At 49.4% G+C, this 123,992-nt stretch overlaps 2 protein-coding genes and 1 long non-coding RNA gene across 4 annotated transcripts; 1 reads left to right on the forward strand and 2 right to left on the reverse strand.

Annotated features, from left to right (window-relative positions):
- Nucleotides 1-14,148: 14,148 nt before the first annotated feature.
- LOC106499165 (uncharacterized) lies at nucleotides 14,149-17,084 on the reverse strand. Its single transcript, XR_001295108.2, has 3 exons — nucleotides 16,929-17,084; nucleotides 15,451-16,365; nucleotides 14,149-14,261 (listed from the first exon to the last, which is right to left on the reverse strand). It is a non-coding gene; the product is annotated as an uncharacterized lncRNA (long non-coding RNA).
- Nucleotides 17,085-20,596: 3,512 nt separating this feature from the next.
- IGFBP5 (insulin like growth factor binding protein 5) lies at nucleotides 20,597-46,691 on the forward strand. 2 transcript variants are annotated; one of them, XM_013960739.2, is made up of 4 exons: nucleotides 20,597-21,821; nucleotides 40,615-40,841; nucleotides 41,032-41,151; nucleotides 41,600-43,463. In XM_013960739.2, exons 1-4 carry the CDS (start codon nucleotides 21,491-21,493, stop codon nucleotides 41,729-41,731), a joined length of 810 nt encoding a protein of 269 aa, XP_013816193.2. In that variant the 5' UTR covers nucleotides 20,597-21,490; the 3' UTR covers nucleotides 41,732-43,463. The 2 variants fall into 2 exon arrangements, with proteins under 2 accessions (XP_013816193.2, XP_067155332.1); XM_067299231.1 differs by lacking the exon at nucleotides 41,600-43,463 and adding an exon at nucleotides 46,175-46,691 and having other exon boundaries at nucleotides 20,599-21,821.
- Nucleotides 46,692-52,118: 5,427 nt separating this feature from the next.
- IGFBP2 (insulin like growth factor binding protein 2) lies at nucleotides 52,119-120,869 on the reverse strand. Its single transcript, XM_067299233.1, has 4 exons — nucleotides 120,467-120,869; nucleotides 60,770-60,993; nucleotides 58,382-58,522; nucleotides 52,119-53,621 (listed from the first exon to the last, which is right to left on the reverse strand). Exons 1-4 carry the CDS (start codon nucleotides 120,867-120,869, stop codon nucleotides 53,454-53,456), a joined length of 936 nt encoding a protein of 311 aa, XP_067155334.1. The 3' UTR covers nucleotides 52,119-53,453.
- Between the last annotated feature and the right edge of the window lie 3,123 nt (nucleotides 120,870-123,992).

Raw genomic sequence — 123,992 nt, forward strand, 5'->3', positions numbered from 1 at the left:
GAATTTTTTGCAATTAATTGGTGGTGAGAAAAATTAAGTGATGCTCTTTGGAGAGAGGTTCAGCGCTCTGTTCCAGCAAAAGGATCCTGAGACCAAGCCTCAGCCCATGAATTTGTCATGAGCAAGAGTGGTTAGACCCATGGGGACAGTGTAACAGCTGGGTGTCACACTGGCCACCAGTAACCAAAGGCACTGGATCCCTTGGTCTGGATGTAACATGCTCAGATCAGACTGCTCTGTAGAGGGGGGAAAAGCAGGTAATGAAACATATAGATTTCCACTGCCACACTTGGCTGGTGGCACTCCAGAAATACGTCTCAGTGTTGGGATAGATTTTCTGTCCTCATAAAAGCAGCAGACAGTGCTTTGCCAGCTTCTCTAGACATGATAAAAAGATGAATTAAAGAAACCTTACTTTTGACTAGCAAAATTTAAAATGACCAATGAGAGGAGTATTTCTAAGTGAGGCCACCAGAGTAAAATGAGCACAGTCCTTGTTCTGCCTCCCTGATCCTTCATGCCAGAATCAGTCCCTACTTCAGGAGTCACCTTCTCAGCCAGCTCACTCCTGTCCATCTCTCAGCATCCTCCTTTATGGACCTGTTCAACTAGTCACCTCCCAGGAGGGGCACAGACACCCCTTTCAGGGAGGGATCCTGAGCTGGGATCAGGATTCCTTTTTGCACAAATCTTTTGTAACGCAGACCTCCTCTCACAAGCACTCAAGGCACTCAGAACCCTCCTTTGAGGCTCATCACATTTCTTCCTTATTTGTAATGAACTTCAGCAAAACTCATTGTCCATCAAATCCATGTGTCCAAGATCATGTAGTGGGAATCCCAGAGTGTGTGTGAAAGCAATTGTGTTTTGCTGTTGGATGTGTGCTAGCTAAAATGCAAATCAGCTGTCACTCTCTGGTAACTTATGTGGTACTGAGCTTTATTGTGCTTCCCTCTTTTCCCTTGTGTTATATATAAACATGCAGGAAGGATGGCCTCTCCTACACGTCTAGAGATGCTGATAGCTCATTCAGGCAGCCAGATTTGGCTAGGCCATTATGTTTATAATAGCTTACAAATCTCATCACTTAAAAACTATGAACCACATGCACACAATGCTGAATCACTCAGCTCCGCGTGTTTGGGAGAATCTGTCAAGCCTAAGCCCAGTACAGAAACCCAACAGAAAATGGACATCAGAGTGGGGTACCAAAAATGGACTGACGATCTGGGGGTAGTCAGCCCCTGTACAGCTGGAAATCTCCATTTGAAATTGTCTCAGGCAGGAGCCCTGGCCCATTTCCTTTCAAGATTTTGGTACAGAGCTATCAGCTCCTCACTTTCTACATTCACATGCTGCTTCTGGCACCCTGGGCTCTAGCACCACCAAAATCGCTTCAAGTCTCATGGTTTGATACATGTCCTCAGGCATCAAGTCCTCCATCATTAGGCTACCATAACTGCACTGAGGAGTGCCTGCCTCTTGCATCAAGACCTTCTGATGGATGGAAGTATTGTTTTATTATTAGTGATTACAGCAAGACAAAATGAATTATTCGCAGCGAGTTTGGGTTACAATAAAGCATCTGATGCTGGGTCTCCCAAGAAAATTAATACAGCTAAGTTTGGAGAGCAACATGACTGTAAGAGCTAATAGCCAGCTGGAAGACTGCAAGCAGCCTAGTAAAATGGCAAAGTTGGCAGTTTCTACCTTTTCCTGGCTAGCTGAGTATCTCATGCTAAAGAGAGGTGACATCCTTTAGTCACTTTATGAGCCTTAATCCCGGGCAATGCACTCAGTAAGAGAATCAAACCTCCCCCAGCTTTGCACACTCTGTGCTGCAGTCCCACAAAGCACCCTGTTGCACCACATGCAGCTAAACATGAACTGCCTGCCAGCAGCTCAGTTGCACAAAATGGGATTATCAAATCAGCACAACAGTGTTTCTGTGCACAACTGGACATTTGTCCCCAGGATTCAGCCACCTCCACAGTTAGATCCAGCCTCTGAAAAACATGAGAGCATGGTATTATAGCCCAAGCCTGAGTGTGACTTCTGGCAGGAAGAGATCTGATCACTAGAAGGAAGATTTCAGAGCCAGCACCATGAGGTCAGTATGTGCAAAGATGGCTGGAATGGGCCTAAACTCCAGGCACTACTGGAAATGAAAAGCATCAGAACATGTGGGCTGTCTCATGCAATTACCCAGCACTTGATGCAGGAAACCACTGTTTCCCAAGGTTGCCACTCTTTCTCCGTCCCTCTGTCTAAGGGTGCAGCTTGTTGAGGAGCTCTGCTCTGCAGCACTAGGGTCAAAACCTGACAGATAATGAAAGACAGAAACATAATACACAAAACAACTCTCTACCAGGCACATCTGGATGCAGTGTAAACCTCACCTCTTCGTCAATATAATAGTATGCATTTATTTCTCCCGCTGGGAAAAGCAAAAAAAGTTCAGATCCATGCAACAACAAGAACAACAACAACAACAAAAAGCTGTGATTAGCAATGTGGAAACACTGCTACAAGAAGAGACCCTGCGAAACATGGACCAGTTTAGATAAAGCAGGTGTAACACCCACCCCTATCCAAAACAGAAGCCAAATCCCCTTTGGCCAGGTTTTCCCCTGAGATGAATCCAAGGGGGAGAAAAAGAGGAACACAAAACTGCAGGAATAATGCTCACAATGGAGATATCACCCCCATCTGCACCTTCCAGGATGTCACCCCAACAATTACTGTCTTCCATAGTTTCAATGGACTTCCTGTTCCCCACTCTCCTGTCATGTTCGCCTGCTTTGTGACAAATATAACAGCTTTTCCAGTTCTCAGCTGAGCAAATGTCCTGGCCACAATCATGACCAAATCAATATACCTCCTAAAAATCCCCACCACCTCCTTTCCTACCGCCCTTCCTGCTTTGCCTAATCCTGCCTGCCACCAGATCAGTTTGAAATGCCAGACATGCTTTAGCTAGCCAGTAGGAAATGCTGGAGTAGAGAACACATGAGACTGGCCATCCTTGTTCTGCCATGCATGGCCCACACGTTTTTCCTGCTGTCCTGCCATTGTGGTAGATTTCAAAATAAGCTGACACCAGCCTCTCCTCTCCTCAAATGGTCCACATCCAGTGGATTATATATAAGCACAGATGGCTCTGTACCATGTGCTAATTGGGGATTGTTCCTTTTTATCTGGTCACTGGGGCTTGTCTTGGGCAAGGGCTGCCTAATTTCTTCCTCTATGATTTCAGAGTTTTTGTATGAAGTTAGCTGGCAGAACTAAATGACTGGTTGATGAGCCCCTTATGAATGCACTGAATTGCATGACCTGCAAGGCAGTCTGTAGCTGTGCAGTCAAACATGCCTGTAGCTTTTCAAGGACATTATCCTATTTGTACTGGGCAGCAGAGTTACGCAGGATGTACAAAAATGTAACCCAGTGAGTCTCCTATCCCCAAGACAATGAGGAAAATGGATTTAAAGTAAGAAAGGCTATGTTTCTCCTACCAGGTCACGCTTCTGTCAAGTCCCCAAGCACTGGGATGATAGAAAGGGACCTGGCAGTGAGTAAGCCCAGCATGTGCTATAAGCACTTTTTATCACCCACTTCTTAGAGCTACATAACATCCATGCACCACACTGCCCTGCTGAGGGTGATACACAGGAAAGCTTCTGCTCAGAGCAGTTTATGACTCCCCATACATGTTTCTCAACCATTGCCTACGCATGGCTGTAAAGGATGGGCCAGTATATCACACACAGAGAAGTGACCCCTTTTGGGTGCCTTCAAATGGCCTTTACAGGCCACTACAACTCCTCTCTCCCTGCTTTCTTCCCCTCTCTTCCTAAACCATTTTAGCCCATTTAGCACACTACCAGAGAGCCAAAAAAGGCAAGTGTGGACCCTGGAGACATTACAGAAGAGCTTGCTTGGAAATGTAGGGAGAATGAAGAGAGGGGAGAGAGTCCCTAAAAAGGCAGCAATGTCACAAGCCCAATGATGGAGCAGTGCATCCCACAGCAAGGCAGCAGGGAGAAAAGAGGAAGATTTCAAAGCAATGACCAGGAGCTCTAGTTCTGCAGGATGATCAGTTATAGCAGTCACCTCACTCATGTTGAGCTCTCAGCAAGGAACAGGCTTCACAAACTCCTCAGCACACTTGGCAACATTCTTTAATCCAGCATGGCTCATCACACCAACTCCATTCCCCCTCACGGATGTAGTCTGCTGGCAGGTTCATGGGAAGGCTGAGCTGACTGTGTGATTCCTTTCCATGTCAGCCCTTAAGAGGGAAAGTAACCCTCAGCTAGGATATCCAACACCTAATAAAAAATTCCCTTAAAGAGGCTTCTGACAATCTTCCCTAGGACCTCACATTTCAGTTAGTTACACATAGAAACAAAACTTTCTGGTGGCAGGGGCAATTCTTATGCAGGTGAGGCTATTGGTGAGCATTTTCTAACACAGGAAGATCTTTGACAGAGAAATGAACTGTTCAGTTGCAAAATATCGTGCAGGCATTCCTTAGATGGCCGTGACCAAACCCACACCAATCTGGAATGAATGAGGCAAGCAAAGAGCCCTTCAACTCTGCTGCCTAGTAATATCTCAGCAGTGGAGCACTCCTTTGACCTTCCTCCAGAGTCAGGCATCATTAGCATCACTAGCGTGAGGAAGTCCTCATCAAGAACATGACCTCATTGTTTCAGGGGCTGTACAAACACAGCTAAAAGATGGTCTCTGCCCCCAAGGAGCCCATAATCATGTGTAAAACACTAGATGGGGAACACAGACTAATTGAAAGAGAGTGTACAGGAATAAAAGATAATATTGTAATATGTCCTTGGCCTGTCTCCCTTTCCTCAGTGTGTTACTCTCTTGACCCTGATGATGTGATATCTCACTCACAACACTGGAAATACAGGCCATATATATCCTTGTAACTAAGAGATCAGGGACCATAATCTGAGGTCCAACTGGTGCAACCCAGAGCAGCTACTCATAACTAAATTCTCTCCTCTTCCCTCCTCCAAACCGTGGTAACCACCTCCCTAATGCTTACTGGGAATGGCCCATGGCACATGCTGTTCCCCAGCCCTAGCCTATGAAACACAGGCGCTAGCTGGCAAACTAAAAGGAAGTATTTATTAACCCCACTGCATGAGGCTAAGAAGTTAAGATGACTTGCCCATGACCACAGGGAGAGTCAGTATCAGAAACATGGCTGTCCCTTCCAAGGGTCAGACAAAGAGGGAAAGACAAACATTTTTCAGGTTAGGATTTGCCCATTCTGGATGCCTGTTGCTTTTTAATGTATCATTCAGTATTAGTTATCACCTAAGGCTCGATTTCATAACAGGGTCTAGGCACCTAAATCCTAACTTCCAGACCTACAGGCCTTCGTGGGTGTCTGCCAAGCTGCGACAAATGCTGGCTGTATATGCAAACAACCACTGCCACGCACAGTGAAGTCTTTTCAGCAGACATCAGTGCCCTTTTTCAACTAGTATGTTGTTGGTGCTGCATACAGAGCCCTAGCAAAAACGGCCTGCAGCAAGTTATTGCAGTGTTCAGCGGAGGCCTTTTGGCATAGGGTGCTTCAGGAGGATCAAGTTAGCTCCGGCTGAGCCCCAGATGTTCAGTCACAGCTTCTGATTCTGCACAAACTACTGAACTGGAGAGCATTAATACCAAATCTTCATTTCAGCGGTATCTTTGGCCACATTCAGACTATGGCTGGAAGTTAAGCCACTGGAGGTGTTTATCTCCAGTGCCATGGCTTGCATTATAGGGAGTCCGGATCTGGTAATCCTGGATAGCAGGCAGTGCGCATGAATCACTACTCCTTTGAGTTAGGATGTGTTTGTCACACTTCCTTTAAGTAATTATAACTAGCAACTTTAAGCTACAAGATTACATCAGCTATGGGGGGACAGCTCCTGAAAGACCTGTAGCTCTCATAGGTAAGAACTGTCTTCCTGTGCCAGAGAAGTAATATCGTCAATGGATGCACCGATTTTCCATCCTGGGCAAGACTAAATCATCACATCAGCATTAGCAATTGTATTGTCCTCTAGAAAAAGAGCCAGTCAAACATAAACTTGAACTCTGCAGCCAGTCGAGCCCCTCTTGCAAATACTGTGCTTCTAATTACAGCCACTGCCTTGCCTAGACATGAGACTTTGCTGTGTATGGCTGCAACAGCAGATTTCTAACACTGACTGCTTGCACTTCCGTCATTTTTCTCTGCTGCTGTGCAGTATCTGCAGCAAGGGAGAGGGAATGGGATTTATTTTTTTGGGTGATATAAAGTGAGTGGGGAACAGTGAGAAAAGAACTGCTGATTTGACCTTGAGCACTGGGAGAAAGCATAACACACAGTCTGTATAAAGTTTCCTCTTGAAGAAAAATAATAACAATAAAAAAAATTTTTGTTCCTCTACCAGAGAAGACTATAAAAATCTGCTCCTGCAAAGCTCAAGTGGATTTCACAGCCAAAGCGAGGTCATTTAGAAACTGTTGCCAGGTCAAGTTTTCACTTTGAACATTTTCACAGTTAAAGAAGGATCCAGGACATGTAAGAAAACACAGCCCCAGACTTTCCACTTTAAACTGCTTCTTCCTTGAACTATAAGGTGCAAAAAAGAGAGAAGGATTGGGGGAGGGGAAGTGGCAGGGCTTGGGTGATTTGTTTATCTAGGAAATCTCAGCATCTGCTCTTTTCAGCAAAGTTCCCATTGCAATTTTTTTAAACTTCATTTTCCAGCTGTGTAGCACAAAGCACAGGCAGGTCAACAGCCTTACCAAAGATCACAGAATGAGTCAGTGGCTCTGGAGAGATCAGAGCCCAGACCCCACTGTGTGCCAGCTCTTTGTGCTTCCCTCTGGTTTTAAAATTCATTTCAACCCCAGGTGCTAAAACAAGGGGAAATAGGACCGAGTCAAGGCTGCAAACTTTGGTGGAGGCTTATGAGGAACACAAACATAATGCCACCAGGATGCTATGACACTAGACATCACGGACTGAAGAGTGTTTAGCTGATATTTATGCACAGGGGCATTTGTGTGTCTGTCAGCCCATTATTTTGCACCAATTTTTCAACCCATTGGTCCTTTTCAACCAAATCTGCCAGCATTGCAGGGTCCTTGAAGATGTAATATTCCTACAGTTTTCATGAAAATTGGCAGCCAGATAGAGAAACTGAAATTAAGTACCTACTGTAGGAAAGTGTGAGCTGAGCCACTGAGTGAGACACCAGCAAATCAGTACAAAATTGGGGTGCAGCAAACCAGACATTGTGGCTACACTCATACATGTAAACTGAACAGGACATGGGCTCAAGCACTAGCAGGTAACTGTGCTATTTGAGAGCAGCTGACTGCGCTATATTGCTGGCGCCCTCCTTTTCACAGCCATAGCAGCGTCTTCCAGGCCTGGGCCAGGTCGCACAGAGAGTGCACGCAGGACCTGTTTTTGGACAGGGGGACAGAATTAAGTGCAATGGATGTCATCTGGGCTTTGTCCAGGCCGGGTTATGCAGGTTCCCTGACAGCTTTCAGTGGGGCACATGGTCAAACAGCTACCGAGGAGGTGCCAGCGGTCACCCCCCGCAGGGCCTGCAGGGCCACCCCCGCCTCAGGGGGCTGCAGAGGCCTCGGAGTGTGTGTGGCCAAGCAGGATTGGTCAGCGGCAGGGACAGGTGGCGACGTGGGATTGGTCGGAAGCGCAGGCCCTTACGGGGTGAGAGCTGTGCTATTGGGCGTCCCCTCCGTCTCCTGATCGCGCACTTCGTTTGCTCGAGTGATCTCCGCGGTGTCCCCAAAGTAAAGTGTCCTTGTGCTCACGTTAATCAAAGTGCTGGCCGTAAATTTTAACTGCTGAAATGACTGGGGAAAAAATTATTTATAAAGCTGTTTCGAGGTATTCAGAAAAAAAAGTATCTGGTGATTTTGCCAGTGGTGGATCTTGGTTTGTTATTGTAGGGTCACTCAAAAGCAACAGCTGGCAAGGGGAAAAGCAATTTGTGAGCCCTGAGCCACATTGATTAATTGTGGCCGAGTTGCACAGAGATAGTGGGGTCTTTTATTAGGAGGTTGCTCAAGGGTACAGGGCTGAACAGAATAGAGTATTATTGAGGGCTGCTTGTTAACAGAAACTATAGAGCTGTTTATGAAGAGGGGGCTCTGCCGCTATGAACAGGATATTCATGAACACTGCAGTACAAAATGGTTCGTTGTTGTGGTCATGTGCTCTGGACTGCTAATATTCGTGGGCACACTTGTGTGGGCATGTTCAGTTTATTTAGAAAATAAAGTCATTGAAGCACTTGCTTTCTGAGGGGGGAAAAAAGCATAGAGCAAGAATGACTCCAACTGTGCAAATATTGAAGAGAAAGAAATGAGAACGTCTCGTTCTGCTTTTACAAGCTTTTAAATGACAAAGCGAAAGATGTGAAACTATGGGCAGTGCTGTGCTTGCCATTGCCTGGGGTCCCCAGTGCAGCAGAAGGCTGCTAAACCAATAATCTTGCTTTCCTGACCTTGCAGCCTTCTAACAAATCCTTTCTAGTTTAGCAGGATTTGTTTCAGAGACCTCGGCTGTGTAATCTGGTACTCTGGTAATGTCCTTATTTAACAGATCCAAGGCGAAATCCTGCACATAGCTCCACTCGTGCAGTCCCATCACTTTTGGTGCGGCTGCTCTGGCTGAGAGCAGAGTATGACGTTTTTCCCATTAATCTCATCCCCCCTTCCTATTGTATTTCATTTTACAGTGCCTTGGAAACCAGGAAACCTGTGTGTCTTCAGCCATTTGATGTACAGGAAATGTAGTCGCTTAACTAATCTGTTCCTTCAACAGAGGGCTTTTTTTTTTTTTGTGAGTTGGCCTCATGATGCTTATGGAAACTGCTTATGGTAGAGGGGAAAAAGATTAGGGATGGTAACTCTGCAGCCACATGCATCATGCTCAGTTACAACCATATCCAGGCAGCTCCAGGAACAGAAGTCCTGAGTCCAAACTTTGTCTAAGGCCACTCTCCAGCTACCCTTTCAGCTAAAAGAGCAGCCTTTCTGGCTCTTCCACTAGCTGGAACAGATGCAGACATGAGCAAGCCTAAGCTATCCTGTGCAGGCTACAGCCATACCAGGGTGACCGCAGCCATCCAGCCCTACCTGATTCTGGAAGCCAAGCAGCCATCAGTCAAAGGGCTCCAGAGCTTGCTGGAAAACCGGCGGGAGTCCAAGGCACAAAAGCTAGGCTGTTTCAGAGGAAAGACTGAAGGCACTCGCCTTGTGAGGACTGGAGCAGTCTCCAGTCAGTCCAAAAACCCTCAAAAAGGCAAGAGTGCAATTTCTGGACATCTGCCAAAACTCTCAGGCCTGTGGACTTCTCAGATCCCCCACACCTAATTTTAACCATGAAAAAGCTCAACAGCTACCTTAAACTAGAAAAGCAACTTGTAGATGTGTAAAGAGAGATGGGATGGAGTCTGCATGCATAGATAATTAAGGTGTACAGGCTACTACATTGATTTGGAAGGATGAGATGGTGGAAGGATGGAGATGAAGGTCCTACACGACCTTCACTGTGACCTCTCCAACATCCTTTACCACTCCAGTTGACATATGTTCAGGTTTAGGAAGGTTTCAGTGGACAGCAGGATATACAACACAAGATCTGAAAATTTCGCCCACTGTTTGCAAAGATGAGACTTCAAGAGACAGACAAAGAGGTCTTAAAGGAAGAGACAGGGAAATTAAGCAACATGTGCCATTCATAGACTTGGGGACCTCAAAAAAACTCAAGGATCTGACAGCAAGTAGTGGCTTGAGGCAGAGTTAGAGCAGAGAGAATAGCTACAGGAGCCAGTCACCTGGGAAAACTGCTGCAGTAGAGTTTACATTGGATCAGGCTATTCTGAGAGATTTCTGCAGGAAGATTGAAGAGGCTGCTGAAAACTCAGGAAAAAGAGTGCAAATGGGCCATAAAAATGAAGGCAAGTAGGAGGCATGAATTTATTCCTTTGGCCTAAATTCATGCACAGGCTTTTGCTCAGATATGAAGTTCTTGTTCTCCTGAGGAAGAATCCATCATTCTCTGGTATCTGAATGTCAGCAGGGTTAGTACCATTGCCAAGACGCTTGTTTACTGTGCAGTTTCCTAATGTGACATTTCAACACCAAGAAAGGGCTCTCCAGATCTTTCGTTTTGCAGGCAGGGAAAAGATCCCTGCTCCTCTTCCTAACTCTGTTGGAAACTGCTTGCTCTTCATGGCACTGTATTTCTAAGCCTACCCTGTCAAGTTGATCCACATTTCGCTTGAGCCCTGAACCCTCTGTCATCCATTTTGCACATACTATTTCATTCCCAGGCTCCCATCTGAAGTGCAAAAATTAGCTGCCCTAGAGGAAGCCCAGTGTCTTAGGGCACTGTTTATACCGGACTTTGCTCCAAACAGAGGGATGGCAGCCAAGTGTCCATGGGTCCCAGAGGGACGTGAGACCCACTGCTATAGAAAAGCTCTTTGGAATTCCTTTTCAAATGAGGGCTAACTTTCTTAGCCCTGTTCCCATTACCTTCCTCTCACCAAGCAGCAAGCAGCTAGCTGGTGTTTTCTTGAGATGCAGCAGAAGCTGCAGACCATTGCAAACAGTGCCATCAAAGACGCGACGTCACGTGTACCAGAGCATGCCTCTGGTCTGACTGAGTTCCTGTCAGCCTGACACATGGGGGGAATACTGAATTAATTCCTGATGCAGTTAGATGCATCATAACATGAGATGTCACCCACTAGCATGAGCGTGTTGAGTCACTACATTTCCCAAGGCTACAAAAGTGCAAGAACTGTAACTATTTCCCAGCACAAACTCATGAGGGTGCTGGCTCCAGCTGAGACACTTGTGTTTTCCGCTCACCCTCTCGCTAGCTTTTCCAAGGAGTCAGCACCAATGCTAGGCACAAATATGTCACCCTTTCTCCCTCTCTCTCTCTCTCTCTCTCTTTGGGTCTACCAGAGCATGGCTGTAAAAGGAAAATAAGAATAGTGCAGAGAAAGCTATGTGCCTGCCCCAGGTTGTGAAACTTAGTTCATATGGGTCTGTGGAGAATCAAAAAAAAGAAAAAAGAAAAAGAGGAAGGAAGAAAAAAAGAAATGATGGCTTGGACTAAGTTCAGGCCTTTGATGTGTGCTCTGAGTCTGGGAAACCCAAGACACAGTTGTATGTTTAATGCCCCACTGTTTCTGTACTGGGCACACACTCCATTTTCCCTCACTGCCTCCTGGATTGCATCTGATCTTATTTCATCTACCTTCTTTTTATATATATATTAGTACCTCTTTTTTATTATTTCTTTTAATATTGAGTGAAACAATAACAGATTTTGTGGGACAGTTTCAACTCTTTGGGCCAGTGTATCAAAGAAGCTGTTTGTCAGAGAGTGTCAAGAGGTGGGAAAGGTGGCAAGGACTCTTGCTGGGTCAACCATTAGTGATGCTCTGCTCCACTGGGAAGGCCAGCAGGATGTAAAGAAGAGTCAGGATGTTTCCTAGAGAAAACAAAGTGCAGGGGAAAGAATGTTTTGTTCACAGGCTGAACAAGTCTCCCCTCACCAGCCACAACCTTATGCACTTGGAGAATGGGCCAGATCTGGTCAGACCAGCTCTGACACAGAATTCACACACAGACACCAAAGTCCCTTGGTCCTGCAAGGTCTGAGTGGGCCATATTTCCTCTCACCCCTGTTACTGACTCCCCTACATAAAACTCTCCTGGATATTCAACTTTCCAAAGAGCTTTGCTCACTTTTCCAGCTGTCCTCCCTTATTTATGCATTCCACTGCATCAGGGACAAGCCTTTTGAGGCTGAGACCATGCGGCGTACAACTTCACTTCCAAGAAAGACCAAAGATGGTCCATCCACTCTGGGAGCAGTGAGTGTCTCTGCCAGATTTCCCAGGTCTCATGGCATCTTTACGGGAAAGAAAAACAGTGGCTGTAAATACTTCTACAAGTTGACATGACAGGCATCTGGCTGCTTGCTGAATATGTGCCCTACAAACCCATGGTGTGATCCCAAGAGCAAGCCACGCAAGTGTGGCTGCAGTGACAGGTATCTGAATCTCACCTTGGCCATACTACAGCTACCAACTGAGTTAGGTTAGCACCTGCTAGTGGGGCCCTACATCTCTTGGCCTATGTGCAGCGTGGCTACTGCTGTGTGATCAGGGAAACAAGGGGGGCCACCGCTGCAAGCGGTTTGTCAGGAATGCAAGAAAGATCTGTATTTCACTTACAAATACCACATACGGCTCTCTCTTTTGATTTCTATGGTTGTCTGCTAAGGGAGCCGGCAACAGTAGAACAGAGGAGGAAGCTAAAAAAGGGGAGGTGGGACAGCTGTTGGTCCTGGATGGACAGACATACAGATAATTATTGCCTTTATGATCCTGGGGGAAGGGTAAATCGTAGGGGAAGCTGTAATATGCCATAAAATGAATATCTCTTGTTGAGGCCATGATTTGTCACAGCCAGGAGAGTTATGAATTTTAGTTCAAGAGTCAGTATTGTTTTAGCTTACTCTTGAGGATCAGAATTCACAGGCTAGAGATGAAGCGGATGTTGTATAAAAATGTTCCCCCACTGGTAAGTGGGTGTTTCTGCTCTTCACTGAGTGGTCTGCATGATATGTAGTTTCTGGGAAGACATTTAGTGTAAGGGATAAAATATATCACATTCCAGGTGTGAATATGTGGGATCCAAGGCTTTTGATGGTCAGAGGTGGGACAGCTCTGAAAATGCGGATAACTGGGTCACTGACAAAACATGCTATTTTAATGCCTTTGAGGTTTTGCTTCTGGTGAGTATTTAGGTTCTCACACCTCTGGCTTGTGATAGGAGAAGGGGTTTTCAGATAGGGTGTGTCAAGCACAACCAATGAGAGGAGATAACTTGAGCTGTAGTACAAGGGAGAGACTTGTCAGGGAACTGAGCACACTGGCAAACCATAGGAGGCTCTGTGGGGAGGATGGGGGCCTCTGAAAGAGGTCTGGTCAGGTGAGAGCCATGCGCCTTTTGATGTTTCCACTCTCTCCGCTAATTGCTACACCTGTCTGGATAAATCAGTAATGCTCCGACTTGAAGGGGCTGCTCAGAGTTGCTGTGTTTATCTGTTAGACCTATCGATGCAAGGACACATTCCCAGAAGATCTGAATTAGACACAGTTCAGCCCATAAGTGGGAGAAGGAGTCTCCTAATTCTTCTGTGCCTTTCCTAACTGTTGTAGACAGTCACCCCTAGTTCTGCATCCTGCCTTCAGCCTCTGCCATGCTCTGGACTTGTTGCCCCTTGTCACAGGAATGAGTTAACAAAACACAGCACTGAAATTTGGCCTCAGAGGAGGAGGCAAATTGGCAAATCAAGCTAGGACCCATTCAGGGGAGCAAGCTCTGCCATTGCATGTGAGACCATCAGCCCTCTCTGCTCGTACATGTTGTTACCTCCAGTTCACTGGGGATGGAGGTGTCCCAGCATCAGCTGTGCGTCATGAAAGGCTTGTTCTCAAGGTAAGGAAAGGCCAAAACACATGCACAGGTTCCCCTGAAAGAGCTGATCTTCCTGCTTGTCAGCAGTGTAGCTGTCTGGAATGCTGTAATTATTGTAAATATAATTAATAGTGATCTGGGAAGATTATAACTTTCTCTCTCTCCTTCTTTTTTTTTCCCCCCCAAACTTTCTGTTTTTGCTTTTTTTGGCAACCCCAAAATAGTAATTCAATGCAAATTCTGGCCACAAATCCAATGGAGCTTGATAGGTTTTAAATGAGAGGAGGGGAGATAGGCGGGGGTGACTGCTTTAATAACTGTTCTTGGAAAAAGGCCATTGGTGTGTTTTCATTACTCGGAAGAAGAAGAAAGCCAGAAAGAAAACAAGTGGCAGGACAGCCATTAGAAAATAACTATGAATAATTACAGAGTGAGGGTAAGGGGAAGTCCAGGGAATTACTTAAGGGATATAATCATAAGCCCACATCCAGGCCAGTTATTGGCAGCTAAGAAGAGGAGGTATCCAAGCAGTGTTTGTGGGCCCTTCTGATTTGTGTCTGTCTCCATCCAGTCTTGCATGAGCCTGTGTCCCCATCACAGAAGCTCTTGTCTCCACTGTCTCAACAGGATCCTCAAAATGCTACACGTCTTCCTGGCCTTAGAGGACTCTGCAGACCTTCATGGATGAAGTTCCTTGTGTGTGTCTGGGACTGGATGGAGAAAAGACTTTTTTATTTTGCAACAGGGAAGCTGAAAGTCTAAGTTGCAATCTGAATTTGGCTGGTGAAGTTCTTAATTCTCCTTTGAACCAAACAACTGCTTTACTCATTGTGGATACTTATTAAAGGAGGGTATACACAGACATCCCACCACACAATAGAAAGCTCTGCAAGACGCAGAGGTCTAATAGTCAAAGGGAGGTGAAAGGAAGGAGTTTTCCCTAGCCCAGAGGGCTATCAAAGGGAGCGGCCAGTTGTTCCCATCTCCAAATTTCAGAGTATTTTGGGTGTCCCTGAGAACCTCTGCAACAACTCTGCAGAAGAGACAGCCTGCTTTGTGAGCTCTCTTCACTGTCAGGCTGTAGAGGTAATGCCTCCTCATCTCTAGAAAACCTCCAAACCACCCACACCCACTCCTGTCAATGGTGCAGACACCCATCCTGCAGGGCTCTCAATGGGCTACACCTCCACAGCTGTCCTGAAGAGGTGTTTTGGTGTGTTCTTGATGGTGATATTGATCTGACATGAATATTTCCAGACAAGTGGCGATGCAAAAGGAAATGAAAACCACAAATCTGCTTATGCACAGCTATTGATTCAGGAGGGAGTCCAGAGTGATACAAAGACAAAAAAAAATAAAAACTTCAACAGGGCCCAAGAGGTTATTTTCACGCCAACTCCTCGGATGCTTTGCAAAGGTTAAGGAACAAATGTGCACAGCAGGCTTGACAGCGAGCTCTTAGAGGGAGCTGGTGACCACAGTCAGCCTGAGCATCTCCTCCAGGCAAACTGCTGCTCCCTGCCAGTTCACAGGGCCAGGCAGTACATACATGTGATCACAGAGGCAGCCCACAAAGTGCATCCCCTGCATCACAGCCAGCACACCCTGTAAGGGACCTCTGGTTTCTCGGTCAAATCCAAGTATGGTTTCTCACCTAAATATTCATGTCAGATGCAAAGCCTGCAAAAACTTAAAGGGACAGAAAGGAACATCTTTCTGAGGACACCTGCTTCTTCTAGGAGGTGCCCTCCCTCCCACAGCAGTAACTATCTAATGTATTTCTGGGTCACCCATCACCATGGTATCCAGCTGCACAGCAAATTTTCTAAAGCTCCTTTCTGAGAGACGCAGCAATCCCCTGTATTTTAATGCACTACAAGGTAAATAATTACACAATACCTCCAGAAGACAGCAGGCTAGGGCATCTGTTCAAGTTTCCCAGAGAGCATCTGAATTTATACTCTTCCTTTTATTTATACCATTTTTTTCTTCTGGTTATTGATGATGTTTCTCATTTGTTTTTATTAGATGCAGGTGTCTTCTGCACTTCAGCTGGGAGCACTTTCCCTTTTCAGTCAGTTCCAGTTCTACTTAGTGTCTCGGTCACCTTTTGACTGTGATACTGGAGAGGCAGAGAGAGAGCGAGAAAAAAAAGAGAGCGAGAGATACTGATTTTTGCTGCCTCAGCAGATGTGTGTTAAAGTGTTTTAGTGATTCAGCCAGTGTGTCTGCCTGAGGCCAAAGGAGAGGCATTGTCTGAATCTAAAACAATTAATAACAAAAAAATAATGTGGGTAGCAAGGAGCGGAGGAAGGTGGAGGTGGAAAGTGAGAGAATCACAAGGGTATTTCAAGCTTGCAGAGTACTGACATGAAGATCTCCAACCGCTTTCCAAAACAGCCATTTAAACCTACCCAGTCGCCTTGGGGATGCAGAAGCTTCATTTGTTGAACAGATAGGGAAACTGAAGCGGCTTTTGCAACTTGTCCCGAGTCGTCCAGAGTCTCTGAAAGCATGCCAGCCTCCTCCCTGGAGCCAAAATGCGCTTCCCTGATGTCCCAGGGAAGCACATCCCCATACTCAGGCCCATGCCTGCTGTCTGCTTGGACAGGGAGCGTGTCACTGCGTGCCGCTCAGCACTGGGCCACGCACGTGTGCTGGGAGAGACGCCAAGCTGCTCGGCCCATGTTCAGGGACTGCATTCAGGTGGTTGGAGAATTGCAAGCAACACAAGGACCTCTGCTCTCAGTACCGGCCGTGGAGAAGCAAAGGGGAACCTCTGTTGTCCTTTCATGATGAAACATCTGTCTTTTCCTGTTAGCAGAAGAAAATAATTTCTTCTGTGCTCAGGCAAGAGGAATTTGTCCCAAGAGCAATTTCTGCCATTATCATTTAAACATCCACATTAGACTCCAACATAGACTTTATGCTTTGGTACTTCTGAAAGACTCAGGAGCTGATGTTTCTCACTTACTGAATCCCCCCCCCCTTAAGGTGACTCAGGTGGGCCACACAAGCATGGAAGCACTCCAGTCACCAGTTGTTGCTGGAAATCTTGGCCACCGAGCCTTGGTAATGTGAAACAGAGCCAACCCAACCATGCAGAACACCCAGACACTGATCTGGTGAGGGGAGACTCCATTTCTACATGCGGTTTAAAATTGATACCCCCAGGAGGCATGTTAGAAAGCAAAACATTGATGCTGTCTTCACTGGAAGCATCGGTTGCTTTGTTTTTTTAATGACACAGAAAGCTGCCTGCAAAGAGATAATTTCATTCAGCCTAGCCTTTGCTGGATGTGGGAGAAAGTCCTTGGAGGTGACTATCCAGTGTATCCAGTATGCCACCTAGCCCTCGCTAGCTCTACTACACTCACCACTGCAACGCTGCTCTGCTGCTCCGGCTAGCTGTACATGGCTGCTTGAAAGTTGCTTCCACCATCGCAAAGAAGGCTGCTCTCAAGGGGCACTGTCCAGAGAAACGACAAATACCTTGGGAAGAAATAACATTTTACCCCAACGCTAAGTGTCGATACCTGCTGTTCTCTGTCTTCCCTTTCTGCACTTCTGCCCAGGTGGCCTCTCAGATTTGCCCAGTCAGTTCCACTTTTGTTATGTGTCATTTTTCCCTCTGGGATTTTTACTCCAAAGATGAAATACTGGCGTTTTTCATAATGATGTTTCAGTCCCAGGCACTTGATTTCACCACCTGTTGGTGTTTTTTAATACTTGCACACAAATATATATATATGTATGTGTGTGTGTGCGTGTGTGTGTGTGTGTGTATTCTCCTGAATAAACATTATTTTCCTAACAAGTTTCAGATCTACACAAACTGGACAGTGGTTTTGGAGGGAGAAGAAAAAAATCTCATTCATGTATCTGTGATTCAGCTCTTAATCTTTCTAGATCGCCTGAACTTGTTTGATGTTCTAAGTGCCTCCAAAACACACAGATTAGTCCAAACTGATTAAAGCATATGTTCCATCCTCTTTATCATGCCCAGGAAAGTCAGTGCTTTTGCACATTACAGAGAGTATCATAATGAAGTGTGACGTATCTAAGATGCAAAGAACAGTAACTGCTTTCCAAATAATTACTTTTCTTTTTGCAACAAAGAACCATATGTAACACATGGAGTCTATAGAAATGAATTATATTAGAAGACTCTAATAGAAACCTTGGTTTCATCTGAATGCTCTCTATTCACTCCCCCAAAATAAGAAAGCATGTCTTATAGAAAATAAAACATTATTGTGATCTCCCCTGGAAGAGCAGAAGCCAAGAGAAATATGATCTTCGCTAGGTGCAGGTTCTCCTACAGCTCATGAGCAGCCGTATGCTACACACTACTCTGTTGCTGTTTCCCAGGGTAATGTTCTTCTGGAGCACTGGCAAAAGATGCCACCCAGGCAGCCCCTGTGAGGAGCATGGACAGCAGATGCCAGGCATTCATCTGCAACTCCATCCCAACTGCCAGGGAAGAAGTTCAGTACCTGCAGTAGCCCTGAGATCCTCATGGCAGAGGCTACTTTCATAATTTGGGAGAAAAACAAATTTGGGGAAAAAATGTGGGAGCTGCACAGAAGCAGCTCATGGGTAAAACTTGCACATCTGGCTGAAGATTTCAACCAGTTTCCAGGCACAGTTTCATGGATGAAAAGCGCAGCACAGTCCCACGACACAGCGCAACGGGGAAATGAGGATGGCTGCAACACACTCTCACACCACCTTGATTTTGGCCTTCTCTGAAAGACCTGGAAAAAGTTCCCAGACAAACCTAAGTTAGAGCAGCTTCCACAGGGATCCCTCACAGGATCTCTGCCCTGGGGCAACCCAGCCACGCCCAAGTCTCCTGTGCCAGGGCTTGCAGCTGGGCCCTATGGAGGCAGTTCTCTACATGCCTCACCATTTTGTGTCTCACAGACAGGTTGGAGTGGGAGTGAAACCTCCCCTCCACCCCTCTAGATACTCTTGCTGTCTTTGTACCAGTTATCAGTATTTTATGGGACACACTATTTCTTGACTTCTTAACTTCTCCCTCTCAGGAATTGCTTCCAGATCTCCAGATGAAAAGTGCCCAGTGCTATTTTATGCAAAGCACTCATTCAGACCAGTGGCAGATTCTCATAAAAACCAGAGGCAGGATGCAATTAATATGCTGTAAAAGTTGTAAGCATCGACTGGAGAAGCCATTTAAAAACACTTCTAGATAAAATCCTAGGGGGTTGCTTTTCTTACCTTCAGGTGCCTAATTTTTGGCAGTTAACTATGATCTAAGCAGATATTTAGGTGGTATTAAATAAAACCTCTGGAAAATCCTGGTAGAAAAAACAAAACCCAACAACTTAGAAATGTGGCTCTCTTTTTTGTAAAAAGAAGAAAAAAAAGATGGGGGAAGTTGAGTTCTACTACAGAATCCACATGGGGTAGGAAGGCAGTAAAACAAGGAACATTTGAAATGCATAAAAAAGCCTTAAGAGAAGAAATGTTGGCAAAGAAGGAGTTAATGCTTTTAAGCAACCACCCGTCCTCTTACCATAGATAAGGGTGCATTCTAGTGGCAAAATCCATGCAATGCAGCTGCATAGATGACTGATCTAAAAAGAAACCTGAGGAATATAAGGCTTTGGAGGAGTGTGTGCATGTGTGGAAGGGTGGGGGGGGTTGACTTGAATTGCATGTAAACCTCACCCAGAACTGTCTGATCCCTTTTAATTTCCCACTCCCCTAGTAGACAAGGCTTTGCTGCATTTGTGAGCAAACTCCCACCCTCTTCGTTTAGCCATTCCTCCCAGCCTGGTTGCTCGTCCTTTCTGCTCCAGGTGTAACATCCCTGTGCACAGCTGCCTGGGCAGGCCACAGGGCTGCACAATGCAATTTTGGAGATTCCCTTCTCCATGCTTCCAGCTTCCCTGCTCCTAGCAATGAATGAGCACTGAGGGAGGCAAGTGCGAAGGACCATGTCCTGGAGATCTGTAACACTTAGGAATGCAGCAGTGAAACAAAAGACAACAAACCCCAAACTGCCCAGGACAGAGGATGAACGCTGCAAAGTTTGTGGGTTTTTTTTTCTCCCCCACTTTGTGCACAGCAAGAGGCAGAGAAAGAATGAGCTAAAACGTGCAAATTGGACTTCACATGGCAAAATTCCCCTTGTTTTCTGGCATGCCCTAAGCAACAGCGAACTTTTCCAAACAGGAATCTAACAGAGTTCTTACAAGCAGCCTAGCCCTGCCTCCTGCACACTGTCCGGCTGCGTTAACCCTTGCTGTTTGGGGGTGGCAAGGGCACACCCTGGCACTGGTAAAAGCCCCAGTGCAATTTTCCCCCTAGCCCAGCTGCAGAGGGGCAGGAGAGGAGAGCTGGGCACAGTGCTGCACACACAGAGGATCTTTCTGGGTCCAGGGCATGCGAGAGTAGCTCACCTGGCCCGCTGCCAGCCATTGCCCGGCTGATCTCACCTTTAGCGCCGATGGGTAGGTGCACAAACCAGCTCTCCCTTCTCTGTGGAGGTCCCCAGCCTGCCAGCCGCCTGGGGAGGGGATGAGGGTCCCTGCACCACCAGGGGGACTGAGCTTGCAGGATCAGGCCCTGCTAAAGCAATCCCACCCCCAAACTCAGAGCCCTGACCTCTCCCTCCTAGACCCCCTGCAGCCCAAGCTGCCTTGCAACCCAATTGCAACCACTTTTCTTTTCTTTTTTCTTTTTTTAACCGTGAAGATCCGAACTTTTTTCTCTCTCTTCCCTCCCCATCCTCGGCTTCCCCTTCCCCCTCCTCCTCCCCTTGTCTCTCTTCATAATATTATCCTTGATCACTGCCCGGGGTTTGAAGCCCAGAAGTCAGAAGCTGCGCACCCCACCCCCACCGGCTCGAGTGTGCACTGATAGGGCCCTAGTTGCTGGCACCTAGTCAAGCTGAGGTGTCATTGGGATCTCAAATTGCAGCTAGGGGCTGGCAGGCAGCCAGAGGCAGTCTATTTAAAAGACAGCCTGTTCTGCAGTATTCAGTCTCTTTAGAAACTTCTCCAGGGGAAAAGTGTTGGGAGATCTACAAAGTGGATTTTTTTTTCCTCTCTTTTCCTTTTTTTTTCTCTTCCCCCTGTTTTTTACCGCTCCTCTGCAGACTTTGCAACAAAATACTCCAACTTTGCAGAAAACTTTTCTTTTTGCTTTTTTTTTTCTTTTTGCCTTTTTTGGCTTTTTTTTCGCTTTTTGCCTTTGCAAATCTTGGAAGAGGAAAGCGGGAGGGTTGAACAGAGCCGATCGAAACACAACTTTGCTTCATACCAAGCTTTCCAGCAGCTCGCTGCTTCGGGAGAGGCTTTTTCTCCTCCTGCAGAAGAAGGGAGCGGGAAGGGGGGCTTTGCATCCCCTCTTCCCTCTCCTGCGTTTTTTCCCCCGTCTTGACTGCTTTGATGCATTAAGAGCAGGACACTGGTTTTCAAGGAACTTTGCTCCCTCCTCAGCCTGCCTCCTCCCAGCCCTTTGGGAAGTGTGTGTGTGTTTGTGTGAGTGTGTGAAATCGCCATCCCTGCCCCCCAAACCTCACGCCTCCCCCTGCAACCTGTTGCAGGCTTTTCTCCCTCTCCCCCCTCCCCTTTGCCTCCCCCTCTCTTTTTGCGCTCCCGCGGATCGCGGTGGGATTTCCCCCCTTTTGAGGCAAAAAAAAAAAAAAAAAGGACCTGAAAGAAGGAAAAAAAAGACAAAAGCAAACCTAGACAACCCCCCCGCCCAAAGCCGAAAGAAAAGCAGGAGGGTCTCGCACACCGAGAATAAACCTGAGCGTGGGGCGCTCGCCAGCAGGGGCTCCGCTTTCCGCCTCCCCCTCCCCCCTTTTTTTGCTTTTTTGAATTTTTTCGAAGGAGAGAGCGAAAAAGAGCGAGCCGCCCGCCCCCGGCCCCCCCGCCCGCGCCCGTCCCGCAGCATCCCCGCCGCGATGCTGCTGCGGCTCCTGGTGCTGCTGGGCGCCTGCCCGGGGCTGTCGCGGTGCCTCGGCTCCTTCGTGCAGTGCGAGCCGTGCGACGGCAAGGCGCTGTCGCTGTGCCCGCCGCCGCCGCTGGGCTGCGAGCTGGTGAAGGAGCCGGGCTGCGGCTGCTGCCTCACCTGCGCCCTGCCCGCCGGGCAGCCCTGCGGCGTCTACACGGAGCGCTGCGCCCGCGGGCTCCGCTGCCTGCCGCGCCAGGGCGAGGAGAAGCCGCTGCACGCCCTGCTCCACGGCACCGCCGTCTGCCTCAGCGAGAAGAGCTACCGCGAGCAAGCCAAGACGGGTGAGTGGTGCCCCCCGCCCCGGGCTCCGCATGGCCCCGCGGCCGGTCCCACCTTCCCGGCTGCCCTTCCGTCCGCCCGGCTGCTCTTCCATCCCCCCCCACCCCCCCGCTGCTTTTCCGGCTCTCCGGGCGCTCTTCCATGGCCGCCGCTGCTTTTCCCTCTTTCCGGCTACTTTTCCATCTTTCGCCTGATTTTTCGCACACGCTCCGCTGTTGCTTTTCTCTCTTTCCAGCTGCTTCTCCATCTCTTCCCTCCCCCCCCCCCCGGCTGCTCTTCCCTGCCTCCGGTTGTTTTTCCATCTTTCCGGCCACCTTCCCGTCTTTCCGGCTGCTTTTCCACCCCCCACCGCCGGAGCCACTCTTCCATGCCCCCGGCTGATTTTCCATCTTTCCTGGTGCTCTTCCATGCCCCTGGCTGTTTCTCCAGTCCATCCCTCCATCCATGCCCTGGTCGTACCTCCTGTTGCATCAGTTAACAGCCCCTTTCCATCACCTCCCTTCCGATGTCTGGGTTGCCCCATCCCACACAGAAAGGTTTTCTCCCCCACTCCCCAGAAGAACCCTTTTAGTCCCTGCTGCATCCGAGTCCCATCCCCCCCTAGTTGCATCCTTTTAGTCCCTGCTGCATCCCCCCCCAACTGCATCCTTTTTGTCTCTCCTGTATCCCAGTCCCCACCCTGTCCCTGACCCCCTTTCTCTGCCCATACCCTCCACCTTGCTCTGGGGACCGAGCTGGACTCTGCAGCATGAGATAAAAGGCAGCTTTCTGTGCAGGGCCCCCCCTTTGCAACCTTCTACCCTGTCCCCCAGACCTCAGCCAGCCTCGGGATTTGCCACTGGCAAATTCAGCCTCCCTCTTTCTCCCTGTGGTTGTTGCATCCTGCTCTTCCCGGCTGGTTGCTGCTTGAGGTCTTTGTTGGGCAACGGATTTTAACCCTGGGAGGGGAAGAGAGCAGGTGCATTGGTGACAGGGAAGCCATGAATGCAAAAATAATGAAGATGATGATAATCCAAAAGAATATATTAAAAGCAAGAATGAAGGCTGGTGTGGTAGCACCGGGGCAAAGCAAAGTTTCTGAAATCTTTGCACCTTTCATGTAACAAAAGCATGAAAGAAAGCACTCCTTCACTTTGGCACTTGCTTAACTCCCATTTCTGAATCCCATAGGTTTTGCAAGGACATGTTCACTCTACTTCTTCAAATACTTCTGTATTTCTGTCACCACATGAAGGGGAGGCAGGGAGGATGTGTCTGTGTCCTGGGGAGCAGGGGAACTAATTTGCAAAAAAAACCCAGAAGTAAGCTCCCCACTTTTTTTTCTCAAGGAAGAAGTCATTTTTGCTTGTTAGCAAGCTTCTGCTTATACTGGCGCAATGGGAATCCGTTTCTCCTTTCTAGCACCTAATAAATCTTGCTGCTTTTATTATTTTTCCCCTTTGCTGCTTGCAGGCAGTGGTCATGTTGTTATGTTTCATGCCATAGAGCAAAACCAAATTCTGTGTCTGCATATATATGTATATGTATAACTTCTCTCCCCCCCCCCCCAAATGACAAAAAGTGTCCAACTTCTTTTAAAATTGTCCAGAAACAACAAAGCTGAGCTTGGTCTTCTGGAAGGGGTAAGGTTTAGGAGGGAAACCTGTGCAGGGTACCATGGTGTGCAGAGGGCAAGACAGGAACTGATTTCCTATCTTGGAGCCCAGGAAACTGTGCAATAACCCGCTCACAGCAGAACTATGCAAAGTATCCCCGAGCGCGTCATCTGCAGTGTTTATTTACTCTGCATGTGTGTGTGCGTTCGGGAGGCTGGCAGTGTGGTCGGGAAAGCAAGTTATGCAGCTAAAATGCAGCGGCTGCTGGGAGAGCACAGCTGATCCTTGGGCATGTAGTGAGGGTGCCCCTTGCAGACAGAGAAGCTTTGGTCTTGACTCCCAGCATGAATCTCCTTTCGTTCCACCTGCCTCTCTCGTCCCAAGGAATCTGGTCCTTTGGCAGGTGCTTTAGGTGAATCCTTCGGCTGGTCTCCTCATAACATAGTTGGCTTTTGGTTGCCTTGGGACCACGAGCATCCTTTGGATGACTAAGGAGAGGAATAGGAAAGAGACTGCAGGTTTGTTGCAAATGCAAACCCCCAGCACCACCTGCACTTCCAGTTTGGACTCCCCAAGTGCCGCAGGGGGCTCTTTTCAACGGGTTTGTCTGCAGCCAGGAAATGAATCTCAATTGGAAAGGCTTTTGCAGGAAGCCATGGGAGACCAGCAGGCTTCTCTGGAGATCTGTGAGATTGCAAAAAGAAATAAAAAATAAATCAGGAATTCCTGAGGATGGGAGAGGGAAAAACTCTCTCGGCATTTGACTGGTAGCATGTGAGAACAAAGTATATTTTCATAGGCATGTTACTAAGCAACAGGGCAAGGAAAGAAATGAAGTTTGACTTGAACTTTCTGGCCTCTGCCAGTTTGGCCAGCAATGCAGGGACTGTGTGCTGGGGAAGCTGGCCTGGCCGTACAATCTATCAGTGACCAAAATTGGCCCTAAGCTGGGAACTGCTGAGAAAGAATCAGCACTCTGCAAAATAAACTATGTGACAGTGGCAAGGACGAGATCAAACTGCATTTCTATCTATTTCTGCTCTTGCACTGGCTCAGTTTAAATCACAGATGCTTTCCTCCTTATAGTCGTGGTGGAGATGCAATAAGCAGTATTGCAAGAGAGTCCAAGGCTGGGAGGCAAGACTTGGCTTTTCCATAGACCAGCTGTTTTATGTGGTAGCAAGATGCTCCCAGGCACTGTGCCTCAGTTTCCCCATCTGTAAACTGGGCATAGTGGTATTGAGAAATGCTGGAGCTGCTGTGCAGGATGTGCTCCTGGTTTGTGAAGAGGTCAGAAATGAAAGCAAATTCAGGATTTAGAAGGCTTTGGTAATACTCATTTTAGGTAGACTGATGTGTAGGTATTGACAAGGTGGTCGCCTAATCCCTAAAGGACACAATAGACACACTGTCCTTCACCAAAAGCCAAACATCACTGCTGTAGTTGGCATTCCTGGTAAAAACCATGAATGAGCTTCATTTATGGCACAGGCTTCAGGATTCTGTTTTTTTTCTGTTTTGTTTAGGTTTTGTTTGAAATACGCCATGTCTTTCCATCTTTCTTCCCCATGCTCTGCCAGACTTCCTCCTGCTGAGACAGCAAGGTCAGGCTGAGCTCTGTGAGGAGAGGAGGGCACAAACTGGAGCCTGCTGCCCTAAAAAGGCTCATGGAAAAACAAAGGTTGTCAAATATTTCCTTCTTCCCTCTCATTCCTTCTCTCTTTCTAGAAAGCAAGCAAGACTTGGCAAGTTTCCTTGTGAAACCATGAGCCAATGATAACCAGAAGGGAAGGAGGGGGGACGCAGAATTAGTGCTATGAAAATCGTCTTTGCTGCGTCAGCTGGAAGTAGGCGGAGGAGAAGTGCTGAGGGAGCCCAAGTTTCCTGCTTCTCATGTTCGATGCAGTCCTTTATCATTGCCTGACATATCTTCCCCCCTCTCTTTCTCCTTATTGTGCTCTTTCCCTCCCTGTTTCGGCGCATGTGACACAGGGCTGGGTTTTACAGGCACACAGCAGTTGTGGGAGAGTGGCTGGGACATGGTGGGGCAGGTGGGCAGCTCTACGCCAAGGCTGGGGTGCGCGGGGTTAGAGCTGAGGGTGAGGGTTAGGGCAGGGGTCATGGGAGCAGGGCACTTTGTACACATCGGGCTACAAATGCGTGTTGTTCAGGGAAAGACCCATCTAGTGACGAGTGGCAAGTCCTTTGTGTGAAGCAGAGCCACTTACAGCTCTCAAGCTGTCCAGGTGAAAGCTAGTAGCAACAGGCCCGCAAAGCCTCGGATCCAAAACAGGAAAAACTCCATTTTTCTTTTGATCTGAAGTTTCAACAACAATAACAATAAAAAAAAAGATGGTGAAATCCATCAGGTGCCAGCAAGAAAGTTGGTTTTTTGTGGTGTGTGTCTACTGGGGAGGGAGGGATGGAGCAGTTCAAACAGGAAAGGAGGGGCCTTGGCTGGAAAGATTTTCAGCAGCCTGGTTTCTAAGGAAGGAGCAAGAATATTAAGTAGTTGATCCAAATGAAATTCTTGCCTGGTGCTAGCAGAGTTCACCGGAGAAAAGACGTGGCTCTGTGCATATGTGCATGTGTGATAGACCAGATCCTGACCACATGAGCACCGCTGTAAATCTGGACTGACTCCAGGTAAATCAAGGAAGCCCTTCCAGGTTTGAACCACTGTAACTGAGAACAGAGGCTGACCTTAAGTGGGAGTCTCAGCAAATCTGAGGGATGCTAGAGGAAGACTGTGCGCCTGCTCATGTCGATATTTAAGCACAAGCATCCTGTGCTCAGATGACTACTGTGGCTTTGGCATGTCAATCATGTGAATACAGTCATGTGTGACTGGAAGCATTTGCATGTCTGTGGTGTGAGTTGTCCCATCCCATCAGACTCAGAAGAAAGGGGTAGGAGAGCTCGGGTAGGTTCTTTACAAGGCAGCTTCAGGACACCCCTCCCAGTTTCTTTCCGTTGCCTAGTTTGGCACGTGTGTGTCAGTACAGCCAGGGAGGAAGGAGAGAAGGAGAGGCGGTGAACAGGCTGCATCCCAATTCCTGGCAGCCTGCGCACATAGCACAGTGCTCTGCTTCCTCCTAACGTCCACTGAAAGTTTTACTCACACTGGATCGAAAGGCTTCTCATGCTTTTCAGTTATGAGCACGCCTGACTGCATCCAAGACGTAGGAGCAGCTGCAGGAATTGTTATAGCAGTGGTGGTTCCAGTGTTCTTCATCCAAACTGGAAGGGCTGGAGCAATCTGGGAAGGGGAGGAAGAAGGCTCAGCCTCCTCTGAGCTTGTTCCTCCTCTGCTCAGTGGGGCAAGCCACTAAGAATAGTTGCAGCTTGTTTCACTTGTGCTACGTCACAGAGCAGATAACAGCCTGTGGCAAGACAAATCTGCTTTGTTTTCTACCAAGGACTTAGTAGTGCAAATTCAAGGTCAGACATAAATAAAAGTAGAATTTATATGGAACACACCTGTCCCTCAGTGTGGGCTGCAGAGCAGCAAGATTATTATGCACAGGAAAGATATGCATGTGAACATATGCACACATGTACTTATGTTCACACACCCACGCACACCTGCACAAACATTTCATGTGTGCAGACACACACATGGAGCATTTTTGTCTCTGGGGCAGAACGGTTTCCAGGCAGCACACACAAATCTCTCTTCCCATTCAATAGTTCTGCCTACAACTGGCACATAGGTATTTTGACATAAAGGTCAGATAATGTTGTAAAGACCAACCTACCCTATCCTCTCCTGCTGAGGGCTGAGAAATAAGATGCAGCAGCTGAGCATATCAAACAACAGGAAGGAAGAAAGAAGATAGAGGCAAGATACTCTTGACACCCCAGCCAGCTGCATGGATCTGAACTCACACAGTGTTTGGAGATGGGTTGTTTTTTCTGAATAGTCTAAGCCAGTAGCAGTTAAATACCCTGTTGGCCTTAGTAGCTAGAGATATCCCAGTGAAGGTTTAGACAGGTTACAGCTTACTGAGAGCAGTCAATCCACCTCAGATGAGGCAACATCACATGGCAGGGCTGGAGGATGTAGGCAGGGGGCCATGGTGCCTGGCGGCATTGGTGGAGGAGAAGATGCCAGGGTACAGAGGTGAGCAGGGAGCCTGGCAACTGCTCTTTGCTCAGCCAGCCACAGTCAGCATTTGGAAAAGCTGGGAACAAGAGCTGAAATGGGAAAAGATGGCAACTTGAGACATGGCAAGCCAAGGACAGGAGAAACAACCTCTGGCATTGAGGAGGAAGAATCATCAGGACCTGGACACATGATGCATGTAGAGGTCAAAGATGATCCAAAGAGTTTGGCCTGGGTGAACTTACTGGCAGCCTGAATAATGACCACATAGTCATTTGTAAGGAGATTTTTCACAGGTAGAAAGAACCATATTATCTCTTTATCTTCAGGACAGGTGTGGCAAAATGCATGAGGCAGCTCTGCCAGCGAAGGGGAGAGAGGATAAACTGCCCCCCTTGCACTGGGGTCTCCTAAGCCTGGGACCCACCAGGCCCATTTAATGAGGGCCTTCGTGCCAGGGTATCCAGTGGGTTGTGTGCAGAGCTGGCAGCAGTTTGCAGACCAAGCTGGCCAGTCCTGAGCCCTGGGCCTGCTCAGCGTGAATGCTTGAGATCACTGGACATGGGTCATGTCTGATGCATCAGCCCATCCAGGAAGGGTTGCACTGCATCTAGTGGTGAAGGAATGAAACGCCCCCCACCCTCTCCCCACTTCCCCCCCCCCCACAAGAGACTCTCTTTATTCCTTCAGCTCTGTAGCCAAGGCAACTCTCTACAAGATGTTGTTTTTGAAGTGGTTCTTTGATGCTAGTGATCTAAGGGGACCTCTTAGTGTTTATGTCAATCCACTGGCTCGCAGTTAATCCCAGCAGGAGCAGGCATAATGTGTCTGCAGAAATTTGGGACTCTTGATGGTCTGATGTGGGCAAATTTACTCTCAAGGAAGCCATTTCTCATCATGTTTTGGTGGATCTCCTGTCTGTTTACAATGTTTCTACAACAAGCGGGCTAACTATCCATCAGTCCTTGTCCTATGACCACCAGCTTCTGACTGGGGAACCACACCTGCCTAAAGCTAAATCTGCAGAAAGATCCAAGCCTCCCATGGGTGCAGAGAGACTCTGGTTGGCAGGCTAAACTTGAAGAGGCATCTTAAATTTATGCTTGTGGTGTCAGTGGGTATGTCTTGAGTGCCTTTGCATAAAGCCTTGCTTTCTCTATTGCCTTCATTGTCCAGACCCTGATGTGTGTCATCTTCACAGCACTTTTCCTCATGCCCGCACTCCCTGTGAAACTGCCTCTTTCACGCAAAATAGAAAACTGCCTTTTCAACACCCACCTCAGTGAACTGACAGGTCATTTCCTAATTCCTAGTAGCCTGATAGGGCTTCATCCTGCAAGATGCTGAGCACCTTTTCTGTAGGCCCTGAGGCCCAGAGCATCATAGGCCTTTGGACGCCTAATTCCCTCAGTGGGAGCCAGCTGCTTCAGTCCTCTAAAGACCATGAAGTCAAAAATCCAAAGATGCTGTTGACTCCAATAGAATTTGAAAGCTCTTAGCACCTGCCTGCCTTGAGGACTCTTATTGCAGAGTTTGGTTTGTTTTTTTGTTGGATGGACACAGCTGGTCCACTGATGGACATAATTGTTATGTTGATAGAGATAACTGGTCTGGTTGCTATTTAAGGGCAAGAAGGTAATCCTGACAGGTATTTAAGGAAATGATCCCCCAGCTAAACAAGAGAGTGAAAGCATCTTAAAGGAAACTTTGGGGGCAAAGTTGGCCAGTAGTTACAGTTCTTTTTTATAAAGCCAGTAGAAATATTTTCTGTTTCCAGGTTCAGGTGTGATTCATCCTCTGAAGACAATTAAATCAACAAGCCATTTTATTGTTCATGCTTAAGAAATTGCATGTTATGCATTTGGCTAATGATGAGGAACTAGTAATTAAATAATCCAGTGAATAAACAGAAAGGCATGGACCATGGTAGCTGTCTTTCATTTTCTAAGTTACAGGAGGTGCAGGAAAAAAAACAGACTTTTATTAGGGACAGATTATATGTCTTACCTGTCTAATGATCATAATAGACGTACATGTGGCTGGGGCAGTCCGTTTGCTTTCATATGTGACTCCTGCTTTCCTGAAGAAACAACAGAAATGAGTGAAATTTTACTTCTTCATTTTCTGGACATTTCAGCATTTGCTCTTTGGTTTTCTACCAGCAGGGGTGGTCTGAGGTTGCAGGAGAAACAGTGAAGCACAACAGGGAATTTATAATTCCAGAAAGGCTGAGGACTTACTACAAAGGGTGGTCAATTATTTCTTGGAGCTTCAGACCACAAAATGGAGGTCTGCACTCTTTGCTCCATCAAGAGACTCTTGTTTTTTTTTTTTTTTTAACATTGAAGAAGCAACTTTGCATCGTGTTGCGACAAAGGGAGTCAGATGGTGTATGCTGTGGTTCAGTGCAGGAAGAGGAAATGGCTAGGAGAGACAAGGATCAGAGGTTGAGATCCAGCTTGGGCAAGTTTCTGCCTAACAATATTGTCAGAGTGTGAACATCAGACTTGTACTTGTTTGTGGTACTACTTAAATGGACTTCTACTTACTTCCTGTCAGAAGGACTCATTGAGAAAGAAGAAGGGAGTCCCGAGGGCAGAGGTGGAAATCTCATCACTCGTAGCTCTTAAAAGTGAGGTTGGATGGTACCTGTAACAATGTGTCATCTGGTGCTGTCGAAGAGATGAGCAATGGATGATCTAACAGATCTTTTCCATCTGGTTTAAGGCAGAGCTTTGAAAGTCAGGCTGAAGGCATAGAAATTAATCCAGGCTAGGCTGGGAGTTGCAATCACAGTTGCACATGTGAAATATTTGCAGTATTTGATCAGTTCCTCTCCAGCACCTGACACAGGTGCATTTGCACACTCTGCCTGGTGTGCCTTCATCTCTTGCAGGGGGACAAGAGGATAAGCTTTCCTGGCTCTCTCAATTATTGGCTTCTCTGTTGAGAATAATGACACAGATCCCCAGTAACATAAGTGGGGATGGATCTTGTGATGGAAACCTCCAACCTCCAGTGGGAGCGACCTCTCTCAGATTCAGTTCTAGTAGGCCTGTTGTAAAGAGCTTCTGCTCTTTGGATTCAAAACCCTTACCAAAAGGCAAAGCCACCCTAACCCATAAGCAGTCCAGAAAGCTTAGTGTAAACTTTAGTAGCTGTCTCTTTGGTAGGACACCTTCTCCTCAAGATCATCTCCTTTAACACAGAGATTTCCCATTAGTAACATGTTGTTCTCAGGGTAAAATGCTGCAGCATCCACGGTGATATCCCAGCCTTTGATGGCCTTCAGGAACACTTCCTGGTTATGGTTGTATTTTTAAGGCCTTAGCACCTGGCTCTATTATGATTTGTCACGTTTGGGTTTCAATGATTAAAATACTGTCAGTTTTCTGGCAGCGTCCTGCTTTCAAGCTCAGGTTTCTTGAAATCTTATGTATAATGAAACCCACCTTCAGCTGAGTTTTAGAGAAAGGCTCCACATAAAGAATACAAAACTATCTACTCGTCTTCCCTGGTGACGTTTCCTCCATCACTGCTGTTGAACTACCTGCATCCTGAAGAGTCCTCCTTGTCCCCTTCTTTTCCATATAATAATGATACTTGTTAGATGTTTTAGGGTTCTCTTCCAACCCATCACACCTCCTTTTTAAGGACACAGCGGGACTTTTTTTCAGGTGATCTCTTCCCACCTGGTGGCCAGACACTGGGCAGTTCAAACCCTTTTGTTTTCATTCAGAGGACCTGAAGGCATGTTTCTTTTCCATGAAGGGTTTTCCTCTTTTTTTGCCACAAATAAGCCCTGTGGAGACACTGCCAGTACACGATTTTATGGTGTTTGTCAGGAGCTACTCCAAATTTTACTCATCTTTGCTTTCTGTTAGGCAGAGACAGTTGCACAATCTTTTTCCATGAGTCTTAGTTCTGTGGCAGTGTGGCGGGAATTTTGCCTTCTTTATTATAACTGATGGAAGCCACTAGAGTGCATTTGTTGAAAAAGGTGCAAGACTAAGAAAGACCGAATGATTTCATTCTTTCCAGGAAGGAAAAATATGTTTTGGTCACTATGATATTGCAAGATGATTTATTTAGATTTCTCCAGGTCATTTTTCAATTCAGCTCTCAGCTTCTTCTGCAGTTTCAGCATATGGAATGGGGAACAGCGGTAGTCTCCAGATGACGTGAAGGAAATATGTTTTATCTTCTTATCATCAGTGAATCAGCAACAGGAGCTTCTTGATGTAAATCTGATCTCAAAATACTTCCTTCCCCTCCACTTGCTAGCTCAGTTACCTGGAAGATAATTTTGTTCGGGAAATGTCAGGCTGATACAAGCAGCTATCCAGAGACAGAGTGCCTGCAATATTGCAAGATGATGTGCATCAGCATCAGTTCATTGAAATGGAAATCTACTTACAGGAGGGAGAGACTGTGAAAAGTGTCCTAAGTGTTTTACTGGTTGGATATTTTGGGTTCTCTCTTGCTCAGAAATGGTTATCATTGGGAACCCCAAGTCTCTGTCTACACTGCAGGTTGACCACAGCCCCAGTCCCTCTCCTGAGACTTAATGTGCCTGCAAACGCATTTCAAACCTTCAAGTCTGTGTTAAGAACTGACCTTAGCGAGATCTGGGAGTTCTCTGGAGAGAAAGAGCCAGCTCAAAGACAACACCTCTCTGCGAGCCCTAGTGCTTGTTTGTACACCCCAGATCATCAGGAGCAGCCCAGCCCACAAGCTGATGCTGATGGCTGGCTCTTCCAAGCCCAGTGTGGATGCTTGGAGCCTGCGGAGCAAACAGCTAGCAATGTGTAGAGAAAGAACCTGTGTCAAGGAGCTCCCCATATCTAAACTTGATTTGCTCTTTGCACTGGAGAGTCACTTTGGGGAGGGGGGGTGTTATTTTGCAGCTGCAGAAAGGAAAGGCAGCTCAGGAAAGTATCATTTGGCATGCAGCAGTGCAAGTCCTTTCTTATGCTTCCAGCTCCCATAGCCTTACCTCTCTCACCTCTGTGGCATTTGCTGGCACTGTGAAGAAGTGGCACTGATCCAGAGATCTGTTCCTACAGATAGGCCCTGTGCTTCCAGAGCAGACCGAAAGGTGCTAAATGAGCTTCTTCCCCTGAGAGCTCCTTTCCTATATGTTGGGCTGCATTTCTCCCCCATCTGGCTCTGTGTGAGGACGTGAAGGTCATCAGGACAATGATCTGCCTTTCCCATGAATCCTATGTGAATCTGGGGGCAGCCCAAATGCCTGATATTCACGTTCTACAAGTGAGCTCTGGCTGATGTGGCAGGATCTGCATTCATAGATTTCTGCTGTGGAGACATTAATCTCCTGAGAAAGAGTAGGTCTGCTAGGCTAGTTCAGCAAAACTCAAACAATAACTTAAGAGACAAAGGCCACAGCATAGCAAATCCCTCTGCCATCCTTCCCCACTTTCCAAGCCTCATGAGGCATTTCTGAGCTCTTCCCGAGTGTCCTGCTGGGTCTTCACTTTATAAAATGGAGATAAGTCTTAACCAAGGGTTCAGTCCTGCCAGTTCCCTGGCTGCTTTTCCATCTCTTCTCTGAGCCTGGTCCCATTGATCCATAACCTTCACTTAAAGCTCATCCCCGTGGGACAAGAGAGTGAGGTCTCAGTAACTTTTGCCCTGCTGTTGCAGGAATTTAAGGTATTGGTGATGCCCCAAGCTCTTTTTTGGGGACTCATGAGAGCTGGAGTGAGTTTTGGGCTATGGTCTATGGACTATTTGAACTCTGCTCTTACAGCCTTCGTAGGGGACTGTGCATGGTGGGGTGGAGTAGGCATTCTGTGGGCGCTTCATGATCCTTTGTCTGCTAAAGACTTCCTTGGGGCCACCCGCAAATTACAAAGGTTTCAGCCTTCGGCAACAAATGAGGTACCTAATTCCCAGTGAAGGAAATATTCCCAGGGGTTTTCTTACCACTGCTCCTGGTACCTGTGAAACTGGTTTTACACTGCCTCTCATGAGAGCTTTATCACAGACCGTGAGGAAACCAGTATGGAAAAGAGATGGTGGGATTTATCTTTCTCAGCGTCAGCCCTCCAAAGGTCTAAGTGAGACCACTAGAGTCACAGGAGGAGAAACTGGGACCTCCAGAGATATGTCATTCCACTGTAAAATCGGTGCCTAAGCCAAATGATGGGGTAGATCGCAATCTGGAGGGCACAGTTTTCTCTCCAGATGACTTAGAAATGTAGTTTAGCTATCTCGTGAAGCCCAAAAGCCTCTATTTTAGCAGATGGGTGTTAGTTACTTGACATTGATCTGTCATAAATGCCTGTTGCATATTACTGGAACTTAGGGGAGGTAGGGTTGCAGCCAACAGAGGTTGTCTCTTCCAAGCAGGGCTGCTGTTTTTCTGTCCTTCTTGGTGTGTGATGTCTCCTCCCAGTCTCTCATTGCCTATGAGCATCACCAGCATGCTCTCCTGCCAGTCCCCACCAGACCAACCTCTCTGGCCTACCGCTGAATCCCTACCAAAGCACAAAAGTTCGTCAAAAGTCCAAGGCACATTGCAGCTGACTCTCTCGGAGCCAACGCCCTGGGTTAGCAGAGGAACTGGCCACAGTCTGCATCCCAGGCCCTGGCTGCTCCTCCTTCAGCATGTGCCAAACAGCCTTGAACTGGACAGTCGCCACGGCCGCCTGACATCACTGCCTGATATCACCAGGGCGGTGGTGCAGAGCAGTGACACCCCCCCCCAGCCCCAAGCGTCATGCCTGAGCCGGCTCAGCAGCCCACCCCCAGCACCCTTGTTCCTCTGTCATCATGGCCAGGACACTGAGGGGACATTCTCCACTGTGCTGGGGGTTTGTGCCTGCCTGCTATGGAAATGTAAATGAGCTTTTCTTCATTAGGGCAGTAAAAGCTCCCTTCTGTCTGGGCTGATCCTCGCGACCCCTGGGGAGCCCAGGAATGTTTTTGCTCAGTTGTCCGCTCCAGCTGCCAAAGGGCGCAAGATGAGATGACCCTCCTCGCTCTGCATCCCTCCCCTGCCTGCATTATCTCTTCCCTGCCTGCATTTCAGGAATGCAAACACAGCATCTGTCCCTGTGTTCTGACAAGGCTGGAGGGGATTGGGGATGGGGGAGATTTTTATTTTGCCCTCGTGGTCACAGGTTCAAGTCCAGGCTGGGGAGAAACTTGCCTGCCCATCCCAGGAAGTTTCAGCATCAGTCAGGCATGTCCCCTCCGCCTGAGTGGGGCAAGTGGGGAGAGGAGCTAGGAGCTAGGGGTGATGTACAAAGTGGGCTCTTACTAGCCAGCGACCTGAGAACAGACTTCCTGGAGAAGACCCAGTCTTAAGAAAAATAGGGACATCTCTAAGACGATTTGCAAGGAGAAGACTGTTTTTGGGGATAGCATCAACATTCCTCCTCTTCCAGCCACAAGGAACCCAGAGAAGTTGCTTTCCAGTACCCACCAAGAACCAGTACCTTTAAGGATGGGTAAGGAAGGAGAAATGGGAGGAATCTGTCCCTCAGGCAGGTACAGAGCAGGAGAAAACAAACATTGCTTTTCAGTAATTATTCCCACTGCCCGCACGTGCATGTTCAGTCCATCAGGAAGATGTACAAAGCCAGCGTGAGGCTGGGCAGATAATGGAGCTGCCATAGGTAGGATTCTGCAGCTGTTTGTGCCAGGGAGTTGTTGTTATGGTGAAAATAGGAGAGAGCGTCTGGATCTGGCTTTGATTAGTGTTTTGGGGTCCCAGTTTCAATGGGAAGTCTTTCTTTCAGTCCACGTGGAAAAATTCCTCCCTGTCTCCCCCAGCCTTTCCCATAAATCCTTTCCCTTCCCTGGTGCCAACATTGGCTGCATATGTCTCCAATCCTGAAATGTTGTCCCTCCCCTCAAAAAGGTCAAGGTGTCAAAGATCACCCAACCAGGTTTGGAAAATGCAGCATTGTTGTAAGCAGTGATGGGACAGAAACTGGGATCCTCCAAAGACAGCTGCTGCCAGAGCCAAAAATCACAAGGAGCCTGTTGGAAAAGCAGGGTGGGGATCACTTGCAAAGTCCTGCACATAGGAATATTCCCTTTATGGGAGTACTGGGAGGTGACACTTTTTCCCAAGGGGTAAATCCTCCTCCACTGGAGGGCAGAGACATTGTACACTGTTACATTGCGCTGTTTAACAGGTGACACTTTCTGCTCTAGAAGTGGCTGTGTTTCAGCCCTAGGTAACGTAAGTCTTAATTTCCATCTTGCAATGAATACCTCAGAACAGAGATGGCCCAGTTTGAGGGCAGAGGAAGGGCTGGGCAGCTTCTCAAGGTCTCTGCTGGTGACATTTACAGTCACTTCTATGCTAGAAGTTTCACTGAGATTCCCATTACATCTTTCCAGAAACCATGCCCAGTGTTTCACCACTCTGTGTCCCTTTTATACTGGCAGGGTAAGTGGGGTGGAAATGGCTTCTGAAGAAGAGGCCCTGCTAGGGACCCTCTTCTGGCTAGCCCTGAGCTGAGAAAGGGCACTATGCTCTCAGCACCCAGGTCAGAGGACAGGACATACTACGCTAAGGGTATTTTTTGCCTCCCAGGGCCTATGGAAGCCTGTATGAATTAGGACATCATTAACAGCCCTTCTTGGGAGCAGCAAGTTCTGCGAGCTGGACTCCAGACACTCTCCACCCTTTCCCCAGGTACTGCAGCACCAGGATCAGACACAAGGCCATGGGGGTGGCTCTGAGTTGAGCTCAGTCCCATGCCTTGGCTATAGGGTTAACATCCCCTTGGGATGACTGCAGCCCCAAAACGCCAGGCTCATTGGACAGCTTTGACTTGGCCAACCCAAAGTCACTCCTCCCTGTGGCCAGCAAGCCTGGGACCTCCACTGAGAGGTCATCTCCTCCAGAGGAGTGGGGAGAAGGGATAGGTGAGATCCACCCATCTCCTGCTGCCCACAGTTTCCCTGGCTGGGGATAGATAGGGCAGCCTCTACCATGCGTAGTGTTTACCTGCCCCATACATTGTACCTGGAGCTAAAATATGGAGAAGATTTAGCATGCCCTGCCTCTGCAAACAGCTGCCTGCCAGTAACTGAATTGCTAGGGCTGGCAATGCTGATGGGAGTTGACCCTGGATACAGGCAGGAAGGGGTTATGAAGCAGGCCAGATCCTGACAGTGAGGGAGAAGGAACTCCAGCCTCCTTCCTGAGTTTCAGACAGGGACTATTAGGGCTCATTCAGGGAAACTGGGTGTTCCTCCCACAGGCATCTCCTCTGGAGCAGACACACAGCAGTGCCAATTCTGCCTGCCACGAGCCAGCATGGGGTGACAGATGGAGGTTAACAAACGAGCTGGCGGGTGAGGAGGGGCAGGGGAGTCCAGGGTTTTAGAGGTGCTGATGTGCTGCTGACATGGGTGTCTGGTCCTAGTTGCATTGGGTGGCTGTAGGTTGGTGTCAATGAGCAGGCCAGGAGGCAAAGAGAGGACTGGGGACAGTGTAAGCTGCACTGGTGCTGCATACCCCAGCTCAGAGGCATCGCACCCTGCCTTTCTCTGTGCTGTGGTAGCACCAGGAAGGTCTTTCACCAGCTGCCCCGAGCTTGTCAGGACTGTGTCTCAGAGACAACTGAGTTTGTCAAAATTGATTGGTTATTATCCTATTAGGGAACAGGTAGACAGGTGCATAGGCAGGGACTGCTTCAGCTTTGTTGCTGGAGGAAATTAAGCTAAAAGTTGTCAGTGGACGAAAGAGCTGAAGGGGACTATGAAGTTCTCACTGGAAAGTAAAGACCTAAACTAGACCCTACTGCTGCCTCCTTGGATTTCCAGATGAGTATTGACCCTGTCAGCAGTGGCATCTCAGTATAACAGCACCTGGGTCAATGATGCTGAAGAGCCAGCCCTTCTTCCTCTCTACACCAGCCTGTTCCTCAGTTCACCCAAATGGCAGACAGAAATGTCCCACCAGAGTTGTCTCTTATCGTATTGCTACTTGAGCAGGGACCTCGGCATGCCGAGAAGGGGGAAGGGAGACGATCTGTCCCAGATGCTTTCTGGCTCTGCCAGAAAGGAAGAGCTGGAGTCAGACTGGAGCTTGAGCAGCCTTTGATGCACACCAACCCTCTGGTCCCTCTGCAGAGTGCTGGGCTCCTCTGTCTCCCATCTCCCCTTGTCAAAAGGGCTCCACATTAGTCTCTGCTTCACAGCTTGCTCTAGTTTGCTGGCAGCTTGCAGGAAGCAGAGAAATAAGGTGTTTGCAGAGGCTCAAGTTGCCAACCATATAAGCAGATTGAGCCTCTGCAAATGCCGCTTACACCATGAGTCCAGGGGACTGGAGACACTATGCTGTTTTTCTGGCTGAATCTTTGCCACATTGTCCTGTCTGTTTCTTATTGTAGGCTTGCTCAGGTAACTGTACCTCGCTCATTTGTTATTGCACAGGTAATGAGGTGCACCCCTCTCATTTGTTATTGTAGGGTTGCCTGCACCAGTGTGAGTCCTCCCTGCTACTTGTTATTGTGAGGCAGCCCAGGGAGGTCTTCCTGGCTCTGCCTTATCGGGCCCCAGCAGTCACTGCCACAGGGAATTCCTGGGACAGAAATTGCAGTGAGTTTCATTGCCACAGAAGGTGGCAATTTACTGGGGATGCCTCCAATCTCTTTTTGGACCTTGGACTGCTGCAACACCTTGTGGCAAAGGGTGCACTTCTACTGCGCATTGCAGTGTCATTTCCTGGGGGACAAGAGCATTCCTGATTCCCTTCCCTATCCCTTGTCTATCATCCCCTTATAATAGAGAAGCCCCTTGCTGAGGGCACCTTTTCTCTCTTGATGCTCTTTTCTGGACCTAGTTTGCCTGCCTGTGCAGGTGGACTGCGCTCCATGAGCCTCACCTGCTTTGTGCTGTGTTCTCCAGTACGAGCCTAGGCTCATTCGTTACATGGTGCTAATTTGGAGCAGGGGGACCCTGGGCAAGTCTTTTCTTTGGTGACATAAGGTACTTCCCTCCTGGTGGCTTGAGTGATTTTGAGTCCTCTAGCAAGAAAAAACAGGTACATGAACATCATGAGGCAAAATTGCAAGAGAATCCCATACTGGGGAGACATGCAGGTCCCAGAGATGGTGCATGGGGTCATTTACATTGCTCTGGGCAGTTTGGACGGTGCTGAGTCTAGGATGCTCCTGGAAAGAGTACTAAAGGGCTGCTTCCCAAATGCACCTGCGGGAAACTTTCCAGTTTTGTGTGTGCATATTTGGGAGCTGGGAGAGGGCAGGTTTGCCTTGGGAAAGAAGGAGGGGAGACTGATAGCCATGGTGGGCTGGGGGGCCCCAAGACCAACCTCTCCTCTTGGCCACCTTCAAGGCAACCACACTGACTCTGTGTGACAGACCTGTGCTGCCATCTGCCACCAAGCAGCATGTCCCCCAGCCAGGCAGGACCCACTGGGCATCCCCAGCAGCTCCTTCAGGCATCCCTGAGCTGCCTGGCTGTGCAGAGCCTTCCTCTTCACCTCCCATCAGGCTGCAGAGCCCCCATGGGCTGCATCTGGGCTCTAGAAATCAGTCTGTAGGGAAACTCCTGATGGCCTTTGGGGGGATTTATCAGCTTTTACTTTCAGCCTGGAGCCTTTTCTTTTATCACCACGCAGTTTTACTTGCAGTGATGATTACAAGGAGGGGCAAAATTGCTGCCCTGTTATCTTCACTGGGGGTTCATAGGAGGGGATGGGCACAGGCTGGGTTCACTGGCATCAAGAGACACCATGGACATGCAGGGAGACATTCCAATCTGCAGGCTCAACCCACAGCTTCCACCATTTCTCTGGTGCTTTTCCTTCTACTGTCAAGGTGTTGTCCCTGTTCCTGCCTGCTGGCCCCAGCACCAACCTGGCATTATCACAGGCCAGCTGGGAACCAATGACTGGGAGACCAGGAGCCTTGAGAGCTTAAAACTGTATTCAAATTTAGTCCAGAAATAACTCTCTTTCACTCCAGTGGCTGTATTAAAGGTCACAAGTCAGCTAAGTTTAGACTGTCACCAGCTCTCTCCTATATATAACCGTGCAGAGCTCCTGATTGCATCCTGTTGGTACAGGTTATGCTGGGCTGATTGGGGGGAGGGGTATAAAAAGGCAACTGCAGTGGGTACAGCTTAAACACACTCCTCCCTTCCCTTTGGCACCAACAGTCACAGTCACAGTCAGACAGCACCGCTTTGCAGTGTTACCCTGGGCTTTGTCAGCTGTTCAGTATGTGCCAGTGGACCAGGACAGTTTTAGTCCCACAAGCATGGGTCACCCTAGCACAGGGGCTGCAAACTGAGGGCCCTGGAGATTGCAACATTTCTCAGTTGTGTCTTTGGCATCACTGTCAAAGCATCTGCCTAACCATGTGGTGGCTTTGCTATGTTGGTGGTTGACCTTGAATATGGAATCATCTCATCTTTGAGTGTCCCTAGCTTTTGCTTGCACACCTGCAAGTGGGTGTAGGATATGAATTTGCCACTTAATCCTCCTGCCATTGCTGAAGAGGGGCTTTTCCACTACATTTTGTATGTCCTCTGGTTCTTTCTGGGTGTAGAATAATCCTCCTACCAGTCCTTCTCCGTTAACACATTGTAAATGATAGTGGAAGTAGGAGCCCATCCCAGACTCCTGACTCCTCTGTGCTCCCAGAGGCCTTCCTCTTGCTTCGTTTGGGGTCACATGAAAGCCACACCACATCCCACACAGTGGGATAAAAGCCAGGACCGTAGGCAGCAGATGGGAAAAGTGCTTTCAAGGAGGGCATCTTTGGGCATGAGGGCTGTGTGTGGTGCACCTGCTGGCTGCCGCAGTCTCTCCCTGCCAGCTGATGGGTGGGCTGTAGCTCAGCTGGATCATTTTCTTCTTCCTGCTGGAGCCTTGCTGGTTTTTATCAGGAGTGACATCCTCGGCTTTCTGAGAAGGGAGCTGTAGGACAACGTGCTGAGTTAAATTTCTGTGGATCTTATTTCATCATTCTCTTCCTGCCTACTGCAAAGATGTTTTCTCAGATCAGGCAAGAGGGTCTCTGTGCAAATGCAAAGCTAGTCAGCTCTTGGAGAACTGATCGTTTGGTATCTCTTCCCCCCCAGAAAGGGAATCCCGAGAGCACGAGGAGCCAACCACATCAGAGATGACAGAAGAGACTTACCCACCCAAGGCCTACCGGCCCAAGCCTGGGCGCCTCTCCGAGCTCAAAGCTGAGGCCCTGAAGAAGGACCGTCGGAAGAAGCTGACCCTGGCTAAGTTTGTGGGCATGGCAGAGAACACAGCGCACCCCCGTGTTGTCATCCCTGAGCTTCGGCAAGAGTTTGAGCTGGTGAGCGTCCGTCCCTCTACTCCTTCGCAGTGGGCCAAGGGGCTCTCATGGAAAAGCGGGCTGCAGGAGGGCTTTTCCCCCTTGAAGAGTGGGTGCCAGGGGGAAGCCAGGGGCATTTGCAGCTTGGCACTTGTTCAGGGCCAGCTGGGCACCTCCCGACTCACTGCGCCTCACTCTCCTCGCTTGGCAGGGCCCTTGCCGCAGGCACATGGAGGCATCCCTGCAGGAGCTCAAAAGCAGCCAGAGAATGGTCCCTCGGGCTGTTCACCTCCCCAACTGCGATAGAAAGGGCTTCTACAAGCGGAAGCAGGTAAGAACACTGCGGGTCCCTCCCCAAAAGCAGGACGGAGAAGGGCAGGGGACGGAAGCTTCCCATGCATGGAGGTTTTTCACTGCCGCTGCCCTAGGTGGAAAGGATGGAGGTTTTCCTTTGCCGGGCTCATGGGGAGGTTGCTGCAAGCCTGACAGGGCACAGTTGATTGTGGGTGGCCCTGCTAACAGCTCCAAGCCCAGTCCTGCCTAAAAAGAGCATCATGAAGGACGTGGTGGGGGGGAAAGGAAAACTCAGAGAGCCTCAGGCTTGGGAAGCAGCAAGGATGGAAATGGTAAAAGCAGAGAGTAAGAGCTAGGCCCTTCCCCAGGGGATTACACTGCTAGGGTAAAAGAGGCAAACCTCAGGGCTGCTCCTTATCGCCAGCAGGAGAGTTACACAGAAGTTGTGGCAAGTTCTTGATCTCTCTCCTCGCGTTTCTCCTCAGTGCAAGCCATCCCGGGGCCGGAAGCGTGGCTTGTGTTGGTGTGTGGACAAATATGGCATGAAGCTGCCGGGGACTGATTACCTGAGCGGAGACCTGCAGTGTCACGCATTCGACAGCAGCAATGTGGAGTGAACTTGCACCCTCTCCCTCTGCCCCGCCACTACCCCAGGCTCCCTTCCACCCTCCCCTCCACACCTCCCTGTGCCCCAGGACTCCGATTCCTTTCATCTCATGTAAGAAGAAAAAAAGAAAAGAAAAGAAAAGAAAAGAAAAGAAAAGAAAAGAAAAGAAAAGAAAAGAAAAGAAAAGAAAAGAAAAGAAAAGAGAAAAAGAAGAGAAAAAAGAAAGAAAAGAGAAGAGAACAGAAAAGAGAAAAACAAACCCTGAAGAAACTGAGGACTCGGAATCTACAGCAGCGTCTTGACAACAAGGACTTAGCAAGGAAAGGACAGAGCCAGAGACAAACCAGCTTCGGCCACTCCGCCATCCTGCGACTGCCTGCACCTCTCCCCAGTGCCACCTGCACCCCTCTGCTGCAGAGCAGAGGCCACGCCCACGTAGGAAGCTCTCTGAGTTGATGATTTCCTAGTATGGGTTGTGGGCAGATTAATTTTTTTTTTTTTGATTAGCTAGTTATTTTATAAATGGTCTCGAGAGGAAACCTTGAGGCAAACAGCATTTCCCCTCCTAACTCCAGTCCTCTGGAGTTTCCTGCCCACATCACTGGGACTCACTCAAGTTGATGTGACTTCCATCTCAAACGATTGCCCCAGATCCAGGCAGATTCCGACAGCATCACAGACCGGGCAGCAGTGTAATGGGAGAAGGAGTCGAACAGTTCGCTTTGTGTCTGGAGATGAGCCGGGGAGGGAAAAACAGCTCCTGCAACAGCACGAATACCTGACACAAAATGTTCGTGGACTTTAAAAAGAAACAATCCAAAAAGGAAACATATACTTCTCGATCCAGTTCCTCTTGAATGGGAGGTCAGAAACCTTATTTGTGGACAAGTTGGACTCTGAAAGTTATCCATCCAGGTGTGGAAGCATTTGTTGCGTGCATGTGTTTGTGTGTGTGTGAGAGTGAGCGTGCACAGATGTGTCTTTGCCTCCTTGCAAAATTTGCCTCAAAACCTGCAATCTTGAGGGCTTAGCTGTAAGCAGGGGGAGAGCTGCCCCAGAAAAGAAATCTGCTGGACTAAGCACAGGAGCAGACTTAGGAGGTGCATCAGTGCCTGCGGGATCAGGGCCCTGTGAACGTCAAGGTGTACATCCGAGCCGGTTCCACAGATAGTCATCAATATCCATACTTAAGCATGCGTGTGTGGGGACGGGGGATCGGGGCCAAAAATCTTCACCACCCTTTGCCGCCACAAGGAAGACCAGCTATGGAGCTTTTTTTTTTATTAATTTTTTCACAGCCAAAAAAATCATTTGCTCCAAGGGAAAAAAAAACACTTTGTTTTGTCTTAGATTTTTTTTAAAGGCTGGTTTATAGCCTTCCTCATGGGTTGGAAAATGTCAGTGTCCATCCTTTTGTATTGAGATACTGTTTACACATTTGCCACAGCTGATTCCCCTCAGCCCCATCTCCCCACCCTGTAATCATATCCTTGCAACAGGGCCCTCAAGTTTAATCCAGGATCCAGATCCTTGTTTAGTGACAGCAGCAACCGCAACGCAGAGACCCACCGACTCGGGCCTGCTTAGACAGCCATTAGTTGCTTTCCTGCTTTTCGTTGTTTTTATTTTTTTATGTTCAATTTTGGGACTGTTTCCTCTCCTTTCCCCATGACAAGGGTCTCTGCTAAGTTTGTGTTCGGAGGAGATCCTGCAGCAAAAAAAAAGGAAAAAATGTAAACAGAGCAATGCCCTGCTTCGGAGATGTGTGGGATCTGTGCGACGCCATCTCGGGACGCAAACTCGCACACACCAGAAACTGTTGCTGACCTGACAAGGCTTGAGAGCAACGCCAGAAGAGATGGGCAGGACATCTCCTGAAGACCATGTCACCGAGGGATGCAAAGTGCAAGCTGGTTTTCCTCTGGCTGCCTCGCGCAGCTGCTATGGGAGGCCGCGCTGTGTGCTGTGCACTGGCAAGGGCAGGCAAGGTGGTGGGCAGTTGCCACAGGGCCAGAGCCAGTGTCCTCCGAGGTGTCAGAGAAGCCACAGGGCACTGGCGCAGAGCATGGCATCGTCTGCCTTTGCTCTGGATTGGAGGAAGGGTTTTCTGCTCTTTCCAAAGCCCTTTTTAGCCTCCTGGATTTGGGCAAAAAGGCAGGAGTTTCCCTAGTTAACTGAGTCTCCGCCAGCGGGGCCAGGACAAGGGGACTCAGGTGCTGAGGAGCTCTGGTGAAGGCTCACCTCCATTGCTTGGCTGGGTGCCCTCAGCAGCCTCCCAGGGGACGGTTTCGGCTCCCTTGAGCAGGGCACACTGAGCAGCCCTTCTGCCTCCTGCTCGCCAGGCTCCGGTTTGGGTGGGCCATGGACCACCAGCACCTCCCTGTGGGAGCGTGGTGCCAGCAAGATGCTTTCTCCAGGTTGGTTCTGTCCAAGGAAAGGCAGGACCAGAAGTTAAGGAAAACTTCTTATTTCCCGTGCTGATGTCTTCACCTCCTTGGCATGGAGCAACAGGACTTTGGGCGACTGCAGCTGGCCACATACATCTGCCCTTGCGGGTCCCCAGTTGCTTTCTCCAGAGTCACAGCAGGTGTTGAGTTTAGCCGAGAGACTTCCACGGAGCTCCCAGCCACAACACAGCGGGGGGCATTTGGAGCTGGGCCGAAGGCCTCCTCCCTTGCCAAAAAGAAGGGGGGTGCCACCAAATGCAGATCTGGCCCCCTCCAAAATGTAGGAGCAGGGCAGCCCCCACACACACCTTGCTAGAGGGGAGTATGACCAGTGCATTTGGGCAAGGGGAAGGACCCCGCCAGGCTTTGTAGGGCTGACGGAGCCAGGTCTATTCAACTGGGGTGGGGGGTGGGGGTTAATGATTTGGTGAAGGTGGGATGAAGAATGGGGGTGAAGAAGGCAGGTGGAGGAGCCCCTGAGAACCCCAAGGGAGCTGTGGGCCACAGAGCTACCATCGCAAACACTTCCTGTCTCTTCCGCTTGCTGATCCCATGCAAAACCTCCTGACTGTAATAGGCCAGTACCACCTTCCTCCAATACTCTTCCCTTCTTTCTTTCTCCCTCTCATTCTCTCTCTCTTGCTTTTTTTTTTTTGTTTGTTTGTTTTGTTGTTTGATTTCCCAAAACTTGAAAGCCTTTGGCTGCAGAGAAAGGAGACATACTGCCCGGGGACCGTGGGCTTGTGGGATGGGAGTGGAGCGGGGGGGAGACACAGCAGCTCCCCTTGGGCCTTGTATTTTGGGGCCAAAGCTTGGAGGGGAGGATTTCAGCTCATGGTGGCTTGCAGGCCAGCGCCAGTGGTCACACAGCCCAGCCGTGGGCCTGGCAGTGGTCTCCTGACATGGACCACTGCAACACCTGCGGCAACACGGGAAGTTGAAAGGAGGTGGATGCAGGATGACTCCCTGACTGTAGCAAGGCTACCCTGGGCATGGGGAGACTAGGGATCCTGCCTGTCACCCCCACCCTGCCACAGCTGCCTCCAAAGTCATCCTCACCACTCCCCCAGGTGAGCCTCCCACTGCTTTGCCTATAAAGCGGGTCTCGGCCACTGGCCCCCACGAGCCCAGAGCACTAACCTCTCCCTACAGACAGCCTCCACCCTGCAAATCCAGGGCTGGGACAGTACCTCTGATCCCATCCCCACCAACATGGCTGCGACAAGGCCTCCTGAGGAGGAGGAAGAGGAGGCAAGGAGGGGGCAGCGCTGCCCTCACCTCTGCCAGAGCCACCTCTGCTCCCGGACCATGGCACTGAGTGACCATGGCAGGAGCTTCCCAGCCACCTACTCTTAAGAGGCTTCCTGTAAAGACGAGGCTGTTTGAAGGCTGCACTAGTATTTGGGACAGGGGTTGGGCTGAGGGAGAGACTGGTTTTGGAAGTGGTTCGCCAGCTCCCCGGGGAAGCAGCAATGAAGCGCACCATTCTCAGCACTTCATGGTGGAGGGGCCTGCCGTATGTTTGCAGTGAGAAAAACACAAGGGGGAAGATTTGGGAGCCCGGGCGGGGTTGGGGGGGCCAAGGTGCACAGGGAGGTGCCAGTGACTCCTGAGTCAGTGGCCGCGCGGGAAGGCACAGGGCTTGGAGGTCTTCGGCCATGGCTGCCTCACTGCAGGCTCTGCACCAAGTCAGTGTTTGAGACCTGGACTGGGAAGGAGAGGAAAAGGATCAAGGAGAGTCAGGATGGCCTTTCAACCAGACCTCCCGGGGGAGCGGCATTAAGCAGCTGGGTTATTCCTCGTCTGTACTGCAGTGGACTTTGAAAACCACTAGTACAAGAGCATTTTGCACTATTTCTCCGCTCTCTCTCTCCCCCCCCCTTCTCTTTTTCTCTCCCCTTCCCTTTGAAAACTTTCTCTTTTTTGTTGTTGGTTTTTTGTTGTTGATTTTTTTTCCCGAACGGAGCATTGTATATTTAACAATTGACAATTCACCTTGCTTCCAGACCGCTGTCCTGGCCCTGGCTAGGAACCTTATGTACTGTGCTCCCTTCCCTAGCCCAGCCAACAACCCCATCACTGCCACCGGGACAGACGTCACCACGCAAGTTACCTACCATTATAACACAGTTGTTAACACACCAGATTCCGAGTTTCCTGCCTGGTTTTTATCTTTAAGCAATACTCACTACACATTTTACGGTAGCTTTTTATAGCTTTACATACATACGGTAGCTCTGTTGTTTCGTTTTGTTTTGTTTTTGTTGTTTTTTTTTCCAGTAAACAAGAAATACTCATAATCTTACTGGTGGGAAAAAAAAAAGCAGTTTGTGAAAAACTGACAATGGAAGAAGAGCTTAATGCTCTGTTTAGCATTTTGTACTTAAAAAAAAAAATCTCACATTTTATTAAAAAGTGAAGATTGCTGTATACTATTTATTCAACTTATAATTTATGTTACTCTTTGATCTTTGTCTTTTCTCATGACAAAGCATTTATTTAATAAAGTTATGCATTCAGTTAGCTTGTGCTTGACCCTCATGGAGTGTCTGTCTGCCGGGGGCCAGCAGTGAGCAGCACCAGCTAACGAACGTGTCCCAGCCGGCCAGTCAGCCCTCACGTTTTCCAGCCATCAGCATGTGTGCCCTTCAGATGCCCAGCCAGCCAGAGGTAGGATTATGGGAATGATGGAGGGAGGTACAGGCAGAGGTGTAACATGGTGGCAATGGTTTAGGAGAGCTTGCTACACTGGAGCGATCTGCTAAGGCAGCCATGCAATGATAAAAGTGCAAGCTGGAGTATACAGCATCCTAAAAGTGGAGAGCAGCCCTGTTTTCATTAGCACTTTCTTCTCAAGGATGTGGCACTGGCTTAGCTCAGCCTGGGTTTGCATCATCCTGGTCCTCGGAGGCAGGTGACGTGCAGAAGTCCAGCACCCTTGCTGCAGGCATGGCAGGGATGGCTGGCAGAGCATGTGGCCAGTGCCTCCCCACAGAGATGCCCCTGCTGTGGCAGGACCCACAGTAGGGCACCCTGAGGGTGCAGCACCTGCTTTTGGCCAGCTTATGGTGGGGAGGGAGGGGGAAGAGGAGTGGCTACAGGACAAGCTGAGCCCCTAGCTGCAACCACAAATTGAGTCCAAGATTTGGGCTCAGACTTGAAGTCTGAGGCTCAAAAATCTCTGGGCAGCCAGAAGACTTGCCCAAACATCTGGCTGTGCAGGAGCATCCCTGCCCGGGAGCCCAACCCAGCATGGCAGTTGTCAGCAAAGAGCTAGTCTCAGCCCTTGGGGACCTTCCCACTGACACTGGGTCCAATCTCCCCTCCTACCACACAGCCACCACCCTCCAGCCTCCCAAGAACCACAATCTTCTCACATTACAGCCTCACCCCTTTGTCTCCCCCCTTCCCCTGTACTGTCTCATCCCCTCCACCCACACCCTAGCTGTCAGCATTGCCCCATGCACCCAGAGGTTACGAGGGAGCAAAATCGGCCCCTTTGGCCGCCAGTGGGGACTATGGGTTGCTGGGGCATGAAGACATGCCTTCCCCACCCGATTTGCACTGCACTGGGACAGCTCGGCCCCCTCCCACCCCGTAGCACAGCTGGGGCTGAGCTCAGGAGAGCGAGGCAAGGGGTTTGCACCCTACCAGCACTGCCTTTTCCCCCCCGCAACATGAGGCCGGGCCTGCTTGGTGCTGTCGCTCCCCCCGGCACCTCCCAGTGGGCCTGGGAGCCGCACGGCGCTGCAGCTGGCACCAGGAGGCGTGCGGAGTCAGGCTGCACTGCCTGCACTGCCTGCACTGCCGCAAGACAAGGAGTCATGACTGCTGCAGCTTTCAGCCACGCAGGCATCAAACACAGGCTTATCAGCCCAAAAAGTCATTCCCCCGCCAGCTATTGGGCCAATAAATCATACTCCTAGCCACAAGCTATAGCTATATAGATGCATATAAATAGATAGAGCTATGTGTAGATATGGATGGAGTTTTATATTATAGAGTATATTTTATACTAGTGTATAATTTGTATGCTATACTAAAAGTGTAGTCTGCCAGTGTCTATAGTTGTGCACATGTACATCAAAGCTGCTGGGGTTTCTGCTGATGACTGGTTGCTGATGGCCCGATCACGCACCTGGTTACCTAGAGCACAGGGTGCATAAAGCAGACTCAGAAGAAAACCCAGCACCCAGGATCCAAGCTGTGACACCTTCACATACAGACACCGAGGCCATGCCACGACCCTGATGAAACATAACCAGAAGCTCTTTGCTCCTCCTCCCAAAATCTCTCTGCCCCTCTGCAGGGAGCCTGGCTGGCTGTGCTCCCCCTTGGCTGGGCCGAGGGCTCCTGTCCCCCCAGGTCTTGGCCCAAGTGCAAAGGCTCCTCCAGCCAGCTCTGCTTCTGCCCTTCCTCTCATGGGAGGGCAACACCAGGCATGGCCAGGCTCTGGGCTTGGGCACCTCTGCAGTCCTCCCTGAGCAGGACGCCCCTGTCATGGAGCTGCCGTCAACTCCTTCCACAGGCACAGTAACAGGGTGTTATTAAGTGTTAATTTTGCTCCTCTGCCCACCTTCTCCCTCTCCCATCCACCCCCACGCTTCCACCACTCTGTCCTACCTACCTCCTTTCCAGCCCAGCGCTCTCACTGCCTCCTTCTCTGATACATCTTCCCGCTGCCTTTTGGCCTCGTCCTCACCCCCAGGCTCACTCCCTGCCTTGCTACCTGCACCTGTCCTATTTCCTTCCCTCACGCAGTGACCATTTTTCTTGGGTACTCTCGCCTCTGCCTCATGAGACATCCTGGCATGGGGTAGAGAAACCAAATGGTGAAGTAGCCTGCTCTTTTTGCCTTCTTTGTGAAGGCCAAAGGAAAATAGCAGCCATCTAGATGTTGCAAGGCCAGGAGTCATACAGGCACTGAACGCCCAAAATGTTCAGCTGATAACATCACTGGACACCATTGGCATCAGCGTGCGATTTGGCTGCCAAAATACCTCTGGAGCCTAGGCATCACACTCCTTGTATCATGCACATCAGGGCCAACACTGGGTCTCTGCTACCTGTCATTCATCTTCTTCACCCACCATGCTTTCAGGACCCTCGAGGCTGCTCGCTCCCAGGCTTTCCCTTTGCTAGCAGCATGTTGCAGTCCCTGTGGGAAGGAGCACATACAGCTCCACCAGCCCAAGGACTCCAGCCCAGTGGTGCCTGCACAGTGCCAGCAAGGACATGGCTTGCACCCACGGTGCCTCACCACAGCCTGCACGTGCAGCCGACTGCCTGGCTGGAAGACAGGCTGTGCAAGAAAGGTGGGGAGCACACACAACCCCCCCAGAAGCCTCTCCAGCTGGACGAACACAGCCAGATGCAGTCGATCCTGCCGGTCGCTGCCACCGCCATGCCAGATGCTGCAGCTTCCCAGGCTCAGCATCCCTGGGGACACCATCCCAGCCCTGGTGCTGGCACTGGCATCTCTGAGCAAATGCAGGGGTCAGTCCCATCCACAGCATGTTCCTCACGAGGGTGCTGGTTAACCCCAAGCCACACAGGGCCTCTCCCTCAACGCTGCAATTTTAATTGAACGCAGCATGCTTTTCTTTTTTTTCTCTCTCTGCCTCCCCATTGTGTCCCAAGCCCTGAGTTGTGCTGTCATGCTCCCTTTGGCACTGCCCCTCACCCTGGGAGAAGGTGCGGGACCTTCAAGGACCTGTTTTCAAGGCCCATTGAGCTGAGCAGCTCAGCCACTGGTGCCACGGGCATCCTCGCCTGCACCACAGCCCAGGCCTCCCTCCAGCCAGCGCTGCAGCCCATGCTGGGTGAAGACATAACACAGAAACACTAAGGCTGGATTTTCAGCCAGCTCAAATTTTGCTTGCTTTCCACAAGCAAAGGGAGGGCCAGCTGGATTTCTCCGTGCAGCACACTGTTCAGCCAAAGCACTCTTTGCACAGGATGCAGAGGAGAGCAAAAGTGCTGCAAGACTCCTAGAAAAGCCTAGATGAAATCATGGAGAACAGGCCCATCTGCTGGCTGCTGAGGAGTATGATCGGACACAACCACTAAGTCAGAAAGCGCTCAAAATACTAAGCCCTGGAAGCTGGGAGAAGCCGAGCTCCCTTGTCCTCTGCCTAAGTATCTGCCAGCAGGCCCAGCTCTGGGCAGGGCAGACCTTTTTGTGGCCTAGCAAAGCTGCTCTCTCACTCACCTAAAAAAATGAAGGGCAGGAAACTGCTCACAGGGGCCTCTTGGTAGCTTAGGCAGCTCCCACCTCCATGAGCATCACACTGCCCTCCTCCCCACCAAGCGAAGTGCAAAGAAACCATCCTTTTCCACAAAACCTGTTTGCTGTCGGGCAGAGGGATGGTCTCAGCACACGTGCCATCCAGACACTGACTCAAGAGCATTCAAAGACACCAGTTGCAATTTACAGAGTCACAATATACCATGTGTGGAGCAGAAATATAGCAGGCCAGTGGGGTGAGTGATACCGTTTCTTCCCCGCTCATACAACTAGGACCAATAACGATAAAAGGACTAACTCCCACTGCTTCTTGTTGGGCCCAGTGTTTACAACACCCCTAGGACAAAAGCTGAACAGGCCAAATGTGTGTGATGCATCAGGCAAGAAAACATGTTCTATTAATAGAGGGGAGTGGGAAGGGGGGAAGATGACAGTTTTCTGGCATCCCCTTTAATTTATTCCAACTTTATGCAGCTCAGCTTTTCCAAAAGAGAAAAGAAAAACACAAAAGAAAACTTCCTGATTCCTAAACCAAACAAAAAGTACAAACTGCAGATGAGAGCCAGCATGTGCAAGGTTTACATGAAAAAAGCCTTGGATGTTAACAGAAAACAGGTAGCATCAATTTTTACAGTTACTTGGATTTGCATGCATGTGCATTTTCTTTCGCTTTCGCGCTTTCCCTCTCTTACACGCACGCACCCCCCCCCCATACTTCCCTACCCCAGCCCAAAGGAGATCCCATCCCTTTTTCCTCCACTGCCACTTCCAAACTCCTGCATGGACATGAGAAAGGGCTTCGTCTGCAGAGACTGTCTGCGGCGTTTGGATCTGAAATGTGGAGCCAAGAAGGGGAATGGGAAAAAAAAAAAAAAAAGCAAAACCCAGCACTCCCCTCCCTCCAAAACCCAAAACCTCCAAAACTTTTTGTTTTCCCGTGTTCGAATCAAAGGCCCCAGATGAGGTGTATAGCACAGGGATCCTGCTGTGCCTCTCCTCCTGCAGGGTTCAGTGCGAGTTTCTGTGTGCTTGCAGCTACCGGCAGCCGTTCCCACCACGGTTGGGCCCTAGGGTTCAGACCCGCACGGTTCGAGGCTGGCGAGCTCTCCCCCCTCACAAGTAGAAGTGCCCCATGGGCCCATGCCCCGCAAAGCAGCTCATGCACCAGCATGTCGGGGGCAGCTGCGTCCTCCCCACCCCGACATTACTGCAGGCAAGCGCTGGCCCACAGACAGCTCTGGGTCTCTCCCCTCTCGCCGCTGCAGGCCCCGGTGCCCTCCCTGCTGCCTCCTGGGTTGGCCCTGCTCCAGGTGACCTTGTCAAGCTGGGCAGTGGTTTCCCAAAGCATCCCCGTGGGCTGTGGGTTGCTGCCCCATGCACAGCCCCGTGAGCAGGCACTGGCGAGTGCAGCCCTCCCCAGGGCATCACCGCAGGTAGGAGCCCCCCCGCAGGTAGGAGTCCCCCTGCACCTCCCTGGGTGGGGAATTCACCCTGAGCCCCTGGAGCAGCCGAGCTTGGAGGCCACAGTCATTACTTGTTTGCCAAAAAGTAGGAGATGCTTCATTTTCACCTTTGGTTTCATCTAGGGAAAACCCATCCAAGGGTCTTATTGTAAGAACTCTTGCAATTGCTCTGCAAATGGTATCCATATTAAAAAAGAAAAAAAGAAAAAAGGAAGGAAGAAAATAATAAAATCTCCTTGCTTAGGCGACGGGGAAGTTATTTATTCTCAGCATCAGTGTGTTCTGTACAGAAACAAATCAACAGGTGAAATAACGGCAGAGACACATCTGTCCTTGGAGCGGCACATCCAGTGCGAAACCTCTCAGCGCACCTGGAATTGCTCAGATTAAACCTATACAAATGTGTGTGTGGGCAGAGGGGGTGCATGTGTGTCAGGGCCTTTACAAAGCATGATATATACTGTACTGTACTTACAAAAAAAAAAGAAAAAGAAAAAGAAAAAGAAAAAAAGTGTGTGCTGAATAGCAGATGCTCACTCTAGTCCCAAGCGAGAACGGAGGGACAAGGGCAGCTGCTTGGGAGTGCAGGTTTTAGATGGGTTTTATCCTATTTAGAAACAAAGAAAGAATGAAAGAGAAAGAGAGAGACACTCCCTGGCTTGTTATCCTAAATCTACACAGGCATCCTTCCACCCGGCCCCCGCAAGCTCACCACAGCTCCCTCAGCAAAAGCTGATCCTAAGAAATACTGGGCACTAGCCCTCCAAACCCCTCAAAACCCAGCCTTTAACCGCACCGTCGCCCCAGGCCCATCCTCATGGCCCAGCGGCGGGGAGCCGGCTCCGGCAGGGCCAACTGCACCTCAGTGCCGGCTGCAGACTCGAGGCGTTTCAGGGAGGAGGGGGCCGTCTCGTCCTGTCCCTTTCCCTTGCCACCGCTGCCTCTGGGGACATGGGCGCTATTGCACTGGTGGGGTCCAGCTGGGAAACCCAAGGGGCTTTCTCCTCCTTCTCTCCCTTCCACAGCGTATCCCGCGCCAGGATGAACACCACCAGCAGATGGGCTAACGCGGCAGGGCCGGCAGGACACGAGGAGCAGGCGACACAGTATTTACAGTCTTTGGTCTTGGGGAAGGCAGGGAGGGAGGGGGAAAGGGTGCATTTTTGTTTTTTCCCCCCTCCCGCCCATCAGGAGCAGTTTTGCCTCTTTGGAGGCATCACGGCAGTGGCAGCCTTATCCCCGCCAGCTGCCGCAGTGGGGGACAGAGCTGGGACGTGCCGCAAACGGGCAGGGAGGGCAGAGCTGCGGGGCAAGGGGCGAAAAAAAGACCGGTGCTCTGGTTTACGTTGGGTGAAAGACTATAGGAAAGCAGTCCCTTCTCCCAGCAATCCCCCCGCTGCCCTTCCCCTCCCGTCGCCCCATCCCTCCCCGGGAACCTGGCAGCAGGGGAAGGAGGGCAGCACGCGGGACCCAACCCCAGTCTCGTGCGGAGCCTAAAGAGCCATGCTGAAACCCATGTAAAATCCGGCATTGGGGCCACGGCGAGCTGCCTCCCACCAGCAGGATCACGTCCGGCTACTGGCTCCGCAGGGCGTGTGCTCCCCGGTCCTCCTGCTCGTGGGCTGTGTAGAAGAGATGGCACTCGGGGTCCCCGCGGATGGTGGGGGCGCCTTGGATCACCTTCCCATGGATGGGGTCCACACACCAGCACTCGCCGCGCTGCCCGTTCACCGACATCTTGCACTGCACCGAGGGACAGAGCAGGAGTGAGCCGGTGGCCGAAGAAACGAAAGAAGAAAACTACACCCCCCCCTTAACCCCCCCGCTGAAAGCCCGAGCAGGGCTGGGCTTCATTTTGGGATTCAGCAGGGCACAAGTTCAGATTTAGGCAAGACTGAGGGGTGCCAGACTCGGCCGCACCAGGTCTGTGCTGCGCCAGCATCACTGCACCAGGTCCAAGCTGAGGGCTGGACCTCTTCCCCCAGTGCCATGCTGGGACCAAGCAGCTGATTTTAACAAACCATGTAAACGATCATCTCCGAGACTCATCACCCTCTTTCAACCGTGGTTGAAAGCAATCCATAGGGTCAAAAATCCCTGGGGGGAGAGGGATGAGACACATGCTGACACAGGGCTTGTGTAAGCTTCATTTCATCTTCAAATTGGGCTAAACAAAACAAACATGAAAGCAGGGCCCAACAGACCCAAACATGTCTGAAACGGTCTCAGTGTGTCCCAGCCCAAAGCCAGGGACCATGGCGTGTCTGAACCTAGACCCCAAAACCCCCCCAAAGCCTGGCCTGGTTCGAGAGGAGTTTCTTGATCTAAGGGCTGTCATCCACCTCTCATCCCAGCAGAGCTGCAGGCACTTTGCTCCGCATGCTCACACCTCCATCCCCCGGAGCTACAGCCCTGAACAGGGCACAGCAAGAGCCAGCCCCCTCAGCAGTGGTTACTCCAGCGCACCGGGCTCTGCGTGCGCCTGCTAAAGCTGAATTCAGGCCATTTCCTGCAGCTGGACCAAGGTCAAAATGCAGGCTTGTTCGGGGCGATAAAAAGCAGGAAAAGAGGGGAAGAAAAAAACTCCCCAGCATGAGACTGCATCCAGGCACCCTCCACCCCAGCGCTGGCGCAAGGAAGGTGGGAGCAACTGGGAATGCTTTTGTTGGCACCCAATCTCAGGGCAGCAAACGAAAACGAGCTGACACTTGGCTTGGGAAACCCCAACGGAGGGAAAGTGGGTTTCAAGGTGGCCTTAGCTTGCCAGGCCAGATGCAGACGGGTTGCAGGGGGGAGCCACGAGCAAGGAGGGCCCCAGCCTGGGGGATGAAAGGCTCCCAGCTTCCCCAGTGGCCTTCAGCAAAGTGCCGCACAAAGAGGGATGGAGGAGCCTTGGGGACCTACGTCAGGGAGGTCTCATGCTGACAGGGAAACTGAGGCAGGGGGAGACCTGTCCAAGCCCACCAGGCAGCACTGAGCCCCAAACCGGCCCTGGGAGGCTGGGCCGGGCTCTCTGCGCTGCGGGGGTTTTGTGGAAGACGAAACTGTGTCCAGACTCAAACCTGCAATCAGGCAAACACGTAGATAAACCTGATCTAAAAAAGCCCATTGGCCCATGCAGCTCCTGGGCTGCAGCTCTCTGGAGGCAGACAGGGATAAGCAGGCCTGTATCGCGTTGCATTTGCCTTGTTTGGCCTTGGCCAGGGCAAGACAGGGAGGAGGGACAAGTAATTTTTTGGTCCCTTCTCCCTCTCTGCAGCTATGGCCAATGTGCAATCATGCAGCCCTTCCAAGTGCACTCGAGCACTGCTGGGTGAGGCAGGGAGTAAGTGCCCAGGTGGGACAGGGGAGGGAGGAAGATTATCTCAAAACAGCATGTGCTTTTTTTTTCTTTAGTGCATTTTTTTATGCTCCTGATCAACGAGTGGGAGTAGCTCTGAAAAAAGAAAAGGCTCAGCCCTGAAAACTACAGGAATTCCCGGGTCCCCTCCACAGGATCAGTTATACGTGGCCAGAGGGGGTGCTTGCATCCAGGTACCATTCGCTCATGGCTACAGGGCAACCCTGGACGAGCTGGTGTTTGGCTGTCTGTGAGCTTTCTCCCGGACGCAGGCTCTTTTGTGGCACCTGGTGCTTTCTGAGACCCCGTGACTACTCCTCGCATGCCAGGGGTAGCATTTGGCTCTGGCACAGGCTCCCCTGCGCTCTGCCCTCAGCACCTTGGATGCACTGCCGCGGAAGGAAGGATGTCGTGTGCTTCCCCTGACTCCCAGGTTTCCATAGGCTGGGAAGAGAAATTACTAGAGCATTTTTGGTTGTTGTGCTTAGGGAGGAGAAGTGAGAGAAAAGCAACAGATGGAGGAGCTTTCCACGGCAAGGAGAGAGAAGCCAGTTTTGTCTAGCTGCAAAGTTTTGTTGGGCAAAACACCTCAGGGAAGATGCGCCCAGGCACTGGGATGAACTGGAGAAGACAGGAGGCAGGCAGGGTGCAGGAGCAAGCTGCTCTCCTGGGCGACTCAGTTAAGAGCCTCCGCCCTGTGCCAGGAAAACCTGAGCATGCTCCAATTTTAAACCAGAGCAGGAGGTTCACCTCTCCCATCTCTAATGCCACGTCTCTCCCAAGGCCTGTCCAATGCTCCCAGCTCTCCCCGGCTCCCCTCTGCACACCTCCTGGCTGACCCACTAGCTTACAGCTGGCCTGCAACAGCCAAGGGTGGCTGCAAGGGGCTGGCAGGAGCACAGTGGTGATACAGAGTTCACCCTGGTCTCCCACCAGCTCATGAACGATGGGCCTGAAGCCAAGGAGTTCATCTGCAAAGCAGCAGACATTTAAACCCAGGACAAGAGTCGACTACAATGAGTGGACAATTATGCAGTAATACTCCTAACTCTTCTCATTATGAAACCTTCATTACACAATGATTTAATTTGCAGTGAAATCACCCAAATGTGTGTTACACTGCACAAGCAGTGGGGGTAGGTGGAGGCCCAGCTTCTGCCCAGGTAACAAAGGTGAGAAATGCAACTGCCCTGTGCTCTGGGCCAGGCAGACAGGCAGCTCCAGAGCCTGCATCAGACCCTAGGTGGGAAAAGCTGCACCCAGGGGTGACTCCCTGGTGACTACAGTCAGAGTGACTTGCTATCTTAAGCACTTCAGTAAAAGGCCTTGAGCTAGATGGGTAAACCTGGCCAAAGCAATGTTGCTCAGTGAGTGACGGTACTGGGTGATACCTACCTTCTCACTTCTGCATCTTCCCTCATCTCTTACATAGTTTCTTCTCCCCTCAACCTACCCACATTCCTGGCCAATGTCCTTCTGAGGACATGCCTGGAGGAGGTGTCTCCCCAGGACTGCTGTGACATCCTCTGCAGAAGGGACCGCCACAGCCATGAGTGTGACGTACAGCCTGTACTGACAGACAGGCCAGGGCTTGGGCTGCCAAGCAGCCACTCACAAGTTCCTCAGGGCAGAGGTGATACACCGGACCTGGACACCAGAAGCGCCCAGGAACAAGCCCTGAATGAGGGCCGAGGGCTGGAAAACTCCCAAAACAGGTCCAGAAAAAGCACACCTGAAGCCAAACCTGTGCCTAGCAGCCTGCCTCCACGAACAGCATTCATTCATAGAGGAGAAATCAGCAGGGCTCACTGGCTCCCAGGCAGCCCGGACTAACCCAGGCACTCACAACCATCACATGGGCACATGCCGCCACCTTGGCAAACTGGTGTACCCAGACCTCAAGCCACTGATGACACACAGCTAGCAGATGAAGCAGACCCTTAGACAAGAGAGGTGGCGCACTCAGCTCTGCACCTCCCCGTGGCCGAGTCCTTGCATCCTGCGCTGCAAGAGGTGCAGCGGTGTCTGAGCAGAAGGCTCGCAAAGCACCATGGTTTTGTAAGAGCTGGAGGCTGCTCTGACATCCCATGGCCCCGCAGGGGAAGACTGCGCAATAGCCTGGCAGACAAAATCCCTCCCTGGCCCTTATCTGGCTCTACATGAGTGGTTTGTGAAAGATGCTAAATGCTAAACATTAAAGCAGACACAAGGCATTTTTTCCCTATGCCTCAGTCACTGACACCTGCTGTTTACACATGAACAAAGCCAAGTCAGAATTCAGACACACATTACATAGAGAGTCATTTGAGTGGTTTTGGGGCCCATAATCATCTTCAGAAGGGTGCTGCATCCCAACCTCACCTCATGTGCAAGGAATCTCCCCAGAACCCCGGGGACTGGCCTCGTTTTGTGGAGGAAAATTAGTCAAGTGTGCTAGAAACCATTCTGACCTCTTTCTGCTTTGTCTGCGGGACTGGCCAGCATTCAGCCCCTCTCCACTTTTCCACTGTGGCGGGACCCAGCTAGGATAAGACTTGGCTTAAAGCTCAAGAAAATAGACCTGGACGGGTAAGTGGATCTCTAGGGGAAGAGTGAGCTGCAAACTAAATGGGTTTGTCATCTTCAGGGGGATTCGTGGCACCGCTGCACCTTGCAGAGCTGCCCCAGCCCAGCTTCATGGGCCAGCTGGGACTTGGGGACATCCAGCGGAGGGCTTCTGCACGTTGCCGAGTCGTGGTCCCCTCCCCACTCAGCTCCTGGGGAAGCTGCTGCTCCACCAAGCAGGCTGCGCGCACCACCTGAAGTTGTGTGCATGGCTGTGAAGGTCTCCTGCTGCTGTGAGCATGCATGTGTTTGCCCTGGAGCTCTCCACGCACGCACAAAACCTAGCGTGCCACTGCACACGGCCAACGCACCATTGTGTTTGTGTGGATGGGGTGCCTGCACACATCCCTGCTTGCAAGCCCATGGCTCCAGATCCATTTAGGCATCACTGCCTGTGCCACGTGTGATATTTGCTGTTTACCTCGTGCCTCACACCGAGTGTGCGACATTAGCCCAGCCCTGAACTTTGCGTGTGTCCTGAGGCTGCATGTGAGGGAATGTGTGCTGAGCCCACGGCTGCTGGTGGGAGCACAGCTGGCCTGGGGACTCCCCCACTTGCCTGTTTGAGATTGTACAAGCCGTGCTTGTCACAGTTGGGGATATGAAGGGAGTAGAGGTGTTCCAGGGGACCTCGCTCATCTGGCAGCCGCATAGTGGAGATGCGCTCCAAGACCTGATCCAACTCCTGCTGACAAGGAGTCTGAAAAAAGCCAAGAAAGCAGAAAACAACAACAAAAAATCAGGGCAATGGGAACATGGACAGTGTCAACGCCTCAGACAATGGAAATGCCAGTAAAGATGACCATGGGACACCCCGCACACTTCCCTGTTGGGGAGGCTGAGCCCAGTCCTCAGGACACAGGTTTGCCACGAGCCTTGCTGCTGGCACCTGCAGTTATGCCGGTGCTGGTGAGATGAGAATCCCACTGCTGTGCCTGCCCTTGCTCCCAAAGTCCTTACAAGCAGATGGACACACAGATGTATGCACGGAGATGTACACATCTCTGTGCACATGCACCCCGCTGAGCATATTTGCATGTGGACTCCCTGCCTCCACACACATTGCTTACACCACCATCTCCATGCACGTACACACATGTTCAACACCTTCATACCATGCACATACCCCACACACTGGTACACACATAGATCCCATCTGTTACACACACAATTATCTCACACCCGCAAACGCATCTCTCTTACACAGTATAAACAAAGCACAGCCTGGTCATGAAGCGACCGTGACAAAGGACAGTGCCAGGGAAGCTTCGTGGAGCAGAGGGCAACGTTGCCTCTGCTTATCAGCTACTTTCCTCTTTTGTCCAATTTTGCTTACAATTTGCCCACTATTTTCCTGTATTCCCAAGCACCAGGCTCTGGTACCTTCACTTTTCCTGAGAAACATGAAGAGGGAAGGGACAACGGGCCAGTTGCGAGCGGTTTTGCCCACCCTAAGGTCCTGCACTGTGGTGGAGAAGCAGTCCCAAAGAGACGGGGCTCCTGTGTGCCCCCACACCCCCAGATCACAGCCACCTGCACCCCCAATGCACAGCAGGATTTTGCTCTCCCCTCTGCCATGCACCCAAATCTTCACACTGCCAAGAGCCAACATGACACCAGATCGCAGGCCCTGGAGACACTGAGGAGGGGAAGCCTGAGCGATGCTCCCGTGGGTCTCACTGGCTAAGTGATAGGGTGATGCACAGTGATGTGAAGCAGGGTTCACTCCCCCCCCCTAACTTGGACTGACCAGAAGGGTCCCAATGGGCACAGCCCTGCTCCAAGACTCGTGACATGATTTTGGCCCAGAAGTGCGCCTTGAAATGCCTGAGACCTCACGGGAGTGGAGGGGAAGCCCCGGGGACCAGCAGCACCCAAAGAAGCGAGGCATCGCTCTTGCTCCTCTGATTCCCACAGCAGCCTCAAGCCAGGGCTCCCAGTCAAGGCAGCCTGGCTGAATTCGGCCTAATGTTAGCCGGCACGAGCCTGCCCCTCTGTGCTTTTGCATCGCTGGCCTTTCTTCCAGGGGAGCAGCAGCAGCAGCAGCACAGGGGCTCTCCAAGCCGGCAGTGCCTGCGCCATGCCATGGAGCTGGGTCTCCCACACACAGACCAGCCAGTTAGGCTGGATTTGACCCAAGCACTGCAGAAGCAAGGGGATCTGGGGTGACACAGCGAGTGCATGTTGTGGGGACAGGGCAGTGAACCTCTGCTTTGCCTGTTTCCCTTGGAGGAGGTGAGGGCTCTCCCTTAAAGCTCCTCTCTGTTCCCCTGCTCTCCCCCTCCACTACAGATTGCCCTCTCATTTGTAGAGATATGTATTATGGGCATTTTGGTGTGGCTTTGCATCCCTGTGCTATCCAGTTGCCTTGACCAAGCTGCCCACTAGAGGGAAACCATAGCCACAGACTGGAGGGCACAGAGATGGGGACAGGGAAGGGGACAAGGAGGACACTGGACACTCTCCCTGCTGCATGCCAAATCACAGCCCTTCCTAGAGGACTCTGGCTCCCCTTGAACCTGGACTGGGGCTGTCCTGCGATGGGCAGAGGCCCCTCATAAATCGCCTTGGGTTTTTCCTGGCAGTCACTTAGGGAAAAAGGGTGTGAGAAAGCCAGGCTGTGGGCAGAGGGCACGCTCGCTCCTGCTGCAGAGGTAAGTGTTGAGTCAGCAGGACCCCCCCCCCTCTTTTGTCGAGGTGTAGTTGCAATGAAAATAATGCCTCCTCGCTAGGAGATTAAAGTTCATCAGATGGTGCGTTCAGCCTCAGCTTCGGGCCAAAACAAATGTTTGCTTTGCTTTTCTTTTTTCTTTTTCCTTTTTTCTAAGACAGTTTGTTGCAAATGTCACTAAGGCTTTTGCATTCAGCATTTCCCAGGCGAGCCACAGCTGCCTCCATTAACTCCCTCTGCCCTTGTCTCCCTCTCGCACGCGCTCTGCCCACTGACCCTGCCTGTCGACATTCGCGACTTCTTCGAATCTTCATGGTTATGATGGGGCTTGCTGACTTTGCCCATTTGCCGCTGCTGCTCATTCACTTTCTCCCTCATAACTGCCAACTCCTTCATGCCTGTTTTCATGGGCTTCCTCCCTCCTGCTCCGCTGAGGATCCCTGTGGTGCCATCCACGTGGTTCTCGGCAAGGATTGCTTCTGACCGGTCATCACCACCATCTGCAAGAGAGAGGGGAGAAAAGGAAAGGGTCAAACTTGGCCAACTGCTCTCTCACGTGTTTATCCCGTCCTGGATCGCTTTCAAGCATGGCTTGTTACCAAGCCATAAAATCTTTGCATGCAAAAATTTTAAGTTGCATTAGCCCTTTCATCTGGAAGGTGAGAACAGATCCTTTCATTCTGGAGTTATTACCACACTAAAAGACAGTTTAGAGAGCAGGGGAAATCACTGCTGGAGAAGTTCTTTCTGGTTTTTCTTTGACCTTCTAAATTACTTCCCAAAGAATGTAATTTTCCCATCAGAAGTCCAGTTGGATTAGTGATGCCAAGTGTATTCGAGCTCCAAAACTTAAAACCACAGCGATTAGTACCAATACCTTGAATCCATCTATCATCCCCCAGAATATCTCCAGGAATACTTACTCAATATTAATGTGCTAAAATAAATTCTCAGGACCGCTTTCAGAAATACCAGCCTCTGTTTTATGGCCACCCTAATTTTCCTCAAAGATCCTGCCATTTCAGTGATCCTCCTTGCCATATCTTTTTTCACATCATTTGCCATATGGTGCATTACTCATTTAGCTTCTACCTACTTTTGCATTTGGCTACTTCTTTTGACTACAAGACAACTCCATGTGTCCTGGGGTCAACTCTGCCACTGCTGCAAGCCACAAGACCCCCAGGTAATTTGGCTGTTTCAAAACCAGTTAGCAAAAAACTCAGGATAAACACTGAGTTTTTTCAACCTCCTCCACCCTCTGCTTTGTGCATTTTCCCAGTTCACTGGGTGCTGTTTCTGTAATAAATCCTTGCCAAATTAGAACATGGTGGTCACTGTTGCAAACACCGGTCCTTTTGGACTTTGCGGTGAGAGCAAGGAGAGATCTCAAATCCTCCCACTTGCACCAGAAGCTCAGCAGGTGATAAGGCTGAGTCTCCTTGGTGCCTGGCAGTACAGGGCTCCTGCTCTGGTCTGGCCGATTTGCAGAGAAAGCTGCAAAACCACATCAAACACTGACATTGGAGCTAACAGTGAAGCCAGCCCTGCTTTAAGCAGGGGGTTGGACAAAGACCTCCAGAGGTCCTTAGCAACCCAAACTGTGATTCTGCACTTGCATGCACACATCACCTCTCACTACAATAACCCAGGCCATGCGAAGTACACCTCTGTATACAGGACTTCTTCAGCAGCATGACAGATACCACGTAAATGACAGACCAGGCCATTCTGGTCCTACAGTGGTGACAAAGTCTTTTTCAACATACAGAGGAGAAACTGTGGCACTCCAGCCTCCCAGCATCAGCAACACAACCAAGATTCGCTCTGGCAACTTTGATTTCAACTGCCCAGCACTCCAGACCTTAGACACTTGTATAAAAATAAAGAAATCACATTAGACTGTGCGTGATGGGGTGCAAGCAATGCTCACATAACGAGGCTTCATTTATGGGCCTGTCTTGCTTCTTGGAAGACTAAACATGCAGAACACTTAAAGATTTTAACATTTCCTTTCTGTTAGAAGCTGCATCGTGATGTTCTGTCAGGGCATAATTGTACTGTCATGACACAGAACGAAAACCGTAATAGCAAGCGTTTTATTTCTGTCACAGCTTTCCAAGCTCTTTTCAGGTATTACGACCCCAGGCTCACACATGAGGAAAACACCAGAAGAGCCTTGTCTAAAATCACTCAGTAAATGCATGGCTGCCTGCAAACGGATCACAGGCTGGTCCAAGTGGGCTGGACCAAAGCACCGCCCCAGCTCAGCATCCTGTTCACAGCTGCAACCAGGAGCAGGTGCTTAGGGACACATGTTGAGGGATCATTCTCACCCCTCCCCCAGACCAGCCATAAAAGCACTTTCACAACTAGAGACTTCATCTGATCAGCATTTAAAGGCCACCAGTAGACTCATCCTCCATGGATTCATCCAGTCATCTTTTGCATTTCTTCATGTTTTTGGCCCCAGATCTCTCAATACTGGGATCCTCCCACTTCCCAGCAATACTAAATGTGTTTGGTTTGTGGGTTTTTAGCTGCTTAGGTAGCAACTGAAAAGCAAACACAGGGCAAAATCAATGTGGTGAAGTCTAGGACTTTCCTCAAATACAGGTTCCAGACAAGAATTCAGATGGTCAGGCTTGACAGCCAGATGGGTAAACTCAAAGTCTGGGCTGCTGCCCGACGATTGCTGTCTAGCCATTGCCCTAAGGCTGGGTAAGGAATATTTTGAGCAGGAACCTTCTGTTTATTCATCAGTCTCCTCTTTAATTAGAAACACATAGTGAGGAGAGAGAAGGCCATGAGATTGCCCTACACACAGGATCAAACAAAAAATTACTGCGTGAAAGATAGGTAAGGCCCACCCAACACCAACTCCCGGCAAGCCACTTCAGAGGGTTTTAGCCTCTTGATGTCTTTTGTCCTCCTTTTCTTGGTGGTCCCTCCTCAACAGGAGGAAACGAGCATTGCGTGCCTGCCCCTTGCAACAGCAGGGCAGCACTTCAGACGCACTGCAGTGACATTACTTGGCCCAGTTTCTCACAGACTGTCCCCATTCAGAAAACTGATGGTACAAAGTGATGGAAAAGCAGCATATTGAAAGCAGGGCATTTCCTGATCAATTCTTGTTCCTTCCTGCCTCCAACTAAAATATGGAGACATTTGCCCAAATAAGCATTGCTCTAGTAAATCAAGGCAAGCTGGTAAGCCTCTTGTCGGCTGATTCATTCACAAAACCTGCTTCTGATAATATTTTTGCTCATTTTTCTTGCTTTCCAATGCTAACAAAGATCAGCCCAAAGAAAACCACTGATGGGAGCTGAGCGTGCAAGCCCATGTGTATGAACACACCCAGGGATTGGTCTTGGCTCCTTGGGCACCATCACAAGAGTGAACCTGGAACAGAGGCCAGAAAGAGCTTGCTGCTATCAACTGCAAGCTCTCCTCCCTGACGCAGAGCTAGCCATAGCGATCTGAGCCCTTGCCTTGCTGCTAAGCCCGATTGCTCCACCTGCAGCTGACTCCAGAGCCCCAGGAGAGGTTTTTCCTCTTCCAAATCCTAAGCTACTCCTTAGGAGAAAGCGCTCGGGACATGGTATAATCACAGCTACTACATGGGCAGGAGCCAGGAGCTGCCAGTTTGCTCTCTCCTCTTGCTCACTTTCATTCAAGCCAACAAACAGGATGCTCCAGCAAGCAGGGAAGGGAGACGGGACAAAAGAAGTTGGCCTGTTGTGGAAAGCGCTGGCATTTCTGTAACATCCAGGCTGTGTGCAAGGGAGGAGGCTGAGCGTCAGGTTTGACAGACCCCATTTCAAAGAGCAAGCAGGAGCCAGGCAGCAATGGCAAGAGCAGAGAGAGCAAGCCTCAAAGCGGGGAGAGCACGCTGAGAGCCAAATAATGCCTTTTACAGCCAAAAAACTCTTTAACACTGCCCAAGAGAAGTGAGCTGTGCTTACTCGCTTATGACTCTATCCATGAACCAATTATGCCACTCACTAACCCCACCGGCGTGGGATGGGCAGGTATGCGATTGCCTTAGATATACAACTCTAATCCATTCGTCATCCTGGCAAACGCCCTTTTGCTGACCAATTTCAATTCATGCTAAATATATCTGTGAACGGAATGGTGCCAAACTCCAAAACAATTATGTTTTATAGTTCTTCCATTTTCCTATGGCATGTGGAAAACATCTCCTGTGCTATTCTAGATCAAAAGGTAGAGCGCTTTGTGCAGGGTGGGACAACCATGGCAGGAATCAAAGCAGATAGCTGAAGTTCTCCTGAACACTGATGTGGAGCCCATGAAACACCTCACTCAATGCCAAGAAAATGATTTCTTTATGGCCTTTTTCAAGGAAAATTCCCATTGGCTTCAATGGGGCTAGGACTTGGCTGAGGTAAAAGCATATTCAAATGGCCATCAGCTAATGTTTGTAGTGAGCTGCACAGTCTCGCCAACATTTTCAAAAGCAGCTACCAATTTCCAGCATCAAAATTTGGGGGAATCTGATTTGAGACCTCTAGGCATCTCCGACAAGATGGCTGAGAAACAGAGAGCTTTAAAAAATGACCCGCCACTTCCACAGAAACAACAACAAAAAGTGCCATGCAAAAAAAGGCAGCTGCCTGAAGTTAAAAATACATCATTATCCTTTTCAAGAGTCCCAAAGTGTATCTGGGCTGCAGGACAGGGCTCTGGCCAGTAGCACTCACTTAGTGCAAGAGGGCTAGCCTGTATCACAGGGGTGCAATGCACCACGCCAGCAACCGCAGCCTCTCTCTCCAGTGCCACTCACTCCCTGGGCTTGTTTTCCTTTGACAACAGTTTGGCCAGTGTCAGATTCATTTGCTTATCTGTCCAGGGTGTTCACTAGTGTCTAAGTGCTGATTAAGGTCCCAGACCTGCAAAAAGTTACACCCAAGTGGCCTTCGACACGCTGTCTGGAGCGTCTTTATCCGCTGGCTCTGGTTTCGTGGCACAGCAGGCTGGTGGGGGCCGCCACGGCCGGCTTACGGCTCACTCCTGCAACCATCGCAGCCTCCTCGTGCCAGCATATTCCTGCTGGAGACATCAAAGCCTTTTACAGCTCATTAATTACCCTGGAGAAAGAGGTTTTCTTTCTCAGTTGCAAATAGTAAAGAAGGAAGGCAAGGAAAAATTCGAGAGCATTGCCCAAGGCCACGCAGTGAATCCATGTGTGAACCTGGGAGTTGGGAACCCGTGCTCCTGCCCCAATCCCTGGCAAGCACAGCACACAGAGGAATAGGTATGGCCGGGGCTGCAGGCAACATGACATCCAAAGAACCTTTTTTCACCCCAAGCAGAACTTTGTCTTGTCTGGCCCTTTTTCCAGCCCTATCTGTCCTTTCAGCCTGCAGTGGCAGCAACTTTCCAAATTTCAGGAAGAGTTGAGTGCCTGTTCTGTGTTTTGCTTGCCACTTTTTTGTTGCAAGAAGCAGGACTCCCCCTCCTGCTTGTACTCCCAGTACCCATCCTTTGCAGCCTGAGAGCAGCCAGGGCCTTTAAACCTGATACACATGCACCAGCAATGGCCCCAGACTTACTTGCAGAAAGGTGGGGAAAGTGCAGACACGGCCTGCAGCCCCTCGTGACCTCTGTCTGATCAGCCTGCAAAGTATTTCTAGGAGTGCCCTGGGCAAAGGTTCCTGTTCAATAGTCTGGTGTGGGTGTTGTTGACCTGGAGCTCAGATACCTCCGAAAACATTTGCCAGCAGGGATTGTATTAGCATTCCAATTTCCTCGCAGCAGGAGCTGCCAAGTACAAAGTCCCCCCCAGGCCCTCTGGCCCATCCTACCCCAAAAAGGACCAAGGGTTTGCCGACAACTGCTGCCAAACTGCAAAGCGCCGCGCTGGTGCACAGCATCTTTCAGCACTTGGTCGGCTGTGGAGGGGAAACGCGGGGGCACTGGGACACAGTACGACCCTGTGCATGATCCAGCTGGGCTGGGATGTGTCTCTCCGGAGGCAGAATAAACCAAAGCAGCTGCTCAAGTTTCACTCTCTGCTTTGCACCAAAAAAATAAAAATGCAACTGGAAAACGTCACAGAGAACAGAAAAGGGAGCACAAGTGATGGGCTATGTAGAAGATGGGTGCAGGAAGAAGGGATGCAGGAGCAGGAAAAAAAAAACCTTTACCCCAGAGCAACATCTCTCTCAGAGGCCAACTACGGCTGCTCAGGGAAGGTGAAGAAACAGCACAATTATACATCAGTCCAGTCCCAGTTTTCCTCCCTGCTTCTGGCAATCAAGAGCTTCCTGAGCCAAAGGCTGTATCTAGGCTGTGTTTAATAGTCACCTACAGGCCTATTACATGCATCTAATCTCTTCTGGGCCTCATTTGTACTTCTGGCTTCCACAGTGGGCCACAGCAAGACGTTCCCCATTAAAAGCTTGTGTAAGGTGAACAGGCCCTTCCTTTCCTTCTGCTCAGATCTGCCACATGGCTGTTTCACTGGGGAAAAGGGGTGTGTAAGGGGGGGAGGAATCACAAGCGATGCCTGTCTGGTTTCAGCCCCAGAGCCCTCCTCTCCCACCTCCAACTGGTGCTCTTCTTGCCCAACCTGTGCTGCTTAGTGGAGATGTGGCCGTTTCTGCACGTCACGTGTCTCACACAGGATACAAGGCTGGAGAGGAAGCTCTCCCAATGTACCCTATCCCCCTGCAGAGCCAATTTCCCTGGGCACCCCAGAGGTGTTCGTGCCGCCCAGCTTTGGGGGGGGGGCTGGCAGGGAAGGCTGGTATCCCCAGTGATGCTGGACAAGGGTGGATGCACATGAGACAGCTTTGGGAGCTGGGCGAGCTCAGGGTAGTTCAAAGCATCTCTCCACCTGCCAAGGAGTGCCTCAAGGCAGGTCCCCACTGCCCTCTCCCTGCCCACACACTCCTGGGGTTATTTCTCTGAGTCAATGCGCTCGGCTGTCAGGATGCGATTGCACACCATAGACTCTGCAGGCAGAAAATTCCCACTTTGGTCTCCAAGAGCTTGTTTTACCTCCATGATTAGTTGCCCACAAAGTGCTCCAATCTCTGCTTCGGCCAACCGGTCTTTCTATAAACACCCTTTATTTTTGCTGTCCGATCTTTTCAGCCCATCTCTACCAGCGAGGAGGGCAGGACTCGGCTGGGAACGGCATGTTCTGGCCCGCGGTTGCTTAGCAAGCTCTTCTCCTTGCCCTGAGCCACCGGCACCGAGGGGTGATCCAAGGGGCACCCAGTGCCTTCCTTTGGCTCGGGCATCTCCCAGAAAATGCTTTATGCTCCTCCAAGCGCAGGGGAAGTTCCAAGTCAACAGTCGTGGCACGGCACGGGGCAGCACAGCTCTCTGCAGTCCACTTCACTTCCTTTTCTCTGCCTGGGCTGCACAGTCCCTCTGCCCATTCCCAGTGGCTGGAAGAGAGCAGCTTTCCCTCCTCCAGCCACCTAGATCCAGAACTGAGAAAAACTCACAGCCCTCACAGAAAAAACACAGCATCCTGTTGGTGCATCTGTGCCCTCATAGCACCCAAACTCCCCTGGTAACCTGGAGCAAGCACACAAATGAGACTGAAATGGTTCTGATACAGTCAAGGGAAGAAGAGGGACTAAAATACCGCTTCCCCCGGGCTTTGCTTCAAAGTGCCCTTTTTTGTTTTGTTTTTAAATCATGTTTGTAGACTGGTTTCCCAAGGATACAGCACTTGTGCAATAACACTGCCCGCCTATATGTGTTTCTGCATGTGCATGTGTTTGCATGACTGCCTATTAGTCCTTTAGTCCTCCTCCCCCTCCACCTCCCAATATATCTACAAACACGTCAGCAAATGCCAACAAAATTTCAAATAAGAACAAAATTTTCAAAAATAGTAAGTTTCCACCATTTCATGGAAATGTGCGGCCAAGGTTGAATAGATAAAATAGCAGGGTTTGTTTTGTTAGCTTTCTGTCCAAACGATTCGACTGATGGGCCATGTAGCACATCACCAGCCCACTCTGTGTGGGCCCAGCAGAGCACAAACCACCGCTGGGGAAGGTCTGCTCCAGTCCTCCTCCAGCCAACAAGCCTGCAAATGTTGTTTGCAACATCCTGTTCCCTCCTGCGCCAGTCGTTTACTTTGTGCCAAGAACGATAAGGCAAAATGCTGTTTGGGTCCCTCGAAAACACAAGGCAACAATTCTCAAGTCCCCTCACTTACCCAGCTCCCACCTGCAATCGCTCTTCTTTTCCCCGCTCACCCGAGCCACACTAGCTTGTTTCACTCGACTGGGGAAGCGCAGAGCTGCAATAATCATCCCCAAGTGAATCTACAGCAGACACACGCCAGGCAGCTAAAAAGTGAGGCTGAGGAGCCAGTGGGTCTCAGCTCACAGCTGGTGACAGTGCTTTTGTTCTCACCTTGCTGTGCAGTGAGTGACCCTGGGCAAGCCCTACTCTGTCTCCACTTACCTTCTGCACCAGGGGGGATAACTCACCTCCTTATTTTCCAGACCAGTTTTTTTTAGCAGTGCCCTGAAAAGCAGCTTGTAAATGCTACGTTTAGATGCTTTTGCAGGCTCCTGCTCAGCAATGCATGTAAGCACATGCATAACTTTAAGCACGTGTGAAAGCAGCTTGCTCAGGGAAAAGATGTTAACGTGTTTGAAGGGTTGCGCCAAACGAGGCCCTCCGAGCTCCCTGCCACAATCAAAGCATTCCCCCTTGTTACTGAACCATATCTCAGCTCTTCTCAACACACTTCCCTGATTAGCCCTCCACAAAGCTGCAATCTTTCCAGCCAAACCAAACGAATTAACTTGAAAACACTTCCAAGCTTGTATTAATTGCACTGCAGCTTCCCTTTTTGACCTTGACCCCATCTGTAAAATCCCCAGTGCAGTAGCTACTTTTCAGTCATTAGAGGCTTCTGCCCAAATGAAACGAGCTGTTAACTTTTCCAGCGCAAGTCTCAGACCCTCCTTCCTCTGTCGTTCTCACACGTGTGGTCTTCAGTGTTCCAGCCACCCAAAATCCTGCACTGATTTCTAATACAAATTCAGTTCCTAAATCCTCAGTTCCTATGAATTTCCAAAATGAATCTGGACCACAAAACCACCTCCTTCATTTCCTATAGGTTTTACTGCTGTGTTAGAACTTCCTTAATTTCCCCAGCTTGCATTAGAAAATACAGGCTCGTCTCTGAGCCCAAGCCTGTCGAGGCTTTTCCATCCCACAGCCTTGACAATGTGAGCACAGAAGAGCTTTACGTACTGCAGCCTCCGTGACAGTGACCCAAGTTAATTACTAAAGTGACCTCTGTTTGGCATCGGGATGTTGCACCTCTCTTTCCTGTTGGAGAGCCAGAGGCCGGCAGAGTCAAGGGAGCTGTGAACCCACGTGAGGATGATTTTCAGATACGGTACTCTGCAGCCCATCAAGAAAGAAGAGAAGATGCTCTGGAGAATGGTAAGCCTTGACAAGAACTGATGAAGAAGTAATGATCCATTGGACACACAATCATGAATAAGAAATTACTCGCAAAATTCAAACTAAACTTTTCTGTCCTCCTTACACATTTTTGGAGAAAGTATAATATACAGGACCTATTTATACTCTTCTGTTTTTAGATGATTACCTCAAGGTTGAGGCAGCGATAAGCAAACAGCAACAGTTAGCTGGAGAAACACTGTTGAAATCAAATCAAATCTGCACCAAGGAAGGAGGTGCAACATGTCTCTTGGACTGCATCTTTTAGTCAAATACAAAGTATCTTGTTCCAAGCAGAACTGGCTGAAGGAAATTTTGTGGTCTTTATCATATAAGAAATTAGGCAAGATAGTTTAGCGGTCATTTCTGGCCCTAAAAGTTCTCCATCTGCAAAGTAATGCCCTCAGCCTGTTCTGGCTCCTTGAGGACAGCTTAGCTCACCAGAAAGGTCTTCCCTGGCTCTAGCTCCTGGAAACCCAGTTGCCCCCTTTGGTGCTCAATCACAACTCCCATTGAGATCAACAGCTGGTGAAGAAATGTCTTGGGACAGAACACAACCAGAGGAATCTATGACACGGTGTTCCTGCATGCCTTCTGGGAAGGTTGTGGTTGGTCAGAGCTGCCAACAGTCTGACCTTCTGCTCCACAGAAAGGTAGAAAAACTTAAAAGTTGGGAGGAAAAAATACTACAAGTAAAGTGAAAAAGAAATAAAAATCCCAAAAGGTCAGAGCAGTGCCCCACCCTGCCTGCGAGAGCCGTCTCTCGTCTATCTCCGATGTTGCTCCATTCCCTTCTCAGCCACACTGGCTTCTCCTGTTATTATGACTATTGCATGCAAATGGAATGGACTTCAGCCATTTGTATTACTAGTTTTTAAATAACATCTCACTTTTCCAGTCATTTTTCCAGACGGCAGTTCAGTCCAGGGCTCCCCTCACCACCCACCCAAATCACATTGCGCATTTCCTCAAAGTCTGCCTTTTCAAAAAGCACTATTATTATGGTAATTCCTTTCTACCTTCTCCTCAGAAACCCTGCCAGACCCCAAATGCAATTACCACCAGTGTCACCTTGAGGTCTGCTGGACCTACTGTCCCCATGCAACACCCTGGCTGGGCACCAGCTCTTGAAGCCAACATTGTGTCTGCTTTTTCCCCTGGAACCTGTGGTCCCTAGAGACATAGCACAACTCTCTCTGAATAAAAATCATGTAGCTAAATTGTAGGTGGGAAAAGGCAATAACTGCTGTACTTCAGTTGTGAGCTCTGTTCTGCCCACCAGCATCTCCCAACTGTGTTGGATTTTCACAGATACCATCCTTCCCTCCTCATGAGGGCTATTATAGAGTTGCCATATCCCACATTTAAGTCCTGAGTTGAGCTGTTCACAGACAGTGGCTTTTTCTCATTTGGTGACCAAATTAAAAAACTTCACAATTGTTTCAGGTTATGTCAAAACACTTTTTTCATCTCAAACGGAGCTCCTGGGGCAATATTTCACTCAGTTTTGGAGTCACTTTGATGGATTTCTTTAACCCTTGTTCTATCCTTCTCCCAGCTCAAGGAAGAGCTAAATTCTAATCCTCACATTAAAGTAGGCTGTGAGGAGGGATTGAACCTGGCCTCACATGTGCATTTACCATTTACTGAAATAACTGCCAGCCTCTGACCATGAGGTTCTTATCGATACAAAACTGCTATTGAAAAAAACCACAAGTTTTGCCCAAATTGAGACTTCAGGATTGTCCCACTGCTGCATGACATGTCCACATGCGCAATAATTTCATGAAGGGATCACATTCACAGACAGGCTACCAGAAGGCAGGAGTTTACTGCAGATCAGCTGATCTGTAGTAATGGTTTATGGTATACTACAGCCACACATTTCTGAGTGATATCAGCTAGTTACCTTTATGGTCCTTCAGTGATTTCCATTTGAGCTAAACCACAGCTCACCTGATGATTTCATACTATGCATTATAATGGCACGATTTAAAGCACAAGGATGGACCTTCTGTGGCCCTCCATCATGTTAGTAGCAAGAGTTGCTCGGGTTTGAGCTGTTGAGGAAATACTGCCAACGCGGTAAGAAAGCCCATCTTGCCAGGGGAAGTGCTTCGGCTCAGAGTGTCTCCGAGTACACCAGTGCCACACTGCTACTTTTACCCCATAGCTGTGAAACCTCCAAATCCCGCAGCATGTACAGATCAATGTCATTTGGCCTTCAAAAGAGGAAATTTCCTCCCACACAGGTGGGAGGGAGTAAGTGCAAGGCAGCCTGCTGTGTCATTCTGCTGTGTCATTACTTTGTTCTCTTCCTTTGTAGAGAAAGGGGCTGGATCTCACTGTTTCCAAACAGCTCTGTATTTTGGGCCACCCATGAAGTTGCCCAAGCTCCAGCCTCAGGAGTATGCAGACTCCCACTGAGTAAAAGGCAGGAAGAGAGAGTCATAAAACTGTGGTAGAGGAAGGAAGAAAAGAAAGGGGAAGATCGGTCAGCTGCATTCCCAGGGAGGAGGGAGGCATTGCAAAGCCTGAAAAACAGACCACCACAAAACACAGTGCAATGGAGACAGATATGATAAACCAGCTGAACCATCAGAAGGGAAGTTTCGACATGCAATGATCAGCTTTCCGTTCAAACGGCTCCAAAAACTATTTCACAGTCAGCATGCTCAGCATCAAGTGCCCTGGTGTGCTTGCTGTGCGCCTGATCTAGACAAAAACACCTTTCCTTGCTTTCTTATTCAGCTTCACATCAGTTTTCCCATCAGCTCTAGAGCTGATGCTGGGCAGATCTAGGTATCATCCAAAGGAAAAGAGGGTTGGAAGGTACCCAGGCCTGAGGCAAACATCCCTTTGGAGATGGAAACTGTTGTTATGTAGTAGTGGAGTAGTCACCAAGTTAGACTGAACCATCCATGACTGTGTTAAGAAGCCAAATAGTTAAAATACTGAGCTTCCACCAGAAAATGCCAAGGAATCCCCTGGCTTAAAGGGGGGTGGATATTCTTCTGGAGTTCACCCCAAAATGCAGGACAGCTTCAGCTGGCTTGTGGCATACCAACATTTAAGTCCCTCTCCAAATCAGCCCTGCACATTGTCTAACCGTGTCCCAGGTGAGCCTCCCCAACAAAAACCCAGGCAGCTGCTCAGAAGCGGGTGCTACTCACACCCTTATGTTGGACGTGTTGCACAGCACTTGAGTGATGGGAATCCAAGCAGCCTGGAGTGCCGTACTCCTTTAGGCTATAGGACACCCAAGTCTGAGCCTCAGCTCTTATCTGTTAGTCATACCAGGTAAGACGACTAGAGGCAGACACACGCCAATCACAATGCCTGCAGTGAAAGAGCAGCATGGTGCGAGTACCTGTGCTGATTCAGGTGGAGGAAGCCAGGTCTAACTCCAGTGCATGCTGGGCTCCAACACTTTTGTGGAAGGGGAAAACCATTTTCCAGCTCACTCCTGGTCTTATCTGATCTGCATCCACCATCTTGCAGCCCAAAGCATCTCACAGCTTTCTGCTACATTATTTCTTCTCCAGATTTGTGAAAATGTGGCAGTCATTTAAGGGCATGTAACCCCCCAGGCACAGGGCTTCAGGAAAGAGCACACCAAGGGGGCCACAGCAACCTCCTGGAAGAATGCAAGGTGGAAGGCTGTCATTAACTCAGTTGTCATAACTAGTCCACCCTCGCTGCTCTCAGAGAGACCACCTCAACTGAAAAGCGCTGTAACCACAGCCATCCCAAGGGCAAAAGGTCAGGAGGCAACCACTTGCCAGAGGGATGCGGACACCATCAGCCCCGAGCACCCGCTCCAAGAGCTTTCGAGCTTTCGTAAGTTCCCAAAATGCAAACACTGCACCATTCTCCATCACAAAGCGCATACACACACACCCGCCTCCACCACACTTAGTTCATAAAACCCCAGTTCATTAGAGCCACTGTTGCCACATCTGTTAGTGCTTTAAAGCATGTACATTTGGCTTAATTGAACGCTTGATTTTATTGCTGATTTATCTCCATTTTTCTGAATGGACTATGGGGAAAGGCTGGGGGGGGGGTCTTTTCTCTCTCTCTCTCTTCCCCCCTAGAGACCCCACCTGAAATGGGAACAACAGCCCCGTCACAGTTGTTCACATGTCGAGTCTACCATTAGGAAAGCCTCCCTTCTAGATGATGAACCCCATTCTAAATATTCTGGCAGCATGTGCTCCAAAGCCACAAAGACTCAACACGTATATTCCCCCCCCCCCCAAAACACACTCTCTCTCTCTCTCTGTCCCTCCCCAGAAAAAAATCAGTTATTGGTGGAAGGTATCACAGCACATGCCAGGGAAAAAAGAAAGAAAAGAAAAAGATCTTGCTGCCTCTGCAGTCTCTGAAAGTTTGCATCTGCCAAGTTACAACAAACAGGAAAAGCAGAATCAAAACACAGCCCCCACGTCACCTTCTATCCACCCTGTTCAGGCTGCGCTAGTGCCAGCTACAGCTCACAAGCACCCGCACTGCAAGCCTCCTCTGGCATATCCTTCCAGGTGGCCTGAACAACAAAAACGCCTGGCTCGGGAAGCCTGCATCTGATGCACAGGGTGCTTGAAATCCTTTCCAGGAAGCACAAAGATCCTTCATGCCCCCATTCAGAGAAAAGGTTACCCGCAAGCCCGCTTGCCAGTTCTTACAGTGGAAGATGCTCACGTTTTCCTGCAGGAAGGATGAACCAGGCATGCAGGAGCCAGGGATGGAGAGGAGGGCTGGCTGCAAAGCATGTTGCTCTCCCACTAAGCCATCCCAAATCCCTCCCAGCCACCAGGAGAATAACCTGGCCAGGCCCTCCTGTGGGAAGGGGTCGGGCTGCAGCATGCTCCCGCAGACCAGCACCCGCCTCCTCCCGCAACTCCTGGGCCACGTGTCTGGTACAGGTGGGTATCAGCAGCATCTCCAAGGACAGGCTCTAAAACACTGATCTAGCCAGTATTTCTCTCCCCTACAGCAGACGGAAGTGAGGTCTGCTCAGCAGGCAGCCGTTCCCAGACCGGCCTCGGCCCAGCACCGAATACACAGCATGGACATTAAGACAGGAGAGCAACCCATGCACACAGTCCCGTGACTTTATACCTGCCAACACCCGGACTCCCTGCTGGAACCGGGACTAACGCAGCTTCGATGCAACAAAAGCAACAGCTCACCACCACACATCATGGCTGTGATGCGGCTATTTCCCCGCAAATCATTCCCGACGCTTGGAAGCAAGCTCCTCAGTGACACAGCTCTCTTGCCATGCTTTTCAGGCACGTTCCTCTCCCCTGCTGGCCATCTCCCCGAACGTGCCTCTCAAACCGTCAGCAACGCACTCTCCAGCACAGCATGCCACACGCGCACGAGGGCGTCCTGTGAAGCTAGCGTCGCTCTGATCTCCTCGTGTAAGCTGCCTTCCAAGCCCTCCAGTGGGAGCAGAAGTAGGTGGCCTGTCTGTTCCCCTTCCGACGAGAGTAAGATATTCAAAACGCTGCCAGCTTTTCCAGTGCCATGTTCCAGTCTGATTTCATGCTGCAGCGCCAAGTTCAGCTATCTTTTATCCCTGCTGCCTGGTATCTTTTCTCAAATGTCTAAGCACAAAAGCCGCCCTCGAAGTGAGAAAAAGCAAGGCGTACTGGCAGCAGCTAAACTAACTCCATTGGTCCTTGCTGGGGCAAGGAGCCCCAGTCCAATAGACTTCAGGGATAGCAGAAAGAACACCTGAATCACAGTTAAAAAGGGGTCAAAATGTATTCAAGTCCTGCACTTCCTATCCCAAACTGTTAGTGTTGCTGTGGGCCTGAAAGTTACTACAGCACTGCTGTGTTGCTGGAAAGGAAAAGAGTCCTCTCTTTTTAAACACGACAAGCTCTTTTGAGTTCTTCATCAGGAGAGCAGTAAACAAACAACAAATTTTAAACCTCTCCCTGTCCTCTTCGCTTTCTCCAGCAAGGCTCACCTGCAAAAAGCAGGGACATATCTCCTGTTAAAAATTCCCGCTTAGCCTTCCCAGTGAATCCTGCTGGGCTCTACCCCACAGAAAGACAAACCCAAGTTATCCTTACAAGCCTGTCTTCCAAAGTTGAAAAAGAAAAAACATTTAGATACCAAATAGCACATCAAAAGCAAAACCTGGAGCTGGAGAGCCACAGCTCCTGCCTGCTGGTCTCCATCTCAGGGCATGAGCATCCCGTAGGCCATGACTGCAGTCAGCAGCATGCAGCAAGGGGAGGGTGAGGACTGATCCCTTCTCCATATACATCACTCTGCTTCTGACAACCAGTGGTTTAGGGACTTCCTGAGCCAGAGGTTGCACATGGATCTTTGTATTTCATAGCTGCCTATCCTTTAGGAATTTCTCCGCTTCCTTTCAGAAGCTATTTATACCAAGGGCACTTGCAACGTCCTACAGCAGTGAGTTTCACAGTTTAATTCTGCACCGTTCATTCCTGGATATGCTGCCTGATCTTTTCACAGAATGCTGAGAGATTACTCATTCTCTTTTCTTTCCTCCTGTTATTCACAATAATACACTTCTCTATCACAGCTCACAAAAACAAGTTAGCAGAAAGATCTAAACAGATAGGTCTAGCATAGGTTTTCATAATCAGTTGAAAGAGGTTTTGAAGGCTCTTTAATTGAGACATGATCTTTGGAAAGCAACCTGCACCTGCTGCATGTCATACAGGTCTCCATCATGCCTCTGAAATCAACTGCAACCCTCACGAGGGGCTGAGAGCCAGGACATCTCTTCTTTAAAGGCAAAGAAAAATGCCCGGCCTTTTCACAAATACAGCAGGCTTTGGCACAAGCCGAGGGCACAGGAACAAAGCCAAAGCACACGAAAAACAGCAGCAGCAGCCGCCCTTACTGCTGCCTAATTTGAGAGCTAGGACACCACCACAGACAGAGAAGTCGCAAGGGTTTCACTGCAAGCTCCTGACGAGGTTAGAGACCCCCTTCCAGCACCACCCCTATCGCTGGCCTGACAACCCCGACCCATCAGCACTCACTCCCATCATGTGCTGCTCTTTCTCAAAAGCCTGCAAAGCATGTTGGCCAGGCCCCAATGAAAGCACCTTCTAATGGGATTTTTCAGGTTTCAAGGATATCAGTGTCTGGCACAGGCTGAAGTAATTAAGAGGACATCCAACAGACGATCTGGCATTGATTAACCGGCTATTTACCACTGTGAACATTACAAATTCCACTCAAACTCAGCACCAAAACACTTGCTTTTTCCTAATTATTTTCACCCTTTCTCTACCCCTCCCCTTCGCAAAGCACAGCCCTGGCCTCTCTCACACCACTTCCTCTGCTTGGGCCATGCTTTGTATTGCCAAATAAACCACAACGATATCTGCCGGGCTGAAGCTGGAAGGCTTGCTGAGGGTTAAAGGGAAAATGTGTGTTGCTCTTGGCAAACAGATAAACCCAGTTTCATTGAACAGGCCTCAAGATGGACAGCCTCAGCCATATGCTCTTGCAAGCATGTTTACATTTTGGACTCTTCCTATTGAACACTGGAGTAAGAAAATCTCTGGCTGATCTCATTTCTACTGGCTTTACTGGGCTGGTCCCCAGGCAGCCGTGGATCTGTTCAGCATCAAGTTCTTTCACACCAGAGACATCCCTAAAGCTGCAATAGCTGAGTTAGAGACTTGCTTCATTATGTCTTCCTCCTGCATCATTTAGGAAATGTGCCTGGAGCAGTAGCAAACAGGTAGCCCTGGAGGGAAGGTTTTGTACTCAGCAGCGAACAGTTACAAGTGGTATTTAGCACTTTGCAGTAGCACTAATGCAAATTATGCCAGGAGAGAGAATTCAAAGATGCAATTTGTTACGATAACCGAGAGATAGCAGAAGGCACAGGTCTAGTTTTTATTTGAAACAGACTGCATCCTGCACCCTGTCTGCTGTGGAGGACAACCTTCAAGCTGTGGGCTGAGCAAGCCCTGCAGACTTCACTAGGCGGCTCTCTTCACGCAACAGCCTAGCGCAGTGAACAAAAGCTTGGCAGGTTGTTAAATGCAAGTCTTTGCTGTTTCCATGCATGCATTATATGGAGATCAGACTGGACAATGCACTGCATGGGTCACCTCTCCTGGACATATCAAGCAAATTATCAGAGTTACTTTCATTCTTTCCACACAAAATATCAGCAGTGCATATATCCTCTCCTCTAAAGAAGAAGAGAGGAGTGTCCATTCCTAACAAGCTCCAAAGAAGCAAAATGCACCCAGCACCTCTAATGCTTGGGTCTTGCCCGCAGAGCTGTAACATCTCAGCTCCTACTGTTCCACAGCAGCATGGGACATGCGTGGAAAGACTTGATCTACACAGGGGCAGGACTCTGCCTCTTTTGATCTCCACAAAATGCTACATAAATTGATGGTGCAACATAAATATTATTAATGGAGTGGAAGAGGAGAGGAGAATGGAAACTGTAAATTGGTAATGAAAAGCAGAAGTGATTAAAAGCCTGCAGAGAAAATTCCCAGAGAAAAGTCTTATTCATTCTTGAAATATAGCTGTAATGGGGTGCCACAGAAGGAAGCAGGATAAATTGGTCAAATAAGATAATAAAAAAAAAGCAGCCAGGGAAAATGTGACTTCACCTATAGTCAAGTATACGAGGAGGAAAAAGGAATTTATGACTCCTGCAAATACACAGCTCTGGGATGAAAACTATTTACTGGATGAGATAACAAAGAGACACGGACAGTCCAACTAATTATCCACTGGCACAGTTTATAAAGGGGTGGTGGTAGTTTCTCCCTTTGTAGGCAATTTTAAAGTCAAAAATGGGGTGGTTTTGTAATACTCTAGTCAAAACAGGAATTCACTCAAAAAGCTGGGGTCTGGACTAGACTAGAAGTGAGGCTTGAGGACTGCAAGCACTCATGACCTTAAAAGTGTGAAAAATAGACCTGAGAGCACCAGGGCTGGATGCACCCAGGAGAAGGCCTTATGCCGCACAGACTGATCCCTAAACTCAGTACACCTACCACAGGAAGGACAGTGCTCAAGTCAGACCTGCTACTGTGGAGCTGGTAAACGTGGGATGGAGGTCTCAAGGTGCTGATTTATTACAAAAGCGGCCTTGATCGCTTGCCATGACTGATGAGGTTAGCATAAATCTTTAAATCAGAGGCAGGAAACGAGGCATCGCTGATACAATGAAACAGCCCAGGAGACTGACAAAGGAACAAACTCTTAATAGAGCATCTGGTGGTGGAAAATGTGAGAAGTCATCGGAGAAGTCATCCAGACAAATTAACTGGAAAATGGCAGAAGGCTGATGAATATTTGGCGCTGAAATAGCCATCAACCTCCCTGGGATGTTCCCAGAACGAAACTTTAGAATGAGCCATAAATAGTCTGAAGTGCATCTTGCTCCTTTGCCCCAAAGGCAGCATAACCTCACTGGGGGAGTTTGGAGGTGGGAAGAAGCAAATGCCTGAATTCCAACCCTCCCTGAGTCACAGGAATAAATCACTGTGAAGCGATCTACAAAGGATTGCTAAAAGCTGGGGAAGAACCTTCTGGAGGACTTAAGACATGTGTCAGTTTTCAATTTTTTTCCTGACAGTTAAAGTTTCCTTTGCAATTAAAGCCTCAGAGATGCCAAGTATCCTTTTCCCTGTTTCCGTCAGGGTGCTGCGAGCCTCAGAGGACGTACCTGATACCTCCTGTTGTGCCACTGATTCTACAGCAAGAACTTCCTATCTTTACCACATTAACTAGTTATTGGCAGTGTACAAGGGCTTTGTTTAAAAGTCTTCTCTCATTTTGCCTTTGCAAATATTCACTTTCTGAACACTTGCCATTTCTCCATTTCCCAAATCCCCTTTCATTGAAAGTTTAAGGTCACAAAGCACAAATTTCCTCATTTCCACTTCTCCCAAAACTGGAGTAGTTCGGCTTGCCTGCAGGGCAAACTCTAGATCCTGCAGAAAATAAACATGTAGGACATTTCTGTTATCCTGAAATGCTGAGCAATAAAATCTCAGTAAATAAATAAATACCTTGAAATTTGCTTTAGGTCAGAGTATGTCATGCTGCTTTGTTTTCTACAATCAAAATAAAATTTAAAAAAAATTTTAATAAAGAAAATAGAGACAGGCAGACAGGGGTCTTGCACCTAGAAAACAGTATTTACAAAGTCAGCAAAAAAATCTCTACCTCTCCATTTCCATTGAAAATTGAGTGCAGTAAGTTACTGAGAAACAGAAATAGTGCTTTAGCATACATCCAACTGTACTTTGAACCAGTCCCTAAATTCTGAGGGCACAATTTTATTTTGAACTTGATGAATAAATATTGATCTTTAACCACTGCTCTCCCATGAGATTTCCTTTTTGTGAAGGCGAAGGGACCTTAGGATGGCTCGGTTGGTGCTATACTTCCCTGTGCACTGGGAATCTGCTGGGCCCGCGAAAATAATTAAAAAAAATAATTCCAGCTTAAGGAGGAAGAAAGAAAAAAAAATTCTCCCTTGTATTAGTGCCAGAGCATCCCAAGCCACTGAGTCTGCACTTTGCCATCAGCAGCACCATATAACCCTCCTTGGAAACAGCAGAGCAGCGCCTGCCCTCCTCTTTCCACCTGGCGAAGACATCCTCGAAGGACGTGCTCCAGCCAGCAGGAGACGTCGTGTTTTTCAGACTGGATATTTTTAGGGCCAGGCTATGGTGCGCTGTCCTCATGCCAGCACTTTTCTCTAGCTCAAAGAGCTCCTTCCCCTCCCTGGTCTTTGTTTCCCTCCTGCGTTTCACGGGAGCAGCCAAGTCCTCCCTCCGCCAAGTCCTCCCGTGGCACATGCTCCCCGCTCCCTCCTGGAGCTCTTTCCTGCACCTGTGCCTGCCCCAATTCAGCTTTTCCAGGCCCACAACAACAGACAGCAGCTCACCAGCTGCTTTCCATGGGGTTAATCCACAGGAAACTTCTCTCCAGACGTTCAGAGAGGCTCTGATTTTTCCATGACAGAAGGTGAGTGGCAGCTCACAGTCATCCTGTGACTGACCACAACATTCAGGTCTTACCTGTCTGTTCATGGGTCCTGCCAGCAAGCATCCACTCAAAGAAAGTCTCAGGTTTGGCCTTTCACCACCCATCCCAGGGCTCTGAACAATTACTTTTTATGTTCTCTCTCACTCCTCCAAGTCACTTATCCTGACGAGTTTTTCTGAGCTTCCTCTCTCCACAATGATGCTCCCAACTCAGTGCAGTCAGAAGTGCTCCAGACCTTCATTCCCACCGTCTGCACCAGGGCACCACTGCAAACCCACACCTGGGTCCCCCACACATCTAATGCCTGGGGTCCTCTACAGCCAGCTTCTCTCCAGCCAAAACTCACCTTCCCCGCACAAGCCTCTGTCACTCCCCCACCTAACACTTCTCAAACCAACACCCGTTTTCTCCATTTTAGGGAATAACTTATTGTGTGCCTTTGTCTCTACTGCTCCATAGGAGATCAAACAGCTCAGATCTGCTATACTTCCTCTGTCTGAAAAATCAGTTATCAGAAAAAAGTACCAGCTTAGTCTGGCAGGATTTGCCCTTGTTTAGCTCCCAGTGCACTTCACCTGCTTTGCATTTACCTTCTAGTCCTCATTACTCTTTCCTGCATATCTGTTACAATGCCATCTACTACTGAAGTCAGATTAATGGGTCTATATTTGTCTGAATCATTCCCTTTTGCTAATCTTAAGCACTGGGCCTCTGTTTGTTATTTACCACCTAAAAAGCTTTATTCATGACACAGCAATTTTGTGCGCTGGTCCTTTTCAGAAACAGGCTGGTGTTCCTGGCCTCTGCTCTCCTACTGGTTTCAATTAATTTAGCTCTTTAACTTTTGTTTTTTCCTCAGTTTTCAAGGTTTCCACATCCTTATCCCCTCCAACCATACTGAAAACTGAAGCAAAGTTTGGTTAATTCTGGAGCCATACCTAGATCATCTTTAATCTCCAGTCAGTCCTCACTGCACAGCGGCTTCAAGTCTCTTTTTATTTATATAGCTGAGAAACCTGTTGCTATTTGTTTTAATTTCCTTTGCCAGGCCTAACACAGCTTGACTTTTGGCAATTCTCATTTTATCCCTACCCTTCCTGACCTCTAAGACATTGCTTTTTTGCCGATTAGTCTTTTTTTCCATTCCTTACAGTCTCTCTGCTTAGTCCCAACTATCCTTTTTAAGGTGGTTATTCACCAACTTCAGTCTGGAAGCTTTTCCTACAGTATTTTTCCCCCTTGCTTGGAATCTGTGTTCCAGATAGTTTCTGCACCTCTGAATTAGAGGTAGGCTTTGCATCCTCTGTATTCAAGTTCTTATGCTTCTCGGCCCAGATGACTTCACCAACTCACTTTTTTCATTTTTCAAAGTTTGCCCTTTCAAAGACAAGTATCCTAGTACTTTTGTTTAGGCTTCCATTTAATTTAAATGGAATCTGTTTTATGAGCTTTTGGTCCAAGATTCTTTGTACAACCAGGCCCTCTGTAACATCAACACTAGTTACCAAAACAAAACCTAAAATAGCACCTCCATTTGCTGGTTCTGTTACTATTTAATGAAGAAATCTGGGCTATCACATCCAGGAACATCTGGGTATTACCTTATTAATATAATGTGTTTGCCAGTATGTATTCCTAGATATAAAATACATTCCTAAGCTCCCACAACAATATTATTTTTATAACATTTATCTCTCTAATAACATTAGAGAGAGATCTGTCCACACAACCTCTGCCCCCCTCCCCTCATTTCTTCATCTGCAGTTTTTCCTCTCTATGCTCTCATGGCTATTTCCTGAGGTACTTAAATGACTTGCAGTCTCCTGGACATTTTGCAAATGCCTTCGGGTGGTCCTACCACCAATAAGCCTCTCACAAAACAACCACTCCAACACAGGAGCTGCTGGACTGGCTCAGACCACAGGTCCACTTAGCCCTGTCTCCAACAGTGGCCAAAAGTGGGTGCAGAGTGAAGAGCATAAGGGCAGGAGGACTATTTATGCTGCTTCCCCACAGCACTCTCCCAGTCTTCAACCAATCTTAGTTCAAGGACTTCCTAAGCCAGATGTGGTTTCTGTGTATTTAGCAATCCTCAATAGATTTTTCTTCCATTAACTTCTCCAGTCTCCCCTTGAACACACAGCAACTTCAAGCATCCTCTGGAAAGGAGCTCGATGGCTCAGCTAGCAACTTGGAAAAACACACCTCCCTTTATTTGTTCAGCCTCTGACCTCCCAGATTCGGTCCTCAAGGGAGACCTATAAAACACCTCACAAGATGAGCTTGGAAACTAGCATTCATAACTCTAGTAGAAGTCCTGATTTCAGTACGGAGATTGACTTTACTGCACACTGTAGTTCTCTCCTGCCTCTCAGTTAACCCCTCTGTGTTCCACAGATGGTAAATTCTCTCTCTCCTTCCCTGGGAGGTAACTGCCTTAGCTTCACTTTCTTTACTAACACCTCCCTCTTAGGCAGGTATGAATTGCCTTTCTCTCCAACAACCTAACTGATGAACATATTTCATTAAACAGTACTTGCTCTCAAACTGAATACAACCTTGAAAATTACTGCCTCCGTTTCAGACTTGAGTTCATGTACCTGAAAGCTCATCCACAAGCTTTCCCACATAGCTTTCCTTACATATGTCTTCAGACTACTATGGCTATAACAACACTACCACTCCACATGGTCTACATGCTGGAGCTCCTGATGACACCAGCTCTAGAGCACTTGACTCCTGATCACAGACACCTGGACTAGCCTCCTTTCTGGGGAGGAAAAAGAACCTTCTTAAAGAACCTTCACCGCAAATCACTTTAGTTTTTCCTGCTGAAGCATCTTCTCTCCTCTGGTGTCATCATCTTTGTTCTGTTCAAGGAAGAATCAGGAGTGTCAGGACTGTCATGGTAGTCACAGGCTCTGGCACATTTCTTCATTAAAGTCAAAGTGATCAAAAAGGGGAAATACAGATGAAGAAGCGGGTAAATTAGACCAAGACAAAGATGGATCCTGGTAGACGGAAAAAAAATCCCAGCGTCCCTTCCGTTACAGACTACTACAAGGCCAAAGAGTTTTGCTTTCAGTAACGCCTTTGTTCCTGCTCCCACTCCCATTCTTGGGCACCCTCTGTTGCAGTATACAAGTCCTTGAAAGCAACTAACATGGCCCTGGTCATAATCTGCTTAAGATAGTTTACACTGATGCAGTATTGCTGACTTCAGGAAAGACATTCCTGACACCAGAAAAGTCCTACAAATAGTCTCAGGGCCAAGGTCATTAACTGGGATTCAAGAGAACTGGATTCAAGTTTTCCTACCCTCCTTCCACCCCCTTCAGAGACTTTGAGGAAGTCTTTTTATCACTTCATCCAGCAGTACATAGCTATAAAAGAACAGGGATCATAAGATTCCCCTCCTTGAGAGAATGATTGTCAGGATAAAGCCAGCAGATATGAGGAAGTCCTTGTAACATGGCAAGGACAGCCATATAGCCAGACTGAGCAGATATTTAGGTGCAAATCCCTTGCTCTGACACTGACCACACTTTTAGTGCCACATAAATAATTCCATTTCACTTTGGCATGCTATTATCTCTGTGCAGACAGGTTAAAGTGAAAAAAGCAGGTTTCTTTCTCTTCCCAGCCCTGCAAAGGCTGGAGCTGTTCAGTGAAATCTGAGAGGAAAAGGATTGTGGTAATTACCTCACCAGTCTCACTCCAAAGATCACCTCTTCACAAAAAAAACTCATGCACTGCAGCAACCCAAACTGAGACAACCTTGGGCATTAATCCTTAGCTGTGTGTCTGACTTGCTTTTTGCCTCGGGCTATGCAGACGAAGCAAAGCTGGCTCCACACAACCCCCCAGGAAAGACAGCTGCCTCTGCTTTCTTACCTTGACACAGCTCCCACCCCAGATCACCCAGTGGGGTGGGGAAATGCAGCTGTTTCCTATAAAACCAAAGGCTATCCACCCAACTGTATCACCTCATTACCTGCTAAACAGCTCTGAATCCTGCTTAGCACCAGGCATTGTGATAACTGAGTGTGGCAGAGGTCAGACACTCCTCAGCTCAGGATTTTCAGGAAAGATTTGGGTGTGCCTCCCCCCCCCCCAAATGCAATAAGAATCAGCAGTTTTGCAAAAGTGATTTGCATTTTCTCAACCCAGTCATTTTTCATATCAAAGAGGTCTACGTGCCAAAACATACGTGAGCCTAGGCACATAAGAGGCTAGAGTAGTCTCCAACTTGTCCTTAAGAAAAGTCAAGCAGTAATGAGCTGTTTACTCGTTGAGAGAAAGTTGTTCCCAGTTAGTGAATAGCTTCAGAGACCAAAGCTTGGCCCTGAAAGAACCTTAAGAACCTGGCAGCAAAGGTCAAACTTTGCCTCCTAGAAGAATATTTCCTAGAAGAAGTCTAATTCTACATTTCAACCACTATGTCAAATGCTGTTGTTATCACTTAAGAAGAATGCAATGACCTGAGATCCCTTTAGGACAATGGAGTCCAAACATACAATTTTCTGAACAAACCCATTTAGAGATAATCTTGTCTCTCAAAGACTTCTTGGTCAAAGAAGAAAAGCACTCAGGCCTGCAGGGATACTCAGCTCTTCCCTTATCTCACTGCTTCACAACTGGATTAGCTAATGTGGATCTGCAGGTTCAGGATCTGAAGCTGAGCTGCGTCAAGTCCATGTGCTCCAGCTGGACCTCCTGGGGCCTGGCTGACTCAAAGGCTGCAGTAACTGGCTGTACCATGAAGCCGCCCTCCAGCCCCAGTGCCTTTGCTCTCCTTGCTTTGCATTTCTTTCTTCAACTGTTTGACAAGAATTTCTAAGTGCTTTGAAATCAGCACTGCATCATTGCAACTCTTATATACATCAGATAAACAAGTCAGAGCAACTGAGGGTCATCTGTTCAAGATCAAGCAGGCATCAGTGGCAGAGCTGGAAACAGAGTCCTGGGCAACAGCCCTTGTTTTTTCCAAAGTGGATATAGCGCAATTCCAGGATTAGGCAATTTAACTTGCATAAGTCCAGCCCTGGCTGCTTCTCCCACCATAAAGAAGGCTCCTGTCTGCTCTCCATTGTATGGCCTTGATGGCCATGGGTTTGGAAGAAGGACAAGACAAAGGAATAACATAGTGGTATATGAAGGCAGCCTGGCCTCTTGTGTTGCCCTATCTCCTTAGCTGGTTATAATCTCTTCCACAAAACCAAGTAACAAAGGGATGACTAATAACTAGAAGACGAGAGCACCTTACTGAAGCAATGCAGTAGGGCAAAGGACTCTTGCCAGGTGCATGGTACCTCTTCAGTGAAGCATCTTATTTCATTGCTTCCATGAAGATAGCAGATCTCACCAGATCCCATCATGCCTTCAAAAGGCAGCCACAGTGGAAATGAACCCTTATCTTCCACTGAAGGCACTAATTAATGCTCCCAAATCGCCCTAGTTGCTCTAAACACATTTGCCCTTAATGAGCTAGGCCAGGTCTAAGCTCTTCCACCAAAGCAGTTCACAAGCACCTATCAGAGAGATCTCAAGCACCCAGGGGAAGGAGCATGAACAGGATCGCCCAGGAAATCCCTAGATACCCTACAGCAAGGGAAAAAAGTTGCAACCACATGATGCAACCCCATGTGCTGAAGTAAACCTGCCCTAACCAGTTCCCATCCAGGGTAATTTCTTCCCAGGGCAAGTGAATTTCTTCCTGAGACAGCTGTTTGTTCATGTACAGGTGTCCAGAGGCAACTACCCCTGTTTCTGCCACTTTGTCTCAGGGTGCCTTCACCACTTACACCACAGCACCAGTTACATCTAATATTATTTCACGCCCTGCTGAAAGCAATGGCAGTTCTCCTTTCTGGGGAGTACACTCCTCCCCCTTTTCTTTGTTTCTTCTCCATGTTCGCGTCTCCTCTGTGTTTTCATGTATTTGACCAGGCCTTTGCTGTTTCTTTTCTGGGAACATTATTAGTTTGTGGCCCTGTCCTTCCTTCTGCTCTGATGCCAAACAAGTACCAGTACAAACCCATTTCCTAATGAAGATTCCCTCCTGAAAGAACCTCTGGGCACTGCCTCATGGATGCTGCCTCGTTTCCGTAGCAGCTTACTCTAAACTTGAGGGCTGTGCTGTGCTGCTTTTTCAAGGGCTTGGAGAAAGTGAATTGGGGCCAGAGAACTGGGGAAGGAACCAGGAAGGCCTGATAGAAGTCAGCCAGCCATCAGCAGAGGAGAGGAAGCAGCTCTGAAGAGAAAGCAGAGAAGAGGAAAGGAAAGGTTTGAGAAGGCAGAAGGAAACAATTGAATTAAAATGGCTAGATCTCTCATGTAATACCTATGGGGAGAAAGAAGAATGACGCCAGTTTTGGCATCTCCTTTGCCAGAAAGGACAGTGAACTGGTGTGTCCTCCAGAGAGCAGAACCAAGGAAGCTGGCTGTCCCGGGAACGAGCATGGGGGAATGCTTCTCACCTAGGTTCTCTGATGTCAAAGTTTTAGAACAGTCTCTCATTTCTGCTGGTTTTCATAAAATGAATAGTAAGTAGTTCAAATGGCTTCAAAGATTACTATAGCAGGCATGCAGTGGAGTGACAAAGAGAAGCAAGGAGCACCTTACCACCTACATTTGCTAAAAACACACACACACAAAAACAAGCTGAATCTTTTCATTTTTACAGGACCCGACTCTTATGGTGAATCTAGAAAGAATGACAAGAGACTATACGTTCACTTACCGCCAAATCTTTCTTCATTGTGCATTACCCATCCCTGAAGCTCAACCCAGCATAGAAACACACACTGCCAAGGACCTGGAGTTAAAGTGGAGCCATAAAAAAACTCCTGGCACCAGCCAGTGGCTGTGGACCACTGTGCCTGAACAAGGCAGAGAAGGAAACAGGACTTGGCGTGTCCAGCTGATGGCATGAGACAAGTCAGTGAGTCTCCAATGAAGGTCTCCCCTCTAAGAGACCTATTTCCTATATAAAAGGGGTTAACACAAGCTGGTCCACGAGCCCTCCTTTTTTGCCCCCCTCTCTAGCTCATTCCTGCATTCACAGCAGAGCACATGACCTTCACTAGGGGCATGGAGACGGTCCTCTCCCCAGGATAAGCTCCAGAGAAGCACTGCAGATAGACATCCCTGCGACGGGAGTCTGAGGAAGTCATCTTCCAGAGCCAGAAATGCTGACTAATTAGAAACATCTTTAAATCCCCAACTGGGAAGGCGCCTGAAGAAAGCCAAATCATAATAATAACAATAATGATGATGATGATATTTGTAACGGCTGTTACTTATCTTCCTGAAATGTTGACAGCAGCTCTTAACAATCACACACCAGCAAATAGCTTACATGTACTAACCCTCTTTTAAAAAGCACGTTTAATGCTCATCAGAGAGAACACTTACTTCTCCATCCCACATGGGACCTCGGAGATCTCAGAAATGATTTAAAACCCTGGCAAACAAGAGCTCTTGGAGGTGATAATCAAACCCCTCCTGCCTACATGTGACTCATGAAGTCTACATTTCTCATGCTCTAATGTTTCCAGCTGGGACCCATCAGCAAGCTATCAATTACCCCTCATATGCAGATGTACAGAGAATTAGTAAAATGACCTAATTAATATTAATACACTGGAGTGATAGAACTAACAAAGCATGATTTATTTATTTATTTTTAATGTAGCTCTTTTCTGACACTGTACTTGAGATCATTGGTTCTCTGATGTCTAATACTGGCCAAGTTTCTGCTGTAACCCATCAGAGATGAAGTAAAGTCCCATCCACGCAGCAACTATTTTCACAAAAGCTGTAGGAAACCAGTATCTTTGAGAGCTCGATCCCTCCAGCAGTTTGCTGGTTGAAAAGTTTTAAAGGTAGCCATAGAGACAAAGATAATCCACACGTGCCCACACACACAGCTCATTTGGAAGAAAGCCAGGCTCAAAATGGGAGCAGCCAGTAGATTGCTTTAAAACAAGAAACAGAAGTCTTTACTGAGAGCAAGAGCTAAACAAGGACCACGTTTGCACTTTATCCCCTAGACGCTCTCATTAGACAGTTAACACGGTGCAGCAAACCACAGAAGAGTCACCACCACTGAGATGTTAAGGGGGGAGGATCTGCTCTTCAGCTGTAAGCAAATGCTTAGAGCGCTCTAGATGCACAAGGTGCATGTGTGCAGACAGCTTGGGATCAAAAATGCAAAATTCAAGGATTTTAAAGGGTCTGGGAGAGGAGGGAAACCCGACCTCACCAAACACATGCACTCGCCTGTACTAAGCAAAGCCCCCCAGAGCTGCGGCCCGGTCAGGTCCCGGAGCAGCACGGGGCAGTCCTGGCCCTCCCTGTCCCCGGGGGCTCGGGTGGAGGACAGAGCGAGAGGGGGCTGGCACGTTAGAGAGCAGCCTGCAGCGAAGCGAAAAGCCAGGTGCTCGCCACGCAGAGCCCGCGGCAAGGCTTGCTCACCGCCTGCCCCCAGCTGCTGCCTGCAGAAAGGCGACATTGTCCCCGCAGGCGCAGGTGCCAGCGCAGCAGCAGCCTGACAGACGGGCATCAGAGAAATGGGACGCTTCACCCTGAATACCAGCCAGGCTCGGAGGGGGGCAGTCATAACCCCCTACCTCACTTCCCCATGTCCTTTCCAGCCAGCTGACCGAGATTCCCAGCTAAACTGAGCTCCCCTCAACTCAGGCATTTCCACAGCACCAGGGCTCCAGCACGTCCCACGTGACAGAGATCCAGGGACAGGGCTGGATCACGCAGGGGGAATTAAGTTTGAATTCACTTAAAAGCAACTTTAGGAAACAAACAAAACAGAGCAGAGGGTCAGTGGGACCCCGCTGGCTGGCCAGTGTCCGGGCCAGCAGCGCTGCAAATGAGGAATTCAGGCGGCTTCCCCATGCGAGAGACCTCCTGACTCCAATTAGCCATGCCTGCAAGGGGCAATATTTGCCCCTGTGACGTTTCACCCAAGAGGCTATCAAACAAATCAGCAATTCAAATATTCTTGCAAGTTTCTCTTCAGGTTGGGGTAGTTTTCAAGGAACATCGCCAAGGCTGACAGGCCTAAAACCACGTCACATCCCCAGCCTGAACCCTTCAAAAAAGGGAGAGAGAGAGAGAGAGAGGGAGAGGAGAGAAAGGAAAAAGCTGCGTCAGGATGGAGGACAAACACAAAGGACGCAAGCACAGGCACGTCAACAGCCCCTGGGAAGGGGGGTGGGTTGAAACACAGCCCAGGCCTGCTGCTTAGCAGCTGGGATTTTAACACTTGTTGCAGCAAGAGAAATTAGTAACAGAAATCAGCATGGAGAAAGATGGGGGTGTCAGATGCCAGGCCTGCTCTGCACCAGGGGACAGCAGCAAAAGTGGGCTTTAAGGAAAGGTTGATTTGTTTTGCTCTGCTTTGATTTTTTTTTTTTTTTTCCTCCCCTCCCTTTGCAGTTACACAATGCTCCATGAACCCAAAGGCTGAAGTTTAGACCTTTGGGATCATTTCAACACTGTGCTCTTTCCACCTGGCTGGAAAGTTACACTCCTTCAGGCTGACTACAATACTGGGAGACACACACTGCTGTTAGATCTCCTATTGCACCATGTTTGTGCATCTCCAAGGCACAAACACCCAGAAACAAGAACAGCGAGCAAGTTCTTATTATTCTCTCTGCTGGAGCTTTCAAGGAATTGAAACATGTTTTAGATGGCAGAGCCTGTTGTTGCCATCCATTATAGAAAAAAATAAAAATATAAATATAAAAACCAACATACACACTTCCGTTACCTTTTCATCACTCTATTCCTTCCTCAAAGCACATCTCCTCCACTGATCTTTGCAAAGTATTGATTGAGAGGAGTAGGATGAAAAATCCATGTTACCCCCCCCCACCATGGTGGCTCAGCTGCAGCCCACACCCCGTGGACGTTTGCATCACTGCAGAGAATCAGAGCTCACATGCGTGGCAGCGCTGCCGATGCCGGCTCTGCTCAGCTGCCACACGCGGGCATCGCCCCGAGCACAGCTCCTCCAACACGAGGTCGTCCAGCAGTGCAGACACCCCTCTCCTCCAGGGCACACACAGAAAGGAAGGTGATGTGTGGGACATGCTCCTCTCAGCCCATGGTAATGTGACATGGCAGGGGGGTGGAGAGGAAGAGCAGGGAATTAAAAAAAAAAAATCAGTTTTTCAGGACAACTATCTCAGTTTACCCATTCCAGATACTCTGCAACCAGCAAGCCCAGCGGCAGGAGAAAGGTCATGGAATGAGCATTCCCCAGTGTAGCACTGCTGTGACAAGGTTTGGGACAGCAGCTTGGAAAGCGCAGGGTGTCAGCAAGCAATTCGAAGTGGCCTCCTTGGTTGCCGTTCATCAGCGGAGCCACAGTAATCACCCGCATGTGGCATTCTCAGACTCTGCCCTCTGCAGGATGAGGGAGTCATGCAAACCACCTCAGCAGATCCAACCCCTTGCTTCAATTTTAAGCAGTTTATATGATTAGTTCAAGCATGGGGGATGATTTAGGCTAAGCCACTTTGTTCTGTGACTGGAGCAGGCTTGACAAGGACAGGCTTGTCATCAATGATCCTTCCTCAGCTGACAGGAGGTAACCTCCTCAAAAAAGACAGGGTAACTTCTTTTTAAACTGTGACACTTTACTGTGAGATGACACATACATTCAAGCCTATCAAACCTCACGCAGCTTCCCTATCACCTGGAAGCAGAGGATTATTTTTACCTAGAACTAACCAGGAATAATAAGTGCCAGGCTATAATTTTAAACTGTTTAGTAAAGGTAGGCTCATATTTGAGATTTGACAAGCATCAGCAGTAGGTAAGGTCCCCAGTGCAGGCAGACTGAGGAGCAGAGGGCTTTTATACGTCAGCATGTGCAGAGAACTCCTTCCTGCATCTAAATCTATCTGAGCAAAGTAAAATGCAGAGCTCAGCCATCACCCATTCAAGCCAATATTAGTGAAGCAAAGCAAAGGCTCCTGAGCTTTTCCCCAATACCTTTGCTCTTGGATCATGTTTGATTTACCACTCCAAAGGATCACACAGTTCTCAGCTTCTGAGATTTCTTCCTGCAAGGAATGCGAATCACTTAGAAATGCTAGTGACTTTCCCACACAGATCCACAGAGAGAAGCAGAGACACCAGGCAACCACAGGCTTTCAGAAAAGAATTCATGATGAAAAATGATGTCTCTCCCTCCTAGCGGGGGTAACCTTAAACTGGGAGAGACTTTGGACCTGCATCTGCTCTGCAGCCACTTGCTCCAGGAAGAGATCCAGGTACGCAGAGGGTCACCGGATCTGGACAGTACACACAAAGACTGTTTCTAAAGCACGTCAGTCAATGAAGAGACTCAGTAGGAGCCCAGTTGGGCTGGTGGACAAAAGGGGGAGGGGGCACTGGAAAACTGTGACAAATTGAAAATTCAACATGGATTGCATAACTGCATGAATAATTCCTTTCAAGACCAAAGGGATTCCTGCAAAAGAGGTAGTTTGCCTCAGTCCCTCAGCTCTGCTTGATAAAAGAACCCCTAGATGGGTTGTGTGGGTTAAAAAAAAAAAAAAAAAAAAAGCTGCTTATAAGCCTGTTGCAGTCTGCAAGATGCAACTGAGCTTCCATTGTTTGGTTCCTGCAGCTCTCCTCTGCCAAACGGACAACGCTGGAGACAAAGATTTTCCTACCCTGGCTGGGTGAGGATTTCATACAAAATGGCTCAGATGCTCATCCCCTTTTGCTGGAAAAAATTTTTCATTAATGAAAACAATGCAAGAGATATTCCTGATGGGAGGGGGGAATGGGAAGTCTGCTGACAAATATTTTCTTTAAAACACTAAGTGAGATTTATTAGAATGTGGGATCATCTCTCAGCAGGGAAGAGGAATTGGTGAAATGAAGGAGGGAAGGCTGGGGGGCGGGGAGGAATCCTGACAGCAATATCTACTCAAGTTATTGGATGGCATTCACAGAGAAGTGGGTGAAACCACATCTCAAGCTACAGGACACAAACCTGAAGCATCTCTGGATGAGGAAGGGCCCCTTCCTCTGCATCTTCTGGCAGCCATAGGATGGCTACGCCTTTTCCATGTGCAAAAAATAACTTTGCAATAATCTTGTCTAGCCACATTGCCCCGGTGGGCCTAGGGGATACCGATGTTAATGCATTCCCAGACCAAAGGCCCATTTCACACTGCATCCCATCTCATACAGTGGAGAAGTGAGAAGTGGAAGAATCTCTCCTCAGGAAGAGGATCCGAGTAGTGCAAGCGAGACATGATCGCTCCCCAGCACCCGCTCTCAGGCATGCCTGCACCCATGCCTGGCTGGCCTCAGGACCCTACACCCAAACCTCCTCTCCTGGGAGGGAAGGCCGCTGACACAGGCTTTGGCAGAAGAGATGCCATCAACAACCTGCAGCACCAGTCACACCCCAAACAAGTGTGGCTGATAACATCCTCTCAGCAACAGTCAAAAAGACCCTTCCTCAGAGAGGAAGGGAGGACAGAGGGTGCCTGGTCACCAATGTTCACCAAACTTTCAGGGAGTGAATCTTCTGCACCACCCCAGCTGTGGGAAGCTGGCCAATGGATCCCAAAAGTATTGGGAAGGGGAAAACTTTTTTTTTTTTTTTTTTTTGAGAAATGAGGCTAAAAATGTGCATTTTCTTCAGAGGGATCTTTAGGAGCCAAGCTCACTGGCTTTTGAGCTCCTCTTTGAATTCCACATGTATTACCCTGTTTGCCTAAAACCAGATCCCCGACTCCCTGCCAAGCCCTCTTGGACAGTTGGCCTCAAGGCCAGCCCTGCAGCCACTCTGCAAGTCCCCTTCCTCTGCACAGCCACGCTCTCTCCTCCTCTCCCCTGACTACCAACCCCACAACTGCTTATTCACCAGTTTCCATCTCCATCCCTGCTCCAATTCCCTTTTCTGCCTTTTCCTGCTTCCCCCGTGAACATAACAAGCCCAAACTCCCATCCCGGCCAAGCCCAGATCTCATTTTGCTCAGGAGACCCTGGATGTTCACCATGAGCTCCAGGGTCAGGTGTGAAGACCAGTGGGAGGGATGGGATGGCAGGTCAGGCGGTTTGGGAGGCTGCTGCTCACTGGGATGCAATACACTGGCTGCGATAGCAAAACCGTTCTTCCCCGTCCTCCGTGGGTCTGCAGCCCCTGAAACCCATGGGCTGACCTCCAGTGCAGGAGCAGCCACACAGCAGAAGCGCTGACGCAGGCATGAGCAATACCCACGCGAGGGCATTGCCTGCCCTCGGCAGCCCGCAGCTCTCGCCGAGAACATGCTCTGCCCCAGTGAATCATAAACCAAACCCGGCAAGTCTTTTCAAGACCCATCAGTCACCAGAGGGGAGAGGAGGGGAAAAAAAAATTCACTAGCACACAAAGTAATTAGAGGTGTAACCCTCTCCCCTCCCTCTGTGCAGGCTTAATGCTCCCTTTGTCTGGGCATGTTTGCCTTGCTAAGTCGTGCCTCAGGACAGCTTTCTTGACGGAAAACAAAGGTTAATTAAAAAAACAAAACAAAACACACAAAAAAAACAAAAAAGAGAAACACAAAGAAATCCCTCATTAAAATGGCCACCCTCTCTGCACGGCTCCCTACCCAGACAGGTCCTTCCTGGAAACGGAGCGCTGATCCGTGGCCATGACCCCCGCAACAAAGCCAAGCTGCACACAGCCAATTGAGGGCTGTCTCCAGCGATGGAGGGGTAGGAAAGCAGCCAGGGCAGTGGACCCAGGATGTAACACGGTGCAAACATGATGGTTGTTATCTGCCTCTTCCACCAAAATCCCAGTCTTAGTGACTTTTTATTTTGGGTTAAATTAAAACCTTGCCCTAGTAGCTTGGTGGCACAGGTCCTGTGACCTACTGTAACTCTGCTGCCGCTCCGTGACCGAAGGCTCGGAGTCCGCAGTGGAGGACAGGGTATCAAATATCAAAGACGCTCTACTCCCATCCCTCCTCACCCAAGCAGCTGAAACTACAGCAAACCTCACTGCCAACTTACCACCTGCAGAACCAAGTGCTTCACCTCCTCTATAAAAGTCTCTAGTTACAGCACGGACACATCAAATGCAGGTAAAGTCTGCTGCAAACCTGCAGTCTGCAAGTGCAAGAGCATCGCTACCAGATACTCATCCAATTTACCTAGGACACATGAACACTTCTGACTCTGTCAGCTGGAGAGAAAGGGCAAAAGCACATACCTACCTGTGCGTGTACACCAGTCACCTCATTAAGTCTAATCAGAGAGGCTTCCACAAGGAATTTTGAAATGCATATCCAGCACTTTCTGTGCACTGCTCTTTCCTCAACCCTCTGGAGGCACGAGTGTAATTATTCACCACATGAAAAATAAAAACTAATATGAAACTTTAGGGAGCTGCCATACTTCCACATTAATGGAGGTAGACTGTGATTTAATCAGAGTCCTTCTGCTTAGAGGCAAATATGATGGCAGCAATACAGGGAAAGAAGAACAGCAGTGCTGAGTTCCAAGAAGTCCCATTTCCAGACAGTCTTCAAACTCACAAAGCCAGAGCTATGGCTGCTGGGTCCAAAACTCATGTACTGTTGTTTCAGGATGCCCACATTCCTTGCAAAACGTGTACAAGAGAGCAACCACTTCACCCCTAAAATCCTTGGAAAATCCAAAATACAGAGAACAGAAAGCACATGAAATGGGATTTTCATCTATCCTAATGCCATGACTCCTTACACACTAACTCTCATTCTGACAACCAAGGCTCAGATCTAGATCCAAGCCTCCACAGGAAATTCATTATCTAGAACACCGAAAGTTTACCTTGTTGACATTCTGGTGTGTAAGGTGCGGAGCAATAGCACATGTGTAAGCAACACCATCAGCATGAAAACAGCTAAAAGTACAAGGGACTGAACTCAGAGGGACTGGAGGAGGAAGAAAAAACAAACAAAAAATTCTTGAGCTTAAAAATATAAGAAAATTGTGGCTTCAGGCCTGATGCATACAATACACAAGGGCTGAGCACTGAAGTGGAGTGTCTAATGCACTCCCCAAAACTCACTCAGTCCCTGGCTCTGCCAGTGCGGCACTCAGGGCGGTTAATGCCAGCTCCAGGGGAATTCCTTGTGTGAGCACAGATGTCCTTTACAAACATCATTTCACTGCATCAATTCAGTACACAGCAAAATGTCTCAATTGCTTCTTTATACAGGGGAAGATTAATCCGAATTAACTTTTAAAGTAGATTAGCTAAACCATGTTAAACATGCCAGTGGAGCCCATCCAGTACAGAACATCTTCAAGTTGGCTTCCTTACTTGTAAGTAGAAGCACGCTTACTTTGAATGAGGGGCATTTCAATTTTCAATAAATGCATCTATAGCAGGTTTAATGCAGCACAATTAATCCAGGCTAAATACACATCATTAATTCCTAAGCATCCCTGGGCAACCACATTCAGCAGCTTCCCGTCATACCTCATCCAGCTGATCCTAGATGGATTTTGGAAGTTCCTGGCTTCCTTGCTGATGTCAAGGTATCCCAGTAGGTTTGACCAGGTGGTGCGATAAGTATTGTTTATCTACACCAGGCTGTGGAGAATACTTGGGAGACAAATGTGCACTTCCTCTGGAGCTCACCATTTTTTAAGCTATGTTCTTCGTCACAGTGATTGGTCACTTGAAACTTCTCTACTGAGAGCAAAGAAATGGTTTACACACATGTAAAATATTCAAAAATATTTCCCTTTTGCATTGCACAGGTCATCACCTGGTTTCTATGTGATCAACCAAGCCCAGCCAAGCAACAGCGCACCTGGAACACAAAGCTGGTACAAACCTCTGATCCCAGCCATGGTAGGAACCAGCTTTATCTCCAAGACATACCTTCTTCCAGGGGAGCTTCACAAACTTTAACATATAGGGGTTCCAAACAACTTTAAGTGGCCAGGAACTACTGAAAGTCCAAAAATATTTGCTATTTCATGCACCATATGGGCCTTCACTTGGCCATGCCATATTTCGCTTCTGCTAAAGGAAGTTTTCAGCTCCTCAGCAGGAGAGTTTTGTGTCAGTGCAAGGTCCTGGACCAGAGACCTCAACTGCTATTCCTGTTGAAACAAACTAAAAGTCTCCCCCTTGGCCCATCATATGTGCTATGCTGCCAGCTCTTCACTCCCTAGGGACATTGGATGAGGACAGCCCATGGGCTGAGAGCCCCTACACCATGTCACAGTATCCTGGTGCCCAAGCAGCAATATTTTGGAAAAAGCTGCTTCTGACAGTGTAGCATCCAACCCCGAGCTACAGCTGGGGAGGACTGCAGGAGCCAGGAGTGCTCAAGGTGACCATGCAGGGCAGACACAGCTCGAGGCAGAGCTGTCCACAGAGCCTGATGCAAAACTGCTTCTCCAAGGGAGCTCACCCACAACAACCCCACATACAGAATGGGCTCAGGAAGAGAAAGACGCGGATGAAGGCTGGCCCTGGGAGGCCACGGAGACACCTCGGTGCATGCAGGTGGCTGCGTGTCTGTCTGTGCACGTGCCACTTATAATTTCACAACACAGACACTCTGAAAACGTGAATGCAGATACAGTGGACATGAAAGCCACATACTGCGACTGTGTAATAGGAAATTTCCCTAATCCTTTGCAGATGCACTTTGAGCCACATCCAACTTTCTGGGAGTTGAATGTGATCTTCACATATATGTACTGAGGGGATAGCTAGTTAGGCATAAGGCTGATAAATTCAAAGAATTTGCAAGCTTGACTAGTGAAGCTGAAGGGCTGGTAATTTCCATAAATCAAGCAGCTCCCAATTTTTTCACCCTTGATGTTCCAGGTCTCTTAAAAGGGGGGGGGGGGAGAAGCACGCATCCACAAGGCTCCCACATTAAAGTAGGAAAAAATCATGAAATACAATGAATTAAAGCAACTGTCAGTCATTCATACTGATGACATATCTGCAGCATTTGCTGAGTTTTTTCACTTCTTCCTAGTTAAATGTCTAGCTTATGTTCCTACTGTTCACAGTATTAAATGCAAGTTCTAAAATAAGCAAGATGACAAGTATCAAGCTAAGGCTAGTGCACACGGCTGCACTGACTGTGCTTTTCAGATTCCATGATTATTTCACTGATGTAATTTTGATGTAAACACAATAGTTTCAATTTAAAAGACATCAGAAATTAACTATGAACTGCAGCATATAAAGCTAAAGAATAGCTAGATGTCAAAACAAGACAAAAAAATATTTTTACCAATTAGATCTTTCAGCCAAGTGATAGAGTCAGTAAATAACATATGGAAAGTTTAATTAAAAAAGTAAAGTTTCCTTAATTTTTTGTGACTGTACATTAGATGACTTTTCTGTGCTGCTTGTGGCCAGAGTCAACAGTGACACATTTTCAACTTCTTGCTGATTTTGGAAGCTTTTTGGTCTGAAAGCTTTAAACTGTAGTAAAAACTCTGAATAAGAAGAGAACCTGTAAAAATTGAGACAATGCAACCAAAGACTTAGCTGTATTACAGAGTTAACTTTGCGGAAGTACTGTTTCATCAAGAAAAAAAGATTTATTCTGACTACTGTAAAATACAGATGTTAATCCTAGATGATATCTGTTAAAAACAAAAGCTATGGGAGGGGAGAACTTAAAAAAAAATCTCTATATATTTATTTTTTGGAGTCACAACAGCTAGAGAGAGAGAGAGAGAGAGAGAGAGAGAGAGAGAGAGAGAAGCAACTTGAATATAAATAAGTGTCCAAAATAGGTCAGCACTCTTTTCTTGGCCACTGAAGTTTGATACTTTTCAGTTGAAATTAGCCTGGACAGTGGTGGCACACACATTGCACCAGCTCAGGCTGCAGGAGAGGAAAAGAGGTGACCAGCAGCCCCTGGCCTTTGCACATGACCCAACTCCTGTGCAAAAACCCCAGGAACAGCTCACAGCTAATGCACGGCACATTCCCAAGCCACAGGTACTTTTTCATAGTACAGAACTCATTTCCACAGCACCAAGAGGCAAGTCCACCGGTCCAGTCTTGGCACCACTGCCTGCCCAGCCCAGCTCATTTGACACCAATAAAAAGCCTATTAATTGCACAATGCGTCTGTTAAAAATAACTCCAGAAATCATCACTGGCAAATTAGTAAGACACCAGGATGTGCAGACACCTCAATCTGGTGTTATGGAAACCACAGAAGAGTCAGACTTCCCTTGGGAGCTTTTCCCAAGAAAGACTATGAGCTCTGAGATTTCTCTCCCTTTGAGTGAGCCCAATGAATTTCAAGGGCTTGATCCCAAAAATCCAGCAGTCGCCCAGAACAACAAGCCTGGCACATCCGATTAAGCCACTTCCAGGGAAAGTGGGCTTGCCAGGCTCAAATCGTGCTGGTTTGTGCCAGCATTAGCCGGAGTGCAAGGTCCCTGTCACGTAGCAGCAGCCAGGCGAGGCATGGGGACCTCACTGCCCTGCTCCGGGTCTGATATGGCAGCAGCGACTGCTGATTGCGCACATTCCCCTCCCTGGTCACCTAAGGGCCCTGTTTTAAAAGCATCTCCTGGTATAACCCCAAAAGGAAGCATGGGGTGAAGTGTAACCTGTCCTCTCCTAGGAAACGGTTCCCTTCATTCCCCACCAGACACCTACGGACACCGCTGGCACAAAGAGAAGGACTTGCCCTCCCCATGCATTTTAACAGAATTGCTGCAAGAAATACTTGGCTCTCAAAGGCCTTTACCAAAAGTTAGCCTAGCCATCTGCACACACAAGCCATTACTCTCCAGCTAAGCAGCCCACCACTGGATAGCTCAAGCCTTGCAGACAGACCTTGGAGCAGCTTTTCTGAACACTGTCTCCAAATCTGTGTAATGTAAGGGTCACTCCCAAGCTGATCCAGGGGTTCACTAGCCCACAGGCAGAGGGGAAACTGGAGGCACTGCCTTGATTCCTGCAGCCCTCCTTGAATGCACACAGAGCTGAGGGCACAAGGGGACAAATGGAGCAGGTTCAGGAGGAAAAGCAGAAAGGAACCACCCTGGTGGTTGCAGGCAGAAGAGCTGAGGATTTTACAGTATCGCTCCTCTCAGTGCCCCCCTCTAGACACTGAGCAATCCCATGAGCTGCTTTAGATTCAAAAGCAATGTTGCTTTTGCCCTTGAGCCCAGTCAACTTTTGTTGAGCCTGCATCAGTCGAGTGGCCCAAATTCCTAGCATTTTCTCCAACCCCACCATTAAGTAGTTAGGAAAACCTGAAGATATCATTTTGCAAGGAAGCAACCTAATTTTGTTTGCTGTCTTTCACCAAAATAGCAGGGTGCCTGCAACTCCTCTGCAATTAGGGTGTTTCTGCCTTTTCTTCATGTGAGCACTCTCAAAACACCTTCCATTAACACAGCTTTCCATCTCACCTAAGCTCTTTGAAAGGAAGCTCTTTCGGGAACATGGCAAACAAAGTTACACGCTGAGGACGCTGGATTCATAAAATAGGATGAGATCCCTCTCACTCACAAGGTGATAAGATGGGACTTTGAAAGCAGCTGCAAACATTTGAGGTGATGAGATTTAGACTGACCTTCTTGCAAAGGAAACTTTCTCTACTCATATCCACACAAGACAAAAAATATGTTTCTCAGACACATGCAGTACTCTCCTGATTTGTAAGAGCAAAAATGGGTTCACACAAGCAGGCCAACAGGCACTGTGTTACATCCTAAATGAAAACAAACTCTACATATAAGAAATACAAGCACTGATGAACAGAGAGTTTGCAATATCTGTACTCCTGCTATTACAAACAATTCCCCTACAGAGTCCTGCATACTGCAAATCCCCAAGCAGGAGCCAAATGCCATGTCAGAAATACTCATCATCATCCTCAGAATGGAGGAGAGCAGTTGGTAAAGCATACCTGGCAGATTTAACACAAACCACAGAGAAAGAAGAGAAGGAAAGCTCCTCTGCAACCCCTCACACCAGGGAAAGGAAACATCCCTACTAGTTGGTTAAGAGTTACAAACAATTTAAAAGTAACATAACACATTGAAGACAAAAGACAACAGGCTAGAGCCTGATCCTCCTTGTACCAGCATAAAGGCAGAATCACCCACTGATATCAGCAGAGTTAGGCCAAATAAACTACAGGAGCAGGGCAGAAAAACAGGGACCAAATTCCTTACCAAACACAATCTGTCATTTAAATTCAGGTGGGACTTGATGAAGACAGTGATAAAGGTTTAGGAGCTACTATTAAATTAGTATCTGGTGTTTGTGCCTGGATCACGAGGATGCTCAGCTGCTTAAACTGAGATTGTCTCCAGCTGGAGATGGATGAGAATAGCTTCCCTTGCAGGGTCTTTTGCTCTGGAATTGGAGTTACCATTTTAAAGCCACATCAAACTCGGCTCAGGAACAGTGTGCTCACTGTCAACAAACCCTTTCTACAAAGAGTAAAGTAGTGACATTGGTGCGGTTACACCAATGAAGAATTTGATCCGCTAAGGTCCCTACAAGATATGTGTTTTAACAAACAATAAAGATGTTTCTTTGGACTGAGTCATCAAAATGCAACATGCTTTGAACAGGGACTCGCCTCACTAGGGAAGGAGACAGATGCAGTTACACTGGAACAAGCTACTGAACCAGAGTTTTGCCAGACCATTCTCCACAGAGAGACCCTCGGCGGGCAGGCAAGGTGGCAGGGACTACTTGTTCTGGAGTGCTCTCATCTCCAGCTCCACCGGAGTTGGATATTCCTGCATTGTTCTAACTAAATAGCTTACATCAGGGCTTCTCAAGATGGTAGCTCCAACCTGAGGGTGCTTCAAATCAGATCAAAACCACGATGGGCAGTGACCCACTCTTACGCTCAGCCCTGCTACTCCTAACGTGTCCAAAACATTTTCGGGGGGAGGGCAGGAGGACTGACTCTGTTCCAGCAGATTTCACGCTGGATAGAGTATCATAGCGTCTGCGCCACTGTAACATGATGCCAGTAAGGTACTGTCAGTCCTGCCGGTGTAAGGCAGCGAGCCAGCATAAACACCGTATCGGATGCTCTGGCTATTTCAACAGCAATGCAACGGTGTCCTCAGGCCGGATCCAGACCGAGTGCTGCCTGTCAGCTGAGCTGGCCACGCACATCTCCGGCGCCGATGGCCATGGAAACACAAGCATCGATCCGCTCTAAGTGAAGCCGCCTCTGAGTGCGGAGTTGCCCTCCGAGCCAGCGGAGATAGGCGCAGGGGAGGCGGCTGTGCAAGCCTCGAGAGTTTGCAATAAAGGAGATCTGTGTGGCTGGCGAGTGCGAGTTCTCCTGGGAACGGCACTTTTACTGGGCTCCAGATGCTGTGGAGTGATTGCTTATATGAAGGCGGGGGAGGCCTCTTTACTGTTTCTCATTTCCTCCTTTTTTGCTTCCCCCCCCTCCCCGATTTCCTGGTTTTGTTCAGAAGCACAAGAGACTCATTCATCATTTTTTCTTCAAGCACAAGGAGCGCTCTCACCTCCCCCTCACCCCGAAATCCCTCCCCACCAGAAAAGGGCACGCGTTCGCCAGCCAAAAAGGCTCACAGCAGGGAAGGCAAAACTCCCCGGCTCCTGCAAACAGCTCCTGCACAAAGGGCCACATTCTCAGCTGGGTTCAGTGGGTGCCAGCCCCGAAAGGGTGAAGGCCAAAACTCAACCACAGCAGAAATGCTAAAAGTCAGAAAACTGATATCAATGGTGGAGGAAAGCAATTTGAAACGGTTTGAATTACGGGAGATGCAAAGCAGAGTGTAATTTGCATGCTGAAGAGACAGACAGCGCCTCAGGTAATAAGAAAAAAGAGCAAAGAGATGAAGGGCCGCTTCCTTCTCAGCCCTTGCGCACTGACAGTCACTCGACTTAACTGAAACCTGGGAAAACTTTCCTTGCAGGGTTTGCCCCCCTGGGAAACTGGATGGGCGCCAGCCCAAGTGCAGTCCAGGCACAGGACTTGAGCTGGTCTACGTGGCAACCCCTAGCTTCAGGATGGGTGTCTGGGAAAGCCCTGTTGAGTTTCTGGGAGGGGAAAAAAGCGGTGACTAGAGATGCAGACATTTAACCCATCCAGAGCACCAAAGAAACCCCAAGGAAAACCTCACTGTATAGCATTGCTCCGTTGTCTCCCAGGCCCACTTGTGTTCATAGTCACGCTGTTCCTTCCACAGCTTCTTAACGCCCTCCTCTTTGCCCTGGTCTTGGAGGGAGAGAGCTAGGACTAGCACATCTCAGTACAGCCGTAACAAAGAAGAGCAGCTCTCTCCAGATGCCCTTGAGAAAGCAAGAGAGAAGGAAAAACCCAACATGGTTCAAATTCTTGCACATATTTTTATGAAACAATTGTGCGTTTGCATGAAAGCTAGGACTGTGCAAATACCTAGGGTCTGTTTGGGGCTTTTTTGGTTTGGCTGATGATCTGGAAAAAAGGAAAAGAGGAAATAAGCCTGGACATATAGAAAATGTTCCAGGTTTTGGTCTTGTTTGGTTTTAATCACAGTGGCAACAGCAACCAAAAGCTAAAAAGGTCTGCTTATGGTCAAACACAATGCTTCTTTTTGGTGCATTCAGAAGGAAAGCAAAAGAAACAGAAGACCAGGTTCAGCAACCAGACTGGTGGGATGGAGGGGAACCTGAGTACTAGCAGCCCCACAGGGGCACAGGAGGCAAGCTTATAGCGCAATTTCAACAAGAACCAGAAAATCAATAAAAATAAAAGCCTCAAAGTGGCTATAGCATTCAGATGAGCAGTCGGACACCTGGGTTCAGCGTCCCACTGTGGTGAAGGTAGAGGAAACTTGAAGATGGGTTGCACCTCTCAGGTGTGTGTCCTGCCTGGCCAGCTCTGGGCAGCCCAGGCCCCTCCTGCTATAGCCCAGCCATTTGGGACCGAACACTTATATATCCCCTAAGCCGAGACCCAGGGACTCCTGCAGCTGAGGATGCTCACCAAGACCAGTGGGATCACCGCAGTCCTCCAGTCCCTCTGCCAGATACTGACAGCCTGCAACACACACTGAAATGACAACATTTGGGAAGACCCAAATGTTACAGTGTGGGAGCTAAGAGAGTCTGTATTCACATCTCTGGCAGATGAAGAGTTGGAGCCAGTTTACCCACATCCTGGATCGCAGGATAAACAGGTGGCAGGTTCTTCAAGGGCACTTTGGAGAATCTGTCTGTCTCTTCTCCTTTGCTTTTTCAAAAAATGCTCAAATGGGAACCCCTTTTTGCTGCTAGTCTCCCTCAACAGGAGACATCTTTGCAGACTTGTTCTGAGGTTCCTTTGTGCTCCCAAGGAAAAGTCCCAACATTTCAAAGTTGCCTGAATAAAATCTGGGGTTTGGCTTGCTGGGTTTTTTGGGTTGTTTTTTTTTTCAGTTTGACAGCCAAACCAAAATGATCGGTCACAGCCACTAGACCCAAGCAGGAACTGACATGTGGACTCCATCATACTCCAAACCTGGAGCGTGTCACCTCCCCAGCTCCCAAACGTGCTGGCACAGAGCTTCGCACCTGACCCTCCCATGCTGGCAGGATAGCCCCTGTCAGCTGCCCTCTCTGGAGCAACGGCAGGTTTGAGCAGGTCTTCACCAAGCCAGACAGGTCAAAATCAGCACGCCAGCAACTCAGCGAAAATATGCAAAGTAAACCCGAGAGCAGGCGCGGGGAGGGAAGGTGAGGCTGGCAGAAATATAGTGAAAGAAAATGAGAGGAAGAAAGAGAACATAGCACTTCAAAGTAGAAAGAAAATAAGCCTGGCCAAAGAAATGCAATGAGAAAAATGTACAGGGCTGGAGGGAAAAAAGGAGCAGCTAAGGAAGAAGGCAAGAGGGGCTATGATAACACACTGGTCTGAATGCACATGTCAGCATAGGTGTAATGGTGGGTATTTTCTTCTCGGCAACAGGGAGATCCCAGAGGCGCCCCAGAAACCTTCTTCAAATAGGAACCAAGTTCTTGACTTATCCTGTCTGCAGCAGCTGCTGTATCATTCCTTACCATGGGGCTTTCATCCCACAGAAATCCAGATTTCTACTGTTGGAAAGGACCAGAGTATTATAATAAACTCAAAAAAATCCTATAGAATTTTGCATTAGACTGTTTTCAGAAGTTTCCTCACCCTGGCATCTTCAAACTGTGTGACACACACTGCGTGGCACCATTGCGTTTTCTATAGAGTTCATCACCTGAGCACATAGCAGACTGTTTAGTCTAAGTAATTTGCTCTCCTGAGATACAACCCCGTCACTGGGTCTTCCAGGACCAAAGGATAAGCATCCCCAGGAACAACATCCTAGAGGTTCCTGTCTCAGTGTCCTCAACTTCCAGATGCGGCTTTTGATGGTGCAGCAGAAACCAAATGCTGGTAGCCCAGGGCCAGTCTGTGCCTGGGGTCAGCAGATCCACAGTCAGGGAGGGATGAGATTAAACATATGGACAACCAAGAGCTAAACACCAGCCTCCACCCAAAGTAGGGTCAGTGCCCACTTAGCCACACTGCAGCACAGATGATGTGGAAGGGAAGAGAGAGGCTTGAAACCTAGAAGAGCACCAAAACGAGGCCAGTCTTACCCTATCCCAGTAACATACCTGCATCTTGGCCTTCATAAAGGCTAGGAAGAGAGTCCTGCACATTTTTTTTGGAAAGGAGCTCAATAGTGAAAAGCCCCCAGTAGGAGAGTTTTCCTTTCAGCATGACCTGAACAGTCCAGTCTGTCCGCAGTGAAGGCACAGACGAGTGGAGCCAGCTTGCCTGCTCATGGAGTAGGAAGGGGAAGTTAACTTTCACAGCCAAAAGAAAATAGGGAGTTCTTTTCAGATGGCACGAATATAACTATGACACTTAGTCACTTGCTATTTCTGCTTCCCGGATATGTCTCTCTACAGGAAAGCCCCTGGACAGAAGTCCTCCAGGCAGTATTGCAAAATGTGTTTGTCCAAATTTTGGTGTCTAAACGTGCTCCAAGGACCCTGTGTGTGAGGGCCAAGCACTGGCTCCTCAGGGAGCTGCGGGATTTTTGGTGAGGTTCATTCTTCCCCACTCAGTGCCTTGGCAAAACAGGCTACCTCAAAACAGATGGATGTGTCTAGCTGGAAAAAGGGCAAACCTGCAACACCAGCCTAAGGCTGCTTAGGGACTGACTCACCCGCTGAAAAGAGCAACCCCCACCCCCTCTCCCAATGGTACTACAAGCCAGGACATGACAGCAGCACTGTAGTGCACTGGCTCCTGCGCTGCGCAAGACCCAGATTGCGAGCAGAGGGGAATTGTCTCCCGCTTGAAAGTGCAGGCTCTCACTGCTGCCACAAAGCGAAAATCTTTCTTTGCTTTGTTTTAATCTTGCGACAGCAATGACCCTACCTCACACACTACCATGGCACTGCTGTTGTGAGGAAGGTAACTCCCACATCTGGGAGGGTATCTGGTCCCCAGCGCCCAAATCCCTCTTTTGCCCTACCACCTTGGAGGCTGCTCGGTGGCTATCTGCCCCCAGGCACTATGCACGCTTCCACAACTGGAGAGACGAGACAGCAACCCAACTTAAGGCTATTCCAGTATGGGACAAACTGCCCATGGAGGCACCTCACACAACAGGCGACAGGTACTGGCATCAGGCAGTCAGCTCAGCTCACACTGCTGACACCACTTGGCCCACGTCTTCAGGGATTTCCACAGCACAGCACAGTCTGCAGGCTGCTCACAAAAGTGCCTACTTCGCTGTGCTACTGCACTAATTACAGTCTTGCATTGCCAATGCATTTTGCCACACAGCCTGAAGTCCTACCCATTAAAAACACTTTCATGAACAAAATTTTGGATACCCTCCCATTAAAAAACAGTTTCCCAAATCTGATGGGGGGGTGAGGGAGCACACAGTGGACTGCTTCAATAGAGCGGCTAAAAAAGCTTATTCCAGATGCTGCATAGCTTCTCAGGGTGTAATTTATATGGAAGTGGACAGTCCACAGTGGGTTGTAAACACTCCCATAGGAGTATTTACACTCTCAACACTTAGCTCAACATCAATCTTAAACATGGGTAATGATGATGGGAGACAAGCAAGATGCATAATTTAACTGCCAAAAATGCAGCTTTATCGCAGGATACCATGGAGGAGTTATACATTCAGTTGACTTTCTATCCCCACATAAGCAGGGGAAAATAAGAGAGAAGAACTGACAAAAAAAGAAAAGCAGACTCAGTTAAATATTTATAGGAGGGACTCTGCATTTCACCTGCAAGCAGGTTTTTAGGTCAGCTGGAACATTTCAGCTCTGCTAGAGCAGATCATTTCCAGGGGAGAGGATACCAGCGACAACCACAAACACACCAGGAAGCTGTGAAACCTGAACTCTCCTAGCCAGTAACTCAAGGAAAAAAACTTGAGTTACAGACCGGAGCAGGATTATATTTCCTCTGGGCACGGCCCAAGTGATGGGAATTTCCTTCTCACCACGGCTGCTGCTCCCAGCCACACAAGGTGACCAGAGATGAGAGCAGGTGGCAAACTGGATTCGTAAGAGCAACCCCACATCTGATCTTCTAGTCTTGATCTTCCTATGTTAAAGCCTCGAGACACAGCAGTGATAAATGTATAACCTGAGGGTCTGCTTGGCTCCTCCAGTGCTTGAAGCCCCCCTGCTAGAAGTTAGGAGGGTAGCTCCAGGCAAGACTCACTCCATACTCACCTTTTTCATATATTCCCAGTTTATAAACTACTAGCCACCAGCAAAAGCAGGACTATGGGCTTGGTGGACCTTTGGCCAGGTCAGTCTGCTGCCTAGTCATATCTGCACAAATGTTTTCAGCATGGTCTGAATTCCCAAAGGTCTGTCTCAGCACATGCAGGATCAGCCTAAAGGCCAGTGGCTTAAGGTAATAGATCCTTGAAATCAGCCTGAAGAAAAGAAAGAATAAAAAGAAAAACAGAGAAAAGCAGTAACTGAAATCAAAGACAATCATGACGAGAAAGGCAGAAATTTTCAGATTGACTGAGATTAGAAGAAATCTATGTCAACACTCTCATTTTTCATTCTTTTACCTCTTTTTACACTCTATTACATTTTGTTAATGCTGGAAAATTTGTGATTCAGCCCTTTGCCAGCCTAGCTGGCCTTAGTCCTTGTAGGATGAGGGTCATGGTGCCAAATACAGCTGAGTACAAACCAAGTCACATTCAGTGCTCTGGGATCTACAGGAGCTTTACCACCTCCCTAGTCAGCTCTGCCATGAAGTCAAGCCCTGGTCCACATAGTTGGGGTTGAGCAGAAAGGACGGGTTTGACACAAAAGCAGTACTCCCCTGCCTAAACACAACTATCTGAAGTAATATTAGTAAAGCAAACACTGGAATGACCGACAAGCTGTGCACATTTTGCACACCTGCCCCTTACCAGCAGGCAAATCTCAAAAGACAACACTGGTGCTTCTAAAAAGGGATTAAAATAAAATTGAGCACACTGAGTCCATGGAGAGCCTTTGTTTAAAAAGCCACGTGAGAGGCGATATGTCTCCACAGGCAGACTCCCTGCAAGTGTAAGAAAGCAAGAGAAAGTTATCAGCTCTGGGCTCCCGAAGTATTTACTCAGTCTAAAGTTATTCTGTCTACTCTCGAGCAGCTCTTTCCAAAGTCACATGCTGTCATTTTTATGGCATACCCTTGACTAAAACTCAAATGCAGAGCACCATTCCCTATAGGGATTTCCAAGCACTTTACTACCTTAAATACAAATAGTACCCTTGCAAGGTAGGAATGGCACTATGAAAACCCAACATCTGGGGAGAGAGGGGGCAGATGGCTGAAGCTATGCAACCTCCACTGCACAACACCAAGGGCCAGATCCAAATACTGCATCTAACTAAAACTGCAGGCATAATTTAGGGAGCCCAGATGAATGGCTTAAGCTGAGCAGGAGCCAAGAGGCTGAGAGAAGATACCTTTGTGGAGCAGGCTGGGGTGTTTTAATGGCTGCGATTGATCTAAAACTTGGGTTTAGATCTCATCTGGCCAAAAGCCACAGCTTTAGAAGCACGTCTGGTGGAGGATGTTGGTATACTCCGCATGTCTCCCTACAAAGGCCTGGGATACCAATTCTTATTTTTAGTACTATTTTCATTTCTTCATGTAATGAGTTCAGTGTTTCAGGCAGCCCTGGAGGAGCGGGAAGGACATGTCCTGTAATAAAACTAATTAATTTATGTGGAATTTCTAGCCAATATTATGAAAGTGGACAAATTCCTCACTCCTGAAAAGCTGCCAAAATAGCCATTAATCTGGCTGTGGTCACGAGCAGAATTCCTGTGGCCTCCTGCAACGCTCAAGCAGCCCCCGGGACAGAGACTGCATAAACCAAAGCGGATGTTGTTATTTCCTCACACCAACTCCCACAGCCTGAGTTTTACAAAATAAGGCAGTTGTCTTAGAGGGCTCCATGCCAAGTTCCTCCCGGTGCCCCCAGACCAAACATGCCCCAGGCCACAAGCACAGAGGTCTAGACCTGCCAGCCCTCCAAAACCAACCGAAATCTGTCAGTTTTACATTAGTCAAAGTTCTGCAGACCAACAAGTGGCTTCATTTTCACTTGCCCAGCCTTGGTCATGCTTTCAGCGGCAGGTGCCCTGAAGGGGAGAGGGTACCACATTTGTCCTGGAAACGCTGAAAGTTGTATTCCCACCACCCAACTGGGTGAGTCTGGGAGACTGATCTCTTTGGGTCCCATCTGCAGTCAGTGGGAAGTCAGCTCCTCCCCAGAGAAATTCCAAGCAAGAATCTCATCGACTAAAATCCCTCAATAATGCACAAGAATTAATGGAATCTGTCTCACTCCCTGTGAGCTGGGGGTGAGAGGGTCTGTGGGGTCTGGCAGGAAAAAAAGCATGGAATAAATTTATTTTAGTCACTAAAGTCAACAAGAACAACAAATGACTCAGATTACCCATAGGGAGCCGACCTATTGTGTAAGAATTTTGCCATAGTCTCTTTTTTTCCCCCAATTCTGGACTGCACTTTAAATTCAGTGGTGGGTTAGTGGATTAGCCTTAAAATAGGACCTCTGTTGCTGCTCCACCACCCTGGTCCAGGAATGGCTATGGTCCCTGAGCACCCCTAGAAATCCAGACCTTCTGACCCAAATGTCCTGACTAGCTGTAACAACCTGGATTTCTAACAGTCTAAACAAAATCCTTCCAAAACCACTTCTGCACAAGCTGTGGAGGTGACACTGCGCACTGTGGCCAAAGGAAAAGGTCCTCCACCATGGCCACCCATTGCTTTAGTCCTCCTCATCCCATTCCCAGCGCAGCAGATGATTTACCTGTCCATTTACACCCCAGTTGGATCAAGATGATGTAGTAATGAGTTTCCTGCCATTACATCAATCCTGCTCATATGATGTTCAAAAGAGGGAAAGAGCCCTCTACACATCAGGGATTGTATCAAATCCATGGCCAAACATGAGTTAGCAGTGGGTACCATGCTAGAAATAACAGGCTCTTGGAACTCAAAGTGCAGATAGGGAGAAGTTTTCCACCACAGGACCATGGTCCTTGACTAATCTGGACTAAGAGGCATCTTGCAAGAGCCTAGGATGGATCCTGGAGCAGTTCTTCCAACCTTTGCAGAGCAGTGATAAGATTAATTACAGTGTTATCACTCAGCATTTTCCTCTCGCTGTTTCAGCTGCAAACCTAGAAGAGCAAAGCAGCTATTGTGTGGAAGGTGAACTGCAGCATCTCCAACAAGTGTCCCCAAGAAACAAGACCTAATTCTCCAAAGCAACTGGAATTTGTATTTCACAAAGGCACTGCAGGGTGCATGGGAAGGACCGAGAGGAACAGAAAACAGTCAGGGAAAGGCCTGGGGCTTTTGGGTTAGCCTCCCCGCACACAGAAATGCCACAGTGGTCAACCACCCTGACCCTGCAAACCACATACCAAACTCTTCCTGTGGCCGAGAGCCAGAGGACCCCAACCATGCACCGCAGAGAGTCCACAGGCCATGCCCAGGTCCCCGGGGAGCCCTGCCTCCATGGTGGAGGGGCTGGCAGGCCACCAGCTGTCTTTCCTTCAGCAGGCCCTGCTGCCTCACTTCATCCCCCGCCAGCAATTCGGATTATCAGCAACCTCAGCAGCTCTGCAGTCCTGCCACGGGCTAGGGGCAAACCCCAGCACTAGCCCTTGGTCCAACAGCACAAGAGGACAAGAGCCCCAGCCTGACCACCCCCCTCCCTCCTCCTCCTCGTACCATTCCTGTTTGCTAAACCTGGGCTTCTCTCCCCATTTCTGCTTGCTTTTGAAGTGCCAGATGAAACGGCAGCAGATGGAGACAAAACACTCACTAGTTGAAAGCAACGAGAGGTGAGCACTTCCACATGGGCTGTGTGGGAGGGCTGCCATTTCTCCTGTTGCAAACCTTACGTCTCCCTCCAGCTCAGCTCAAAGTTAAACTGTGTATCTCACGCCGAGCTCTGCAGACAAGCCCTCCTGAATTCAAACAGAAAATAATCCCCAAGCAACTTTCCAGATGCAAGAAAAGGTCAAATTCTGGCCAGTTTCACTGCTTTCACTTCACCAGCTTCACTGAGACCGCTCAGGATCTGTCCTGCTCCGCTTTAGAGCAATATGGGGGACTTCTAAAACACAAGGCATTCCCTTGCAGGCTTTGGAGCAAAGGAGGAGTGTGCCCATTAAGGGCAGTGTAATCCCACTGGTGTTAACTCTGTGAGAGTAGGAGGAGGGCCAGTAAACCAGTGGCTAATCCCAGTTTTCCTGGCCCAGCCCCGCAGTGGCCTCCCATGGGGCAGAGGAGGGAAAGGCAGGGTCTCATGGCAGTCACCAGCTCTGCTGGGGAGAGGGAGGCTGCACTGCAAAATCAGTCATCGCCAGGATGGGAGGGAAGGAGGAGACAGGCCACACTGGGGGACACTCACACTTGGTCTTTACAGGTACCATAAAGGACTTGGAGGGCACCCAAAACCATAAAAATGACTTCAGCAGCTCACTTCATCTGCCTGCCCCCCTAGATGGAACAGCAAACATTTCTGGGACACAAACGTCAGGGGCCTGACCCTTCTAGTTTTAAAACAGCAAGAAGAAAAGGTGGGAAGGCTATCAGAAACCTCCTCACAGAGGTGAGAGAAACCCATTAGCCTGGACCAGATCATTTAAAACTGGCCAGAAGAGCTGAGATCATACTGCCCTGGCTGAAGTCTGCAAAGCAGTATCATACAGGGAAATCCCATCTTGATCCCTGCATTATAGGACTACAGGACTCTCCCATTGAAGATGTTGTGCAATTCACGGATAGCCAGCTTGTCCTAGACAGTCACTGGTGACAGCATGTCACTGTTCTAGGTATCCTGCGTCTCCCAGCTACACGGACAAGCTGTGATGAGGCACAAAAAATCCTCTAGAAAATAATCGCATGTTGGAGATATTCATAATTTTGAGGGTAGAGCACCTGAAATCCCCTCATCCCACCTGAGCTGTTTTATCTGCAGAAAACTGCAAGAAAAAGCAGAGATTCCAGCATGGTCCAATTCCCACCAGCGCTTTGTGTCACTCTCAATTACACTCCAGAATGAAATACCAGGAAAGCGTTCCTCGCAGCCGGCAGAATTAATGGGATCTTTGACTAGAGAGAGCAGCAGGCAGCGAACTTGTTCCCTTACCAACCAAGAGGCACAGTGCAGCTTTCTTCAGAACAAAAGCTGCAATGTCAAAAGATAGTTTAAGGCTTATAAGAGTGACCTGATGTTTCCCAGTATTCAATCTCATAAGAAAGCCACATGACTGCTGACCCTTTCCTTTCTAAAAGTTATTTCCATCATAAGCTAATGTAGAAAGAGATTTGATCTTCCCTCTGGAACCCAGCTAAATTGTGGATGGGGCAAAACACTAAATGCAATACAATGAATAATGCCGTTAGCTTGGGCCCCGCTGTTGTGTCTAACACAGAGCTGCAGCAGAGCTCCAATAACTGTTAACTAACCGCCTTCTCTCAGGTCTTTGCCCAGCATAACCACCACATCACTTCAGCCTGTAATTAGATGTCAACTCGCATGTTTAACCAGGTCACACTTGGCCAGTTCTTGAATGAGAAACACTTCCCAGCTTGCTGGCAGCAACGGCTAAAGGTGGGCAAAGACGTCTCAGTCAGAGATTCAGTTTGCTGAAGAGAGTTTGGGTCACTATGGAAATACTCACAAATAGGACTGGATTTGCAATCTGTTTCCCTGGCTGGAGGAAAAAAGCGGAGCTAGACTCACAAAACAGCACCTGCAGTTGTTATTCCATCCCCCAACCCAGTAAGTCCTTGGTTAGGGATCACTGTGGGAAAGCAGGGAAAGGTGGGGTCGAAACCCTCCTGCCTGGCAGGAGAACCAACCTGGTGTCCCACGCAGGCACGCGCACACTGCCTCTGCAGCGAGCGCCGTTGGCAGGCTGCCGTCTTGCCTGTGCTCTCAGCGAGCACGCAACTGCCTCGTGCCCCAGGGAATAGCTCCAGCAGGAAGGACACGGCTTTTCAACAGGAGAAGCAAGGGCCCGGCTTGGCCCCGCTCACAGCCGCCCCAACCCCAACACTGAGCTATGTCACCCAAGGGTGGCCCTGCTCCCCCTTCTCTGCACCCTGCTTGTGACCTTGCACTCCTGCACATCCCTTGCATTGCATACTCAGCCGATCCCATGCTGAGCTGATTCAGGGAGCTAAACCAGCAGAAAACTCATCCTTCAAAAAAAGCAAAGATTTTATTAGGTTAACTCCCTGGCATGGCTCACCTTGGGGTCAGGCAAGGGCCAGCATGTGCGCAAGGGGCATGAGGATGGGCATGAAGCCAGGCAGGGAGTGGGGCACAGCCACCCCCTTTTCATAGGAATTAGCCTGAAATCATCTCAGCAGGGATGAAAGAGTCACAAATATTCCTCGTGTAATCTGTACGGCAGCATGGTCTCCAAAGCAAGGATTTCTCCTTCTTTCCCAAGTCCATACCAGGAACGCACACTACATTTAGCCTCCAGATCACATCAGCACACTTGGCACACAGAAAACAGCGTGTTATTGCATGGCACACAGCAAAGGGACATGTAACACAGCCCTCCCCAGACAGACACCAGACACTAATGCAGCTTTCTCTGCAAGACTCACGCAATCTGGTAAAGCCTCACCCTTCCACTGAGGACAAACATGCCTCTTCTGGCAGATGCTAACAGTCAGCAATGACATGATGGGAAGCAGAGCCCGATGTATTCAATATGTGCTGCTAAAGGACACCCTCAAAAGCTGATAAACGTGCAGTGTTTCAGGCAGTGCCTCCCAAGGAAAAGCCAGGAAGACTGGGGGAAGCAAATAGCACTGTGCACGCAAAGACAACAGCTTTGCATCTTTGTGATAGGAAGGGGTTTGCTAAGCAGCCACTGCATCAGTTACATATTTCCCCCTGATTCAAGGCAAGAAACCAGGAATTTTTACATCTGGAAACTAGGTATACCACCAAGCTCAGCCCTCCTCATTTAACAGAAAAGCTTTGAAGCATGTTTGCACTTTACCTTGGCCTTCTGCTTATTCCGTCTGCCTAATGCGAAAGACCTTCCCCGAAAGAATCAGAGCCCCAGCAGGGAATTCAGATGCGACCAAGTCCAGACAGCTGTAATTGCCCAATCTAAACAGAAACGCATACAACCCACCAGAGAAACTGCTATTCTGTCTAGCTCCTTAGTGATGAATACAGGACTATGAAAAACAGGTACAGAGCTACTGCTGACAGTGGGGATGAAACACAATCTGCACAGATCCAGTTGTGTTTGTGGTGACACTGCACCAACGCATCGGTCGGATAAGTGAGCCCCAGCTAACACTGCAGCCAGGTCTAGTACAGCGCCATAAGCAAACACACCTCGCGCATTCCAGTCTTCACTGTTTTGCCTCCTGAATTGTTTATCTCGGCTCAATTCCTGGATGTGGATAAAACAAACGACATGGACTTTCTCACAGACGGCGCTTCTTGCTGTTCCCTTGACAAATACCATGCTCAGCGAGTATGAGCCTGAAACCCGGAGGAAAGGAAACAACTGCAAAGGGCAAGGAGGAAACAGGTCATTTGCCAAGGGACAGCATTAAAACACAACATTTCTCCTTTGGGCCAGAGCCTTGAAATTTTCCCAGAATTCCCCTGCCCTCCAAAATATATTGCACCCCTGCACCATAGCAAACTCTGGCAGGATGTGAGGAATTGATATTATTTTCAAGAAGCTGCTCCACAAGGTATTATTTATTATCTTAAAGATCACAGCCAGCCCAGGACCTGTTCTTGACTGGACACATTCCCCAAAAGAGCTTGGAAACCTCTGGCAAAGTCCCAGAAGCAGCAAAGACAGATCAAGCGAATGCCTTTCCAATCATGTATCATCCTTGGAGCTGTTATTAATTGCATTTCACTCATAATTCTTCCACGACAAGAAGCTCTGCAGCATTTGCAGTTTAGTCGGGCAGAGCCACTTTAGTGGCAGCAGATATAATAACACTCGTGTGGTTGGGTTTTTTTTGCTTCTTGTGGTTGGCTTCTCTGGTGTCTAATAACATCCAAGCTCTCCATCCCATGTGGTTCCACCTCGAAAGGTGTCTAGCACAGGGAGGGGGGGACACTGGTAGCCTGGCTCTACTCTACCCTCACCCATTGTTTAGCAGCACAGCACCTTCGAGACCTCCACCCCTGCGTTAGGTCCGGTCAAACAGACCGGCGGGGTTTGTCCAAAGTTGTGGGGGCGGAAGGACAGATCAACACATGCCCATGTAGATCATGATGGATGCTTTATTTCTTTATAAAAGCAGGAGAAAAGCAGAGGTCTTCCTGGCAATTCAGTGGATGTGAAAAATGCAGTCATAGCGTTACTGGCATGGTTTTCAAGTCGCTGTTAAAATTCCACTTACATTATGTTACCTCTAATCTCAGAGTCTTCTGTGTTTTGGAGCAATACATTAAACTGTCTTTTAGCAGCTGCCTGCCAAGGGGAAATGGAGGTTTTGACATTTGACCCATAAGGAAGGATGTGTGGCATTTGGGGCTACCCAAACAAGGATTTTAGCTGGATGTTAAAATGAGCTATGTTTTTAACAGTCAACTATTTTGACGCTGCTTTTGTATCGTGGGAGTTCAAAATGGAGTCCCTGACCAGGTGAAGGAGGCAACACCAGCCCTTCAAGTTCGCCTGCAGCTACAGTCTTTACACAGCTCTCTTTCCAATCAGAAGGATTTCTTTGCAGTAGCATGGACTAAAAAAGGCATTTGTTTTAATATAAAGGTGAGATTCTGAAGCAGAACTCAATAGCCCACGGCGGGTTCAGAGAGTGCTTCCACTCGATTAGCATCACAAAGTACAGATAACCCAACAGCAACTAAAACAATGCTACAAACCTAACTGAACTACACTGGCAAAGGGAAAAAAAACTTAACTGGACAGTTTTGGAAAGCTGCTTGAGCAAACTAGTTTTTCAGAGCAGAACTAGTTTCTTAGGACCCTGTCTCCATTGGGGAGAAAACAGATTTCTTTAGCTAGTTTCATAACCCAGGCAAGGCAATTTATGACTTCACCTATGTTAGCAGGTCAGGTTAAAATGTGGGTCCCTGCTCCGTGCAACTCCATGGTATATTTACTCCAGTCTCTGCCGACAATGCTAAGATCTGCCCTGCTCCACCTCCTAGGACAAGCTGCCACCTTCTGCCTTGCAGCAGCACTGGCACTCTGCTGAACCTTCAGCCAGTTCAGGTCACTGATCAGGCAGAAAATCGTTGGCTTGTTTCCTGGTGCTGCTTTTCTGCAGGATTAGCTCCTGAACCAGCTCTCTCCGACACACAGTGAGAGTCAAATCCAGCAGAAGGGAGGGAGAGGGAAGGTGCAGCTGAGAGACAGACAAGACCATGCAAGTCCCCTGTTTCAATTCACGATGGCCAAAGCAGAAGCCAGCACCCCCACTCTCTAGCTGAGATTGTGCCTCTACTTGGAGACCTCAGTGGTGCCTAAAACACCTCTCAAAGTAGATTCTGCCTTTGGGACTCATTCAGTCCTGGGCCACCCCAGACCTGCTTGGGGGGAAGGTGGCTATTTGGGACTGGGAAACAGACTGGACCCCCCAGTTCATTTCCCACAAGCTGCTAACATGAGTCTTTGCTCTGCTCCATGTATCCTGGCTGACCTTGGGCAAATCAAATTAGTTGAGCAAATCAAATTAGTCTGTCTTTAAAAGCAAGCACAGATCTCGCAGAGGTGCTGAAAGAATAAACACGCTCAAGACTGGCATGAACCCTCCGAGAGCTTTGCACACACAATAACAGCCCTCTGCCCTGAGCTCAGGTGGGTTCAGGAAGCAGTACATAAAGTCTGTTACACGATGACCTGAAATAAACTGTAAAACCATGCAGTCCAGTGGCATCGAAACTATTTCAGAGGCCCTGATCCCTGGAGGTGCCAAGCCTCCGTCTCGCTCCCACCATCAGTGGGAGTTCGTGCACTCGGGACCGCTGCAACATGCAGCTCCCCCGGGGGGGGGTAGAAGTTCTCAGCCTGATTTCCACAGACTGCTGCTATTTCGTTCCAACATTCCCAACATCTTCAAAATACCCAAAGCCTCTTGTGCAATGAGCAACATCCCCTGCTTCCTAGCTGCATGGTGGTTTATGTTACTTTCCGCCTACAACCATTTCAGGATTGGCTTTACAGACCTAAGTGGAAGACTAAACAATGCTGGAGCCACAGCAGGAGAATTTGCAGAGTTTTATTCCTTGTTTCATTTGGGCAATCCTTCTGCCTCTCATCAGGGACAAAAAAACCTGCCAACCTCTTAATTTAGGAATAGCACGAGCTTTGCATTCCAGTCCAAAATCAGCCAAAGGAGCCTTTTCAAGCTGGAAAGGGGAAAAAGGGCAAATACCTTTAAGCACATTAAAAAAAAAAAAAGAAGAAGAAGAAAAGGCTCAACACCTGCCTTTTGCAGGCAAAAACCTGCTCTCAGGGCACTCTTGAAACTAGCTTGACATCAGCATTTGAAAGGGAATTCCAATCCCTGCTCCTTGGGTGCCAGACTGCTTTTCCTGTCACTGCTTTAAATGAAAAGAAAACTCTCCCTCAATATATATTTTGTAGGCATGCTGCAGATGGAAGCTACGATAGGGATCTGAACAGAAGAGCATCAAGTGAAGCTGACAGATTTGGGTTTTAGTCTGTTTTTGTTTTTGTTTTTTTAATGGCTGCAACAACCTGTTAGAAGTTTTGTAATCTGAAGAGAGCAAAGCCTTCTCTGGATGTCCAAGCTGCTTTGCCAAGACATGCTCGACTGTGAATATTCCAGCTGCATGTTTCACATCACGCTGGTTTAAGATGTGCCAATATTTTTATTATTCACCCCCTATGGACATTACGGAGCACCACGTACATTAAAGTGTTCTTAAAATATTATTTATATATGTGTGTATGTGTGTGTGTTATACAGACACAGAGATATGTTCAAATAAATCACATGCATTGTAAAGGAATAAAGATAATAAAAATCAAGCAAAAGACCCAGTGAAGTAATTTGAAAATTCTGAAATAAGTCCATAAAACTAGAAAAACAGCTGTAACTCAAAAAAAAAAAAACATATTAACCCATCACTGCAATGTTTCCCACCATCACCACCACCACACTTCTCAAAGCATAAGCCTGGAAGTCAGCCCCAGATTCCTTAAATCTAAATGCCCTTGGCTTCTTCTGGAGAGTGTAAAATTCACTCCCTTGACACTCATATTCTGCAGTCAAGCAAGATTTCACATCAACGTGTTCTCCAGACTCCCGTCTTTCCACAGCCCCTCGTGGCTGGGCAAAGGAGGGGGGACAGGAGTGGGGACGGCACCGGTTACAGCCAGGGTGCACAGAAGCAGCAGGCTGCAACGTGCAAAGTTTTCTGTGCTGCGATTTTTTTTCGCCTCTCTCCCTGCTCCGACCGGAGCAGCAGTGCCCAGGTAGCCGGGAACGCTCCTGTTGTTCCCGCGAGCCAAGGCGAAAGGAATAGCCCGTTTCGGAGCTCTTTTAAATAAAGCCTCAACGCGAGGGAAAGGCAGGAATTCAAAGTCGTGCTGCTGAACTAGTTATGCAAACAAGGTCAAAGCCCCCGACTGAGCCAGGGGAGCAAAACCAGCCACGAGGCAGAAGTCAAGGAGTGGCGATTTCAGAGGAGAAAGTGCTGGTTTCAACTCCCAGTCCTGATTTGGCAATTTTAAACATCCCACAGAAAGGGAGAGAGGTTGTGACCGATCCCAGCGGAGACGAGGCATTAATAAAACCAAGCTCCGCTCTGTCGGCATCCCCAGGAGAGCTTCCTCCCGCACTGAGCGCAGCAACAGGTCGGGAGCCTGTGAACGTCCCCGTCCTCGGGGCCGTGTGATGGGGGATGCTCCTTCTCCCCCGGCACCGAGGAGCCCAGACCAGGGAGGGCCGGAGAGCGGGGTCAGGACCCTGACACCAGCTAGTCCCGTGGGACTGGCACCCAGCTCCCATGGCCTGCAGGTGGGAAGTACGGAAAGGGACCCCCACACGGCAGGGCCCCAGCCACCCCTTCCCACCAGGCAGCGAATGGTCCTCCAGCAGTGCTTTCTCCCGTATCTCTGGGGCATCCCTTACCCTTCAAGGTCTCCTTACCCCCCCCCCCAAACCCCACACCAGCACCTCCACCTTCCTCTGCTTTCCCAGAGACTCCCCCCCACCCGCACCCCCCAAACTTCACCCTTATCTTCCCCACGGGGTTTGCTTCCCCAGGGGACCCCAACCTCCCCCCTCCCCCCCGGTGGTCCCCGCCAACCCCCCCGGGGGGGCCCCCTCACCCTCAGATGCTCCCCATAAGTTGCCCCTCGTGAATCCCCTCCTCGATACTCCCCACTCCTGGGGATCCTATCCCCGCTGCCCCAGGGATAGCTGCACCCCCAAATACCTCTTTCCCCCCAACCTCTGCTCCCTATAGATAGCTGCACCCCCAAATACCCTTTTCTCCCCCTTCCTTTGCTTGAGGGATAGCAGCACCCAAAACACCCCTTTCTCCCCAGACCCCTGCCCCCAGAGATGTGCCCCCGCTCTCCTTCCCTCCCCGGCGAGCCCCCTTCTCCTGCCCCACAGGGGTCCCTCCCTGGACCCCCTCTCTCCTTGTCCCGGAGGATCTCCGGCAGGATCCCCCATCCCGCCCTCCCGAGCGGCCCCCGGGCAAGGACCCCTTTCGGAGACCGCTCCCCCAGGAGGATCCCCTTGTCCCCAGGAGGTGCCGGTCCGCCGCCGCCCCGTCGCGGGTGCCCGGTGCCCGGTGCCCATTGCCGGAACCCAGCGCCCGGTGCGCGGTGCGCGGTGCCTAGCGCGGGCTGCCGGCCCCGGGCGCGCGGTGCTCGGCGCTGCTCACCTGCGGGGCGCTCGGCGCTGGCGCCGTACTCGGCCGTGTCGCGGCGGCGGGCGCAGGTGCCCTGGCCCTGCACCAGGGCTTGCAGGGGCAGCTCGGCGCCGGGGTCGGGGTAGCAGCGCAAGCCGGCGGCGCAGCGCGGCGTGTAGACGCCGCACGCCTCGGCCTCGAGGCGGGCGCACACCGGGCAGCAGCCGCAGCCCGGCTCCCGCACCAGCTCGGGGCAGGGCGGCCGGGCGGCCGGGGGGCAGGCGGCCAGGCGCTCCGCCGTGCAGGGCGGGCAGCGGAACAGCACCTCGGGCAGCGCCGGCCCCGCCAGCGCCAGCGCCGCCGCCGCCGCCGCCACCAGCAGCCGCGGCCAGGCGGCCCGCGCCGCGCCGCCGCGACCGACCCCGCCGAGCGCCATGGCGGGACTGACGGGCGGCGGGGCCGGCAGGTGGACACGCCGCTCGGCCCCCCGGCGGCGCGGCGCGGCGCGGCGCGGCACGGCACGGCGCGGCACGGCGCGGCGCGGCGCGGCTCGGCTCGGCGCGGCGCGGAGCGGAGCGGGGCCGGGCGCGGCGCGGCGCCCGCCGGGTCCTAGAGCCGCCCGCCCCGCGCCCGCCGCGCCCCCCGCCCCGCGGGGCACCCGCAGCGCGGCCCCGCGGCGCTGTGCGGCCTGCCCCACAGCGCGCGGGCCGGGTCCGCTGCGGGGTCAGGGCCTGCCCCACAGCGGGTCCGGGCCTGCCCCACGGGGGGGATTGGGGTCAGCCCCACAGCATGCAGGCCAGATCGATTGCGGGATCTGGGCCTGTCCCACGGGGGGATTGGGGTCAGCCCCACATCATGCAGGCCAGATCGAATGCGGGGTCTGGGCCTGCCCCACGGGGGGATTGGGGTCAGCCCCACAGCATGCAGGCCAGATCGATTGCGGGGTCTGGGCCTGCCCCACGGGGGGATTGGGGTCAGCCCCACAGCATGCAGGCCAGATCGAATGCGGGGTCTGGGCCTGCCCCACGGGGGGGATTGGGGCCTGCCCCACAGCGCATGGGCTGGGTCCACTGCGGGGTCAGGGCCTGCCCCACGGGGGGATTGGGGCCTGCCACAAAGTGCACGTGCCAGATCGATTGCAGGGTCTGGGCCTGCCCCACGGGGGGATTGGGGCCTGCCCCACAGGGTGCGGACCAGATCCACTGCAGTGTCAGGGCCTGCCCCACAGCAGGTCTGGGCCTGCCACACACAGGTATGGGGGCCTGCCCCACAGGGTGTGGGCCTGACCCATTGGGAATCTGGGCCTGCCACACAGGGGGATTGGTGCCTGCCCCACAGGGAGTGGGCCTGACCTGCTAGGGGGTCGAGGTTTGCCCCACAGCGTGCAGGCCAGACCCATTGGGGGACTGGGACCTGCCCCACAGGGTGCGGGCTGGATCCACTGTGGCTCTGGGCCTGCCCCACAGCGGGACTGGGGCCTGCCCCACAGGGTGTGGGCCTGACCCGCTAGGGAGTTGCGCCTTGCCCCACAGCGTGCAGGCCAGACCCACCAGGGGATTAGGGCCTGCCCCATAGGCTGCAGGCCTGACCCATAGGGAGATTGGGGCCTGCTCCACAGGGTGCAGGCCAGACCCACCGGGGGATTAGGGCCTGCCCCATAGGCTGCAGGCCTGACCCATAGGGAGATTGGGGCCTGCTCCACAGGGTGCAGGCCGGACCCACTGGGGGATTAGGGCCTGCCCCATAGGCTGCAGGCCTGACCCATAGGGAGATTGGGGCCTGCTCCATAGGGTGCAGGCCAGACCCATCAGGAGTCTGGGCCTGCCCCACATGTGGATTGGGGCCTGCCAGACAGGGTATGGGCCTGCCCCATAGGGGGTTTGGGGCCTGCCCCACAAGGGGTATGGGCCAGCCCGACAGGGGCACTGAGGCCTGCCCACAGGGAGTTGTGGCTTGCCCCACAGGGGAATTAGGAATCTACCCCACAGCGCACTGGGGCCTGCCCCACAGGGCAGAGCAGGTGTGGTGCACAGGGGGCTGGGGCCTGCCCCACAGGGGGAATTGGGGGTTGTCCCACAGCGGGTCTGGGCCTCCCCAGCAGGGGCCATTGGGGCCTGCCCCACAGGGAGACGGTGTCTGCCTTGCCAAAGGCCTGCCCTGGGGGGATGGGGACCCGTCACACCAGGGACATGGCCCTGCCTTGCAGAGGCCTCGGGGCCTGCCCCACAGAGGAGATGTGTCCGGCCCACAGCGGGTCGCAGCCTGCCCCACAGCAGGGTCAGGGCCAGCCCTGGAGGGTTTGGGGGATCCACATCCCCACGGAGGCTCCTACCCGCTCCCAGCAGAGCTGGGAAGGGGTTGGGGGGCTGGCGGGGCCACCCCTGTCCCAGCCAGGCCCCACGGGGGTGAACCCCAAGCACAGCGGAGGCTCGCCCCAGAGATGCTGCCCCCGTCCCGTGGGTCCCACGAGCTATCAGGGCAGGTGGAGAGCAGGGACTAAACCCTGGCACTGGGCCTGCGAGTCTCCAGCGCGGCTGTGGGCAAAGGAAGTTTCTCTGGGTGTCGGGTTTTTTGACGCAGCTCTGATGCCCCATCCTTCTCCCCCTTGCCTCCCCGGGGCATTTATAAATCAGGATTTTCAACAGCATTTTAAACCAGCGTCGTCACTGCCCCATCAGCCAGAGCAAGGCTGGGCGCTGTGCTGGGCGCGCAGCCCTCGGACACAGGCTCAGCACCAGCCCCACGGCAGGCTCTGTGGGGTGCCCGAAAGCCGAGGTGCAGCCAAGGAAGCAGAGGGAGAGCTCTCCCAGGTTCGGGATTTGGGGTGAAATCTGCATTTTAAACCCTGTCATGCCCTCACACCCTCCCTAGTGCCTGAATGTCGCAGTTTACCTAGAGCTTTTTAAGCACTGAGGATATAAAGTCGAGGCAAGTGATTTGTTTTTTTTCATTAGTAAAAAAATAATAATAACAAAGCTAGGGAAATGCAACTGAACTAATAAAACTGGAAATCTCTGTTAATATCGTTGTGGGATTAGATGGTTCAAGTCGGACACTGGGAAAGTTTGTGTTCCCCCAGCCACGGGAATACTGGCTTTGTGGTGCTTAGTTAACACTTTCAGCTGTAGGTTTTGGGTTTTTTTAATTAAAAAATCAGTCAATGCAAAATGCTGCTGCTGTTTATGACTCTTATGCAGCACAACAACTTTCAGCACAGGATTACTCATGGCCATGGAGTTATACAACAACATGTTTGTTTGTGGGATCAGTGAGTCTAGGGTGGGTTGACGGTCTGTGGCATGCAGCATACCCTATAAAATGCACGTGGTGTGTCCTGGGACTAGGCAGGCGTTCTCATCCTGGTCCCTGGAGTAATACCAGGGACTAATTACCCAACCCCCCAAATAATAACTCTGTATATTATTTTTTACATGAGTTTGATCAAGCAAGATCCCTTCCTCTGGCTACCCATCACACTGCTGATACTTCATCATGAAAGAACTGCTGATCTGCTGTACTTTTTAAAATGTACTACTGCTTATTTGCTTTTGTTTGCACC

Source organism: Apteryx mantelli, chromosome 6 (genome assembly GCF_036417845.1).
Source record: "Apteryx mantelli isolate bAptMan1 chromosome 6, bAptMan1.hap1, whole genome shotgun sequence".
Lineage (NCBI taxonomy): Eukaryota > Metazoa > Chordata > Aves > Apterygiformes > Apterygidae > Apteryx > Apteryx mantelli.

Excerpts from the sequence above, each read along its gene's own strand:
- IGFBP5 (XM_067299231.1), top strand. The coding sequence starts at position 21,491 with ATGCTGCTGCGGCTCCTGGTGCTGCTGGGCGCCTGCCCGGGGCTGTCG. Across the intron at positions 21,822-40,614 it reads CCGCGAGCAAGCCAAGACGG|AAAGGGAATCCCGAGAGCAC; the intron begins GTGAGTGGTGCC and ends CTTCCCCCCCAG. Across the intron at positions 41,152-46,174 it reads GCTTCTACAAGCGGAAGCAG|ACCGCTGTCCTGGCCCTGGC; the intron begins GTAAGAACACTG and ends CCTTGCTTCCAG.
- IGFBP2 (XM_067299233.1), bottom strand. The coding sequence starts at position 120,869 with ATGGCGCTCGGCGGGGTCGGTCGCGGCGGCGCGGCGCGGGCCGCCTGG. Across the intron at positions 60,994-120,466 it reads CAGCGCCGAGCGCCCCGCAG|ATGGTGGTGATGACCGGTCA; the intron begins GTGAGCAGCGCC and ends TCTCTCTTGCAG. Across the intron at positions 53,622-58,381 it reads GCTTGTACAATCTCAAACAG|TGCAAGATGTCGGTGAACGG; the intron begins GCAAGTGGGGGA and ends CCCTCGGTGCAG.